The sequence below is a fragment of the Macrotis lagotis genome, chromosome X (assembly GCF_037893015.1).
Source record: "Macrotis lagotis isolate mMagLag1 chromosome X, bilby.v1.9.chrom.fasta, whole genome shotgun sequence".
Taxonomy (NCBI): domain Eukaryota; kingdom Metazoa; phylum Chordata; class Mammalia; order Peramelemorphia; family Peramelidae; genus Macrotis; species Macrotis lagotis.
In genome coordinates this window covers 75724207-75843264 of record NC_133666.1, presented here as the reverse complement: position 1 = coordinate 75843264, position 119058 = coordinate 75724207, and the positions used below count along the sequence as shown (strand labels likewise).

The 119058-nt window shown below is 42.2% G+C and overlaps 3 protein-coding genes and 1 pseudogene across 12 annotated transcripts; 2 read left to right on the top strand and 2 right to left on the bottom strand.

Annotated features, from left to right (window-relative positions):
- Positions 1-2797: 2797 nt before the first annotated feature.
- On the bottom strand, positions 2798-6444 carry PDZD11 (PDZ domain containing 11). Of its 7 annotated transcripts, XM_074199644.1 has the most exons (8): positions 6335-6438; positions 5150-5192; positions 4946-5045; positions 4104-4187; positions 3784-3840; positions 3438-3536; positions 3257-3317; positions 2798-3113 (listed from the first exon to the last, which is right to left on the bottom strand). In XM_074199644.1, exons 3-8 carry the CDS (start codon positions 5030-5032, stop codon positions 3079-3081), a joined length of 423 nt encoding a protein of 140 aa, XP_074055745.1. In that variant the 5' UTR covers positions 5033-5045; positions 5150-5192; positions 6335-6438; the 3' UTR covers positions 2798-3078. The 7 variants fall into 7 exon arrangements, with proteins under 7 accessions (XP_074055745.1, XP_074055744.1, XP_074055741.1 ...); XM_074199643.1 differs by having other exon boundaries at positions 3257-3536; positions 6335-6444; XM_074199640.1 differs by lacking the exon at positions 5150-5192 and having other exon boundaries at positions 3257-3334; positions 3432-3536; positions 6335-6418.
- A 160-nt stretch (positions 6445-6604) lies between these two features.
- Positions 6605-100092, top strand: KIF4A (kinesin family member 4A). Of its 3 annotated transcripts, XM_074208352.1 has the most exons (31): positions 6605-6689; positions 7925-8065; positions 8155-8272; positions 14802-14992; positions 19539-19631; positions 29862-30028; positions 30147-30241; positions 36506-36622; positions 37183-37358; positions 38955-39016; positions 51123-51255; positions 53149-53207; positions 53292-53397; positions 55673-55729; positions 56691-56876; positions 65836-65939; positions 66838-66982; positions 68652-68762; positions 69778-69861; positions 70410-70523; positions 72942-73097; positions 83662-83756; positions 85745-85874; positions 89098-89268; positions 89489-89596; positions 91136-91213; positions 91578-91676; positions 92236-92400; positions 96579-96695; positions 99044-99166; positions 99328-100092. In XM_074208352.1, exons 2-31 carry the CDS (start codon positions 7943-7945, stop codon positions 99535-99537), a joined length of 3693 nt encoding a protein of 1230 aa, XP_074064453.1. In that variant the 5' UTR covers positions 6605-6689; positions 7925-7942; the 3' UTR covers positions 99538-100092. The 3 variants fall into 3 exon arrangements, with proteins under 3 accessions (XP_074064453.1, XP_074064455.1, XP_074064456.1); XM_074208354.1 differs by lacking the exon at positions 19539-19631; XM_074208355.1 differs by lacking the exon at positions 99044-99166.
- LOC141503157 (large ribosomal subunit protein eL6-like) lies at positions 97852-98513 on the bottom strand (annotated as a pseudogene).
- A 7714-nt stretch (positions 100093-107806) lies between the features above and the next one.
- Positions 107807-114738, top strand: GDPD2 (glycerophosphodiester phosphodiesterase domain containing 2). Of its 2 annotated transcripts, XM_074201117.1 has the most exons (15): positions 107807-107903; positions 108119-108222; positions 108380-108473; positions 108699-108758; positions 108848-108946; positions 109125-109218; positions 109317-109462; positions 109545-109627; positions 109715-109865; positions 110002-110223; positions 110412-110560; positions 113543-113690; positions 113843-113925; positions 114059-114087; positions 114188-114738. In XM_074201117.1, exons 1-15 carry the CDS (start codon positions 107889-107891, stop codon positions 114274-114276), a joined length of 1566 nt encoding a protein of 521 aa, XP_074057218.1. In that variant the 5' UTR covers positions 107807-107888; the 3' UTR covers positions 114277-114738. The 2 variants fall into 2 exon arrangements, with proteins under 2 accessions (XP_074057218.1, XP_074057217.1); XM_074201116.1 differs by having other exon boundaries at positions 114059-114738.
- The last annotated feature ends 4320 nt before the right edge of the window (positions 114739-119058 follow it).

Below are 119058 nucleotides of genomic sequence, written 5' to 3'. Positions count from 1 at the left end.
CTTCCTTCTTCTTCCCCCTTCCACACCATGGGCTGGGGGGGGGACCTCACAGGCGCCCCCGGGATGGGGGTGCAAAGGGGGGCAGTGGGGGTCGAGAGAGATCCTACAAAGTCTGGTGGACTCTGGGTGACCCACCCAACCTCTCCGTGGGTTTTTAGAGCAGCCAATCACAAAGGACATTGGAGCTGCCCAATAGGAGTGAGCCGTAGAGGCTCAGTCAATCGGTTCCCCGTGAAGCTCTAGCCTGCTAGGTCAGGACCTCAGCAGCACCAACAGACCGACAGGTCTGACCTGAAGTCCCTAGAACCTGACCGGGAATCGAGGGAATCGTGCTCTGGCCTACTGCTCATCCAGCCTCTCTCTTGGCCTCAAGGTCAAGGTCTAGTCTTAGCCTCTAGCCACACACCTGGCCCTACTGCGCAAACGGCAACGCTGGTGGTCCTAGCCTTCCTTGTTGGCATTCTCGAACCAGTGTGCTGGGAAAGCTCATTCCCAAATCAAGCTCAAGTGGCCCTGCTTTGGCCTCTGCTGAAGCCTTCTTTTCTCTGGTAGAACCCATCTAGCTTCTCCACCAGACCAGCAGTAGGATGGCAGAACAAAAAGAAGGGTGACTCAAAGTTGGAGCTGCAGCCTAGCCAGACTCCTTCCACTGTCCAAAAGGTCAAGTGATGGAAACCTGCAAATGTTGCTGGAGGTGGAGGTGGGGTAGAGAAGAGGTAGGGATAAGGAAAGGGAAAGAAGCAGCAGTGAGGGCTTCACAGCATGAGGGGGTCCCGAAGCTAAGGCCATGGATTCACTCCCCCAGGTGAAGTTTCCATCCCCATGGCCCACTAGACCAGCTTCCTTGAGTCCAAGTAGCTCTAAAATCTCCAGTCCCACCCCATTGACAATCCTGGCCAGACAAGGAGTAGCCTTGAAGACCTCCAGGAGCATTGACCAGCCATGCTCATCAATCATGACTGGGATGAGTCCTTCTCAGGGGAATGGTTCCTAGGTGGAAGTGACCCTACCCTAGGGAAGACAAATGTAACTTCCCCAAAGGTGCACAATCCCTAGAACATAGAGCCAAAATAGGATTTCACTTACCAGTGCCACCTGGAGGAGGACCTTACTTGGTCTCCTCAATCACAAACCTTCAGTGCCAAATTGACATGGAGGTCAGAAAAACAGAAATAATATCTAATGTGCTACATGACCAGGAATACCAGAAATCCTGGGCCATTAGTAGGCTGGAAGCCTTTGATATCAATCAAATCAGCAACATTGCAATGCTGGGTTATTTTGTCTCTGAAGACAGCAGAGCAAGGCCCTCTGGTGGGGAAATTCCCAAGGTCCTGGATCAGGAGGAATGGTGTTGCTCACCCTACAAATGCAACATGCTGGGAACAGGAGCTCCTGCCTAAGCCTAGGACCAGAGTCCCCTTGCTAGTCTTTGGGCATAGGGAAATCTGGGAAAGAGGCTTCCAATATTAGTCTAAGTCCTTTAGAATCTTTTTTTTTTGCAAAGCAATGGGGTTAAGTGACTTGCCCAAGGTCATATACCTAGGTAATTAATGACGTATGAACTCAGGCCTCCTGACTCCAGGGCTGGTACTCTATTCACTGTGCCACCTAGCTACCCAGTCCTTTGGAATCTAATGGCAGAGAGGGGAGAGAGGGAGAGAGAGAGAGAGAGACCAAGAAACAGAGAGAATGCTAATGCTGTCCCCAACAAGGAAAAGGCTCATTGTAAAGAAGAGGGTAGTCAATCTCCCACCCTGGCAGGTATCAGATCAGTAACTTCTCCAGCATATATCCTGCTGAGCATGGCAGTTTGCCATCTATGCCATTCCCTAAGCACAATGAGGCTAGAAACCCCAGATATAGGAGGTTGGGAAATGATGAACAAGTCAGGCTCTTTCTCACTTCTTCCAGGTTGCCTCCTGTTTGGGTGTCAGGGCATTAGATGGGGTCATTACTCCCAGCTCCTCCTGACTTGCACTATTCCCTAGCACTGTATCTCTCACAAGAATGTAGTCAGGGCTAACATCATCCCTTCTGGTTGGAGACCTGCTGATCCTCATGTTTGACCCAGCTTGATACCAAGGGTGAATTTATACGATGGCAAAATAGCTTCCAATTGATGTGAATGTGCTTGTCTTATTCTATCATGGAGAACATCACAAAGAATCTGTCAGTTAGCATGAAGTCCAAGGGCCTCCTCCACTCTACTTGTGCTTTGCCTTAGATCCCAGCCATGGAGGTTCTGTTTTCCTTTCCCTTCCCAACTCAGACTCTCTTTTATTCAGGTTCATACACCAGATGGGTGGCAAAAGCAGATTTTCATGGATCAGGTTCCAAATGTGAGTGATGAGAACAAGGGAAGCAGAAGTCAGGGTGGCAGAGAAAGCTGCGGTGCTTTGGGGAACTCAGAGGTGGGATCTCTGCTAACCCCACTAAAATTATGCAGTCATTCCCCTTTCACAGATGCTGAGGAAGCAACACAAGGTCTGGCAAAAATGGAACCCAGAACGGGAGCAGTAGTGGAGTGGTCCCTAAAGAACAGAACCTATTAGCCATAGTGCCTATAGTCACCCTCACTGGATAACATGGATTTCCACTGAAAGGAAAGCCCAGATGGCTGTGGTGGTTCCAGGGTGACTTTGTTCTCACCTAACCCTGGTGAAATGAGTGCTACTTGGCCACCTCATAGGTCACTCCTGCCTGTTACCAAGACTTTCCCATCCTGCTCCCTCCCTGCCTTGAATCTGACACTTGCCCAGTCCAAATGATAGAGCCATAGCAACAGTAATTCAGATTTTCCTTTTATTTTGCTGGGGGGGGGGGGAACAAGAGCAAAATGAGGCTTCTGTTGGGCTCCTTGTCTCAGATCAATGCTGGCACAGAAAGGGATTTCCACTTGAAAAGTTCCCTTGCTTTTATAAGGCCTGAGGCCCATCCAGAAAATGAAGCCAAATGCAGGGTACTCTGGGGCAGTACAGGCCAAGGTCTGGTTCAGCGCAGGGTTTCACTGGTGCTTCCTAAATCAGTCAGGTATTCCAGGCAGAGTCTACATGCAGGGGAAGGAGAAACGCCTACCTAATGCACAGTCCTCTCCTTCTGGCGATGGTAATCTGGGAAGAAGAAGAACCCAGAGGAAGACCAGGCAAGGAGGCTGCTTGCCCCATCCTCCCGGTTTCTGCTAGAGTCCTCGGCATTTCAGACAGAGCTGGGACTATCAGCTCCAGAGCCAAGGGTCTGTCCTTGAGAAACGTACTGTAGGGGAAGAAGCGGACTCGCATGCTGATCTCTCGGGCTGTCTTCAGGATCTCCACAGCCTGAAAGGCAGAAGGAACTACGAAAAAGGAGAAACACAGGCCTCGACCACCCCCTAATGCCCAAGCAGACCCAACCAAGGCTGGGGCTCTTTCACCATAGCTCAGGCATGTTACCCAAACCTTGCTGTGCTCAATATCTTGGAAATCCACTTCATTCACAGCTAGGACTTGATCTCCTTCCTGGAGTCCTGCCCGATGGGCATCTGAGTCAGGAATCACCTGTCAGGAATTTGAAGGACACATGGGATTGTTTTAGGAAAATGGTTTTGTAGGGAAGCAAATATGAATCAGATGGGGGGAAGCTGATTTGGCAATTAGGATGATTGAACTGAGAAATGGGTCTGCCATCAGTAAAGAGCTGGTTTATGGAACAGAACATTCATCTCCTAACTCCAGGCCAACCAAAGTTCTTTTCAAAGCTCCTGATCAAATACAATGCAGGAGGTCACTTTTCTTGATGACCCACCTTGGAGATGAAGATACCCAGCTGGGAGGCCTTTCCCCCACGGATGTTAAATCCCAACTGTAAGAGAAGAACACGGTGAAGGAAGTCCAACAGAGAAGGCACCATAGAATATCAAGTCCCATCAAAGAACAGTAAAGTTTGCTTGTCTCTTGTAGAGAGAAGGTTGAAAATAAGTGGTGATGGCATTTCCCAGAATCAGGGGAAGAATAGTGCCCGCCTTGGATTATATCAACTTCAAACCCTGGGCCAAGCTCCAAGCAAATCCCCTTGGCAAAGCCCACTCAAACCAGGCATAAGAAAAGGCTGCTCCACAGGCTCACCTGAGCTCCTGGGGGCTTCTTCAGTGTGATGGTCCGAGGCAGGAACTGGGTCAATTCATTGTTGTAGTCTGGGTGGTAGACCCTCTGTAATACACAGCCCCCCCCCCAAGAATCACACTCCCTTTCCAGAGGTCTTCCCTCTGTTCTACTTTCAGATTGTTCTGGAGCCAGGACAAGAGCAAATAGCCAGGGCTGCTGCACTAGGAAGGCCACCAATATCACCCAGCTGAGCAGGCAAATTTTAGTCCTCTCCTACTGATGAAATGAAAACCATTGGGCTCTATATGTTTAGAATGCCCTAGGAGGGGCAGGTTGCGCAGGAATTAGAGTACAGTTTAACTACAGCTGTTTGGGCAGCTAGTGGATAGAGCACTAGGCTTGGAAACAGTAAGACTCTTCTTCCTAATTTCAAATTTGGCCTCAGATACTTCCTAGCTCTGTGACCCTGAGCAACAGACCTGACCCCTCTGTTCACTTCAGTTTCCTCAGCTGTCAAATGAGGTGGAGAAGAAAATGGCAAACCACTTCAGTATCTTGGTCAAGAAAACCCCAAATGGGATCAAAGAGGGTCAGACACAACTAAAATGACTAAACAACAACTAGTTGTTTAGAAGAGCCCACCCCAAGGAAGATACACCCTGGAGATTTGCTATTCCACATCAGAGGCACAAGGGACAGAGTAGGGTGTCCATGGTAGGACAGTGAGGCAGATTTGCTTCATTCTAGGTCTTATGCTACAATTGCTAGCTCCATTCTATCCTCCAAAAACCAAACCCCTGAGTCACAGCTGCCTCCCCATTCTCCCACAGCCCCCACACAAAAAGAACTGAATAACAAAATACCTCATGAGGAGGAATCCAGGCTGGGGGATTCTCATAGGGTGGCAGGAAGACTACCGGGTAATCATCGTAAGGAATCTGGCCTTCCATTTCTGGAGAGGGGCTGAAGGGCATAAACATAAACTGGCATTCAGCTCAGAAGGGAGAGTCAAACAGAGCACAACTGATTTAGAGAGTACTGGTTCTGAACCAGGGTTCAAATTCTACCTTGGGGAAAGCACTGCCTCTCTTTGGGTCTTCGTTGTCTCCTCTGGAAAATAAAAGTGATGACTTCTATAGCCCCTTCCAGCTCTTGCTCTAAAATTCTGTAGTTCAATCTGGCATAAGAATGATGCCAAGGTGATCTGAGCCAACCATCCCTCTCTCCTTCCCTTGCCCCCATGCCTTGAACCCACCTATGGCTATGAGTCTGGATCATATGAGATATCTTGAAAGCTGGGATTAAGAAGGGGGAGCTGGTAAAGAGTACCTGGGTCTGGGTCAGTTATATACAGGGGTACCGGATGCCAACTCCCACACACACATACACACACACACACACACTCTCAAAGTTTGCTTTATTTTGAAGTATAGCAGCAGCAGCGTCAGATAAATTGGTTAGAAAACAAGGTTAGATAGAGCTGACGAACCCTTTAAAATTTGCAAACGAATTTCCTTACATTATGTCATGCCATTGTGTAAGCTATGTTCTGAAAGCCTATCCATGACAACTATATACACAGTCTGTTATTTCATTAGTAGGGAGAACTCCCTCTACCAATGTCGTTTGGCCAAAATGAAAAGTTTTTGTAAAGGGCTTTCCAAATCTAACGTTCTATGACACCTCGGTGGCAAAATGGCTTGGAACCAAGAAGACCTGAGTTCAAAGTTGGCCTCAGGAAGTTACTAGCTGCTGGCCCTTGGGCAAGTCATTGCACTTCCATCAGCTTCAATTTCCTCAGTTACAAAAAGGGAACCCTAATACCTCCCAGGGCCGTGAGGATCACATATTTGTAAAGTGCTTAGCACCTAGAAAGCGCTTAAAAGCTGGTTCTCCCCCAGTCTCTGACAGAGGGATCCCCATCCCTTCTGTGCCCCTTCAAGTCTTTGGGAGGGGCCAGTGAGCACCGACGGACGACCTGGCTGGCTCAGGGTCCCAGGGAGGAGGTGGGACAAGGGCCCAGCACGTCTAGGCCGGCCACGCCCACCTCGCAGCAGCCCTAAGGGCCCGGGAGGCGTAGGCGCAGCCCAGCTCCGAGCAGAGGCGGGGCTGGAGAAGCCCATGGCCAGGGCGAGCCAACCTTTTCCGCTTCCCTCTGCGGGCGCCCCCGCCAGCTAACAGCTGGCACCGCCCTCGCGCCCCCGCGCCCCCGCCCCCGGCCCAACCCCTAGTCCGCGCTACCGCCGCCTCACCTGGACTGGGGCTCCGGCGCCACCGCCAGCTTGGACTTTCGGGCGCCCGTGCCGGTGACTGAGAGCCGGAAGCGGAAGCGAAGAGGACCCCGGCAGGCGGGGAGCTCGGGAGAGCCCAGCCCTGCCGCGGTGTCTCCCTGGGAGGGGCGGGGTGCGTAGGGGGCGGAGCCGGAGCCTGCCGTGACGTGCGCCTGCGCCCCGGGCCTCGCCTCCGCCTCGGAAGTCCCGCCCCTTCGCGGCCTCCAGCCATTGGCAGGCTGATTTGAAACTTGGCGGTTAAAAGCTGCCGCCGAGGGAGCGCGGCCCAGGAGGCCCAGGCAAGGAACGCGGCGGCCCTGACCCGGGAGACCAGCCGGTGAGCCGCGGGCGGGGGACGCGGGGGGCGCGAGGAGCGCGGAGACCCCAAAGACCCCAAGGGGCGCGGGGGGAACGTGACAGAACAAGGCTCCGCGGCGCCGTGAGGGGGGGAGGAGCCCCCAAGGGGCTGGGGACCGTCGTGGGGAGACTGAGGAGCTTGGGTGGGGGTGGGGGAAGGCTGAGGACATAACTAGCTCCTGAAGAGACTGGGGAGAAATGAGGAGTGAGGAGGTTGAGGCCCTGCCAGCGATCATGGGGGAAGGGGGGTGGCCAGGAGGCTTAGGACACCTTGACGCCCAGAGGAGTCCGAGCCGGGGGGGGGGGGGGGCACAGGGAGGAGGTGAGATTGGGGGGGCTGAGGCCGAAGAAGAGACTGGAGCTAGTGGATTCGTGGGGATCCTTGGGGGGGCGGGGATTTTGGTGAGCTTCTGGCTCTCCTGAGGAATGAGGAGACAGGCCTGAGCGGGAGTCGTGGTGGGAGGGAGAGATGGTGGGTGGGAAGGACATCGAGTTGACGTTGAGGTCAAGAAGACTCAGAGATTGGGGGGCACAGTGAGGAAATGAGATTTGGGGAGTGAGGCAGAAGAAATTTGGGTGAATGAAGAGACTGACGTGGGTCATATCATTGGGAGGGAGAGAGACTGAGATGGTGGAGTCACAGAGAGGCCAAAATTTAGAAATGAGGCAGTGGAGATGCTGACATTGTGAAGGGTCAGAGATTTTGAGGGTGAAGAGACACAGGAGATTTGGGGACACCGTGAAGAGGCAGAGGAGGTGCATATTAGAGCCTCAGGAGTATGGGGTGGGGTGAAGATAGAGACAGCAATGTGAGTAGATTTGTAGGGTAAGAAAATGTTAATGTCCTGAAAAGTCTGAAATTCTGTGGGTGATGAACCATGAAATTTTTAAGCAATGAAGGAAGAGTCAGAAGAGATTTTGATGAGTATGGGTAGACCAAATAGATTCTGGGGAATGTAAAGGCTGAGGAGATGTTGAGGTTTTGGCCATGGTGAGATGAATTAAGTAGACTAGGGGGAAGTGAAGGGTCTCGGGAGAAGAGAAGATGGTTATGAGAAAACCAAGGAGATTGGGAGATTAAGGAAATTGTGACAGTTGTATGGAAACTGGAGTTTGGAAAGGTGAGGGGGGAGGATCTAAAGGCTGAACTGAAGAGTTGAGAGGTCCTACCTAGTCAGGCACCTTACTAACAGTTCTCACCTTTCTTGCTGGCAGCATTAAAGCTTCAAGACAATGATGAAGGAAGAGGTAAAGGGAATCCCAGTCAAGGTGGCCCTGCGCTGCCGCCCACTTCTCCGCAAGGAACTGGATGAAGGCTGCAAGACTTGCCTTTCCTTTGTGCCTGGAGAGCCTCAGGTGAGGGAGGGCTAGCTGTCCCCTGAGCCCAGTGACTGGGACTCATTGTATCACCTAGCACACCCCTGCCTGTTCTTTGCTCTTTTTAGGTGGTAGTTGGCAGTGGGGACAAATGCTTTACCTACGACTTTGTGTTTGACCCATCGGTGGAGCAAGAAGAAGTCTTCAACACAGCAGTCGCTCCTCTCATAAAGGGTATCTTTCAAGGTGAGGAAGCATCCTGCCTTAGTGCTAAGGAATATTTCTCCAGCCACCATGGGAATCCTATCCATGCTATAGATGTCTTTGATCCTTCTTATTCCTTAGACATACTTAGCCTTTGTTTTGTTTGGCCTTCGTTTCTTGCTGTACTTCCTCCTCAACAGAACTCCCTGTGACATCAGGAAGGAGATACCATGCATGTAAATTGGATTTAAGTGAAGCATATCTGTGCTAAGTCACCAGCCTTACTTTCTCCTCCAGATCCATTTGGATCCAGTGGCCAGAAATTAATCAGAATGACTACAGATGATCCTGAATGCCGTAGGAAACCTTGACCTAATAGACCTAAGGTCTATTAATAGACCTAAGGTCTATTAACAGGTCTTAGGTTGACTGAGGCAGCAATGCCCATTATATGATTAAGGGAAGGCAACAAATGAGGCAAAGAATAACTTCTCTTACCTAGTCAGAAAAAAAAAGAATTAGTCTGGTAGGGAAAGACCCAAACAGAAACGTTTCATATTTCCATGAACTCTGAGCAGCCTGGGCTCCTAACTATAGCCCTCCCTGGGGTTAAGGCCCATTTGATTGCAGTCAAGTCTGTCACCCTGCTCCAAAGGTCTAGAAGCAGCATTCTGAGTGACTCCTAGCTTATATTGGAGGGTACCAGGATATTCAGTTTACAAGTTAAAATGCAATGTAACAGAAGACATTTAGGGATTAAAAGTTAGTCCGTCCAAACCAAGGTTTCTTGACCTTCCTCATGTTGTGGAGCCCCAGGGCCTCCGTGAGAATTAGGGATTGAAATGGATAAAATAAAATCCCTGAGATTACAAAAGAAGCCAATTATGTGCAAGTAAAGCTGTCAGAGTTCACCAAAGTGGGGCTAGAGAGGGAACAAATGTTTATGAAATGCCTTGTATGGACCAGACCCTGAGTGTTTCCTAAAGATCTGTTCATTTGATCATTACAACTGATTCCCCTGAGAGCTAAGTGCCATTATTAACCCCATTTTATAATTCTGGAAACTAAGGCAGACTGAGGTTGTTAGTTTTCCTAGCTGGTAAATGTTTAAGATGTAATTGGAATTCAGATCTTCCTGGCTCCAGGCCCAGGACTCTATCCACTATGCCACCTAGCTGTTTCAGGTTAAGAATATATCATCTTGGGGCAGCTAGGTGGCATAGTGGATAGAGCACCAGTTCTGGAGTCAGGAGGACCTGACTCAGACACTTAATACTTTTAGTTATGTGACCCCAGATAAGTCACTTAACCCTATTGCCTTGCAAAACCAAAAAAAGAAAAGAACATATCATCTAAAAGAAGCAGTAGTTGTCAAGCACTACTTCCTTATCAAAATAGGAATTCTTAGTAAATGATTTTCCAATTCCAGGGAACTCCCTATTCTCTCAGTACAGTTTCTTCTATTGTCAGACAGCTTGGCCAGCAGAAAGAAGCTTTCCACACACTGATTCTGGCCTTTGATCTTGAGCTGCCTCTAATGTTGTCAAGAAGTCTAACCTTTCACACAGTTGCCTTTCAGACTTTTGATGGCATCTTTCCTCTAAGTCTATTCTTTTCAAAATCAAACATGCCCACTTTAACTTGTTTTTTATGTAGCATCATTTCTGATTGTACTTGTAGCTATGTGACCATGGCTAAATCCCTTAACCTTTCTGCGTCTTCAGAGTTTAGGGGTTTTTGTTTTTTTTTAAGATTTATTTTGAGTTTTACAATTTTCCCCCTAATCTTACTCCCTCCCCCCACCCCCACAGAAGGCAATTTGCCAGTCTTTGCATTGTTTCCATGCTATACATTGATCCAAATTGAATGTGATGAGAGAGAAATCAGATCCTTAAGAAAGAAAGGAAACTTAAAGTATAAGAGATGGCAAGATCAGACAATAAGATATCAGTTTTTTTTCCTAAATTGAAGGTAATAGTCCTTGGTCTTTGTTCAAACTCCACAATTCTTTCTCTGGATACAGATGGCATTCTCCATCGCAAAGAGCCCCAAATTGTCCCTGATTGTTACACTGATGGAATGAGCAAGTCCATCCAGGTTGATCATCACCCCCATGTTGCTGTTAGGGTGTACAGTGTTTTTCTGGTTCTGCTCATCTCACTCAGCGTCAGTTCATGCAAATCCCTCCAGGCTTCCCTGAATTCCCATCCCTCCTGGTTTCTAATAGAACAATAGTGTTCCATGACATACATCTACCACAGTTTGCTAAGCCATTCCCCAATTGAAGGACATTTACTTGATTTCCAATTCTTTGTCACCACAAACAGGGCCACTATGAATATTTTTGTACAAGTGATGTTTTTTGGGGTTTTTTTAGGTTTTTGCAAGGCAAATAGGGTTAAGTGGCTTGCCCAAGGCCACACCCCTAGGTCTGTGTCTGAGACCAGATTTGAACCCAGGTATTCCTGACTCCAGAGCCGGTGCTTTATCCACTGCGCTACCTAGCCACCCCACAAGTGATGTTTTTATCCCTTTTCATCATCTTTTCAGGGTATAATAGACCCAATAGTGGTATTGCTAGATCAAAGGGTATGCACATTTTTGTGGCCCTTTGGGCATAGTTCTACATTTTTCTCCAGAAAAGTTGGATAAGTTCACAGCTCCACCAACAACGTATTAGTGTCCCAGATTTCCCACATCCCTTCCAACAATGATCATTATCCTTTCTGGTCATATTGGCCAGTGTGAGGTGGTACCTCAGAGAAGCCTTAATTTGCATTTCTCTAATAAGTAATGATTTAGAGCAATTTTTCATATGACTATGGATCGCTTTGATCTCCTCATCTGTAAACTGCCTTTGCATATCCTTTGACCATTTGTCAATTGGGGAAGTGGATTTTTGTTTTTTTTAAGACTATAAGTTGTATGCAGATTGTTTGGGAAATGACCTTTGCAAGAAGACTGACAACTTGAGAGAGAAATGCTTTAGAGAGCATCTAGTGTCCACAACCTTCCTGGATGAGGAGATGGAGGCCTAAAGTCCAACAAGAAGTGAATATCAAAGTGGAATTTGAACCCAGGTCTTCCAACTGCTAGTTGTTAGATCCTAGTTCATGATCAGACATTCTAATTAAGTTTACAGTTCCATGTACTTGTAGCACAACTAGCCTATGCTGTTGATTAAAGCACCCCCCCCCCCGAAGAGAAGCATCAAAATAGCAGATTGAAGGAATAGATAGCAGGTTGCCATCCTGATGGCAAGAAGCAACAAGGCCACCCCAGAGGTCCACAAAGGTGGCTGGATCCAAAGCACAGAAATCTGGACACTTTTAGGAATAAGGCTAACAAGCCTCTCATTTTCAAGCGTGGCATTTGTTAATGTACACTATATTGCAGAAGAATAACTGGAATGACCTTTGAAATTCAAAAGCACATTCAATTATGTTCTTTCTACAAACTGAGCAGAGGGCCTGGAATCAGGAAAACTCATCTTTGAGTTCAAATCTGATCTCAGGCACTTAACTAGCTGTATGACCCTGGACCAGTCACTAACCCTGTTTGCCTCAGATTCCTCATCGGTCAAATGAGCTAGAGAAGGAAATGGCAGACCACTCCAGGATTTCTGTCAAAAAAACTCCCAAATGGGATTTAGGAGTTTTCTCCAAAGATATGAATATGACTGAAATCATTGAACAGCCACAAACATCCAAACTGCTGGGAAACTTTCTGAGGAATACCTTATTCTCCACTATCATTCTTTAAAGGAAATGTTGCTATAGTGTCTTTTAGAAGTCAGAAGCCAAAAATTTTCACCCAAATTGAGTGGCCAATAGATCAAATAAATAAAAAAAAAGTCAGTCAGCTAGCAAGTATTAAGCATTTGCTATGTTCAAGGTTCTGTTGCCTTATTTGTTCTTTTCAAAAGGTTTTAGAGTGGTTGACCCACAAGTGACATTTAGGGAGCATGCGCTGGAACTATAACCCTTTCAGATGGGCAACTACGGTTCTTTTTCTGTTTAAGAATGTTACGTTATTTTATTTTTTCAATTCCATGCAAAGATAGTTTTCAGCATTCATCTTTCTGTAAGCTTTCAAGTTCCACATTTTTTTACCTCCCTCTCTTCCCTCCCCTTCCCAATGGCAGGGAGTAATCTGATATTGGTTGTTTATGTACAATCATGTTTAACATATTTCCATATGAGTCATATTGTGAAAGAAGAATCATATTTAAAGGGGGAAAAAAGCCATGGAAAAGAAAGAAAAAACATTAAATGTCTGCTTTGCTCTACATTCAGACTCCATAGTTTTTTCCCTCTGGCTGTGGATGGCATTGTCCATCACAAGTCCTTTAGAATTGTCTTTGCTCATTGAACTGCTGAGAGGAGCCAAGTCCATCACAGTTGATCTTCACACAATGTTGCTGTTAATATGTACCATGTTCTTCTGCTTCTGCTCACTTTACTCAGCATTAGTTCATACAAGTTTCACACAAACTAAATGGCTTGATTATAGTCATTTACTTAGTTGATGAGAGTCCCAGGACTAACTCAGAATCAGAAGGGACCCCAGAGGCCATTTGGTCTAGCCCAAACCTAACAAAAAGGTTAGCTCATCACACCTTCCAGTGTGAGGGGAAATCTGTCTCTTGGGACAGCCTACTCTTTGGGATAACTCATTGTTACAGAGTTCTTCACCCCTCCAGATTGTTACTATTTTAAGTGTGACCTGGAGCAAAACTGGGTGACTCTAATCTGCTCCCCAGTTGCCTCCCACCTACCCTTGGTTGCCCTCAGTAACAAATGTTCTGAAGATTCTTCTGTCCCCTCCTGGTCACTATTCTCTAGATTTTTTTTTTTTAGCTTCTCAGTGTATCTTTCTTCCTTCCTAAAATGTGATGCTTAGAAAATAACAAAAGCCTGGACCTGGGCAGGGCCAAAAGTATGTTACCTTCCTAGTTGTGGATTTTACAGATTAGGAAACTGAGGCTTAAGAGGTCAAGTGACTGACTTGGATCACACACACATAGTTTATAACTGTTGGATGTGAATCCTCGTCTTCCAAAATTCAAGTATCCTCGTCACCATACTACCCTGCTTCATACTTAAGCTGATTTTTTTTTAACCCAAGTGTAAGACTTTTTTTGTCCATATTTAATATCATCATTTTGAGTTTGCCTCAGCATTCTAGCCTTTCCAGATTTAGCAGATTCTGGCTGTCATTCAGTGTTAGCCCTGCCCTTCCAGTGCCTTGGTCTCTTCCATTCCCATGACCTTTTCAGAGCTATTGTAAAGATCAAATGAGTCCATCTGTACAGGAGCCATACTGCAAATGAGCCTGTTCAATATGCCCTGATCTGAGTCACTAGTAAACTTCTGAGCAGCCCAGGACTAAGCCCAGAGTTCCAGGATCCTCCACTTCCAAAAGGTCTCCTTCCAAGGTGGCATTGGAATGGAAGAATGGCAACCAGGGCATTCATCAAAGCTTCCATCTAACAGTACTACTGTCTAGCTCACAACTGTGAGCTAGGAATAGAAGGGAAGAATTTGTCAAAAGTTTAACTAAATCCTGGCAAATTGTTATCTATCTCTAACATTCCCTGATCTACCAGTGGATTGATTGTTAAAACAGAAGTAACATCTTCCAGGAGACCTTGGGCTGTCTGCATGAGACCCTGACATGGGCACAATAACCAATAACCCTTGCATTTATGCTTGGCAGGGCCAAGGACAGGCAGTGTCACCTTCACACAGATGCAACCTAAAATGACTGATTTTTTCTCAATCTATGCCTGGTGGCTTAAACTCAAGAACAGCTACTTTCTCTATCTTTTCAGTTTGGCAGGGGGAGGCGGGGTTCACCTCCCTAATAACTTATCTGTTTTGTTGAAACCTTAAGGTTTACAAAACTTTTTAAATCACAGCAAGTCTATTGGGGTTTAGTTGAAAAGACAGTCATAGAAGAATAACATTGCCTTATTCAGGTTGCAGCAAGGCCTAGAACCCAGGTCTTCTCATTTTCCTTCCTGCCACATACTACAGGCTTGGTAACAGTTGAGCCTGTTCACATCGGTGAAAGGACTGAGATCATTACCAGATCAAGGAGGTCACAGTAACACTGAAACCCAAGTGGCTTCTTGTGAGAGGAAGAAGTTTGTTCATGCTGCTCGAGTTTTAGGCACCTGAGTTATCTTGGAAATTTCTGACTGGTGGAAGGCAGTCAGTGGTTTGTCTTTTGGGGTTAGAGAATAGCATTCTACTATTAGGGGATTATGTTTCACTGACAGAAAGATTTACCTAGAAAGGTGTTTTCGACTGATCGGATGAATAGCAAATTACTACTAGGCTTACTTCCTATTTTCATGACTTCTGAAACTTAAATTACATTCTTATTACTCTAAGCCAGGATTTCTCCAATTAGGGGTAGAGAAGGTCTAGGTGTTTTTGAGACAGCTTGATTTTAAGTTAACTGTCGGAATGATGATGGAGTTAGAAGATTCTAGTTAAAAAAGGCCAGTGTGTTTTTGGATTGAAAGGGTTCTGAGAACCACATGTGTGATTTCTGTTCTGTCTAGGGTATAATGCAACTGTTCTGGCCTATGGACAGACTGGCTCTGGAAAAACATTTTCCATGGGAAGTGCCTATACTGCAGCTCAAGAGAATGAACCAACAGTTGGAGTCATCCCTCGCGTAATACAACTACTTTTCACAGAAATGAACAAGAAGGTGGACTTTGAATTCACCCTGAAAGTATCTTACTTGGAGGTAAGTGATATATCTTCAAATATTCTGAAATCAAAATAACTTCTGTTGAATTAGAGGAACCAAGACATATTTAACTTAAGAGTGGTTGTGAGGATCAAATGATAACATCTACAAAGCTTTTTGAAAATCTTAAATTTATTACTATGGAAATATTTTTTAAAAAGTAGCAATGACTACTGTTGGACTAGAGAATTGGGTAAGTGAACTAAAGCAAAGCAAGGGGATGTGGCAATGTAGCAGTGGAAAGAACACTCACCATCTCTTTGAATTAGAGAACCTGAGTTCAGATCCTACTTCTGAGACTTATTCTCTCTACCACTTTGGGCAACGGATTTGGCCTTCCTGAATCTCAATTTCCTCATCCATTAATTGAAGAAATTAAATGAAATAGCCTTTAAGGGCCCTTCCAACTCTAAATCTATGAGCCACTCGAAGAATGCAAATAGATTGAAAAGTCAATAACTAATCTTGACAACTTGTACATATGTATTTAGGGACCATGTTAATACACTCCAAAAATTAGCTAACCATTTCCATAGGAGAAGAAAGCAGTTGTAGACCATATTGCATCTTCAAAGACTGATTTAGGTTTTCAAATTAAGACTTTTAAAGGATCTAACATTGACCAAATATATGATCCTTGTTGCAGAAAACTTAATTCAACAAATGGAGTGGAGGGAAGTCATATGGAAGAAGGTTTTAAAAGAGGAACTATTTTTTAAAAAAAATTTTCCAAGTGATATTTTATTTTTCCAATTACATGTTATGAAAAATTTTCAACACTCATCCACACGCATATGCCTGTTTATAAGTTACATAATTTCCTTCTACCCTCCCTTCACAAACCCTTCCCCTCAGCGGCAAACAGTCTGGTGAATATTGGACATATACATTTGTGTTTAGTCATTTTCTATATGAGGAATTAGGAATGAGGAAAAAGAAGGAAAAGCATGGGATAGGAAAGAAAAACATAAGAGAACTTGTAAGAAAGTGAACGTAGTATCCATGCAAATTTGGGGTGGGGTGGGGGGAATTGGGTTTTTTTAATCTCTGGATGTGGATGGTGTTATCCATAACAGGTCCTCCAGGGTTGTCCTAGATCTCTGAACCACTGAGAGGAACTCCATCCATCAGAATTGATCAACTCGCAGTGGTTTTGTTGTTGTTGTTGTTTTTTGTTTATAAAAGAAAGATTTTATTCATTTTGAATTTTACAGTTTTCCCCCAATATTGCTTCCCTCCTCCCACCCCCCACAGAAGGCTGTCTATTAATCTTTACATTGTTTCCATGGTATATACTGATCTCCATTGAATGTGATGAGAGAGAAATCAGATCCTTAAGGAAGAAACATAAAGTATAAGAGATAGCAAAATTACATAGTAAGATAACAGGTTTTTTTTTTAAATTAAAGTTAATGGGGGCAGCTAGGTGGCGCAGTGGATAAAGCACCAACCCTGGAATCAGGAGTACCTGGGTTCAAATCCGGTCTCAGACACTTGATAATTGCCTAGCTGTGTGGCCTTGGGCAAGCCACTTAACCCCATTGCCTTGCAAAAACCTAAAAATAAATGAATGAATGAATGAAGGAAGGAATGAATGAATGGTAATGGTCTTTGGCCTTTGTTCAAACTCCACATTTATTTTCTGGATACAGATTCTCCATTGCAGATACCCCCAAAATTGTGCCTGATTGTTTCACTGATGGAATGAGCAAGTCCATTACGGTTGATCATCACTCCCATGTTGCTGTTAAGGTGTATGATATTTTTTGGTTCTGCTCATCTCGCTTAGCATCAATTCATACAAATCCCTCCAGGCTTCCCTGAATTCCCATCCCTCCTGGTTTCTAATAGTACAATAGTGTTCCATCACATACATATACCATAGTTTATTAAACCGTTCCCTAATTGATGGACGTTCACTTAATTTCTAATTCTTAGCCACCACAAACAGCTGCTATGAATATTTTTGTACAAGTAATATTTTTACCCTTTTTCTTCATCTCTTCAGGGTATAGACCCAATAGTGGTATTGCTGGATCAAAAGGTATGCACATTTTTGTGGCCCTTTGGGCATAGTTCTAAATTTCTCTCCAGAAAGGTTGGATGAGTTTACAGCTCCACCAACAATGTAATAGTGTCCCAGATTTCTTACATCTCTTCCAACAATGATCATTATCCTTTCTGGTCATATTGGCCAGTCTGAGAGGTGTGAGGTGGTATCTCAGAGAAGCTTTAATTTGCATTTCTCTAAGTAATGATTTAGAGCAATTTTTTATATGACTATGGATCGCTTTGATCTCCTCATCTATAAATCGCCTTTGTAGATCATTTGACCATTTGTCAGTTGGGAAATGGCTTGTTTTTTTTTTTTAAGATTTGACTCAGTTCTCTATATATTTTAGAAATGAGTTCTTTGTCAGAAATACTAGTTGCAAAAATTGTTTCCCAATTTACTACATTTCTTTTGATCTTGGTTACAGTGGTTTTGTCTGTGCAAAAGCTTTTTAATTTAATGTAATCAAAATTGTCTAGTTTGTTTTTAATGATGTTCTCCATCTCTTCCTTGGTCATAAACTGCTTCTCTTTCCATAAATCTGGCAGGTAAACTGCTCCTTGATCTTCTAGTTTGCTTATAATATTGTTTTTATGTCTAAATTGTGTATCTATTTTTAACTTATCTTGGTGTAGGGTGTGAGGTGTTGGTCTAATCCAAGTTTCTGCCATGCTAACTTTCAATTTTCCTAGAGTTTTTATCCCAAAAGCTGGACTCTTTGGGTTTATCAAACAGTATCACAGTGTTGTTATTAATGTGTACAGTGTTCTCTTGTTTCCACTCCCTTTGCTCAGCATTAGATTGTGTAATTCTTTCCATACTTCTCAGAAGTCCGACCATTCACGGCTTCTTATAGAACAATAATATTCCATAACATTCATATACTATAACTTGTTCAACCTTTCCCCAGTTGATAGGCTTCCTTTCAGTTCCAATTCTTTGCCAATAAAAAAAAAAGAGCTGCTATAAATATTTTTGAACATGTGAGACTTTTCCCATTTTTTATGATTTTTTTTGGATATAGGCCTAGTATTGGTATTGCTGTATCAGAGGGTATGATCAGTTTCATTGCTCTTTGGGCATAGTTCCTATTGCTCTCTAGAGTGCTCAGATTAGTTCACAATTCCACCAACAGTGCATTAATTTCCCAATCTTCCCCACAACCTCCCCTATATTGATCACTTTCCCTTTTTTGTCATCTTAGCCAATCTGATAGGTGTGAAGTGGTACCCCATAGTTATTTTAGTTTGCATTTCTCTAATCAATAATGATTTGAAGCACTTTTTCAGATGATTATATAATAGCTTTAATTTCTTCATTTGAAAACTGCCTGTTTGTATCCTTTGACCATTTATCAATTGGGAAATGACTTGTGACCTTATAAATTTGATGCAATTCTCTATATATTTTAGAAATGAGACCTTTATCAGAACCCCAGCTGTGGAAATTGTTTCCTAGATTTCTGTTTTCCTTCTACTTGGCTGCATTGGTTTTATTAGTACAAAAACTTTTTAATCTAATATAGTTATAATCATTTATTTTGCAATTTATAATGTACTCTATTTCTTGTTCAAAATAGGAAACTTTCATTCATATACATATACATATACATATACATATACATATACATATAATTTTATTTTATTTGTTTTTCCAACTGCATGCAACAGTAGTTTTTACTAAAAGGGGAATTCTTAACCTTTCTTGTGTCACAGACCCTTTGGCAATCTGGTGAACCTCTTTTTAGATTAATGTTTTTAAATGATTACAAAGGAAACTAACTATACTAAAATAGTAATCATAGTATTAAAAAAAGTTTATAAGTCCTCACATCAAGAACATCTGACTTAAACTTCTTTAAAATCTTCCTACCTGACCCTTTCCTGACTAATTTTGATGTGGTTAAGATGCTCTGAGTGTGAGCCCTGCATTCAAGGACCTGGTTCCTGGAAGCAAGCTAGTTGAATTTCAATTGAGAGAATGTTCTTTGCCTCCTCTGTTCTCTTAAGCAGCAATAAAGGTTGTAGCTACTGATAACTAATTGCTGATTTGGGAAACACCTTTTAACTTTGTCATTTTCTGTCTTACCATACAGAAAAACCTCAATTTAACTTATAAAACATCCTTTAGAGATAAAAATGAAATATCTGGAATATAATTTTGTAATTTGAAGCTATTGTTTTCATTTTGGAACCTGCATCTCCCTAACTGAGGCAGGCTGGAGTATAATGGTCTGATGCCACCAGTGATCACCTCAGGATTTTTGGCCTCTTCTGTTTTTAACTCCTCCTTAGGCAGCTTGACTTCCTAGCCCACCCCATCCTCAATACTCAGATGCTGGATCTGTTGCAATCACCTTAGCAAACTACCTCTTCAGCTCCTGAGTTCAGGGGCTTCCTCTGGAGTTGGGAGCATTAGTTCCATCTGCCCATGCCCAGGAGGAAGAGGCAATTTAAGATATTTTTCTTTTGTCACCTTGTTTTTAAACAGATCTACAATGAGGAGATTCTAGACCTGCTATGCCCATCTCGAGAGAAATCCTCACAAATAAATATACGGGAAGATCCTAAGGAAGGCATAAAGGTAAATTGTTTTTTCTTGGTGACACAGAAATATTTGGCAGTGCTAATGGTAAGGTTCAATTCAACAAATACCGATACATGCCTACTGTGTATGTAAGGTATTGTACTAAATGCTGGGGATACAGAGATAAAAATGAAACTGTCCCTGCTCTTAAGAAACTCACATTATTGTCTGTGGACATCATACCTGAAAACTTTTGTATCCCCCATTTCCTCAGAAGCCAGGGTATGCTAAATATATTCCTGGATGGAAACTTGGGGGTAGAGGCAAGGAGGAGGGAAAGCTATATCCAGTTCTCTGAAGAATTTCCATTCCTATATACTATATATATACTGATAGCAAAGTATTCATTGAAGATTTATTCGTCCAGAAACTTAGGGAGCTTAACTTGCTTAAAGAATAACAGGAGTTTAAGTCATATTTCTTACCCCCAGATAGTTTAGAGTTTAATTGGAAAGGTTAGACAGCCATAGTTGAAACATTTCAGATCATTGCCTTTTACTTAGTGTTATATGGACAATAAATACACAAAGAAATCAACAAAGTTTAGAATGGTCAGAAAAGTCTTTGTGGAAGAGGCATAACTTTAATTAGACCTTTAAAAAAATGAGTATAATTTATAGAAGAGATCATTCTAGGCAAAGCAAATGTCAAGTATTTCCTGCATATCTACTCTATACAAGTCCTTCCTCATTGCCTTATCACATGGCATGAAGGCAACCCTGGATTTTCAAAGGCTGTGCTAGTGGAGTAGAACTCTGACATTTTCTACCAAACTAAAAACACTTTGAAGGATGGTCCCTGTGACAGGCTGTACCTCCAATCCTTGGACCAGCCTAGTTAGGTATGGAAAGGCTCATCACCAGCAGGTTGGCCACTAGGTGATGAATTTATTTGGCTGTAGCAACCCATAAAACAGATAAAACTACATTTATAAGGGGCAGCTAGGTGGTGCAGTGGATAGAGTACTGGCTCTGGAGTACCTGAGTTCAAATCCAGCCTGACAGTTAATAATTAACTAGCTGTATGGCCTTGGGCAAGCCACTTAACCCCATTGCCTTGCAAAAAAAAGAAGTGGGTTAGAGGGTACTACGAATCCCCATTTTTAGACTTTCTATAAACCATTAATTACCTGTTGACACTTTAAGCATGAAATCTTTGTCCAACAATCAATGTGTTGAAATGCTCCTGGAAGAAATGAATTGTGTCAACATTAACATTCTTGCTCTAAATGAAACCAGAAGACCTAAAGAAATGCCTTCTATATGGAAAAACCACCACTTAGACAAGTAAATAAAGGAATTGGTGGTATTGGTTTCATTGTGTGCCCAGAGGTAACAAGAAAAAAATCATTTTGTGGAATAATTGCTAATCTTGCTATACTTTGTTCATAACAAGCAAAAGGACCAACATAAAGGTGGCTTATGTGCCAAGATCTGTTGTGGAGAATAAAATAGAGAGACTCTGAAAGTCTTGACAAGATTCTCCAAACTCAATTTACATGGAAACCAGAAGATACTAGGTGGAGGGCAAACATCAAATCACATCTCAAAAAAAGAAAGTCAATCCCATAATATATAATGATAGACTAGTAATTTATGTGGGAAGTGTTTCTAAGTCAGTTATCTCTGTAGTTAGACCTTGGGCTAGTTAAAGCAAAGATCCAAATCACCACCAAGTTAGAAGAAAGGATAAAATTAAGAAAATACTACAAGTCATTATAACAGCCCCAATCTATTTAAATGAACTGACACTGAACAGTGTGAAATGGATAAAAGTCAAAACTGCTCTGATGACCATTATTTCGTAGGGAATTTTAATCAGTGTAAACAGTCTTGAAGTATCAAAGTGCATGTAAAGGGTACTGTGCCAGAGTACCCTGGGGTAAGGATGGGGGTGGGAGCAACAAAACACTAGGTTTGTAATCAGACCATGAGTTTGAATACTACCTCCTGGGATTTCTGAGTGACTTTGAGAAAGTCACTTTCCCTTATTGGGTATCTGCTTCTCTTTTTTTTATTATAGTTATTATTTGAGTTTTACAATTTTCTCCCAATCTTGCTTCCCTCCCCCCACCCCACCCCACAGATAGCACTCGGTCAGTCTTTACTTTGTTTCCATGTTGTACCTTGATCCAAATTGGGTGTGATGAGAGAAATCATATCCTTAAAGAGAACAGAATTCTTAAAGGTAACCAGATCAGACAATAAGATATCTGGTTTTTTTTCCAAATTAAAGGGAATAGTCCTTGTACTTTGTTCAAACTCCACAGCTCCTTATCTGGATACAGATGGTACTCTCCTTTGCAGGCAGGCTAAAATTGTTCCCAATTGTTGTACTGATGGAATGAGCAAGTCCCTCAAGGTTGAACATCACTCCCATGTTGCTGTTAGGGTGTACAATGTTTTTCCTGTTCTGCTCATCTCACTCAGCATCAGTTCATGCAAATCCCTCCAGGGTTCCCTGAAATCCTGTCCCTCCTGGTTTCTAATAGAACAATACTGTTCCATGACATACATATACCACAGTTTGCTAAGCCATTCCCCAATTGAAGGACATTTACTGGATTTCCAATTCTTTGCCACCACAAACAGGGCTGCTATAAATATTTTTGTACAAGTAATGTTTTTACTCTTTTTCCTCATCTCTTCAGGTTATAGACCCAGTAGTGGTATTGCTGGGTCAAAGGGTATGCACATTTTTGTTGCCCTTTGGGCATAGTTCCAAATAGCTCTCCAGAAGGGTTGGATGAGTTCACAGCTCCACCAACAGTGCAGTAGTGTCCCAGATTTCCCACATCCCTTCCAACAAAGATCATTATCCTTCCTGGTCATACTGGCCAATCTGAGAGGTGTGAGGTGGTACCTCAGAGAAGCTTTAATTTGCATTTCTCTAATAATGAATGATTTAGAGCATTTTTTCACATGGCTATGGATTGCTTTGGTTTCCTCATCTGTAAATTGCCTTTGCATATCCTTTGACCATTTGTCAATCGGGGAATGGCTTTTTGTTTTAAAAATATGACTCAGTTCTCTGTATATTTTAGAAATGAGTCCTTTGTCAGAATCATTAATTGTAAAGATTGTTTCCCAATTTAGTACTTTTCTTTAGATCTTGATTACATTGATTTTATCTGTGCAAAAGCTTTTTAATTTAATGTAATCGAAATCATCTAATTGGTTTTTAGTGATGTTCTCCAACTCTTCCTTAGTCATAAACTGTTCCCCTTTCCATAGATCTGACAGGTAGACTAGTCCTTGATCTTCTAATTTGCTTATAGTACTGTTTTTTATGTCTATGTCCTGTAACCATTTGGATCTTATCTTGGTAAAGGGTGTGAGGTGTTGGTCTAATCTAAGTTTCTTCCATACTAACTTCCAATTTTCCCAGCAGTTTTTATCAAAGAGGGAGTTTTTATCCCAGTGGCCGGACTCTTTGGGTTTATCAAACAGCAGATTACTATAATCCTCTCCTGCTTTTACACCTAGTCTATTCCACTGGTCCACCACTCTATTTCTTAGCCAATACTAAACAGTTTTGATGACTGATGCTTTATAATATAATTTTAGATCGGGTAGTGCTAAGCCACCTTCGTTTGCATTTTTTTTCATTAAGCTCCTGGAAATTCTTGACTTTTTATTTCTCCATATGAATTTACTTACAATTTTTTCTAACTCATTAAAGTAATTTTTTGGAATTTTGATTGGCAGGGCACTAAATAGATAGTTTAGTTTTGGTAGAACTGTCATTTTTATTATGTTAGCTCTCCCTATCCATGAGCAGTTGATATTTGCCCAGTTATTTAAATCTGATTTAATTTGTGTGAGAAGTGTTTTATAATTGTTTTCAAAAAGATTCTGAGTCTGTCTTGGCAAATAGACTCCCAAATATTTTACGCTGTCTAAGGTTACTTTGAATGGTATTTCTCTTTCTAGCTCTTCCTGCTGTTTCTTGCTAGACATATATAGAAAAGTTGAGGATTTATGGGGGTTTATTTTATAACCTGCAACTTTGCTAAAATTGCTAATTGTTTCCAGTAGTTTTTTAGATGATTTCTTGGGATTCTCTAGGTAGACCATCATGTCATCTGCGAAGATTGAGAGTTTTGTCTCTTCCTTCCCAATTCTAATTCCTTCAATTTCTTTTTCTTCTCTAATTGCTGATGCTAACATTTCTAATACAATATTGAATAGTAATGGTGATAATGGGCACCCTTGTTTGACCCTTCATCTTATTGGGAATGCCTCTAGCCTCTCCCCATTGAATATAATGATTGTTGATGGTTTCAGATAGATACTGCTAATTATTTTAAGGAACAGTCCATTTATTCCTACATTCTCTAGTGTTTTTAATAGGAATGGATGCTGTATTTTGTCGAAAGCTTTTTCAGCATCTTTTGACATGATCATATGATTTCTGATAGGTTTGTTATTGATATAATTGAGTATACTAACAGTTTTCCTAATATTGAACCATCCCTGCATTCCTGGAATAAATCCTACTTGATCATAATGTATTATCCTAGTGATGACTTGTTGTAGTCGTTTTGCTAAGATTTTATTTAGGATTTTTGCATCTATATTCATCAGGGAAATAGGTCTGTAATTTTCTTTCTCTGTTTTAACTCTTCCTGGTTTAGGTAACAGTACCATATTGGTTTCATAGAAAGAGTTAGCCAGAGTTCCATCTTTCCCTATTTTTCCAAAGAGTTTATATAGGATTGGAACCAATTGTTCCTTAAATGTTTGGTAGAATTCACTTGTGAATCCATCAGGCCCTGGAGATTTTTTTTAGGGAGTTCAGTAATGGCTTGTTGAATTTCTTTTTCTGAGATAGGGTTGTTTAGGTATTTAATCTCTTCTTCATTTTACCTGGGCAACTTATATTTTTGTAAATATTCATCCATTTCACTTAGATTATCAAATTTATTGGCATAGAGTTGGGCAAAATAATTTCGAATTATTACTTTAATTTCCTCCTCATTGGTGGTGAGTTTACCTTTTTCATTTATAATACTAGCAATTTGGTTTTCTTTTTTTTAATCAAATTGACCAGAGGTTTATCAATTTTATTGGTTTTTTCATAATACCAACTATTGGTTTTATTTATTAATTCAGTAGTTTTTTTGCTTTCAATTTTATTAATTTCTCCTTTAATTTTTGAAATTTCAAATTTGGTATTTGATTGGGGATTTTTGATTTGTTCTTTCTCTAATTTTTTTAGTTGCATGTTTAGTTCATTGATTTCCTCTTTCTCCAATTTATTCATATAAGCATTTAGAGCTATAATATATCCCCTGAGAGTTGCTTTGAATGAATCCCATAGGTTTTGGTATGTTGTTTCATTATTATCATTATCTAGGATAAAATGGTTAATTCTTTCTATAATTTGCTTTTTGGCCCACTCATTTTTTAAAATGAGGTTATTCAGTTTCCAATTTGCTCTGGGTCTATATCTCCTTGGCCCAGTATTGCATATGACTTTTATTGCATTGTGATCTGAGAAAGATGTATTCACTATTTTTGCCTTTCTGCAGTTGATCATTAGGTTTTTATGTCCTAGTACATGGTCAATTTTTGTATAAGTTCCATGTACTGCAGAGAAAAAGGTATATTCCTTTCTATCCCCATTCAGTTTCCTCCATAAGTCTACCATATTTAATTTTTCTAACAATCTATTTACCTCCCTAATTTCTTTCTTGTTTGTTTTATGATTTGATTTATCTAGATCTGATAGCGGGAAGTTGAGGTCTCCTACTAGTAGAGTTTTGCTGTCTATGTCTTCCTGTAATTCTTTCAGCTTCTCCTCTAAGAATTTGGGTGCTGTCCCACTGGGTGCATATACATTCAATATTGAAATGACTTTATTGTCTATGGTACCTTTTAGGAGGATAAAGTTTCCTTCCTTATCTCTTTTAATGCTATCTCTTTTTGCTGCTGCTTTGTCTGAGATAAGGATTGCTACCCCTGCTTTTTTTACTTCAGCTGAAGCAAGATATATTTTGCTCCAACCTTTTACCTTTACTCTATATGTATCTCTCTGCTTCAAATGAGTTTCTTGTAAGCAGCATACTGTAGGATTCTGGTTTTAAATCTACTCTTGCTATTTGCTTACATTTTAAGGGAGAGTTCATCCCATTCACATTCAAGGTTATGATTACTAATTCTTTATTGTCCTCTGTGCTATCTTCCCTCTGTTTGTATTTTCCCCCTTCCCCCCCTTTTATCCATATTCCCCAGTATTTTGTTTCTGAAAACCACCCCCTTCAGTGTGTTTGCCCTCCTATATCACACCCTCCCCTTTCTTTCCCCTTTCCCTTTTTCCCGTTTCCCTTCCCTTCCTTTTGTTATTTCCCCCACTCCCCTTCCCTTTCTCTGTCCCCCCTCCCCTTTTCCCCTTTTAATACTTGAAAGGTTAGATGTTTTATAAATTAACTGAGTATGTGTAGGTTGACTTTAAGCCAAGTCTGATGAGAAGAAGATTCAGGTGTTTCTCCTCTGCTCCCTTCTTCCCCTCTATTACCATAGGTTTTTTGTACCTCTTAGTGTAATGAGATTTGTCCCATTCAATCCCCTTCCTCCTCCCGTCTCTTTCCTGTCCCTCTTTTTAGGGAGGTAGTGTATTTTTTTAGATCATTCTATCTAGGTCATAGAAAATTCTGAGTGTCTGTCCCTTCTAGTGCAGTATATTCTATTGAATAGAGTCAAAATTCCTGAGAGTTATTAGAGTCTTTATCCCAAGTGGGGTTAAAGCCAGTTACATCCCATTAGATAGCAGTCTCATGGATATTTCTGGCTAGGTGTATTCTCTCTGTTAGAGTTACATTTCTCAGGATTTATGAGAGGTCCCCCCCCCCCATGCTGGAATATAGCCAGTTTCAACTTACTGGATTGCATTTTTTTTCCCTTTTACCGCCCCCCCCCTTTTTTTACCTTTTCATGTGTCTCTTGAACCTCCTGTTTAATATCCAAATTTTCTGTTTATCTCTGGTCTTTTCATCAGAAATTTTTGGAATTCTTCCATTTTGTTAAATGTCCATCTTTTTCCCTGGAAGAGAAGACTCAGCTTTGCAGGAAAGTAGATTCTTGGCTGCATTCCAAGCTCCCATGCTCTTCGAAATATTTCGTTCCAGGCCCTTTGATCCCTTAAAGTTGATGCAACCAGGTCCTGCGTGATCCTTACTGTGTGGCTCCTTGATATTTAAATTGCTTCTTTCTGGCTGCTTGCAGGATTTTCTCTTTTATCTGATAGTTCTGGAGTTTGGCCACAACATTCCTTGGTGTTTTCATTTTAGGATCTTTTTCTGGTGGGGATCAATGTACTCTTTCAATAATTACTTTGCCCTCCGATTCCATGATGTCAGGGCAGTTTTCCATCACTAGATCTTGTAATATTAAATCCAAGCTTTTTTTCTCTTCAACGTTTTCAGGAAGTCCTATCATTTTCAGGTTGCTCCTCCTCGATCTGTTCTTGAGGTCAGTGGTTTTGTTGATGAGGTATTTTACATTTGCTTCTATTTTTTCTATTTTTTGATTTTGTTTAACTGACTCTTGCTGTCTCATGGAGTCATTAGTTTCTGTAGACTCTGTTCTTTTTTGGGGGGAGGAGTTTTCTTCATTAGCCTTTTGCAACTCCTTTTCCAATTCTACTTTTGAAAGAGCTTTCCATTTGACCAATTGAAGTTTTAAGAGAATTAATTTCTTTTTGCATTTGCTCATTTGAGGATCTGAGAGATATATTCTCCTTTTGTGTTTGTCCAATTGTACTTTCTAAGGTTTTGTTTTCTAGTTGAAAGGTATTAATTGTCTCTCCCAAATTTTTGAGCTCCTTCCTTATTTCTTCAAGGAAGTCTTTCTGTGCTGGAGACCAGATTGTATTCTCCTCAGAGGTTCCAGGTGTCTCTGAGTTGGGGTCTTTCCCTTCCAGGAATTTTTTTATGGATCCACCTTTCCGCTAACCCTTCTTCATTATGCTGAGACCTTGAGTTGGAGGGGGGGGCTGGTTCACCTGGGCTTGGGATCACTAAAGGCTTTACTGAGTGCAGTTTCTCTGGCTGGCCAGTAGGAGGTGCTGGTTGCCCTCTCTGGAGTGTCTGTGACCTTGGTGGGGAGGCCTTCTCCCTTTGCCTGAAGGGAGGTGTTGGAACTATTGAATTCTGTTGCCTTCAATCTATGGTGGGCTTTACCCTGGCCTGAGGTGATTCCTCAGCTGGGCTGGTTCTTCTGCTCACACACCTGGGCCTGAGGCAGAAGTAGTTTGCATTTGTTTGGGAGGAGGCCTCTGTGCAATGGAGGCGTGGACTCAGAATTTCTCAGACTTGAGGAGCCCAGGGATGGCGTCTGCAGCTCTCCTGCACCAGACCTCTCCCTGCAACCCCTTCCCCAAGCTCCAGGGGGACAGCACCAACACCAGTGCCTCTGCTTCCCCACAGACCCAAGCCCCCTTCATACAGCCCTACCGCTGATCCAGCAGGTCCTGCTCTCCGGCCCTCAGACTCCTGATTCCAATTCAGCTGTTAATCTGGCTGATCCCGGGCTGATCTTCCCTCGGAGCCCAGAGTCACCTGCTGGTACTCAGTCAAGGCTGCTGCTGCAGGAGACAAATCTTGAAGTAGATTTTCTTCTCCTGGCTTTTCTTTCTGGGTTTCCTGGTTCGGATTTCTTTTAAGTGGTTTGTTTCATGTGATAGATGGGGAAGAGATCAGGAGACTTTAGAACTGTGCCTGTCTTCTCTCTGCCATCTTGGCCGGAAGTCCGCTAATGTCAGGTATCTGCTTCTTTTCTGAAAAATGAGGGAGTTGGACTCTTTTTGTTCCCAGTCCTCTGATATAAAGATTAAAAGAATGATGTAAACAAGTACTCACCAAGTTTGCTGGAAGGAAAGATCACTTTGGTCTAGAGAGGTTAGGAAAGGGGCATAGAAAAAATTGTAGCAGCACCAAGTAGAATGTGTGCAAATAGGCTTGGAAATTCTGGAAAATGTGAAGAAGCTCCCTTGGTGGGGTAGGGGTGAGGTTGGGGACTTTTCAACTGTTGATCTTCCTGGCCTCTATTCCCAAATCCCTTTTCCTGATTTATTTAGTGTTTTGACACAGAATTTAGACATGACCCCAGAAACATACAGTCCACCTTCTGTGACCTGCCCTCCAAAGCCTTCCCCTGAAGCCCTCCAGGCACATGTGACTAGCTCTGATTGCTAAGGAGTTCTTCTCTAGGTCAGATCTCAATTTGCCTCTTAGTGATTACCAATTCTAATTCTGTCCTCTGGGGTCAGTCTTATAAGTCAGATACCACATGATACCAGCACTTCAAAGACTATCTCAACTCTCACACCTACTCTCCAAGGACTTTTCCAGTTTCTCCAACTGAATTCTCAATGTATTGTTTCCAATTTTAGTCAGGATCCACAGGTGTTCTGACAAGGGTTGAAGAATTCAGTTTGAGTCCAATTGGGCTTTGAGTCAGAATGCTAAGTTCTTAGATATCAATCAGTCAACATTTTTAAAGTGTTGACTCTGTCCCAGGCACAGTGTTAAGCTTGGGACAGGGGAGAATGGGGGGAGAAAGGTTAGCCATTGAAGTAAAAATAACCAGTAGGCAGTTGGAGCTGTACATCTGATGATGAGGGCTGGAGATAAAGAATTAGGAATTAGGATCAAATCAGATTGTAGAGAGTAACTGAGTTAAACCCCTGTATTTTATAGGTTAGAGAGCTGAAGTCCAGAGAAAAGATTTGCCCAAAGTTGTACAACTAACTACTAGGAGATTTTGGACTAGAACCTGAGTGTCTTGACTTCCCAGTCCAGTAAGATTAAGGAGAAGACAGGGAAGGGTGTGAGACCAAGTAGGGAGGTAGAAAAGAAAAACAATTGTATTACATATTTTGTCTCCTGCACTTGGGTCCAGGAATCCTCTCAGTCAAGACTCCCCTAAAAGTAATAATTTTTTTCCTAGTCCTAAACAGCTATCCCCTTTGACCTGGGGCCTCTGGTACAGATAAGAAACCAAAGTGTGTCCTACTGCCAAGCTTTGTGTCTCTTACACTGTCCAGGTCCACAGCTTTCACTCTCCAATCCTGAACAGAGATCATCATTAAAAACTGTCATGACTTATAAGTTGACTTAATAGATTGACTAAACTTAGAAACATAGAGTACTTTCCCTCCACCAGCCCTCCCTTTGAGGAGGCACTTGAGTTATCACAGGATAATTTTCTCTTCCTTTTAAATTAGATCATAGGACTCACTGAAAAGACTGTTTCCCTTGCCATGGACACCGTGTCCTGCTTGGAGCAGGGAAATAACTGTAGGACTGTGGCCTCCACAGCTATGAACTCCCAGTCTTCCCGCTCTCATGCCATCTTCACCATCTCCGTAGAACAGAAAAAGAAAAGTGACAAGTAAGTTTATAGTATTTATAGTCAACAGAAGTTGAAGGTGCTCTGGTTGAAATGCCATTATACCTGACCTGTTGTAGCTTAACTTGGGTTCCCCCCAGTCATTCTATCTTTATCACAGGGATAGCAGCCTTCGATCCAAGCTGCACCTTGTGGATCTAGCTGGTTCAGAAAGACAGAAGAAGACAAAGGCTGAAGGAGACCGTCTAAAAGAAGGTAAGAACATTTCCCATATCATTGTAGACTGTTAAATCCATTTCATTTATACCTCTATTTAAGCTAAAAGGTGGCAGTTGGAGGAAACCAGGAATAAGTTGACAGGAGATACTGGTTGACAGCAAAGGAAGTAGACCAAGACTGCTTGGAGATAGTTGCTGATAGCAGGGACTTGGGAAATGATTCATTTGGGTAGATATTAAGTCAACATTTTTAAAATTTTAAATTTTGATCTTAAACACTAATTTCCATATACAGAGCAGAACACAAAGAGAAGATTGTGTGTGAAACCGTGTCTCCATTTCATAATGTTAATTTTTTTAAAAATATAAATCTCATACATTACTTTCCAAACTTGTATTAGTTTTTCCAAAACACTCTTCTGTGCATATACAAAAGTGTTTCAGTGGTCCCCTTTTGGGGAGTAAGGGGGCATAATCAGTATTACTGACCTCTTTCTCCTTGGGTTTCACCTCATTCCCCAAAACTTGGAGGATCAGAGTGCTGTGTCTTCGAGGTCAATTATGGCATTTTGAAACTGGCTTCTAGGGCCCTTGGTTCTCTGGGCCGCCGCCCCCCCCCCAGCCCCCATCAGTCAGTCACTAAACATTTATTAAGCATCCATTTTGTGCCAGCCATTGTGCTAGTGACTAAGGATACAAAAAGAGCAAAAGCCAGTCCCTGCTATCAAGGAGTTCACCATCCAGTGAAGAAGACAAGTCAGTAAATGTGTACAAACAAGCTGCATACAACAAATAGGAGATTATTAAAAGAAGGAAAGCACTAGATTTAGGAAGGGCTGAGAAGGGCTTCCTGTAAAAGATAAGCTTTTGGGGTGGCTAGGTGGCACAGTGGATAAAGCACTGGCCCTGGAGTCAGGAGTACCTGGGTTCAAATCTGGTCTCAGACACTTAATAATTATCTAGCTGTGTGGTCTTGGGCAAGCCACTTAACCCCATTTGCCTTGCAAAAACCTTATAAAAAAAAGATGAGCTTTTCCTTGGGACTTAAAGAAAGCCAGGGAAAATATCAGGACTCAAGGGAACTGTCAGTATGTGTTAGCAAGGAGGGTGTAAAAAGATGAAAAGGAGGAATGGCCTAGGTTAGAAAGGGTTTGGAATGCCAGAGAATTTTATATTTGAGTTTATTGGAAAATCACTGGTGGCTGACTGGAGGATGGATGGGAGGGGCAAGTAACTGACAACAAGTGAAGTGGTCCTATTGCAAGATCTGCCACAGTTGCCCTGGTGGCTACTTAATTGTTATCCATATGGTATTCTGGGTACAGATTTGTACCATGGTTTTATATAAGGGTAGAATAACATTTTCTATTTTATTTGCAGTATTTTTAATGATAGGCAACAAATGTTGGCTTGTTTTGGCTGCAGCATCTCATTGAATTGTATATTTGCCATTGCTGCTTTCCCATCTCCAATTATCTTCCTTAGCTTCACTTCAACAAAATTATATTAACTGATCATAATATAGAACCAGAATATATTTTTATTACCTATACTTAATTGAATAAAATGGTATGTGACCTCTTTTAGGAAGCATTTAGAGTCAACAATTTTTATTTCTCAAAAAAATAATCCAAAACCCCTGGACCTCAGTGGGAAATAAGTTCTCTATCTTTACTATAGCTGACAAAATTGCATGAAATCTTATGATTGCCTCAGAATGTGGGATCAGAAAAGAGTCTTCTTTTTCCTGACAATGTGCTTGCTATCTCAGCCTGAAATAATCAAATAACAATAATTTCTTGAGTGCCAATATTGGATAAATTTTCCTTGAGTACTAGTTGGTTTAAGGATATTGTAAACAATAAGTTTTTATTTTTTCTAAAGATGAAACTACCAATTTGAGAATTAACTTCTAGTATATGTCTTTTAAAAATTAAACCTATTATCTTAATTCAGTTATAAGATGTAGCTATGGGAGTTCAGAAAAGAGAAATATTAATGTAAATAAAAGTTGAAGTAATTGAAGAAGAATTAATGATGGAAGTGAAAACTGTCAGATACATAATAGAAATGAATTTGGATAGATAATGGGAAAGCCGTGAGCCAAGATAATGAGAAGGAAATTAATAGTGTTCTCGAAGAACAGTGTAGAGACTGACCCACTGGAACATGAGTACAGGTGAAAGTAATGAGAAGTGGCATAATCTGGTGTCACATCATAGGGAACTTTCAAAGATGCTTAGAGGAATTTGGACTTGATGCAGCAGAAAATCAGGAGTCCTTGTAGGTTTAATGTAAGCAGAGGAATGGCCTAAAAGTGATTTAAAGAAACATTAGTTTGACAGCACTGACTAGGAAGGATTCATAAGCTGGGGGGAGGGGGGTGGCAGGGAGAGATGGGAACAGAGAGACTAATTTGAAGGTTGCTATAATTTAGGCATGAGGCACTAAGGGCCTCTCTTAGCATAGTAGAAGTATTGGGAAGGAAGGAATTGATACATTTGGAAAGAAGAATCAATGGAACTCGACTTACTAGATAGAAGGAATGCTAGTCACAGATAAGTCTAACCTTAACTAGCTAGGAAAGTGATGATGCCACTGACAAAGGAAAATTGGAAGGGGATGATTCTCTTGGTGAGAGGGAAGCAGAGTTCAATAAAAGGGAAAGGATGACTTTGGAGCCAAGGGGTTGGGGCAGCCAACTAAAACTGTCTTCTGCAGGGCTGTAGGTCTAGATTTAGGAATGATGAGCATTTAGAAACAAAGCGAGAATTGGAAGAAAGACAAGAAGATAGCCTTTGAGAAACCCCCAAGAGTTAGAGAATGAAGTAGTCATTTGGTGTAAGGGAAGAAAATCATATGAATGTAGTGCCATAGAAGCCAAGAGAGGAAAAACATTCCAGGAAGGATATGGCGATCAGCAGGACCTCGTTTCAGCAAGGTTAGTCAGTCGATATATATTTACTAAATACTCTCTGTTGGACTCTGTGCCAATTATCGAGGATGCAACTCCCCACAGTACCTGCTCTTACAGAGCATGCATTCTAATGATGGACACAATATCGAAATAGCTCAGTTCATACAAGATATTCAGAGTAGGTAGAAGGTAATCAGAAAAGACATTAATAACTGGAGAGGCCAGAAAAGACCTGCAGAAAGGAGTTTGATCTGGGGTTTGAAGGAAGCCAGGGAAGAGCAAAGGCTTGGAGGTGGGAGATAGTGTTGTGTTTGAGGAACAGCAAAAAATACCAGGCTCACTGGATCATGGAAAGATAGAAAAGGACCAAGTTCTGAAACCTTTAAATGCCAAACAGAGGAGTTTCTGTTTGATCCTGGAGGTAATAGCCATTAGAATTTTTTACGGGTGAGAGATGAATCAGACCTGCAATTTAGAAAAGGCACTTTGGCAGTTTGATTGAATTGGAGTGGGGAGAGACTTATGACAGGAAGACCAAAAGGCTATTTCAGTAGTCCATACAGGAGATAAGTGATGACAACCTGAACTGGGCTAGAAAAGTAGATCATGGGAATTGATTGAGAAATGAATTGAGGATCTTAGATTAGTTTATTTGAGGAGATTGTTGATATGTATGATGAAGTCTCTTAGAATTAGGACAGGAAGTCCTGGGAAGCTATAGATAACAATATGGGTTTGGATTTTGTAATAAATTTGGATAGCATATACCTAAAAGGAAGAGAAGTTGATTTGTGTAGGCAATTAGGGGATGGTCTGAAAGTGGTAATTTGGAACTAGGAATATTCTAACTCTTCCATAATAACCCATGATTTTGGAGGACTAGCTATGAAGGTAGCCAGTCTTGGAAAGGGGTTTCTGAGAAGCATTGTTATCACTCAGGACTCATGTCTGATTGTGGGCTAGAATACAGAAAAAAGTTTAAGATAAAAAGGGAAATTTTAAATTATGAAGTAGGCATTCAAGAGGGCATGGTGGAATGAGCATTTGGATTTGAAATTGGACGTTGAAGAAGGAGGGTTGAGGTAGATAAGGCTTGAGAGAATGAATTGAGGATGGGAAATGGGGGTTTGTACATCATTCAGGATTATTGGGATAGGACTATGTTAAGAAGTATGTCTAGGCAGAGTTGGAGAGCTCATTGAGGAAGGGATGAGATTAGACAGTTTTAGGTCCTTCCTCGATTTGCTTCCTGGTAAATGTCAGGTGTTGTGCAATTCAAGGAAGCCTACCTGACAAATCAAGGAGGAAAGGTTTTGGAATTAGTGATATTTTCTTTCTTTTTTTTTTTTTAGGTTTTTGCAAGGCAAATGGGGTTAAGTGGCTTGCCCAAGACCACACAGCTAGGTAATTATCAAGTGTCTGAGACCAGGAATTAGTGATATTTTGAGAGCCATCTTCAGTTGAAAGAAACTGATGAAGCTCAGATTGGTAGAGAGTTAAAGAGGAGATGGATAAGCTACAGCACCTCCCTCATTTAGCAGCAAATGGAACAAGAATAATAGATGGCTAAAGTGAGGGGGCAGTCACAGAGGAGAGAAGGAGGCATACAAGAGATATTACAAAAGTGAAATCAACAGGTTCCCTTAAAGTCAAGAGGACCTAAGTTCAATTCTGACCTCAGACACTTGACACTTCCTAGCTGTGTGACTTGGGCAAGCCACTTAACCTCAATTACCTTGCATCCAAGGCCATTTCGAGTTATCCTGTTTCATATTTGATCACTGTACCCAGATGACTCCAAAGGAGAAAGTGAGACTGATAACTTAGCATCTCCTCACTCAAATCCAATTCATATATTTGTCATGGCAACACCTCCCTGATGTCATGGTCTTCTTTGGGAACAAAGAACAAACATCATCATCATTGAGGGTGAAGTGTAATGAGGAGTCCAGGATGACTCCTAGGTTGGGAGCCTGAGGCATGGGGAAGATGATGTTGGCTTCTGTTTTAGAGGAAAATATAATGAGTTCTGTTTTAGACATAATAAGTTTAAGATGTTTACTGAATCAAGATTAGAGATTGGGGCAGAATAGGTAGATTTGAGAATCATCAGCATAGAAATGATTATTAAATCCATAGGAACTGATGTGATCACCAAGTAAAGTAATATAGAAGGAGAAGAGAAGAGGACAGAGCCTTGGAGGATATGTGCAGTTAGAAGGCATGATATAGAGGAAGATTCAACAGAGGAGACTGAAAAAGAGAGGTCAGAGAAGGAGGAGTGTCCTGAAAATCTAGAAAGAAAAGAGGATCGGGGCAGCTCGGTGGCGTAGTGGATAAAGCACCGGCCCTGGAGTCAGGAGTACCTGGGTTCAAATCCTGCCTCAGACACTTCATAATGACCTAGCTGTGTGGCCTTGGGCAAGCCACTTAACCCCATTTGCCTTGCAAAAACCTAAAAAAAAAAAGAGGATCAGAGGCCCCAGAGAGGTCAAGGAGAATGAGAATGAAGAAAAGACCTTTGGATTTGACAACTAAAAAGTCACTGGTAACTTTGGAGAGAGAGTTTGGATGGAATGATGAGGTTGGAGGCTGGATTGTCAAGGGTTAAAGAAGAAGGGGTAAGGAGAGGAAGTGAAGGTAGCAATTGTAGGGAGTTTAGCAAGATATAGAAGAGATAGAGTATCATACTTAGTGGGAATGGAAGGATCAAATGAAGATTGGGGAGACATAGGCATGTTTATAGTCAGTAAGAGGGAGCCAGGAGATAGGGAGAGATGGAAAATAAGTGAAGTATGATGGGGGCGGAAAGAGTACTTTAAAACATAGAGAATGTTCATTTGTGGTTTTCTGAGTCAATATGAGATTTGCAGGTATTCCTATATATGGTTTAGTGATCTTATTTCTCTTTGAGTTTGACATCACTGTTATAAGATATCCTGGGTACATGGAACATCCAAAGACAAGCTTTGAGGACTGTCAGATTGGAGAGGGTCTTAAAAGACAGGTATATACATTTTTTTCTTTATTTGTTAAGCAATGGAGAGCTAGTAAAGGTTTTTGAATGATGAAGTGATATGATTAAAAGGCTACATTAAGAAGATTCATCTGCATAGGACAGACTAGAGAGGATAGCCAAGAGATGGATTAAACTGTAAGGTTAAATTCTGGTGACAAATTTGACTAGGTGGTGTACTAATGAATAACCTAAACACCTCATTAACCTCTTTGAACTCCACTGGACTAATGCTTTGAGTGTTTTCCTTGAGAACCTTGAATTTCTAGTGTTTCTCGATACTCTATTTTTTTTCCCATTTTAGGAAAGAGAATTCTATTGCTAGATAAATCTATATAACTTAGATTTCTCTCTTTCCTTACTCTTAGGTATTAATATTAACAGAGGTCTCCTGTGCCTGGGAAATGTGATTAGTGCCCTTGGAGATGACAAAAAGGGTGGCTTTATCCCCTACAGAGATTCCAAGTTAACCCGCCTACTTCAAGGTAAACCCACCTAGCCTCTAATAAGAGTAATGGATTCTTAGGATAACGATTTGGGAATGGGAGAAACTGGGAACTGATCAAATTCAAACATTGATTTGTGACGAGATATGGGTCTGTGACCAGGTAAAAGGTGATAAGAATGGCAGTCAGCTGCTTTCAAGGCAATAGAAAGCTAACTTGGTGGCTACAGAATCCCCGATAGTACTTAATAGTCTTATGACGAAAAGGAATTCTCATAGTTATCTGTTAGACTGTTGGTGTTCAGGGAGGATTTATTACTGGGTTAAAATTCACCAAGAGGGAGTGTCCTGAGAATGTCTAATGACAGCAGTGACCCTAATATGATTAAACTAGGCCTTAGTGACTGCTATAGAACAGCAAGAAGCCCTTTCTCTAGGAAAATTAGGAGACAAGTAAAGTAACTGAACTGTGCTCCACATCTCCACTTTAGGCCTAGATGATGTCTTACAGTCTCCGTATTTGAATTCATCGTGTAAGATGTTAACTTTCCCTGCATATTCCTTGCTTGGTTTCAACTCCAGAGAACTGTTCTCTTTCAGATTCACTAGGCGGTAATAGCCATACTCTCATGATTGCCTGTGTGAGTCCTGCAGACTCCAATCTAGAAGAAACAGTGAATACTCTGCGCTACGCTGACAGGGCAAGAAAAATCAAGAATAAACCCATTGTCAACATTGATCCGCAGACAGCTGAACTTAATCATCTGAAGCAACAGGTACTAGAGACAAAATCTGATGGAAGTCAGTGGCATTACTGAATTTGGATTATTTTCTTAATTGATCATTATCATGGGTTTAAAGATACTGAATTAGTGCTGGGACATAATAACATTTTTAATCTTTTTTGTAGAAGATATTACTAGGGTTGGTGGTTCTTTCTAAGATGATCTGACCAGTTCCAAAGCATTAATGGACCCCTACTGGATTTCTTCTTTTTACTGTGCCCTAAAAATTTCTTCAGCCAAAATCTCAGGGAACTATAGAAGTAGTCTAGAGTGAAATAGAGATTATTTTTTGAAACATGCAATAGCTTATGTAGTTGGATATATAATCATTTGGCTCCTACCAAGTATCTATTTATTAAGTAATCATAGACTTAAAATGTTAGAACTTGGGAGGTTATATCATTTAACTCTCTAATTTTAGTGGAGGAAACATTTATAAGCAAACTCATTAGCTCTTCCTCCCAACTTCCTTAGTTGAATCACCATTGTTCGAGACTTTCTCTTTCTTCTTTCTCCAAAGCCAAATTGCAGCCATTTTTTTTCCTTTGAAATGTCTTGTGCCTGTCCTTTTCTCTACCTTCTGACTCTCCTAAGTCATCTACCAATCCCTATGTTTCTGAATAAAAACAGTCTCCTGGCACAGTGGATAGAGCACTGGACCTGGAGTCAGGAAGACCTGAGTTCAAATCCAACCTCAGACACTTGTCTGGCTGTGTGACCTTGGGCAAGTCACTTAACCCCGTTGCCTTAAATAAATAATTTTTTTTAAATGAAGGAAAAACAGTCTCCCTCCAGGCAGAGGCTGGATCGAGTCTTTTCTTCTAACTCTCTTACTCTGTTCCATTCTCTCTTCTGCTGCCAGATCAGTCTTCCTAAAAGACTGATGAGTCTTCTCTTCATTCTTATACTTCAAAACCTCCAGTCATTCATATTTCCAACCACATCAAGTCTAAATTCTCCTTCCAGATTGTTGAACCCCTCCATAATATAACCTTGTTTCTATCCAACCTCATGTTTCACTGTTTCCCCAACGTACACACTGAGCTTTTGTTAGACCAGAGATTTCACTGTCCCACCGATGTATATTGTACATTCCCATCATTGCTTCCTTCTCTTAACTTCTCTAAATCCTACCTATTTGTGGAGACCCTGCTCATCATCAGCCTCTGGGAAGACTTCCTATTTAGTACTTGATTCCCTACTGTCTTAACGTGTTTGCTCTTGAGTCATGTCTCCTGAGCTATCTTAAGCTTGTATTCTATTCTCATTCTCTCTCTCTCTCTCTCTCTCTCTCTCTCTCTCTCTCTCTCTCATACACTGCCTAGCATAATGCTGAGCATTGGATGGTCAATAAGTACATTGGAAGTTCTTGCTTTGGTCAGTGGTGGCAATGCATCCTAAAAGCAGTGATAGTGGGATCCACTTTTCTTCCTCTAGTTATCTCATAAGCATGTATACTGTTGTTTCCTTCCTTTAGCATTAATAGGCATTGGTGAAATTAAAATGCTCATAATAGTAATTAATCTAACTTCCAAGGGATAAATAGCTTTTGATTGATTAGATTATTGCTTTTTTTGATTCTCTCAGGTACAGCAGTTGCAAATCTTGCTGTTACAAGCTCATGGAGGAACCTTGCCTGTGTCTATCAAGTAAGAGTCATAGACTAGTTAAAGTGTGTATTCTCTATTCCTAATTGTATCCAGTCTGGAGGGGCTGGGGGCTCCCAACATCACTCAGTCCCAGTACAACAATCCTCATTTGTTGGTTCTTGAGCATTTGGCAATTTGTCTTTCTAATTTTCTTCCTTTCATTTGGACTGGGTGGCCCCACCTATATTCAAACAGGTTGTTACATGGGAAAAAGTGACACAAATCAGGACTTTGCTTTGGTCAAATCCCTGAACTCCCAGTTTTTTAAAGTTTTGATTTCCTTTTTTTGGCTTTTAGAATTCTTTTATTTCCAAAAATACCCTCTATCCTGAGCAATCCAGTGAACCTTATCATGTACAAAATTTTTTAAGTTAAGTAAAACTGGGTGGCTAAGAGGCACACTGGATAGAGCACTGGCCTTGGAGTCAGGAGTACCTGGGTTCAAATCCGACCTCAGACACTTAAAAATTACCTAGCCGTGTGGCCTTGGGCAAGCCACTTAACCCCATTGCCCTGAAAACTCTTAAAAAAAAAGTTAGGTAAAATCAACTGTATTTGACTGTAAATACAGCATTCCACACCTTTCTAATGGAAGAAGGGCAGCTATGCATTTACTTTAGTTATAATTTAATATGACCTTGGTTTACATAGGTCTATACAGTCTAAACTGGGCATTTCAGATTCCAACACACCTCCAAATTTCTATGTAGCTTTAGCCTATGGGAGGAACAGGATCTGAAAACTTAGTTTTAATCAAACATTTGAAACCCACTATACAGAAGTTTACATATAGATTTTACAGGGCTTATCCTTGTTCTAAAAAACTTTTGACATTTAGTATTTATTTTGTTTTTGCATTTGTTTTGTGAGTATTTAATCACTTGTTGAGATATAGCAAGTTTTTAATGCATTCAAAAACTCAGATGTCTAAAATACACTTATTGTACATAAAAACTCAACCTTGATACCATTTTTAAGGGGAAAAAAGAAAGGAATTGAGGGAGAAGACAGGAGAGAATGAGATCAAGGCCTCGTGTAGGTGGGTTGTCAAAGACTGCAGGAAAGGAGGAAAAGATGAGGGACAATGATGGGGACCTCTGAAATGGGGACAAAGGAAGAAGTTGGATCTCAGTGTATGACCTCCATTTTCTTAGTCAAACAAGGTGTGAAAGGCTTGAGAAGAGAAGAAACAGAGTTCAGAATAACTTTTGTGTGAGATAGGGGGTCACTTCGGCAGGAGTAAAAGGGTTGTTTTGCTATACCAAGGACTCGGTTATAGTCAGATAACATCAATTTGTAGTATGTGATGATGGGGAAAGATGATAGTCTGATCACAGGATTATGGAAGACAGGTGGAGAGCCAGAGTTCTCTGGTCCCCTCATGATGGAGAAATGTTGAGTGGATCCCTATGATAGACTTCAGGGAAGATGTGAAGTTCATAGGATGGGGCAGTCCAGATGGGCTTCAGTCTACATCAGTGGAGGGAACTTGCAAATGGATTAGGTTGAGATGGGCTCTAAATGCCTTTTCACCCTACTGCTCTCCTATTTTCCCAGAAATTTTTATTGAATAACAAATTCTTTCTTCAGGATTTTTAAGATCTTAGATTTAGAAAAGTCAGTTTTAGGCAAGTCTCTTCATTACAGGACTATGAATCTATTCCATTGATCTATTTCCCTTTAACCCCCCTCTTCAGTACAAGATAATTTTCATAGCTATTGCTTTATAGTATGAGAAGCAGTGTCAATTCAACCAACATTAGTTAAGTGCAAACTATCTATAAAGAAAGGCAAAAACAGTCTTATCAACAAGGAGCTCCAATCTAATGGTGATAATTGTTGGATGTCTGGGATTTGGAACTAGAAAGCTCTCAGTTCAAATTCTGCCTCTAACTTTTGTGTAGCCGTGACCAGAGACCAGTGACTTCTGTGAGCCACATTTTCTTTATCTCTAAAATGGATAGTGCCTGAAATATATACTGAATAGGCTTGTGAGATTCAAATGAGGTAATGATTCTGGTGCTTTCTTTCTTCAATTGCCATATAAATGCCTCTTCTTAGAAGCTGAATTCTGGCTATGATCATTTAATTTTTGAGAGAGTTCCTTATATATTTGGGGGGGAGTGGGAGAAAGAAGGGGGGGTGTATTCCTTACTTTACCCACTGAGTTTTCCTCATATAGCTATTGAATGAAATTTCTTTAGAACTCCATTCAAGGAGTGGCTAGGTGGCACAGTAGATAGAGCACTGACCCTGGAGACAGGAGGACCTGAATTCAAATGTGGCCTCAGACACTTAATAATTACCTAACTGTGTGACCTTGGTCAAGTCACTTAACCCAGTTGCCTTACTGTTCTCGATTTTACATGTAACTCCTGTATTATTTGGTATTTATATTTGAAAGTAGTACTTTTCATAGTGATATTCCTTTGTTTTCTTCCTATGATGATTACATTGGGGTAGCAACTAGTTGATCACCCAAATATGAAATCTACTGATTTTTTTTTAATACTTATCTGATTTATTTCCATCTTTTCTTTTTTTATATATCAAAAACTGCCTTAAGGTTGCCTCTGGTTATCATCAAATCTTCATACCTATGAATTTTTAAGTGACAGTCTTTTATTTTAGAAAAGAATATTTGGTTTTCTGGGAAATTGATTTGGGTCTTCTAAACTTTCAGCATATCCTATTCCATCTGCTTCTCTCATTTCTCATTTTTCTAGAAGGATCTTGTGCAATTCAAATGGATGGGTTTTTTAATAAGAGATCTTTTTCTTTTTACCTACTTGTCAAATCATTTGAACTTTGACTCTAGGGATGGCTAGGTGGCACAGTGGATGGAGCATCAGCCCTAGAGTCAGGAGTACCTGAGTTCAAATCTGGTCCCAGACACTTAATAATTACCTAGCTGTGTCACCTTGGGCAAGCCACTTAACCCTATTTGACTTGCAAAAGCTTTAAAAAAAAGAATGAACTTTGACTCTATGTCTGATTTAATTGAATTTAGGGTTCATTCCTTTCAGCAGCATTTAAAAATCTCCCTACTTTTCCATCTTGAAAGTTTTTTTATGTGATTCCTGATTCCCTTAAAGTCAACCTCTTTTCTACTTTCATTAGAATGTGATTTCCCTTAGTGCAGGAAGTGCTTTTGCATTTCTTTGAGTCCCCATTGCCTGGTGCACAGGGCCTGGTATGTGGCACATGTTGCGAGCATGATAAATGTTTGCTTGATTTTCTTCACTGTTTTTATGAGACCCAGTATTTTTTCTCATTTTTTTTCCGGCTTATTCTATTTCATCAGTCCATTATGACTTCTGTTTGTCTTGCATTCAAATTTTTTTCCCATTGTAGAATTTCTTGGGTCTCTTTTCTTTTTTTTATTTATTCTCATTTTGTACAAATAATGTTTTTTATTTAAAATTTTATTTAAAATATTCTTCTTTAAGAGTAAACAAAATATCCCCTCCCAAAAAAAATATAGACTCGCTTGAGTGATAGTAAAGGGGAGAGAAAAAAATTAAAATTAAAAAAATAATAGTTAATTGTAGGTATGGCCAGGTGGCACAATGGATGGAGCACCAGCCCTGGAGCCAGGAGCACCCGAGCCCATATCCGGCCCCGTACCCTCAATAATCACCCAGCTGTGTGACATGCAAGCCACCCCAACCTCACTGCCCTGCAAAAACCAAAAAAAGAAAAAAAAACCCAAAATAAAATAAAATACTAATAATAGTAGGGGTGACTGGGTGCCAGACAGAGCATTGGCCCTTGAGCCAGGGTACCCAGATCCCAATCCGGCCTCAAACACCCAACGATCACCCTGCTATGCAGCCCCAGGCAGGCCACCCAGCCCCATTTGCCGTGCACCCCCCAAAAAAATAATAATAATAAAAAATGTGCTTCAGTCTTTGTTCCAACACCAACAACTCTGTTGTGGGTGGATCATATTCTTTATGATAAGTCCATTGCAAAAGTTACTTCCATATTTTTCCACCGTTGCCATTGCTGATCGCAACTCCCTCCTTTCGTATTTCTCCACTACCATCTCCACTACCATCCACTACTATATTTTCTCTCTCCTTTCACTCTGACTCTGCTGTAGGGTAGCTTAGTGGTGCAGCAAACAGATCCCTGGCCCTGGGGCCAAGAGGTCCGAGTCCCCTTACTATCCCTTAGGCCCAGCATCCACCTGGCCCTATGGTCCCAGACAAGTCATCCAATCCCAGCCCCTTGCAAGAAGTAAAAAAGAAAATGTGTTATATCTGACCACTCTCCCCCCATGGTCCATCCTCTCCTCCATCACTCACATCCCCCCCTTCCCCCTGTCCCCCCCCTTCTTACTCCAGATTCCTATACCCCATTGTGTATATATGCTGTTTCCTCTCCTAGTCACCTCTGATGAGAGCAAAGATTCCCTCATTCCCCCTTGCCTTCCCCCCTTCCATATCATTGTAATAGTTCATTGTAATAAAGAAAAATCTTATTATATGAAATATCTTGGACTATTCCCCCTCTCCTTTTTCTTTCTCCCATTACATTTCCCTTTTTTCTATTGACTCCATTTTTACACCATATTTTATCTTCAAATTTAGCTTTCTCCTGTGCTTCAACTATAAAAGCTCCCTATACCTGCTCTGTTAACTGAGAAGGTTCATATGAGTATTATCAGTGTCATTTTTCTATACAGGAATACATACAGTTCATCATCATTAAGTCCCTCATATTTTCCCCTTCGCCTCCAATCTCTATGCTTCACCTGAGTCCTGTATTTGAAAATCAAACCTTCTGTTCAGCTTTGGCCATTCCAACAGGAACATTTGAAATTCCCCTGGTTCATTGAAAGTCCATCTTTTTCCCTGGAAGAGGACATTCAGCCTTGCTGGGTAGTTGATTCTTGGTTGCATTCTAAGCTCTTTTGCCTTCCGGTGTATTATATTCCAAGCCCTAAGAGCTTTTAATGTAGTTGCTGCTAAGTCCTGTGTGATCCTGAGTGGAGCTCCACGATATTTGAATTGTGTCCTTCTGGCTGCTTGTAATATTTTCTCTTCGACTTGGGAGTTCTGGAACTTGACTATAATATTCCTAGGGGTTGGTTTTTTGGGATCTCTTTCTCGGGGGGATTGGTGGATTCTCTCCATTTCTATTTTGCTCTCTGCTTCTAGGATATCAAGGCAATTTTCCTGTAGTGATTCTTTGAAAATGATGTCAAGGCTCTTTTCCTGATCATGACTTTCAGGTATTCCAATAATTTTTAAATTATCTTTCCTAAATCTGTTTTCCATATCAGTTGTTTTTTTTTCAATGAGATGTTTCACATTTTCTTCTAATTTTTCATTTTTTTGGTTTTGAAGTATTGAGTCCTGGTTTCTCATAAATTCATCTATCTCCCTGAGTTCTATTCTTTGTCAGAAGGATTTGTTTTCCTCAGTTTTCTTATCTCTTTTTCCATCTGGCCAATTTTGCTTTTTAAAGCATTCTTCTCAATAACTTTTTGAACTGTTTTATCCATTTGACCTAAGCTGGTTTTTAGCATGCTATTTTCTTCAGCATTTTTTTGGATTTCTTTGACTAGGCTGCTGACTTCATTTTCATGGTTTTCCTGCATCTCTCTCATTTCTTTTCCCAGTTTTTCTTCTAACTCCCTCATTGATTTTCAAAGTCTTTTTTGAGCTCTGTCATAGCCTGAGCCCAATTTCTGTTTTTCTTGGAGTCTTTAGATGCAGGAGCTTGTGTTTCCTCATCTTCAGACTGAGTGTTTTGATCCTTCTTGGGCTCATATGCAAAATATTTCTCAATGGTGTTCCTCTTTTTCCTCTGCTTGCTCATTTTCCCAGTCTAAGCCTGTTTTGGGGGTGCTTCCTGAGCTTTTGGGACACTCCCACAAGGGTCTCAGTGTGTGAGGCTCTGTCCTCCCTCCTGGTCTGTGAATGACCATATGCGCCCCCTCTGCCACGGGGCTGAGGTGGGGGGGTGGCCTTGCTGTTCTGTGGGGAGGCCTAGACTGCAATCAGGATCTGAATGTGGTCAGAGCCCCAGGGTCCTGTTCCAGGGGCAGAGTTCTGCAGTCTCTCTCTTTACTCCCCTCCCTAGGTTCAATGGGCTCATGCCCTGGGGACTCCTGCTTACCGGCTCCTGCTTCTGTTCCTGGATCTGGGCTGCTGTGGCCAGGCTGCTCTTTGTGTGCCCTGAGGGCTGGACTTCACGTGCTCATTCTGGCAGAGGTCCCCCACTGTTCCCTCAATTTGTGCCTGGTGCTCCCCGGGGAGTAGGTCAGGATATTCCCCCGCTACTGTGAGTGGTGGCTCCCAAAGTTCTTTCACTCTGGCGGGCCACCCCTCTGGCGGGCCACCCCTCCAACCCCGGGGAGCAGAGCCTTTCTGCTTTTTTCCAGGTTACCTTGAGTAAGAGAACTGCCTCACTGGGTCCCTCTGTGGGTTCTGTCTCTCGAAAATTTAGAGTACTTAGTTTCGAAGATTTATGAGAGAGCGCCTAAAGACACGATCCGCTCTTGTTGCCATCTTGGCTCAGCCCGATTGGGTTTATTTTCTACATTTATTTTTTCTACCTTTTTCTACCTATTTTTCTATCTTCCAGTAATTAATCTTTTGGGTTTTTTTTTTTCTCATTAGAAACCAGGGAGATTATTTATTTATTTATTCATTCATTCTTTTTTTTTTTTTTTTTTTTTTTGCAAGGCAATTGGGGTTAAGTGGCTTGCCCAAGGCCACACAGCTAGGTAATTATTAAGTGTCTGAGGCTGGATTTGAACTCAGGTACTTCTGACTCCACAGCCAGTGCTCTATCCTAATTATTAAATGTCTGAGGCCTGATTTGAACTTAGGCACTCCTGACTCCAGGGTTGGTGCTCTATCCACTTCGCCACCTAGCCGTCCCTCCCATTCATTTATTTAAAAAAAAAAATTTTTCCCTCAGCTACATGTAAAAGCAAGTTTCAACAAATATTTCTAAAACCTTGAGTTCCAATCCTTCCTCCCACCCCGTTCCCCCCATTGAGAAAGCAAGTTACTTGTGTAAGTTAAAAATCTGTAGCCATGAAAAACATTGCTATAATAATCATGTAAAAGTAAACATAACCCCACCCCCCACAAAGAAAGAGAAATTTCGAAAAATAAAGTGAGGGAAAAAAGTATGCTTCAGACACCATGAACTCTGTCTTTGGGATGAATAGTATTTTATCATAAGTCCATCCAAGAATTTGCTTCAATATTTTTCCCACAATTACTATTTGCTAACTGTATTTCCTTCCATCGTATTCTGTCCCCATTTATTCTATTCTCTTTCTTTTCATCTTGTCCCTCCTCAAAAGTGTGTTGTAGCTGACTACACTCTCCCATGATCTTCCCTCTCTTCTATCACCTACACCCCTCTTCCCCTTGTCACCTTCTGTCCCTTTCCTCTCCTATTTTCTTCTAAGCTGAGATAGATTTCTATACTCAATTGAGTGTGTATGTTATTCCTTCTCTGAGCCACTTCTGATGAGAGAGAGTAAGGCTCACTAACTCCTCCTCACCTTCCCTCTCTTCCACTCTACTGCAAAAGCTTTTTCTTGCCTCTTTGATGTGAAATAACTTACGCCATTCTACCTTTCCTTTCCCTTTCTTCCAGTACACTCCTTTCTCCCCCATTAACTCCATCTTTTTAATATATTATATCTTCAAACTCAACTCCCTCCTGTTCCTTGTCTATATATGCTCCTTCTAACTGCCATAATAAATGAGAAGGTATCTGCCATCTTAGCTCCACCCCTCCCCTTTTTTCATTTTTCAATTGAGTGAGTTACTTTGTTTTTCTTTTGCATAACTATTTATAAACTCTTTCATCATTATGTCCATAGATTTTAGTCATACTCAATTTCTTATTTTACTTTTGAAAGGTTGTAGTAGTTTTTCTTTTTGTTGTTGATTGATTTGTTTGAAGACAATATTGAGGAGAGAGGGCTTTTCACTTCTCTATCATCCCAGGAATTCCTTGCCCATTCACATTCTAGAAAGCTTTTTTCTGTTTTTATTTCTTCTTTTATCCATCTTTTGCTCTTAGAGAAGGGACTGTAAAACTTTTGTATTAGACTTAGATGATATTTGCAAATGTTCACTTCACTGTAATTCCTAGCATAGGCAATTGAATAGAATATGAGTGAAGGTATCTTTGTTTCACATTGCCCCAGTTTTGCCAAATGACCATTGATAAATCATAGCCCCACACCTCCTTGTTGATTCTAGTCTGCCCTCCCAGCCTTTTATATGGCTGCTCCAGGTCATAGTCATAGATCTGTTTATTTAACATCCCAAATTCTTTATTACCAATTTTTTCCCCTTTCTGTTTTGAGGACTTTTGTATTCTATAGTTTCTATATTCCCATAGTATCTGTTTTCTTATATCATTTAAGTGTTTGAGAAATTTCTCTCAAGCTAAAGAGGCAGTGTGATGTAGGGAAAAGAACACTGGCCTTGGGCAAAAGGCCTGGATTTGAATCTTGACCACTTACTAGCTGGGTTATGCTGGGCTAATCATTTTATAGGCCTGGATTTCCATGTCCATAAAATGAGAAAATTGGATTAGATACTCTCTAAAATCCCACACAACTTTCATATTCTCTATGATTCTAAAATGACCGAATTACCTCCAACTTTGCAAATTTTAGTTGGAAAAGGTCAGCTAGGTGGTGCAGTATATAGAGCACCATCCCTGGAGTCAGGAGAACCTGAGTTCAAATCCAGCCTCAGACATTTAATAATTGCCTAACTGTGTGACCTTGGGCAAGTCACATAACCCCATTGCCTTAAATAAATAAAATTTTTTTAAAAACTTCAGTTGGAAAATGACCCAATGATTTGGATTTCCTAATTCCTCCTTTTTTAGTCAATTTTGAAAGATAAAATACTGATATAATTCTATTTTAGAATTGCTTAACTAGCAACAAAGGGAAAAACATCAACTTCCTTTTCACCTTATTTGTTTCATGACCACCTTTGGCACTCTGGTGAAAAAAGCTTTGGACCTCTTTTCACAATAATGTTTTTAGATGTATATGAATTGTGGGGTGGTTACAAAGAAAGCCAATTATATCAAAATACAGTTATGGAAGGCAAAAACATTCACAAGCCCCCAGGTTAAGAATGAATACTCTAGAATAATGGATCATTTTCAACTATGATCCTTCATAAATGCCTAACCAGCAAATGTTCCTTCATGTAATTTGAGAACCTAGTGTTAATTTTGATGAGATCCACCTTTCAGTTTTTGCCTAAGAGCAAGCTAAGGACTCAGAGACATTCTGAGTTCATGGAGTCTTTTGAACTGGTTAAGAACTCATCCAGTTTTTCTCTGAAACCCTATTCTGTCCTTTTTGGAGATGAAGGGTTGGAGATGAAGGGCAGCAGCTGGTTACCATCCTCTCTATAGTAACCCTTATTTGTCTTAAAGATTATTCCATTTCCTGAAGTCTTTGGATCAAATTGCAGTTCTTTTGGTCTTTCTAAAATCCCTTGGGAATATTTCATAACTAACTGAAATACCTATGTGTTTCACTATTGGTGCACTTCATTTTTAAAAAATTACAGTATTGATAGGCATCAACAAACATGAACATTTTATATATAAAAACTGAAAAGGAGGAGTGGGGGGGGATGTATGTGTGTATGAATCTCCATTACATATAATTTGGGGATTTAAAAAATATGTATTAAATTTGACAATAAGACAGGTGGCACAGTGGATAGAGTACTGGCTCTGGAGTCAGGAGGATGTGAGTTTGAATCCGGCCTCTGGCACTTGACACTTTCTAGTTATGTGGCCTTAGGCAAGTCCCTTAACCCTGATTGCCTCACATCCAGGGCCATCTCCATTTGTCCTGATTCCTATCTGGCCACTGGACCCAGATGACTTGGGAGGACAAAGTGAGACTGGTGACTTAGCACAGCCCCCCCCCCCAATCCAATTCATGTGCTTGTCATGACATCACCTCCCTGATTAGCATAAGTGTGCATCCTGCCCTGTTTGTCTGAATCTTCTCTCTCTTTGGATTTTTAAATGTTTCACTGATGCTAAATTTTTTTCTTTTGTTTTATTTGGTTATTATCACCATGCCCCCAAACTCTCTACTATTTCTTGTAACAAATAAGTATAATCATAACAAATATAATCTTGTAACAAATAAATATAATCAAAGTATAATCAAAATCAAATGTACATATGGGTTATGTTTAAAATATATATTGCATTTGGCACCTTTAGTCCATCATCTCTACAAAGAGGTAGGAAGCATGTTTTATCATCAGTCTCCTAGAGTTGTCATTTGTTATTGTATCAATCAGAATTGTTGAGTTTTTCTTTTTTTAAAATTTTATTTATTTAAGGCAATGGAGTTAAGTGACTTGCCCAAGGTCTCACAGCTAGGGAATTATTAAGTATCTGAAAACAGATTTGAACTCAGGTCCTCCTGACTCTAGCCAGTGCTTTATCCACTGCGCCACCTAGCTGCCCCAATTGTTGAGTTTTTCAAAATTATTTACATTTACAATAGAGTGATCATTTAGTGAGATAATGGACTCAAGATGTAGAATGAAATCCTTTGTTGTTTTTATTGTTATTGTTTGTTTTCTAGTTGGGAAGGCAAAGTGAAAAGCAGAGAAAATAAATATGTGTTCTTTGAAAAAATTGTTTTAAACAATATTATAATCATTGTATGTATTATTTTCTTGGTTTTACTCACTTTGGTCTGTCAATTCAAGTAAGTCTTCCTTGGTTTCTTTGAATATGTCTCTTAAAAATATGTCTCTTTAATGTTTTCTTAAAGCACAATAATATTTCATTATGTCCATATACCATAATATTTGTTTCATTCCTCAATTGATGGGTACCTGCCTTATTTCCAGTATTTTGCTACAACAAAAAGTGCTACAATAAATATTTTTGTACATATGGTTCTATTCCCTCTGTCTTGATCTTTGAGAAGTATGTGCCTAGTAAGTGGTTGAGCTAGGTCAAAAGTTATACACAGTTTAGTGACTTTTGAGGCCTAGATCCAAATTGCATTCCAGAATGGCTATACCAATTCATAGACCCACCATCAGTGCATTAGTGTACCTGCCCTTCTATAGCCCCTCCAACAATCATTTTCCTCTTTTTTGATCTTTGCCATTCTGATGGGCAAACCTCATGCTATTTCAGTTTTCATTTTTCCTATTATTATTTGGAGTATTTTTCATCTGGTTGTTGATAGCTTTCCTTTCTTCTTTTGAGACTTCCTATTCATATCCTTTGAAAGATTCTATTCCATTTGTCTAGAACAGGCAAGAAATGACCTATATGCTCTACAGGTATATCTATAACCTACCACCCTTACCCCTCTACTACTATTAGAAATAAAGAATTATACTGCCTCTTTACCCTGAAGGCAATAGGAAGTGGGTGGTTAAAGTAGATAAGACTAGTAAACAGGAGGCCATGAAATCTGTATTTCAGAAGTAAAAGGGAGAGAACTCTCTCTTCTTCATCCCCTCTCCATCTTTTTTGTAAGGGAATGTTCTGATTAATGATGGGTTGTAACATGTTCTTGGCCACTGGTTATCATTAACTCACTCATCAATTTCTCTTTTTGAAGTCTATTAGTAAAAAAGCCTTGGTATTAGATTCCAGCAAGTCTGAATGGATTGACTTTTGTCCTTTTTTTCCCCTATAGTATTGTGTAAAGTAATAATGATATCACTCCTACATACTGTCTGAGCACAGGGCTATGAATGGAAATTTAACTTCTCCCTTCTGATATACAAGTGACTGAGTTCTATAGCAAAGGTGCTAATGAGAGCAACCATTGATTGTCATTCTTATTACAATCACACCTGACTCCTCAGTAATCTGTTGAGAGGTATGTCAGATAAATAGTTCTTTTCATTCCAAACTCCTGCCTGTGTGTGATTAGACTAAATTGGATGTAATCATATATGCAGAACCATGTGAAAGATAAGGCAGGGTAACTTGGGGTACTTTTACTCCCTAAGAAATAGCCCATGAAATTTCTTTTTGGCCACCTCTAGCGTAAAACTTATCAGGTATTTTTCTCATGACTTGGTTTCTATTCTAGTGTGGAGCCATCAGAGAATCTACAGTCCCTGATGGAAAAGAATCAGTCTCTGAGTGAGGAGAATGAAAAGCTAATCCGTGGACTAAGTGAGGCAGCTGGTCAGACAGCCCAGATGTTGGAGAGAATCATTTTGGTGAGACTAAAAGAACGGTCTGGATATTGCCCAACTTTACTTTTCTTACTGATTCCTGGTTCTGATTTGCAAAGCTTATATGGAAAGGGATGGGTTTGAGTTATAAAATCCTTTAGAAAAACCCCTTTGGTGCAAAACATGTAGGTTTGTAATAGTGTTACAAAGTATAGACTTAACCCATTTAGTGTCTTTCTAGGGTGTTTGGCTATAAAGAAAACATGTTTTTCTATATCCATTTTCATATTCCATCCCATTTCACAAGGAAAGATGCATTACAGAGCATTTTGGAAGGAAGGAACCTTGGTCACTCTTTTGCCACCATAATCCCAGTGTCCAGACTCGGTTCTCTCCATCCAAATATGAGACTGGGTATATAAATTCAGTTTTTCATGGGCAAGCTTTTGCTTGAAACTAACAAATTGGGGCAGCTAGGTGGTGGTAGTGGATAGAGCACCAGCCCTGTATTCAGGAAGACCTGAGTTCAAATTTGGCCTCAGACCTTTGATTACCTAGCTGTGTGATCTTGGGCAAGTTACTTAATCCCATTGCCTTGCAAAAAAAAGAAGAAACTAACAAATTTCCACTCAGTCTACATTTATGACACGCATACACCTATATTACAATGTGTTTTCCAACAAGGAAGGGAAGACTACTTCCAAACCTTTATTTAAAGAGGACCAAGGGACGGCTAGGTGGCGTAGTGGATAAAGCACCGGCCTTGGAGTCAGAAGTACCTGGGTTCAAATCTGGTCTCAGACACTTAATAATTACCTAGCTGTGTGGCCTTGGGCAAGCCACTTAACCCTGTTTGCCTTGCAAAAATCTAAAAAACAAAAAAACAAAACAAATAAAGAGGACCAAACTTATTACTCATTGTTGGCTGAGCACAGGGCTATCCATGAAAATTTAGCTTCTCCCTATACAAGTGACTGAGCCCTAGAGTAAAGATGCTAAATGAGACTGCCCTTTGATTATCATTCTTATCACAATCACATCTGACTCTCAGTAATCTGTTGAGAGGTATGTCAGATAAATAGTTCTTTCCATTCCAAACTCTTGCCTGTGGTAAGAGTAGCAAATGATGTTCTGCACCTTTACCTAGATTTTTTAATGATGGTTCTATAGTTGATGCTTTGAGGTAATATAGCTGTTTGAGATGTGCATAGGTGTATGACTGGTTACCTGTGGAACCTTCATAAAGTCATTAAAGCTGCTGCTAGACTTGGTAAACCTGTTAGTGGGTGATCTGCTTAAACTTGGCAAGTACTCGTTGGCACAGGAACAAAACTGTATACCACCAATCCAGAAGAGAGCTTTAATACACTCTGGACATGCATATTAGATCAGGAATTGAACTAGAACTGAAAAAAGTTCCTTCATCAACCCAGGCCCCTTTGTGCCCTACTTCCTGCCTCATCTTCTCCACCATCCACTATCACTTCTCTTGTTCTTCACCTTTTTCTTTTCACATCTTATCCCTGCCAGAGGGACACTAATATTAATCTTAATGTAAAATTCTGAAGCTAACCCTGTAGCTCTGGCATCTGTTGAGTTAAACAACAGGGAGGGGCATGCCAGGAATCATGGCCTTCACACATGATCTGAAACTTCTTTGTGGAGAGAAAGGATGAGTTTCTGGAGCCAGTCTGATACCCATCTCCTCAAGTGTAGTCTTTGAAATAGTCAGTGGTGACTATGGTGACAATAGGGTGGCCAGTTTCCATTGCTGAATTTAACAGTGAACTTCTCTCTTAATAATTAAAACCTCTGAAGTCATCCGGATTGCACTGGAAGAAGCATCCTCTCCATCCATTTTTTTTCTTCCTAGCCATAGATGAACTTAATTGGATTAGGTTTCTGATGGTCTTGTGTGCCTGTGTGTCTTTGTTACAGACAGAACAAGTGAATGACAAGCTGAATGCCAAGCTAGAAGAGCTCAAGCAACATGCAGCGTAAGTTACTGGTCAGATGTGCAGAATTAGGGATTGATACCACCTTAATAGCCTCTTCTCTAATTCTTACACTTGAAATTTCAGATGCAAGCTTGATCTACAAAAACTGATAGAGTGTCTGGAGGATCAAGAGTTAAAAGAAAATTTGGAGATAATTCATAACTTGCAACATTTGATAATTGAGTTCTCGGTAAGCCAAGTAAAGATGGCATTAATACAGGGACCATTTTTCTCCCCATGAGACTTTCTAAAACTGGGCTCCTCACTGAAACCACATCAGATTTACTGTGACACTTGATTTTGTCATCATATTTTCCTTAACCCCCTGAATTATTGACATGGCTCCTTGCCAGTCTAGTTTGCTTGACTGCCTTCTTAGAGAAGACTACTTTGTCAAAAGTCTTTTCCCACATATAACCTGAAGCGAAATAATGAGGCCTAACTGAAAGACAGCATTGTTACAGAGCAAAATATGAGCATGGATAACCCCATCTCTGCCTCTGTTAAAAATGCCCCCCCCTGTTTTCCTGTTAATGTTGAGTTACAGTTTCAGATCTGTAAAAGAATTCCTAAAGAAGGGGTTAGAGACTAATATTCTGCTAAGCTGAGCTGTTAAGATGGCTGATTTGAGAAGCTATTGTGAGACAGTATGTCATTCTCGTCTGTCACAACTACCAGAAAGAATGTTGTTCGGCCTTCTAGCCAGGGCCTGAGTGCTATGTCATTTGGTAAGATGCAAGAAAGATGAGGACGTATTTGTGAAGCAAGATAAGCTTCCCTCATGGAGGATCTGACAGCCCAACCAAGTGATAACTTAGATGTTTTCCCAGAGGAAGGGGCAAGTGGTGACTGGCGCCTCTGAGGAGCTCTGCCTCCCTCAGGGAGTCACAAAGTAAGAATAATTCACAGAAGGAAGGCATTAGGATTAAGAGGACTTAGGAAAAGCTTCTAGTAAAAGATGGGAAGTACTCAGCTGGTAGATGCCAAAGATTTCAGTAAACTGAAAAAGCTGTGGGTATCCGTGGATTTCAAATCACTTCGATTAGAGGTTTCCAACTCAAAAATACAAGAAACGAATGTCTATGTACTAAAGGAAGCTTTCTTAATGAAAAATTAATGCATCCCTTTATTGTCTGTATGACTCTGGAAAAGTCACTGTACCTCTCAGCCTCCATTTCCTCATCTGTAAAATGGGTTAATATAGTATCTACTTTGCAGGGTTTGTTGTAAAGATCAAATAAGATAATATGTGGAAAGTACTTTGCAAACTTTCAAGCATTATAGAAACACTAATTATTATTTGAAAGTTTGCTCTTGTATCAATTCATCTATAGTGATTCTCAATCAAAACTGAATTCCATTAAGAAACGTTTCAGGGGCAGCTAAGTGGGTCAGTGGATAAAGCACCAGACCTGACTTCAATTCTAGCCTCAGACACTTGATAATTACTAGCTTTGTGACCTTGGGCAAGTCACTTAAGTCCATTGCCTTGCAAAAACCGAAGGAAAAAAGTTTCAAAAGGCCATCTGGGTATAATGTGCATGGCAAATGGTAGAATGTCTTCCTTTTCCTATTAAACTGGGAATCTGTGACTGAAAGGTGTTAGGAACCCTGTCTTATATGAAACACATTTCCTTATCTGAGGCTCTTCACTCTACTCTTGTATTGTGACCCAGCTCAGATTCCTCCATACTAATGTTGGAAGTAGATTTCAAACTGGGGTCTTCCCGACTCCAGGTACAGCCCCCCTTTCCATGGTGCTAGCTGACTTGGGCAATTGTAAATGTTCTCTGGAGGGCAAATGTCCCTGTTCAGTTCAAGTTTCAATGCACAATAGTGGATAGAGCTCTGGGACTGGGTTCAAGGAGACTGAAGTTCAAATCTATTTTCCTCAACTAAAAAATGGCAATTATAAGAACCTACCTCCCAGGGTTGGCATGAGGATCAAAGTAGATCATTGTCAAGTCCCTGACACAGTGTCTGGCACTAGGAGCACTATGGAAATGTTAACTGTTACTGTATTGACATGCCAGTGCAGGTGGGAGCCTTCTCTTGTGGTCTTAGGGAGTTAAGCACCTTGCTCAGTGTTACATAGCAACAAGGGGACCCAGGTTCAACGAGAACCTAAGCCCTTTTGACTTTGAAGCCAACTGCTAAAGGACCTGGTAAAACAGGAAAGGCCCAGTTGCCCAAGACAGTGCCCCACCCCAAGCTAATGGGATCTTTTCTGGCAGAAGAGGACGCAGCCCTGGCCATCTGGTCAGTTTTTACAGAAGTCACAAAAAGATGGTGGCTAATGTGAAGTAGCCTTAGGGATTGGGGTGTAGACAACTTCAGAATGGTGCTTGACAATCCATTAAAAGAGTTTCCAAATAGAGATTTGTTTTAAACATTAAATGGCTGTATAAAAACATCTGGTGACGTAATCACCAAGCCTTTTTCTAAACTGTAGCATTGTTTCACAGGTTGAACCCACTTCGAGTGTGATATCAGTTGCTGATGCTCCTACAGAGCCAGAAGCTGTGAGTAACCTGCCCCTTTTGTGTATAGTTACAAGCTTCCTGTGACTTAGTCGCTCTTCAGTGCTCCTTCTTGCCACCATTAAGAGTTCTCTGGCATTCGGGAAAGCTTTGTCTCTGGAATTGTGGATCTAGTAAAGGCTGGGGAATACCACTGCTGTGTGGGTGCCATAAACTTTCCTGATATCTTGAGTGGTAGCATCCTTTATGTTTCACAAAATGCCCAGAGTGAAAATGAAGGGGAGGGAAATGAACAAATTGTATGTGAGCACAAGAAGGGGGTTGGAGATGAAACAAAAGGACCAAAGAGATTTGTTATGAGACGAGCCTCTTCTGTGGTGAGAGAGCCGAATAAGGTAAAGGTAGGTGACTACGTGGTAGGGGGTCCAAAGAACAAAGCAGGATGGACACCAGAGCCAGTTAAGAAATCAGGCTAGTGGTTTAGGTGCTTTTTGGAAGAACCTCTAGAAGTACTTTTTTAAGACTGGACTGGGGGTTGGAGGGTACAGAAACAGCTGCTTGGTAAGAGCTGATAGTCACTATTGCCATCTGCCTCCATTTTCACAGCTCCCAAGACCCCACCTCTATGGGGCTTTTTGAGGGCTTCTTTTGTGAAGGATAGAAGAGAAAATGAGTAAGACAGTTTTTAGATCAGAGGCAACAGGAGCAACCAAGATGCAAGTTTCCCAGACAACAGTTGATGAGAAAAAAAGATCAGTTCTAGGGTCATCAGTTAGAAAAACTATTGAAATTATAGTGCTTGTGATTGCAGTGAGATGAATGGCTTAGGATAAAGTTTGCCGACGTTGGAGTGCATATTGTAAGAGTAGTCACAGTTACAGGATGGAAGGAACAGCTGCAAATAACCAGGGGATGGCTGAGAGAATTAACCAGGTAACAGGACAGAGAGGGTCCCAAACAAATGCCTGTCTCTCTTGCCAGTCATTCTTCTGTTCTCTTGTAGGAGGTGGACATCAGCCCCAATACCAGTAGGTCCTCTGCTGGTTTTACCACCCAGCATGCTCTGCGCCAGGCTCAGATGTCCAAGGAGCTGATAGAGTTGAATAAAGCCCTTACTCTGAAAGAAGCACTGGCCAAGAAAATGACTCAGAATGAGAGTCATCTGCAGCCCATTCAGTTCCAGTACCAGGTAAATTCTGCCAGCGATGGGGCTAGAATTAAGATACGTCTGTCATTCTTTTTTTTTCTCTTTTACATTTTTGTTTGTTTTGTTTATTTAAGGCAATGGGGTTAAGTGATTTGCCCAAGGTCACACAGCTAGGTAATTACTGTGAATCTGAGGCTGAATTTGAACTCAGGTCCTCCTGACTCCAGGACTGGTGCTCTAACCACTGTACAACCTAGCTGCCTGTCATCTCTCTTTCCTTAAATGGACTAATCTGCTGAAGATTATGGGTACTTGACCCAACAAAGCTAGGGTTAAACTTTTAAAATACTATAGGATAGGATCCATATCATTTGTTTCATTCTTCAGAGAGTCTGCTTCTGTCCAATATACAAAGAAATTCAGTTTGACTACAAACTTTCCTTGCTTTCAGAGAAAATCATGTTCTAATGATGAAACTAAGGTCTTGATCTTAGAGGCCTGCTGTTTTTGTGTTACATCGAACTATAGTATAAAGTAAAAAAAAGAATGTTCTTTTGAGTGATTGGGCTCACAAGACTTTCACTAGTGACTAAATTATTTTTCATAGTATTTGTTTCTGAGTCACTGTGGTACTTCTTTAAAAGCAAGGCTCTGGCTATTAGGTTTCTACAAAGATTGGCCTCTACCCCTTACCCAATTCTTTTCTGTTCAACCACTCTTGTCTGACGTACCTATGAATTTGTCCAGACATCTATAGGGCCTTCTTCCTCTGTTCTTTCCAGCCATGTTCTAATTCAGTCAGTCAGGACCTACCAAATTGAAGTTAAAATATGTTTTGCCCCAAATGATTGTGTCTGTCCCTCCCTGCCCCCTCCATGACAACCACTTTGCTTGCAATAGCAACTGAGATTGAGATGAATGTGCTTTGACCTTCTAAGCATGACAGTGGCCAGAGCACACACTTCTACTCTTCTTGGAAGGACCCCAGTAGTGACTGGGGCTTCAGCTCATAGTTGATCTTTCCCCTGGAATCCAAGGTGCTTCAAGCCTCAAACCTGAAATTTTTCAGAGCTCCCTTTCATATGCAGAGCACATTCTCTTTTTCTTCCTCTCCTGTACAGCTATGGCCTCCATGTGGCCTTTTGTTCTAAACAGTGCTTTCCCTGCAATTTGAAGAACTGCAAAAGGGAAAATCAAAAGACACTTAGGAGAGCCAGATTGTAGTTAACTTTCCACATTTGTTTAGTAAATGTGAATGAGAATTGCAAAGCATCAAGCTTCTTATTCTGAGTACCAGCAGACCAGAATGCAGTTACTAGAATAATTCTTCCCATTTTGTAATGAACACTTTGATAGGAAATTGTACAAGTAAATTTTGGATGTCTTTGTATGTATATATTTAAAAACATGTATATGTTATTGACCAGTTTCTCCGTAGACTCCATAGAGTGTTTGTTATATAGTATAACCTAACAAGATTTAGTAAAACTTTTTTCTAATTTAATGAACGCCAAGAGAGGATATATATATATATATATATATATATATATATATATATATATATATATATATTTTTTTTTTTTTTTTTTTTTTTAGGTTTTTGCAAGGCAAATGGGGTTAAGTGGGTTGCCCAAGGCCACACAGCTAGGTAATTACTAAGTGTCTGAGGCCAAATTTGAACTCAGGTACTCCTCACTCCAGGGCCAGTGCTCTATCCACTGTGCCACCTAGCCACCCCAAGAGAGGATATTTTCACATATAAAGAATAGAAAAAATTGTATGTAAAAATTCAAATCTCTATTGTATGTAACTTTTTTTAAAGCATATGATATATTTAACATGTTATTTTCGGGACTGTCCTGCTTCTTTTTTTCTTCTAATTTTTGTTTCTCTTTTGTCCATTTTTACAAATATTTCTTCGGGAGTGGATGACAGGGGGTGACTATATCATTAGTTGCACTCTCCTTATCAACTACTGCCAAGCATTCAAATGTCACTACAGAGAGCGCAACTATGATGGGTTGGCCATGTTGTTAGAATGCCAAATGTATGTTTGCCAAAAAGACCATTTTATGGAGAACTTGGAGGGCAAGCACTCACAAGGGGCTCAGAAGAAGTGATACTGGAACACCCTGAAGGTCTCATTGAAAAACTTTAGAATGGATTGTGTAACATGAAAGTTGCTGGCACAGGACCACCCAGCATGGTGTACCCTCATCAGAGAGGGTGCTGTGCTCTGTGAGCAAGGAAGAATGGAACCAGCTCAAAGGAAACATGACATATGTAAGCTTAGAATAAATACTTTAGGTGTTCACACGGACTATTTGTACCCGACCTGTGGTAGAGCATTCTAAGCTCGTATTGGTCTGATCAGCCATAGTTGGACACATTGTCATTTGTCTCAATAGTGATGTCATTACAAGAACTGTACCAACTACCCTCTTTTTCCATACACACCATACCAAAAAAAAAAAAAAGTTCTTGAAACAAATAAGTCTAGTCAAGCAAAATAAATCTGTGCATTTGCCACATCCAAAAATGAATTTCATTTTGTACTTTGTGTCCATCACCTCTGTCAATAGGGTGGGTAGCCAGTTCCATCAGTCTTCTGAATTCATGGTTGGTCATTACGTTGATGTTATTGGTACTATATAAATTCTTCCTTTTTTTGCTTCCTTGTTCTATATCGGCTTACTTAAGGATTCCCAGATTCCCTGAAACCATTCCTTTGTCATTTCTAATCTCCAAAACCATTCCTTTAAATACACACACACACACACACACACACACACACACACACACACACACAATTGTTCAGCCATTTCTCAATTGATGGGTGCCCTCGTTGTTTACAGTTCTTGACCACAATGAAGTCCCATTAGAAGCACTTCTGTTCGTGGGTATCCTTCTGCTCTTTATTGGATCTCTCTGGAGCATGTGTCTTGAAGTCATATTGCTGAATCAGTGAATATGCCCAGTGTTGTGACTTGTGGAACCTAGGCCACACCTCCATTGGTATCCTGACCTTTCACAGCCCTTCTAACAGTCGACATTGTCTTCTTGGATGATCTTTGCTAATCTTGTACCTGTGAGGTAGAACTTGAGTTAGTTTCATTTGAACTTCTCAAATTATTTGTCATTTGAAGCATTTTTTGTTGACTTTTGATCACTTAGAGAATTGCCTGCTCGTATCTTCTTACCACTTATCAATTGAGGAATAGCTTTTTTTTTATATAAATTTGAATTAATTCCTTATGTGTCTTACTGGTTTGTATTTGATGTAATTTATTTCTGTCCATCTATTCTTCTTTTCCTCTCACCCAGTCACTGATAACAGGTTCTTAGTCTTTCTATTTTTTCCTTTTGCTCTCATCCTCTTAAGATATTTTTGCTCATGACTGTTCTCTCCCTGAATCTACCCCTCCTTTCTTTTTTTTTATTGTTTTTTGAATTTTACAATTTTCCCCCCCAATCTTGCTTCCCTCCCCCCAGGCCCCACAGAAGGCAGTCTGATAGTCCTTACATTGTTTCCATGCTATCCATTGATCAAAATTGAATGTGCTGAGAGAGAAAACATATCCTTAAGGAAAAAGTAAAATATAAGAGATAGCAAGATTACATGATAAGATACCTTTTTAAAAAAAATTAAAGGTGGGGTAGCTAGGTGGTGCAGTGGATAGAGCACTGGCCCTGGAATCAGGAGGACCTGAGTTCAAATTCGGCCTCAGACACTTAATGATTACCTAACTGTGTGGCCTTGGGCAAGCCACTTAACCTCATTTGCCTTGAAAAACCTAAAAATAAAAAAAAAATTAAAGTTAATAATCCTTGGTCTTTGTTTAAACTCCACAATTCTTTCTTTGGATAGAGATGGTATTCTCCATCACAGATACCCCAAAATTGTACCTGATCGTTGCACTGATGGAATGAGCGAGTCCATCAAGGTTGATCATCACCCCCATGTTGCTGTTAGGGTGTACAATGTTCTTCTGGTTCTGCTCACCTCACTCAGCATCAGTTCATGCAAATCCTTCCAGGCTTCTCTGAATTCCTGTCCCTCCTGGTTTCTAATAGAACAATAGTGTTCCATGACATACATAGACCACAGTTTGCTAAGCCATTACCCAATTGAAGGACATTCACTCAATTTCCAATTCTTTGCCACCACAGACAGGCTGCTATGAATATTTTTTTTATTTTTTAAAGATTTTATTTGAGTTTTGAGTTTTACAATTTTTCTCCCAATCTTACTTCCCTCCCCCCACTCCTCCCACAGAAAGCAATCTGTTCAGTATTTATTTTGTTTCCATTTTGTACATTGATCCAAATTGAGTGTGATGAGAGAGAAATCACATCCTTAAGGAAGAAACAAAAAGTATAAGAGATAGCAAGATCAGACAATAAGATACCTGGTTTTTTTCCTAAATTAAAGGGAATAGTACTTGAAATTTGTTCAAACTCCACGGCTCTTTATCTGGATACAGATGGTATTCTCCATTGCAGACAGCCCAAAATTGTTCCTGGTTGTTGCACTGATGGAAGGAGCTGGTCCATCAAGGTGGATCAGCACCCCCATGTTGCTGTTAGGGTGTGCAGTGTTTTTCTGGTTCTGCTCATGTTGCTCAGCATCCGTTCATGCAAATCCCTCCAGGTTTCCCTGAATTCCCGTCCCTCCTTGTTTCTAATAGAACAATAGTGTTCCATGACATACATAGACCACAGTTTGCTAAGCCATTCCCCAATTGAAAGACATTCACATGCCACCACAAACAGGGCTACTATGAATATTTTTGTACAAGTGATGTTTTTACCCTTTTTCATCATCTCTTCAGGGTATAGACCCAGTAGTGGTATTACTGGATCATAGGATATGGACATTTTTATTGCCCTTAGGGCATAGTTCCAATTTGATACCCCCCTTTCTTAATATGCACCTTTCTTATGCTTCTCCTCTCCTGATTCTGTATTGTGTTTAATGTATTTCTATATCAAATTATCTTTGTGTTTGTGCTTTGAACCTGTCAATTCAAGAGAGATTCATCAATAGCTCACTCCCATTCCCTTTCCATATTTGTTATAGTCTTCTTGTGAATGTTATGTGAGATGTAGGCTTCTTTTTCAGGCCTCTTTTTTCCCTAATATAATTCCTTCTTTCTTTCCTTTTCCTTTTTCTCTTGAAATCATCAAGATATAATAAAGCTTAGGGTTCTGAGGGGACACTTGTTTCTTCTCCCTCATTATAATATAAACCATTCCCTAATATCATTCTTTCCAGTTGTTTAAATGTATTCACATTTCTATGTTTTCCATAACTCTTGTATTTGAATTTCAAATTAACAAATCATTTCTTTATCAGGAATACTTAGAAATCCTTGATTTCCTTAAAGGTCTGGTTTTTTGCCCTATAAGATTATGGTCATTTTTGCATAGAGATTATATATATATATATATATATATATATATATATATATATATATATATATATTGCCTTTGTGAACATCATAGGCCAAGCTTCCCTCTTCTTTAGAGCAGTAATTGCTAGTCTTATGTGATCCTGACTGTGGCTCCATGGTACTTGAACTCTTTCTGGTTGCTTGCAGGTATTTTTTTCTTTGACTCATAAGCCCTGGATTTCTGCTATGAAATTTTGTGGAATTTTGGAGTTTCTTTCAAGAGTAGACCAGCAGATTATTTAAATTTTCACTTTGTTGGGGCAGCTTGGGGTGCAATGAATACAGCACTGACCCTGGAGTCATGAGGACCTTAGTTCAAATCCATCCTCAGACACAATACTTACTTAGCTATGTGACCTTGAGCAAGTCACTTAACCCTATTACCTTGCCAAAAAAAGTATTTATTTTTTTTTCATTTTGCTCTTTGATTCTGGATAGTTTTTATTCATGCTTTCTTGAAATATAGTATCTAGGCTTCTATATAGGGCAAGATTAGTCTTATAATTTTTGCATTATCTCTCCTGACCTGTTTTCTAGGTCAGTTCTTTTTAATAGAATATACTTTGTTTTCTGATTTTTTTCAATCTTTTAATTTTGTTTTAGTATTTCCTATTGTCTCATAGAGCCAGTCCAATCTGTTCTAAACTTTCAAAGATTCTTTTTTTTTTGAGTCAGATTTTCTATCTTTTGTTCTAAGATATTTATTCTCCTTTCCATTCTTTCCTTAAGAGTTCTCCTCCCCTTTCCTATTCTTTAATTTAGAGCTTTCTTTTCATTTGCATCATTATCTTTTAATTCTTCATTTCCTCTAGGAGTTCCAGTAGAATCTATAGTAAATCTGTGATCTTTTTTTATTTCTTTCCCTTTGAGGCTTTCCTTCTAAGATGTGGACATATTTTTCCTTCTGAATTTGGATCTCATCGCATCACATCTTTATTATTACAAGTCTACTTAATCTCCCTGCCTCAGGTCTCCACTCAGCTACAAATGATCTACTTAAAACTCAAGTTTGAGATGGACAGACACACACAGTCAGTCAGTCAGCCAAAGTCAGTCAAATAAGAATTTCTTCCAATATCGAATATAAAATCTTGTTCGGTTTTTAAAGTCCTCCATCATGTGGACCCTTCCCACCTTTCCAGTCTTCTTATACCTTATGCCCCACCATGTATTATTCAGAGATACAGTAAGTCCAACCTTGCTATTGTTTTCAAATGAGATTCTTCATCTCCTGATTCTGAATATTTTTACTTGCTATTCCCCCATTTCTAGGATTTTCTCCTTCCTCATCTCTGCCTTTTAATTTCCCTGGCTTCCTTCAGTTGGTTGCTAAAATCCTGTGTTCTGCAAGAAGCCCATCCCAACCCTTTTTCCTCCTGGTGCCTTCCCTCTGTTGTTCACCTCAATTTTTTTGGCACATCATTGTTGGTGTGTTGTCTCCCCCATTTGACTGATGATGTTTGTCCTTCATTTTCTTTCTTTTTTTTTTTTTTTTTGCAAGGCAAATGGGGTTAAGTGGCTTGCCCAAGGCCACACAGCTAGGTAATTATTAAGTGTCTGAGACCATATTTGAACCCAGGTACTCCTGACTCCAAGGCTGGTGCTTTATCCACTACGCCACCTAGCCAACCCTGTCCTTCATTTTCGAAGAAGACCATGACATCAGGGAGGTGAGGCCACGACAGGCACATGAATTGGATTTGAATGAGAGGGGGCTGTGCTAAGTCACTAACTTCACTTTCTCCTCCAGAGTCATCTGGATCCAGTGGCCAAATAGGAATAAGGACAACTGGAGGTGGCCCTGGATGAGAGGCAATCAGGGTTAAGTGACTTGCCCAAGGTCACACCTCTAGTAAGTGTCTGAAGCTGGATTTGAATTGTGGGGCTCCTGACTCCAGGGCTGGTGCTCTATCCATTGTACCTCCTAGCTGCAATTTGACTAGAAACTTCTTGCGAGCAGGGATTGACTTTTTGCTTTTCCCAGATGTCCATTATTTAGCATTATCTAGCACATATTCGGCACTTAATAAATGCATGGTGACTGGGGGCAGCTAGGTGGTGTAGCAGTGGATAGAGCACCGGCTCTGGAGTCAGGAGCCCCAGAATTCAAATCAAGCTTCAGACACTTACTAGCTATGTGACCTTGGGCAAGTCACTTAACCCCATTGCCCCACAAAAACCAAAAGAAGGAAAAAATAAATAAATGCTTAGTGGCTTATTGTTGAGCATCTTTGGCTCCATTAAACTCGTCTATTTCCAGTGATTTCTTAAGTTTCTTCATTCTTTCTGACTTTACTTCCTGAACTGGAACTTTGTATCAGGGCTATATGCTGTGCATTTCTAGAAGTAGTGCTTTTATTGATCTGTATCTGGGTAAACTGTAGGAGTGCTTTTATTGATCTGTATCTGGGTAAACTGTGTAATGAGCAGCTGGCTGACATGTTGAAGAGCTTCTGAGTCTGAGCACCTGCTACTTGATATCTCCCTAACCTGAGCCTCTGTTCTGGTCAGAGCAGCCCAGGTCTCTGATCCTGTCTCCTTGGCCAAGCACAGTTTTGGACTCCAGGGGTCCCCACATTGTATATGGTAGAAGGCTATCCTGAGCACAGCACTCCTTACCTGGGACCCACTGACTTGGTGTCTTTGTTTTTCAGAAATGGGATAGCAAAATGCATTTCATTTGGGCAGCCAGGTATTCTAGTGGGTGGAGTACTAGATGTGAAGGCAAAAGACTGGAGTTAAGTCCTACCTCAGATACTTAAAGCTATGTGACCTTGGGCAAGTTACTTCACCTCTGTCAGCACCATTGTCCTCTTCTGCAAACTGGGAATAATAATAGCTCCTGCCTCCCAAGATTGTTATGAAGACTAAATGAGATAAGTGCTACATGTATAAATTCTTAAAAATCAGTTAAGCACCTACTGTTATATACTAAGCACTAGCTAAATTCTATTCTTATAAGATGAATATTTACTCTTTTTGTAATTCTCAGTCTCTCTCTCTTTTTTAATACTTTTGTGAGTATCCCAAGGCAGCTGGTCTGTATTGCTCTTATATTCTGCTATCTTGAGGAGAGTCCAAAAAGACTGATTTTTTATTTTTAAAACTTGCAATCAAAGCATCTTAGTTGGGAACAATGCTGTAAGTTCTCTATGCAGGATATCTGGTACTGATTTATCTCTGGTCCTTCCTGTCCATCTACAGCTGACTCTTACCCTGAATCTGATCTTAACTGACAACCAATGGTAGCAAACTTCTTTTCATTGTCTCAGAGTGAAGGAAACAGGAAGGAGTCTGTTCAGTGGGTTTTCCCAATCATGGAAACCACCAAATTGCCCATAATCATTTTGTTAAATGGATGCAGAACTATAGGTGCTATTAGAAAATTACTTTCCATTCTCTGACTTTTATGTCACAAAAAAAGTTTTCTCATAGTGGTTTTATATTGACATAATTCATGGGAGCTTAGTAAAGGAGGACCCTTAAGACTTGAGATTTTTTGGTTCCTGGTAAATGGTTTCTTTCTCTTTGACCCATAACCCTTCTAGGATAACATGAAAAGCCTAGAGTTGGAAGTTGTCAATCTACAAAAGGAAAAGGACGACTTGCTCGTTTTACTTAATTCATCAAAGAAGGATGTCAACCAAGCCAAGTAAGGATCAAATCGTCAGTTATATTGAGCACTGTGGGGAAGGCACTTTGCTAAACACTCTGGGGTTGGTGAGGTAGATCCAGAGAAGATTGTTGATACTCGAGGTAGTCACATTCTAGTTAAGATACAAACACACAAAATATTTCTCACAGAATTTCAGAATTGAAAGGGACTTACAAGGTAGTCACATAGTCTAACCTGAACCTGAACTTCCCATTTCTTGGATAGCAATGCTTTTCCCTCACAAATATTTGAAATAACCATTAAAGGCAATAGAAGAGGCATCTTTTTGGTAGACACAGTGATTGCATTGGAAGTTTTTAAGAGGAAGATCACTCTAAAATAGGGAATGGTCAGGGAAGTCTTTGAGTTAGTTGAGATTTGTGAACTGTAGGAGTCTTTCTTCTATGTAATAATGGCAATTGAAATTTGGAATGAAACTTTTGCTCCAGATTACTAATAAATAGGAGACTTCCTCAGTCAGTCATTCAGCCATGAGTATCCCAAGCTGCCTCAATCCTCTGCTTCACTGATCATACCACCTTCCCTTTCATTGACATGACAACTATTTGTCACATCTGATTTCTTTTGCAGATTTAGAAAATGGATGTTTTGTTTCTGGCAAAGCTATGGTTAAACTGCCTTCTAGGATGTAGTGGTAGAGGATGAAATGGAGTCGATTGTGTTCTTATACATTCAGTCAGATGAATGCAAGGCTTAGCTTTGGCTCTGGCTTTATCAGACATCCATTATGCAAGAAAATTCTTCTGACTGGCCTAGAGAAGGGTATGTGCTCTCTCCTCTGCCCACTGTTGAGCACTAGGATCAGGTCACCCAGTCTAATATTGTAGTATTGGCATCAGGGTTGAACTTTTGATCTTTTTGCACCTTTATACAGGTTGAGTGAGCGTCGTCGGAAACGTCTCCAGGAGCTGGAAGGGCAAATTATTGACCTGAAGAAAAAATTGAATGAGCAGTCAAAGCTTCTGAAGTTAAAAGAATCCACAGAGCACACAGTCTCTACTCTTAACCAGGAGATACGGGTAATGAACACTCCTTGAAAATATCACCATTTCTTTGACCCAGAGATTCCACTGATTAAGCACATATTCCAAAGAAGTCACTGATAAGGAGGAAGTCTCCATAAACATCAGAATATTTATAGGTGTCCCTTTTTTTGTGGTAACCAAGAATTTGGAGACTGAAAAAACAAAATATGATAATGTAATGGAACATTACTGTGTTGTAAAATATGATGAAACAAACATCAAAAGATTTACGTGAACATGGTTAAGTAAGCAAAGTCAGGAAAATAATATATACCAAAACTCTAATAATGTACATGGAAAGAACAACAGAAAAACAATAGAAAGTGAATGTTGCAAAATTATAAAGAACAAGCATAGTCCCAAAGAAAAAATGTGAGAAGCCACCATCCCTCACTCCCTTCCCTAAGTGGAAGGTCAATGGGTGTGGAACATTGTTCTATTTTCAGATTTTTTTAATTTAGTTTAGTTTTCCTCAAGGATTTTCTTTTTTCTTAAAAAAATTATTTGTTGTATTGGATGGGTTTTTGGTAAGTGAGGGTGGTGTGTAAGGGGAAATTTGGGTGATATAAAAAAATAAAAGATGCCAGTAAAAATATTTAATTTTTTAATGCCCCATTTAGACACTGCTTCCACCTGGATTTGTTCCATGTGGGTGTCCTCTAGTTGGAGGGCTGCCAGGAAGGACTCTGCATTTCTCTGTTAGAGGATACTTAGGGTAACTGGTATTGGCAGAATCTGAATGGCAGGGGCAACTAAGTGGCGCAGCGGATAGAGCACTGACCTTGGAGTCAGGAGGACCTGAGTTCAAATCTGATCTTAGACAGTTAATAATTACCTAGCTGTATGACCTTGGGCAAGTCATTTAACCACCTTCCCCACCCCACCCCCATTGCCTTGCAAACCCCACCAAAAAATAAAATAAAATAAGAAGAAGAAATGAGGGAGAAGTTGATGCCAAATTTGGTCATTATAATTGCACAGTGTTCCATTTCATTGTTATGATTCTTTCCATTTACATCATAGTAGTCCTGTCTGCAGTATTCCTGAGTTATCTTACTTTATTCTCTATCAGCCCATATACAACTTTCCATGTCTCCCTGTATTATTCATATTCATCCTTTCTTATGGCACAAGACTATTTCATTGCATTCATGTACCACAACTTGTTTAGTCACTCCCTAGTTGATGAGCATTCCAGATTGTTGTTCCTACAAAATGTGCTTCTATGAATATTTTGATGTATTTGGGACTTTTCTTTTTATCACTGATCTCCTTGACACATAGAGTTTTTTGGTTTGGTTGTTTTTTTTGGGGGGGGGTGGCAAGGCAATGAGGTTAAGTGGCTTGCCCAAGGTCACACAGCTAGGCAATTATTAAGTGTCTGAGGCTGGATTTGAGCTCAGATCCTCCAGACTCCAGGGCCAGTGCTGTATCCACTGTGCTACTTAGCTGCCCTAACACATATGTTTTAACAGTGGGATCTCAGTGTCAAAGGGGATGAAATATTTGTTGATTTCTAAAGTGTCTCATTAATCTCTATTTGGAAATCCCAGTCAGTAACAAATTTAGGATTGTAGCCACAGCAAAATTCAATTGTTGATAGTGAGTTTATGGATTTGCACAGGGCTCAAAGTTGAGTAAATCCTCATTTTTTTCCCTCTAGTTGATGAAAAACCAAAGAGTACAATTAATGCGTCAGATGAAAGAAGATGCTGAAAAATTTAGGCACTGGAAGCAACAAAAAGACAAGGAAGTCATCCAGCTTAAAGAACGAGTGAGTTTCCTTATGATTCCTTAGGAGCCTTTGAGTTTGACTCACTGATAGATTTTATTTATAGTTTCTCTTGAAACAAGTATTGTTCCTGGAAATTAAAGCATTCAACAAAGGTTAGTTGTGTACCTACTACATACAAGATTCTATTCAAGGCAACGCAATCTAGTAGAGCTCTGGTTCAGGGAGGCAATACCTGTGGTCTTGGCCCAGCTTTGCCAGTAACTGCCAGTGTGACTTTGAGGTAGTTTCCTTATCTACAAATGTCCTAACCCACCCATGTAGTAAGATTGTTATGTGATAAATGAGATAATGTTTATGAAAACACCTTGTAAAATTTGCAGTGCTCTAGAAATGTACAGTGGTAATTATTAGGACAAAGTTTCTGTAATCTTCATAAAAAAGTGGGCCATATCAGTTGTAATCATATAAGAATAAATGTAAAAAAAGGAAAATGTGCAAATACTCTGTGAGAGAGACAAGTTAAGGAAGGAATTCAGAAGAGACAGGTTAGTTCTGACTGGGACCAGAGGAATAGTTAAGTCTTCTTCTGGCATCCTATCATGTTTTCAGTTATACTGTTTGATCAGAGAGAGAGGTAGATAAAAGTGCTAGAGATAGCTAGGTAAATAGCGATCTGTCTCTTTATATCTACATGTATATCTCTATGGCTAGAGCTGTCAATATCCTAAATAATTTGCCTCCTTGGTAAAGTGAAGTTCCTTTCCAGCTTGGTATCCCATGGTTTGGCTGCCTTAGTAGCATTTCTCCTTTCCTGTTTGCCAACCATCAGAACTCTCTGGAGAGGAAGAGAATAAATTGTCTCATGAAGGAGCTTTCTACCATCTGGCAGTAGGCAGGCAGTCAAAAATTGACAAGGGACCCCACGTTTTGGGTGCTGCCAGTTCCAAGTGCCAATGAGAGAGAACTAAAGAATGGTTTCTTTTGGTCTTATGTTGTAAATTCATTTGAAGTGGACACCAGGAGGGAATGTGTTCTAAACTAAAACTTTTCTTAGGATCGTAAGAGGCAGTATGAATTCGTAAAGCTTGAAAAGGACTTCCAGAAACAATCCAACATCCTCAGACGGAAAACTGAGGAGGTAAGAAATTTATTTCTTATTCTAAATTGCTTCATCCAGGCTGTCTCATCCTGGTCTCATTGCTGACAAACTAGTAATCACTGCTTAAGTGAGCCTACATCCTCTCCCATATGGAGCAAGTAGGTAGAGAACCAATCTGTACCAACAAATCGAGTTCAAATATTGGCTAATTCTTCTGTTTACCTTTGTCATGACTCTTCCTGCCACCTAAAGTATGACTTTACAACTCAGCTGAAAGGGGAAGAAGGGGAATAGCATACTCAGATATGATACTAATGGTTTCTAGGCACCAAAGAAACTGTCACCTGAGATTTTTTTAAATCTGTGCTTGAAACGTGCTGCCAGAACAAATCTGTTGCTTTGTTTTATTTCCTGTGTATGAGTTCACAGGCTGTTCTTCTTGCTCAGACAAATGAACTGCCTGTGGAGCCACCGAGTTCCATCTAGTTCTCATGGCCCTCGGGGCCACTCGATTTATCTTTGCTTTACTGGCATGGGAATACTTTCTCCTTCTCCCTCCTCAAGTCCACAAAATGTGTCCTGTTTAGGCGGCAGCTGCCAACAAGCGCCTCAAGGATGCTCTCCAGAAACAGCGGGAGGCTACGGACAAACGAAAAGAGAGCCAGAGCCGAGGGATGGAAGGAACTGCAGCTCGGGTGAAGGTATCGACCCAATGAACTTGAAGGCAGAGTGAGGGTGACTGCTTAGACTTTAAGGAGCCTAGATTGGAAGCTCTTTGAAGCCTAGAACTGGTTCTCATTGTTCTAGCCCCAGTGCTTCTTATCACAATGTCTAAGAGAACCTAGGAGGTGCTTAATAAATATTTTATTTATTGATCACTTAAGTAGAGATTTCAAATAACCAATTCCCCCACCCCTGGGAAACTACTCCTTGAAGCTAGTATCTACTACTACACTGAGGAGTTACATCTGTATGAGGCAGCTTGAGCACCAGGCCCAACATCTAGAAAACTGGAGCTCCACTCTGGCCTCAGATACTTACTAGCTGTGGGACCCTGGGCAAGTCCCTTTACCACTATTTACCTCAGTTGCCTTGACTGTAAAATAGACCTGCTAACAGTATTGTATCCAAGGGTGGTTGGGAAGAATGGATGAGGTAATCTTTGTAAAAGACCCTTAGCACAATGCCTGCACATAGCAAGCAGGTGTATTGGGCCTCAGAGAGCTTCCCTTTTCCTGGGGCTTCTACAAAGTATCTCTGTGGACACCCAAGAGGGTCATGCCAGGCTTCCTGCCATTGGAGACCACACTGACTAGCTTAGAAAAGCAGCTGGGACTCAAGTGGACAGAACATTTTATCCTAAAAGCAATAGGGAATCGAGAGCATTTTTATTCACTCTCGAGCATTGAGTAACTGCTAGCACACCCATAGCACACTAAGTGGCACATGAGCTTCTTGCTATTGGGGGAGAAAATAGAGAAATAAGAAGTAAATTCTGGGGGAAGAAGGGCATTATCAACTAAGGAGACCAGCCTAGGCCTGAAGTAAGGGGTAGTATTAGAGCTGAGGAATTCTAGAAAGCTAAATTAAGGAAGGGTTACTTACCAGACATGGAATTAGCCTACACAAAAAAGGACCCAGAAGGCAAACTTGCAGAATAGTGACTAGGCCAGTTTGTCTGACACATTGAGTGCATGAGGGAGGGTGATAGAGGGGCAATAAACCCAAGGATGACAGGCTGGAACCAGATTAGGAAGGATTTTCAAGGCAATTAGAAGGAGCTATATGATGAGAGTGGTACTAACACTCTAGTAGGGGCAAGATATGTGTCCCTTTCAAACCTTAATGTCCTCAAAGTTATTTGGCAGGGTGGCTAGGTGGCACAGTGGATAGAACACCGGCCCTGGAGTCAGGAATACCATAATTACCTGGCTGTGTGACCTTGGGCAAGCCACTTAACCCCATTGCCTTACCAAAAAAAAAAAAAAAGCCTAAAAAAAGTTATTTAGTGAGATAGAAGAACGTGATGAAAATTCATGAATAGAATACTAAAAGAGAAAAAGAAAGTAACCACAATCTAATCCAATTCCATTGGATATGGAATGACTGAACAAACTATGGTATATGAGTGTTACAAAATATTATTGTGCCATAATAAATGATGAAAGAGGATGGCTTGATAGCATGAACTGAAACCCAACAAAATAAAGAGAACAGCTTATACAAGGACAATAGCATAAAGAAATAATAGGTAACTTTTGAGAAAGCAATTCAGTGAAGTGATGAAGTTGGAAAAAGTGGTATATTTGAAAGCAGATCAAAACCATGGCCATCTATACATGTGGCTGATGTGGAGGAAAGGGGTCCTGGGAATTGAAGTTAAAGAATTGAGCAGCTAGGATATTGAGGGAACATCCTAATGTATGTTGAAGTCCCTTAAGTTTAAGGGTAGGTGTCCGGGGTCTTCTTCCCCGGACTCCCGAGTGAGCTCCTCAGTGGGCACTGCTTCAGGCGTCCCTGGTGTTTTCCCTCCCCCGGGGATCAGCGAGGAGAGACTCAGGCAGACACTTCTTCAGGAGGCATATGTTTTATTAGGTGCAGAGGGATCCCCCGAATAGCTCAGGGTGATGGCTAATATAGGGAGTTCGTTCTGGGCTGCCACCCCGATCCGCCCCGAGGGCAGAACCTACCACCCGATTGGAGCAATGGACACAGGCCAACCAGGTGAAGCCACTGCTCCCCTTAAGGAACCGTGTCTTCTTTAGATTGGCCTGACCTCACTCTCAGGGAGGTCCTATCCACTCAAGCGGTCAGGGCCGACCCCCGACAGGTAGGGATTGTAGGGAAGGGGGATATAGTGAAATTAATCTGATGAATGAAGTAAAGAAATCATAGTTTTTTGTTTTTGTGACTTATCACATTACCTCCCGTAGCCCTTTAGTGTATTATAATGACTTTATGTTAATACTACTTTCTTTTTTTTTTAGCTATAGGCAGAAATAAATTTTGCTACTTGATAATTGCCCTACCAAGTAGAAGGAATTGTCACAGGGCTAAATCCAGTCTGAATGTTCTCATATGTCTGACACAGGCAAGTATTTTACTTGTCTCTCTCCTAGAATTGGCTTGGAAATGAAATAGAAGTTATGGTCAGTACTGAAGAAGCCAAACGCCATCTGAATGACCTTCTTGAAGATCGAAAGATACTAGCTCAAGAACTTGTTCAGCTCAAACAGAAAAATGATGCTGGAGAAAACCCACCTCCCAAACTCCGGGTGAGTTTTTATGAAAAGAAATTTTGCCAACGATGATATTCTACAGTCTCTTCATGCTCAAGAGAATCTCTTTCCTTAGATAGGAAGAGAGTTATTTTGCTACTTTGCTTTTCGGCATAACTAATCAAGTTCATGACTTTTTACATTGTACTCTTTAAGTCCAAAGAGAGGGACTAGTTAAAAAAAACTGTAAAACTTCCAATGTCTATACATAAATACCCAGAGTATAGGCAATAAACAAGATAAACTAGAGGTCCGAGTAGAAGGCAGATTTGGCCTCATAGTCAACACTGAGACTTGTTGGAGCAAGACCCAAGACTCAAATGTAACTCTGGGTAGATATCCCATATTCCGAAGAAATAGTAAAGTCAAAAACAGAAGGGGGGTGGTATTATATATTAAGAAAGTGTGCTTTTTCAAGGAAACCAACAAATTATAATGGTAACATAGTGGAAAGCATATGAGTGAAGATCAATGGAAAGAGAAAACAGAATCCATTTTGTCATTAGCATTTTCTATACATAGACCACCTGGATAGAAATGAAATAGAAAAGTTCAGGATGCATGCCAAGCTTGCCATAGAGACAGGCTATAAGCATGTTGGGAAACTTAACTTATCCAAATACCTGCCCTTTCCCCCTCTTCCAAAAGCCAGAACAGCAGAGAATTTCTTGAATATCCCAGTAGACTTGCTGAACAGGGAGAAACTGTTTTCTGTTTCCTTGGAAGGAAGTGTTAACTTCCCATTCAAGTTAGTGTTAGAGAAGAAGAAAGGGGTACATAGGTCAACATGTAGCCCAGAGTTTAGGAGAGCAAATTTCAAAGGGTAGGATTATGTTTCTACAGGCAAAATCAACCTAGAAAGATGAATGACAAAGGATAATACTATGCTTTCCTGAAGAATAGGGTGAGGACTGCTAAATGTTCAGAATGATGAAAAGTCTAAGGACAGCAGAAGATTTCTAAGTAACATTGGAGGAAAGGGAAGGGTCACAAAGAGGGCTTAACAAGAATCCTAGGAAAAGACTACAAAATTATATTTTAAAAAATTATTCACTATGATCAAATTGTATTCCTATTGTGATGATTCAATATTGAAAAAACAATCAACATAATAGGGGGAAGGGAAGAGAGGCCAGTTACAAGCATATGATTATATTAATAAATATAGAAAAAGATTAAAAGATTTTGATAAAATGCAATATTCTTTAATGCTAAAAACCCTAAAAAGCAGACATAAAAGGCCATTTTAATATGATAAATCTATTTTTTAATATTATTACAATGAAGAATTACTATAAGCTTTCCTAATAAATACAGAAGCAAAGCCACCACTATTTGACAGTTCCAGAATTGTTAGCAGTAGCAATAAGATGAGAAATAAATTAACAACATGATCCAAAAAGAGACAAAATTATCCCTTTTTGCTGATGTTATGATTTATTCATTTAGAAAACTCAGAGCAAAGAAGCTGAAATGAGTCAATGAAAATTAAAAAATATTTCTTAAAACAAGATCAATGAAGTATTAGGATACAAAATAAGTCCACATTAAAATAAATTGGTATCTCTCTGTCTCATTTCTAAAATCAAAGTCAACATTTTAATGACAAAATCCAAGAGGAAATTTTTTTTCCATTGAAAATAGCTGGGGTGGCTAGGTGGCACAGTGGATAGAGCACCGACCCTGGAGTCAGGAGTACCTGAGTTCAAATCCGCTCTCCGACACTTAATAATTACCTAGCTGTGTGGCCTTGGGCAAGCCACTTAACCCCATTGCTTTGCAAAAAAAAAAAAAAAAAAGAAACCCTAAAAAGAAAAGAAAATAGCCTCAAAATGCATAAAATATCTGGAAACCAACCTAAGACAAACTCAAGACCTACATTGGTATAATCACAAAACATTTTTTTTGCAGAAATACAGGAAAACAAATAATTGGAGGCATAGTTATTGTTTATAGCCAAGCCATGCCAGTATAATAAAACTGACAGTATTGATCTAAATTAATCAAACAAACAAAATTCATTTCAAAGAATTAAAGATCAAAAATCTCATAGCATGTAATGATGGGAAAAGTGTAGTAATGCAAGGAGAATAGTGTTTCTAGAGCTCAGTTCTAAATTAGTAATCATCAAAACTATTTGGTATAGATTAAAAAAATTGAAAAATGGTTCAGTGAAATATACTAGATTAATAAGAATTAGAAATAGCTTAGTCTTAGTATTAGTACATGTTCAATAAAACCAAGATCACAAATTAATTGGGAGAATACTATTTCACCTTACATTGAACAAAAATGGCAAAAATGACAAAAGCTAAAAATAGTTTATGTTGGAAGAGTTAACATGAAGACAGATGCACTAATACTGTTGGCAAAACTTTGAATACTATATGCATTCTGGAAAAGAATTGGGTGATTATGTGAGAAAAGTGACTAATATGTCCATGTCTTTTGACTTTGAGATACCACTGCTAGGCAGGGAAATTTACCTAGATTTTAACAAAGTATTTGATACTATTTGTGTGAAAAGAGAGATGAGTCCTACATCATAGTGTAGTTAGATGAATTCAGAACTAGTTAAATAGTCAGATCCAGAGTACTAATTAATGGTTCCATCTGTGCTTGACCCAGTATTGCTTAACATTTTTTAAAATGCTTTTATTGATATTTTTTCTCATCATCGTAGTTATCCCAAATATCCATCCCTCTCTCCCAGAGAGCTGTCTCCCATGATAAATTAGAAAGGGAATTGATTAAAACATTGAAAAAGTCTGAAAACATGTACAGTGTGTAACGATAGACCTTCTACTTCCTTGAAAGGGCAGGTTTGGAGTGTCTCCTTTTATTTCTTCATTTTATTCTTGTTTGATTTTTTAATTTTGTTAATCATGTTACTCAGTTTTTTTGATGTGTTGGTGTTCTTTCTGTTTACATTACTGTAATTATTGTGTATATTGTTTTCTTTGCTCTGTTTCCTTAACTCTGTATCAATTCATATACATCTTTCCATGCTTCTCTGTGTTCATCACACAGAATTTCTTATAGCACAGTAATATTTCATTACATTCCTGTATCACAATATGTTTAGCCATTCTCCAGTTGATGGACATCTACTTTGTTTCCAATTCTTAGCTATCATAAAAAACATTGCTATAAATATTTTGGAATATATGGGAACTTTTTTCTTATCATTGGCTTTCTGGGAATATAAGCCTAGTAATGGAAACTCTGGTACAAAGGGTAAGGACTATCAATCCGTAGACCTGAAGTCAGGCAGATCTGAGTTCAAATCTTACCTCAGACATTTACTAGCTGTGTGAACCTGGGCAAATCATTTAATTTCTGTTTGCCTCAATTTCTGAGTCCCTTAAAATGGGAATGATAATAGCAGGATTACACCTAGAGTTGTGAGGAACAACAGAAATAATACTTGTAAAACATCTTGCATACTTTTAAGCACTTTGTAAATGTTGCTTCTGTTGTTGAAATGCTGCTTTAGTCAAATAAAATGAAATTTAGAGTGGTAAACGTGAGTGGTTACAGTTGAGTTTAAGATACCAACTTCAAGGAAGGACAAAAATGGGAAATGATGATCTAGGCTAGTATTAAGAACAATTCTGAGGCACCACCTCACACCTATCATTTTTGAGAGATCTCTTACAAATGAAAGAGAATGAGGAGAAATAGGGATGCCAGGAAATTGCTAGTAGAGTTGTGAATGCATCCAGTCATTCTGGAGAGCCATTTGAAGCTAAGCCCAAAGGGCTATCAAACTGTATGAACGTTTGGATCCAGTAACACCACTACTAAGTCTGTATCCTATAGAGATCAAAGAAAATGTAAAGGACCAATTTGTGCACAAATAATAGTAGCATTTCTTTTTTTGTGGTGGCAAGGAATTAGAAATTGAGGGGATGCCTATCAGTCAGGGAGTGACTGGATTGTGATGGAATACTGGTGTTCTATAAGAAATGACAAGGGGAGTGCTTTCAGAAAAACATGGCAAGAATTATATGAACTGATGCAAAGTGAAGCAAGAACTGGGAGATGGTTATGCATAGTAACAGTAATGTAATAATGATCCCTTGTGAAAGGTTTGTCTACTCCGAATGATACAATGATCCAAGACAGTTGCAAAGGACTGATGATGAAAAAACTAGTCTTCCTCCAGAGAGTACTGATGAGTTCTGAATACAGATTGAAGTGTAATTTTCTCACTTTATTTTTCTTGGGTTTTTTGAAATATAGCTAATATGGAAATGTTTTGCATGATTTCCCATGTATAATTGATATCATATTGCTTGCCTTCTCTCAGTGGGTGGGAAAGGGATGGGAGAGAGAGAATTGGAACCCAAAATTTTATTTGTTTTGTTTTGTTTTAGTTTTTTGCAAGGCAATGAGGTTAAGTGACTTGCCGAAGGTCACACAGCTAGGTAATTATTAAGTGTCTGAGGCTGGATTTGAACTCAGGTCCTCCTGACTCCAGGGCCAATGGTCTATCCACTGTGCCACCTAGCTGCCCCCAGAACCCAAAATTTTAAAAGAAAATAATGGTAAAAAAATACATAACATTGAAAAAATTAAGAATTAAGATTAAAGAAAGCTTCATAAAATGAGGAAGTCATCATTAAACTGGCAGTTCATCTGAAAAAGATCGGGTGATTTTATCAACTTCAAGCGCAATATGAAGCAACAGTGTATTAATAACAACAAAAATTCTTTTTTTAATCTATTTTATTTATTTATTCTCCCAGCTCCGTGAAAAGATAGTTCTAGCAGTCTTTTTTTTTTGCAAGGATTTTGAGTTTCACATTTTTCTCCCTTCCCTTCCTTCCCCTCTTCCCCTGACGAAAGCAATCTAATATAGGGTATTAACTATTTTAAACATATCCGTACTAATCATAACAATGAAAATTCTAATGTGATTTTTGGGTTGCATTGAGAAGCACTGCTCTCAGGAATGAAGAAGTGATGGTCTCCATTGTTCAATGTACTGATAAAGTCTCTACTGGAATATTACATTCAGTTCTATGCATCACATTTTAGAAAGAATATTTATTGATAACTGGAGAAATATCCAAAGGAGGGGCAACCAGGGTGGTGAAAGACCTATGAGGAGCAGTTGAAAAAATTAGGGACAGCTGACCTGAGGAAGCAAAGGCTTAAGCCTTCAAGCATTGGAGGTGATGTTTTGGAGGAGGAGAAAGGCTTGTTTTGATTTAGCCCCAGGGGAGTGATGGTTGGAAGCTGCAAAGAACTAAATTGAATATTGATATAAGAAGAAATTCCTCACTGTTAAAGCCATTCTACATTATAATGGGCTATCTGGGGAGGTCTTTAAGCAAAACCTAGATAATCACTTTGGGAGAGTGTTGCAAAAGTTCTTTTTTAGGTATGGCTTGGAATAATTGGTTGCCAAGGACCCTTCCAACTCAGAAATTCTCTAAAGCCTAGATATAGGAACTATCTGATCTAATGGGGCTCCATAAATGTTTTAACATAGATTTCTTCTTTTAATACAATAATTAGAAACTTAGTACTCAACATCAATACCAACTAAATTGACTTTTTCATTATTTGCATTTAAAGTAATTAATTTCATTTTTTGGTCATTCCTGCTTAGTCTCAGACTTCTTTGTTCATTAGTGTTCATTTCTTTTTCTTATATGGTTTTAGTTAGTCTGTTCTTTGTTCTTCTGGTTTTACATTATTTAACAAATGGTTGTTTCTGTTTTTCTCCTTATATTTTGTACATTTTTCTTACATTATTCTATTCTGTCATATTCCGTATCTATTTTACTGCTGCTCTCTTTTTGGACATTAGATTTCTTTCCTTTTTTTTTAGGGTTTTTTTTTTCAAGGCAAATGAGGTTAAGTGGCTTGCCCAAGGCTGCACAGCTAGGTAATTATTAAGTGTCTGAGACCGGATTTGAACCCAGGTACTTCTGACTCCAAGTCTGGTGCTTTATCCACTGCGCCACCTAGCTGCCCCTTCCCTTTTCTTGTAATTACAAATAATGCTGCTATGAAAACTTGAAGAGTGAGTTCAGTTTATTTTGTTTTAGATAATATTTTCAGGGTATATTCCCAGCTATGGAATCATGAGGTTAAAGGGTATGGTTATTTTTTTGTTAGCTTCTATTGCACAATGCCAAATTGCTGTCCAAAACAAATTCTGCAAATTTCCAATTCCATCAGCAATGAATTACAGACTGTTTCTTCACAGCCATGCCAGTAGTTTTGTTGCACCCACTGAGAGAAGGCAAGCAATATGATATCAATTATACATGGGAAATCATGCAAAACATTTGTGCTTTTTTGACAGGAGGGAGGGGGTAGGAAAAACAAGAAGAAAGAAAGAAAAGCAAAATAAATTCCTGGATTTTCCATGTCCAGAAACTACATCTCAGTCTCCACCCTCTGTCTATCGTCTCTCTGTCAGGAGATAGGTGGCATGCTTCATCATCAATCCTTTGTCATCATGTTTGGTCATTTCATGAATCAGAATTCTTAAATCTTTCAAAGTTGTTTTTTACAGTGCTGATTTTTCTTTTCTTTTTTTAAAATAAATTTATTTTTCTGACTTTCACCATCTCTTACAGCCCAATAGTATTCCATTCAATTCATCTATCCTCATTGATTCAGCCATTGCCCAACTGATAGATCCCCCTTTCTTTCTAGTTCTTTGTAAATACCAAAAGAGCTTCTAGCGATTCTTTGGTCCATGTGAATCCTTACTCTGAGCTCTCTGAGGTATAGACCTAATAGGTGGGGAGGGAAGAGCTAGACCAATTCACAGAGCTACTTCCTCTCCAACATGTCATTTTCCTTTTTTGTCAACTTTGCTAATCAAATAGGATTGAGGTGGGACTTCAGATTTGCTTTAATTTACATTTCCCTAATTTTAATGATTCAGAATATTTTTAAATGGCTATCAATAACTTGGATTGCTTACTTAGAAAACTGCTTGTTTGTTTCTTATAACCAGTTACTAATTAGGGAATTTCTCTTATTATAAATTCAAATCAGTTTCTCTTATATTAAAAATGAGATCCTTATCAGAGAAATTTCCTGCAAATTTTTTTTCTCCAAATATCTGTTTCCCTTCTAATTTTAAGTGTGTTGGTTTTATTTGTGCCAAAGCTCTATAATTTTATGCTCTGCAGTCTTTTCTGTCCCTTGTTTGAGCAAGAACTCTTCACCTTGCCATAGTTCTGAAAGGTCATTTTTCCTCACTCCCCTAATCATCTGTTTACAATGCCATGATTGATCCTGTATCCATTTGGAACTTATTTGGGTACAAGGTGTAAGCTAGAGATCTTGTCCAGTTTTCTGTTTTGATAATAGTGAATTCTTACCCCAATAGATCCTGTGCTTGTTTACTTCTGTGGATTTTGTTCTTAATCTGTTCCCCAAATTAACCTCTCCATTTCTTAACTAATACCAAATCATTTTATGATTTCTGCTTTGGAGTACAGTTTTTTTAACAGGTACTGACTTCTCAACTCTCCTTCCTTCTACCTTGAGCATCCTGACCTTTTATTCTTCCAGATGAATCTTAATATTTTTTCTACCTCTATAAAGTAATCTTTTGATAGTTTGATAGCATTTGATTATGTTGATTTTGTTAGCACATTCATGAGTAATATTTCATCAATAACTTAGTTCTTTATTTCTGGTGAAAGTGTTTTGTAGTTGTATTCAGATGGTTCCTGTATGTCTCTTGGCGGGTAGATTCCCAAGTTAGTTATTTAAATGAAATTTCTCTTTTTCGTTCCTGCTGGGTTTTATTGGTAATATGCAGAAAGGTCAATAATTTATGTGGTTTTTTTCCAGCAACTGAGACTAGTTTGTCTCCATTATATATAATACTGGCAATTCATTTTAGATAGACAATATTTATCGTATTAAGAAAAGGTCTGTTTATCCCTGTGATTTTTTTTAAAGTGGGTGTTGTATCTCATCAAAAGTCTTTTCTGTTACTATTGATATAACCATAATAACCATTTGTTGTTCTAGTTATGAAATATAGTCGACTATGTTGATAGTTTTCCTGATAGCTGCAATCCTGGTATAAATTCAACCTAGTCAGAGTATATAATCTTTCTTGACATTGCTATAATCTCTTTGTTAACATTTAAAAGTTTTATACTAGTGTTGTTTAGGGATATCAGTTTATAATTTTCTTTCTCCATTTTGAACTCTCCCTTGTTTAGCTATCAGGACCATCTTTGTTTCATAGAAGGTAGGGCCCCTCCTTTTGCTATTTCTCAAATTGCTTATGTACTGCTAGAATTAATTTTTGTTTGCGTCTTTGATAGAATTCACTTGTTCATTTGTTATCTAGTTTTAGGATTTCTTTCTTTGAGAATTCATTTAGGATTTGCTTGATTTTTTTCCCCCAAAATTGGGTTATTTTAGGCATTTCTTCATGATTTTCTGTTTTCTCTGCTAATCTAATCAATTTTGCAAATATTTTTAATTTTATTGTCAGTTTTATTGGCATAATTTGGGCAATATAATTTCTACTAATTTATTCTATTTCATTTTTCATACTGACAACTTGATTTTCCTCTCCCTTTTTTATAAATCAAATTACTTGCTCTAGTCTGTAGATTTTTTAAACTAGCTTTATTTATTAAATAAATATTTTGTTTTTTCTTTTAATTTTGTTCATCTCTCTTAGTTTTTTGCAAGGTAAATGGGGTTAAGTGGCTTGCCCAAGGCCACACAGCTAGGTATTATTAAGTGTCTGAGATCGGATTTGAACCCAGGTACTCCTGACTCCAAGACCAGTGCTTTATCCACTATGCCACCTAGCCACCCCTCAAGTAAATTGTTAATGATTTGTGTTTCCTCTTTTGAAAATTGTTTATATCCTGTGCTCATTTATCTAGTGTATCCTTGGACCCGTCTTCCTAAAATTTTAACAGTTCCTTATAATATTTTATATGTTCATAGTTGTTCTCTAAAAATAATATTTCTTCAGTCTAAAACTTTTGGTTTTTCCTGAGAGCAAAGAAGAGAAGAGCAAAAATAAAGGTTCTTCCCTTGAAATAGATTAATGATGATTAACAAATTTAACTCTTATCCAGATATCATACCCTTTCTCTCTCTACTTAATTGCCCAAGATTAGTTCCACAACTTAACCAAGAGCAGTGTCCTCTTGTATTCAGAGTTAAGATTTTGATCACTGGAAGGAACATTTTTCAATCCTTGAAGAAAGTAATTCCAGAAGGCACTATGTAGTTCTGAAATGTTAGTCCCAAAGTGTATTTTGCTCTTTTTTTGTTCAGAATTTTCATAAGTGTTACCTTAAATTGTCTTGGAACAGAGGGTCAGGTTGAAAGACATGATGCCAATTTACACCACCTCTCTCTCAAAGCTAGAAATGGTTTAGATATAGATTAAATAATAAATTAAATAAATTTACTTCTGATAATTGAGCCCAGGTCACAGTCTACACTATTAATACTGGAAAAAAAAAATTTTTCTTCAGAAATATTCATAATAACCAAACAGGGTTTATACTTGATAGACAATACTGGTTCAACATTAGGAAAACTCAGTATGATATCACATAAAAATTGGGGTGGGGAAAAAACTCCCCCAAAATGTGATTATATTAGAGGGTGAAATAGAACTTTTGATAAAATCCAATCTTTATGCTTTAAAACACACACAGTCTCGCACACTTTCCTCAACATAGTAAAAAGGACTCTTTACCCAAAAGCCAGCATAATATGTAGTGGAGAAATATCCCCTCTAAAAATGAGTCTCAAAGATGCCTATTTACACTGCTTTTATTTAACATAGTATTCAAACTGCAATAAGATAAGAAACAATTATTAGGCAAATCAGCTTTAGAAATGAGAAATCAATATTATTTACAGTTGACATGATATATCTAGGAACTCCATTTATCTCCATCAAAAAATTAATAGCGACAGCAAATGAGTTCAGCAAAGTTGCAGGATACAAGATTAACCTATGATAATCTTTTACATTCTTATTTATTAACATAATTTTTTAAAATCATAAACAAGAAAACCCCCTTTACAAATATCACTTATTTAGGTATTAGCTTCCCCATTACACATGGACACAATTGTAAAATTGTAATGACTGAAATAAAGGAAAAATCTAAATTGGAGGAATCCTTAAGGGAAGTCATATTAATAAAGTAAAAAATGACACTCTAAATCCATTGGTATTTTTAATTCAATACCAATCAAAATGCCAAGAGATTTCTTTATAGAACTGGATAAAATTAAATTGATATTAAAAATAAAGAAACAAACATAAGAATATTCAGAAGATACCTGGGGTGGGGGTCTGGTAGGGTGGGGCTCAAGGTAAAGATGTTCCTTACTTAAGATTTCAAAATGTATTAAGAAGCAGTTAGCAAAAGAATCTGAAAATTGAAGACAAAGTCAAGAAATAGATAATAATAATAGATTTCTAGCACTTGAAGATTTGTAGCCCCATTTGATCAATGAAGTACAATAAATGAGCAAGACACTACTTCTTCTTCTCCCTTAACCCCTCTACCCTTCTCTACAGAGGCGGACGTATTTACTTGCTGATCTACAAAGTTGTGAACCAGATGATTCTGTCCAGAAAAAGATAGAGAGCCTGGAGACTGAGATGGAGCTCAGGTAAGAGTATTGTTCCTAAAATGTTCTAAAGATTCACAGTTAGTTTCAAGTTGGAATCTAGATTTCTTCTGGTTGTATGGAATTAATAAATCAGTTCAACAGCTTTTATATGAAAGGTCCCATTTGTAAAGGTGGAAGATCACAGCATCTCTGAAATGTAGAGCTAGTTCAACAACAACCTGAATCCTTGAAAATAGTTAAAGGAGTGAGAGTAGAATATCTCTGGAACCCAATATTGTATGGGACCTTTAAAGATGATGTCATACAATCCTTACTTTTCTAGTTACTTGTCCAAGTTAGTGATAGAGCCGAAACTAGAACCCAAGTCTTCTAGACTAGTGCTGTGTGCTATATGATTTCTGCAGTCACATTAACTTGAAACCTGGAAGAATTTCTATGATTGATAATTTTTTAAATTTACTTAGGATTGTAGACTTAAAGCTAAAAAGGGTAGCATATAACATCTCCTAGCAGTGCCCCCTGCTTCTTTTCTTGGGATGAATTTATAAATCATAAATATTTGAGTGCCTGGTTTTCCTGAAACAATGAGTATGAGGAGAGCAAGAAGAGATGGAATAGGCCTTGCTCTGAAGAGTAATTGAAGGCCTGTAAAAGTAACTCAATGCAGGAAGAGAGCTGGATGGCTTCCTGCCAAAGATGAGTCTTGAACTGGGTTTTGAAGTATGGGAGGAACATTAAGTGCTAAATTATAGGAAGTTCAGAAGAAAGGGAAGAGAGTAGGGAAATCCAACAAAAGTTGAAGTCAATTAACACTGCTTCTTTGATCCTGGGTCCAAGTACTTGAGAAGAATATATTTTTTGTCATGTGTTCTTTATCAACTTAAATATCTTTACTAATTATTTCATGTGCTTTTATATTTCCTACCTGAAATCCTCAATTTTGCTTTCTAAGTGAAGAGACAATGTCTTCTCTTTCTTTGTATCCCCTACAACACCTGACTAACCCACAATTGAATTATCTCTACGAGCTGAGGTGTTCATTGGTATGTTATTGAAGGGCTAGAGAATTAGTGGGCTTCATTCTCTCCTGATGGTACAATTCACATCAGAAGTTACCCACTGAGCTAAGTGGAAAAGGGTTCAATAAAATTAGGAGGTTTTCTGGTCCAACCACATTTATCCAAAAAACTCTTGGGATCATTACCAAGACTGTCTTGGAGACCTAAGGATTTAGTACTGTAAAGATCCTTAGAAATTGTTGAGAGAAAAAAATTGAGGCCTGGAGAGGGGAAATAATTTGCCCAAGGGACCACACAGCTGGTAAGTGCCAGAAACCACATTCAAACCCAATGTCTCTGCTTCCAAATTCAGTTCTTTTGGCACTGTTGGGGTTTGTGTTATGTCAGACTGGTCCCCAGTCAATTTGCACCTACAATAACACTGGGGCCCTTAGGGCAAGCAGAAAACCTTAGTTATTGAATTCCAATCCCACAGGTGGGCAGTTCTGTTATATCTCTCGGCCCAGCCTTGTATGCTTGTGTGGCTTGGTCTTAGTCCAAGTTAATGTGGCAAGTGATAATTGAAAGTTTATAAAGAAATAACATCCTATTCATTGCAAAAAGAATTTGTATCATTTTAAAAGTTCGCCTTAATGAATTCATCCAAAGTGTGGTGTGTGTGTGTGTGTGTGTGTGTGTGTGTGTGTGTGTGTGTGTGCATACACACACACACCCATATATTTCTTTGATTTCATGGATTGTTTCCGAAGCGCTTCTTCAGTGCTCATAAATTCACAGACCTGAAAGGGATCTTAGATTCCCTTAGAGGTCAAGTTCATCATTCCCATTTGACAAGAGCTTCAGTGACTCAATCACCCAGCTAGTCCTTGCTGAAGAAGGATTTGAACCCAGGTCTCCCTGACTTCAAGTTCAATATCCCTTTCATTTTGGTGTGCTGCCTCCCTAAGCTCTCTTCTTCTTAGTCTTCTAACAACCTAGTAGTGAGAGTCATTGTTTCTTTTCCTGAAGGAGCGCCCAAATTGCTGATCTCCAACAGAAATTGTTGGATGCAGATAATGAAGATAGAACAAAGCACCGCTGGGAAAATATCGCCACTATCCTGGAGGCCAAGTGCGCTCTCAAGTATTTGATAGGAGAGGTGAGCTTCTCTGTCCTGGGAGCTGAGGGCATGGACATTTGACTAGAGAGAGCATGTGGACCTGGGAGCTCATTTACTTGTCATGCTAGACTTCAATATGAGACCAACAAATCAGATTAGTAGTCAGGGGAAAGCCAGAGAGAGAGAAGTAAGAGAATTAACCTCGGTCAGAGTGATGTACTAGAGGCAGGGCAATGTCAGCAGTTCTGGGCCTTTCATGGACAATAAGAATCTAGGCTTTGGGGTTTTTTCCAAGGGAAAAAGTTCTAGATTCCTGGCCTGATGAAGAGATGGCATACCTGCAAGCCCAATCTAAGGAGGAAATTCTAATCTCCTGTTCCATTATATCTGAGGTCCAAATAGCAGGTAAGAGCTTAAATTGCCACAGGAGAAGGTACAAATTGATTTGGTTAAATCAGTACCACCTGTACCACCTCATTTAGAAATGAAATGAGTGAAGAGTGAAACAATCATTAGGAGTATCATCGCCATTTGTAAATTTCTGGTTTTCTCCACAAGGTCAAGTCCTTGATATGTAATCTCTTCCCATCCAACCTCTTCCAGCAGATTTCCTCCACTGTCATCTTCATTCAATTTCTCCCTTTGGGTACCTTCCCTGCTGCCTCGAAGCACAACTATATCTCCCCCATGCTTCAAAAATACTAGATGCTGCAATACAAAATTAATACCATGCCTGCTAGCTGTTGACCTGTATTTCTGCTCATATTCTCAACTATCTATACTTCCTCTCCTCTCCTCTATTCTAAATACTCTACAACCTCATCATTTTATGCTAAAACTACTCTCTTCAGTGATTTCTTTTTTAGGTTTTTGCAAGGCAAATGGGTTAAGTGGCTTGCCCAAGGCCACACAGCTAGGTAATTATTAAGTGTCTGAGGTCGGATTTGAACTCAGGTACTCCTGACTCCAGGGCCGGTGCTCTATCCACTGCGCCACCTAGCTGCCCTTCAGTGATTTCTTAATGACCAAATCTAAGACCCTCTTCCCTCTTCTTACCTTTCTTGGCCTCTCTGCAGCTTTGGATACTGTTTACCTCCTTCTCCTTCCTGGAAGCCTTCTCCTTTCCTCTCTTGGTTCTCTGTCTGTCTTTTGCCATATCTTTCTCCATATTTTATCCACTGTTGTGTCCGTACCACCAGTTGGTGTGGTTTTCCCCCTTATTAGACTCTGTCCTAAGCACTCTTCTCTTTTTACTCTGTACTGACTCTATTTGTGATCTCAGAAGTTCCTGTGGATTCCATTATCTCTGTGCAATTGATTCTCAGATCTCTAATCCCCTAGTCTTCTCTCTGAACTCTCATCCCAGATCACAGCTGCCTGATCCTTAAGGGACTCAAAATCATTGGGCCTTTCACTCTTTCCCCACTAAGTGCCCAAAGCCTCCCTTCTTCTGAGCTTCTCTGTTACTGCTGAAGACCACGAGGGTCCTCCAACTGATTTACACTGCACATGGCTAACTGGTTGCCAGATCTCATAATGTTTCTCCCTGTATCCTCTTTTATATGTTCCCCTCACTTGACTTCCCAGCTCAAGCTGAACCTACTGCAATAGCTTTCTATTTGGTGTCCCTGACTCAGGCTACTCTCCAAGCTGGTCTCTACCCAGATGCCCTCAATGATATGTGGCCTCCAGTATCAAAGATCCTTTGTTTGATATTTCAGGCTGTTCACAGAGTAGATCCTTCCTGCATTCCCTATTCTGCAAAATTCTCTCGTCTCCATGCATCCTACAATGGGTCCACACTGGCTCAGTTGCAATTTCTTGCACAGGCCACTCCATATCCTGTCTTTATGCCCACTTTCCCCCATGCCTGACGTTCTCTGTCTTCCAACTTCTGTCTCTTAGAGCCTCTGGCTTCCTTTAAGACTGAATTCAATGGGTGAAGGGAACAGAACCAGGAGAAGATCATACACATTAATAGCAACACTGTGAGATGATCAACTATGATAGACTTAGCTCCTCTCAGCAGTTGCATAATCAAGGACAATTCTAAAAGACTTGTGATGGAAAATACCCATTGACATCCAGATAAACAACTGTGGAATCTGAATGCAAACCAAAGCAGACTGTTCACTTTTTCAAACTTGTTTTGTTTTTCATTCTTTCTCATGGTGTTTTTTCTCTTCAGTTCTTACTCTTCTTTCACAGCATAACTAATATGGCAATATGTTTAACATGTTTGTACCTATATCAGATTACTCACTGTTGTGGAGTGAGGGAGGGAAGAGAGGAAGGGAGAAAAATGTGGAACTCAAAAGCTTACAAAAAGACAAATATTGAAAACTATCTTTGCGTGGAATTGGGGAAAAAAACAAGCTTAAATTAAAAAAAAAAAAGACTGAGCTCAAGTGCCACCTCCCCCAAGAGGGTTTCTTACTTCCTTCTAAGGTTACTTTCCCTCACCTCTATAGTAGCTTGTGCATACCTATCCATGGACAGTACATTCCTTAGCACTAATAGTCCCCCATGCCTGGCTTGCTCTTCCCTCCCAAACTGATTCCATCTCCTTCACTTCCTTTAAGATTCAGCTTCTGCAGGAGCTCTTTCCTTTTTGTCCCATCATACACTGGTTGCAATATATAATCTCTTACATTAGAATGTCAACTCCATAAGATCAGCAGATTTTTTTGCTCTTGTTTTTTATCCCTATCCATTAAGCAGTTAATCAGCTCTTAATCCGTCTGGCAGTTAATCAGCTCTTAATAAATGTTTATTTAATATTGATTGGTTTGGATGAATCAATTTAATCACGTGAAAGAATCCTGATTAAAGTTATAAACTTTTGCAATTCACAGTAGAGGCCCTGAAGTAAAAGTGAAGTAGGATTTATGATAGCCCTGAAGAAACATGTGTGGACCAGACCCATTTATGCAATCTTGGCCAACCCATGCATGTTTTAACATGCGAGCAGAAGGGAGCATAGAGTGAATTGGCACACAATTGAGCAGGAGAATTTGCCTTAACTCGTTGGGTGTCAGACTTGTGAGATGCTGTACCTGGTTTCCCTGAAGCAACATTGCAACCCTCTAGAGAATTTTTGTAGTCTTCAGAGATTTCAGTTGACGATGCCCTAGCCAAGTTGATGGACTTGGACTAAAGGACATCCATACTCGTTGCTCATTTTAGGAAAATGGTGATTGCCCGGCCTAGCACATAAAAGAGGAGTTCTCTGGACTTATAAATCTTCTTGTGTTCCTTCTAGCTGATTTCTTCTAAAGTACAGGTCAGCAAATTTGAAAGTGACTTGAAACAGAGCAAGGACAACCTTTCTGACCTGCAAAAGATGCTCTTTGAAGAACGGAATCACACTGCTGAAGTAGAGAGTGAACTTCAGCAGGAGCTGATGAAGCTAGAACAACAACATCAAGAAAAGGTGAAGTAGCCTTCTGGAAATACCCTCCTCCGGAGCCACTGTGCTCTTTGGACTGATCCCACATCATGCTTTTGCCTCTTTCCTGTAGCTATTTCTCTCCAAAAGACAGTGGTTTTTTTATCCCTTATCCCTGATCAAATTACTTTATTTCTTTGGACACAACCCATTTAACATTTCTGATCTGTGAACCATGTACCATTGAGGGTTTGTCTTTCTCTAGGTTCTCTATCTTCTTAGCCAATTGCAGCATACCCAGTCAGCAGAAACCCAGGAAGAAGACTCCATCAGCAAACAGAACCAGCAGCTGTATGACCGGCTCAAGTTTCAGGTACTGTGAAAAAGTGGCCGGCCATAAGGCTGAGGTCCACAGGCTTAGCTGGAATGAGATCAATGCTTTCTTTCCTCGATAAGATCTAACTGTAAGTAGGTACCCTTTTGTATGTTCTCATAGTAGCTTCTACTACAGTGGTTCTTGTTTTTTTTTATGAATACAAGTTTATTTTGATGAAAGACCAGGAAATACACAAACCAAGTCCTGACAAAGTCATATCCTCAAAGCAATTAAGTAAAACTGAATGATTCCACTTGATAGAAGTCAAACTCAATTGCTTGCTATCCCTACCCCACCCCTATTTTTTCATTTGATTTTCTGCACTCCTTTCTCACCTCCACCTCTTAGAATCCCTCCTCAGCCTGTTAGTGTGTTCTCTCTCCTTAAGTGAAGTTGAACAAACTTATTTGTGCACACCTGGTCTCCTCACTTAGAATATAAGCTCCTCAAGGACTGGAGTTGGATTTCAAGGTGTCTGTGCAGCCTAACCCTAAAGCAATGGGCAAAAGACTAGCGTTCATTGCTCCTGTTGGTTCCATTGCCTGGTTTGCCTTGTAGCAGTGAGGTGTTATCCACATGAGTTGTTCAATGGTCCACATGGAGTCCTTTGATACTAACCACATCAACTGTCTTTGACCAGATTTTACTTGCCTTTCCTCCTCATTATCCTTGAGGATCTGTTTTCCCTTGACTGTCACTACTCTACCTTGGTTTAGCCAGCCAGCTTCTGGACTTAGTGAATACCTTTGGGAATAATCAATAGTACTGAACTGTCCCCGAGGCCAGCCAGGCCCAGCAGCATCACCTAATTAGCATTTTACTATGCTAGCACACAAAATCTACTGAAGTACAGCCACCTCTAGGATGAAGGACAGTGGGACTGTAATTGCTCAGCAAATTAGATCATCCAACAGTCACCTAAGAGTTGCATTGCGACTCCATATTTCTAAACTGGCTCTTACCTAGGACCCAACATGTTTGCAAAATGCCTTTGAATCTCTTCCAGAGCTTAGGAACACCACAACCTGCAGTGACATGTTGAAGTGCCTAACTTCTTCCCAATTTAAACTATCTCCCCTAACCTGAATTTATTGTTTGGGTTTCTTTGAATCTCTCTCCCCACTGAGGTACAATGTGAAATTTGGTTGCTCCCTCAGTTGAGGCTGTGAAACAGTTTCTCTAGGCTTCAAAAAACAAAACTGAGTCTTCACCTTCTTCTTCATCTTCTTTTCCTCCTCTTCCTCCTCCCTCCTCCTCATTCATTCATTCTGATAAGGGGAAAACAAGGCTGGAACACAGTCAAGAACAGCAGATGCATCCTTCTCAGGGCTAGGCAGTAGAAAGTTATATGGCTGCCAGTATTGAAGTCAAGGCTTCTGAGAGCAATGGACTAACTGCCACTGCTGCCGAAGCCAGAATAAGAGCTTTTTGCTGGTTCTGTTGCCTGTTGTAAAATAACTAGCAGCCTTGTAGCAGTGGGTTTTCTCCATACGAGTTGTTTGGCAGTCCAGATAACCCAACCTACCCTGGAAATAGGATGAAGAACTTGGAAAGATGCGAGAAGTGTGTGAGCAAAACCAGCAGCTTCTTCAGGAGAATGAATCCATCAAGCAGGTGAGATGCCCCCCCGACAGGTAAGATCTGGGGAGACCTGGCTGCTGCTGAAGAGGAAATTCATTAAGAATAACCCTCAATATGATCATATGACTCCACTTTGAGCTGTGTTTGGAGTTTCTAGATCATATATATTTCATAATGGAGCAAATGAGAATTGGAATTTGCTACTGTTCAAATCTGATACCTATCTAGGAAAGGGGAAGGCCTTCAACTTATTTTGCTGTGGCCTTGTCATAACTTTTCCATGATTAAAAAAGTAAGGAGGGCAGAACTCACTTTAGACTGAATGATTTTTATTTTGGCTTTGTACTCAAAAGCTGCCCAACTCTTCATCTGGGGTTTTGTCTTTCTTTTCAAACAGAAACTGAACCTAATCCAAGTCGTCAGTGCACAGAAACTTCATATTCCAAAAGCTGCCTCTCTATCTCCAGATTCTTCCTTTGAGTATATCCCACCCAAGGTACAATAGCCAGTCAGGGATACCATCCTGACTTTGTGACACCCCTGGTATGGTAGCTTCTAAACTTGCTAGGAGAGTCCCAGAACTCCTTTTTCATAAAACACCTTCCACAATCTATGATGTAGCCCAGTGTCACGAATCTGGAGAAAGCTGACTGCTGCCATCCCCACAAGTTTTGGGTGGGAGCAGTGCTTGCAGAGGAATTCTCCATCACAGTCTCTGAGGGGAGGAGGAGGAGGAGGAGGAGGAGGAAGAGGAGGAAGAAAAAGAGGAGGAAAAAGAAATATTATTCAGCTGTCTATTTAGAGACTCTTATCTCATAGCTCATTCAGTACTCCCTCAGATTTCTCAGTCTCCCCTTTCCATTCCATCTAGGATTCTGTGAGACCAAAGATTAAAGCAGAATTATCCTAGCTGCTGAAGCCTAATAAAATATACTTGAGGGAATACAAAGACATTCCCCTCAATGTAGCTAGTAACAGCTGCCAGAAAGGATATGGCGCCTATTTATTTAGTTTAATCTTAAATATATAATAACTCTAACCTTCTCTCTTCTTAGCCAAGACCTTCCCGTCTAGCTAAAGAAAAGCAGTTACAAACCATGGAAGTTGAGGATCTAAAATCTAATACAGAGCCCTCTGGGAGTGAAGCTGATAACGATGAGGATGATGATGAGTGGAAGCCAAAAGCATTAGTCAAAGGTTCCAAGAAGAGCATGCAAGGGGTGAGAGCCACTTCCCTAACTCTCTGGCCACAGTCCTTGATCCTGGCTTTCAAAACATGAAGCATCTCAGCTGGGGCTGAGCCAAGCCAAATTTCCCCATTATTGTGTTCTCTTAGAACTCTGTTAAGAGACCCTAGCTCTCCCAGAGGAGTTATTAACCAGCTCTACAGAGCCTGGGACTCATGTGGAAGAATTGACTTGTTAGTTGCCTTCAAGTTGTAGTTGAAGGTCTAAATAGATGTTCCACATGGTTACACTGAGGCTGATTTGAAAATGTCAAATCAGAACTTGGGCAGGAGCCTTCTCTTTTCCACCCAATTCTTCCCCCCCCCCCCCCCCCCCCGTTGATTCTCCATCTTTGGATGAAGGAGAAGACTGACTTCAAAAGAATAGCAAATCATGAATTCATATAGCAGATTGAGACCATTCAGAAAAAAATCAGACTTGTCAGTGTAACATCCTTTGTGCAGTCATAATCCATGTTTGCCAAATTAGTATACTTAATAGCTTTGAGAGTTTGAAGATCATTTGGAGCCTCTCCTTTGTCCACTTAGCAGCTACTTCTCTTCCTCGTTGTCAGTAGGGCTGCTCGGCCTTCCTTTTATCCATGAGGCATAGTTCACTCTCTTCTTGCTGACCCTCATGAAAACAGCTGTCTTTCTGGGAGGCTGCTTCATTTCCACAGCAATCAGCTCCTTGTCCAATTCCCACAATGCCAGACAAAAGCTGGAAGCATTTATACCAGACTCCTGTAGTCTAGGATCTTTCTGTTAGTCACCCTTTATTGAACATCACTTGGAGTGTATAGTGGGAATCCAACTCACTATCCCCATCTTTGAGGAGCTCAATAGTTTTTAAAACACTTAAGTGTAGTTATATGGTGAGAGTAACTAAAGCAGCTCTAGAACTTGGAACCAGATGGGGTTGGAATGGGAAGAATGTGGGGCCAGCAGTGAGTGCTGTGGTGTTCCAAAGGAGGAAAGGTTGATATGGTGAGGACATCCCAGGACAGCCAGGGAAACTGGAAGGCTACGGTCTTTGTCGACTAAGGAGCCAAGTGTGCCAGGCCAAAAGGTCACATGAAGGAGGCCCAGCAAATTGAGTACTAGAGGACACTAGAGGCCTGGTTGTTTAGTAAAGGGGTATCAGAACTTTAGGTTTTCTCTTTTCGGTGACTTCAACATAGGGTGTATTCTGTAGGGTTTTGTATTTTTTTTTTAAAGGAACCTGGATGGAATAATTATTAAATTGGTGACTTATCCAAAGTCACCTCCAGAGCCCAGTTTGTCCTTTAGCCATGTTGTTTTTATTATGGTTGTTGTTATTCAATCATACCCAACTCTTTGTGACTCCATGAACCATACCATCTATGAGATTTTCTTGGTTAACATACTGGAGTGGTTTGCCATTTCCTTCTCTAGAGAACAGAATTTAAGTGACTTGCCCAGCATCACACAACTAGGAAATGTCAAAGGCTGGACTTGAACTCAGGTCTTCCTGACTCCAGACCCAGCACTCTATCCACTGAACCATCTAGCTGCTCCATGTTAGCCATGTTGCCTGTGACCAAAAGCTGTTAATGAACAGACAGTGTAGGGTAGTAGAAAGTGCACCGGGGTGGCTAGGTGGCGCAATGGACAGAGCACCGGCCCTGGAGTCAGGAGTACCTGAGTTCAAATCCGGCCTCAGACATTTAATAATTACCTAGCTGTGTGGCCTTGGGCAAGCCACTTAACCCCATTGCCTTGCAAAAAAAAAAAGAAGAAAGTGCACCAAGAGACTTGAGTTCTTTTGGCTCTACCACCTCTTTCCTCAGTGATCTTGAGTATGGATAATAGATAATGGATATAGTAGAGGGAGTATAGGTATTGTTAGCTTTGATTTGTAGATTTAAAAAATGAAACTCAAAACTCCAGTGACTTGCCTGTAATCCGAGGTAATAAGTAATAGGGCTGAGGCTGCCCACCCACACTGTTGAGCCATTGCTTTCTTGTCAATAAAATGAGGGGCTTGGAGTAGATCCCCTCTGGCTCTTACATTCTGTGAATCTAAGTAAGACTAGGTTAGAGCATGTACTCTCTAATAGGTTTCAAAGCAGGGTCCCTGGGATGGCACTTGGCACACCTTTCTTCCAGGCAACTATTAAGTACTTTGAAGATATTCTTATCCTTGCTTTATAAAGGAGAACTGAGGTACATAAGCCCAACACATACCTGGGGTTCTTTTTCTCTGTCTTCTACCAACTCATGGGACTATGCAAGAAAACCTGGAGGTGGAGGATTCAGAGGAAGAAGTTTGGACTAAGATGAGGGAATTTCCCCATTTGTTTCTAGAAGACTGGAAAGGGAAGGGAGGAAAATGCTCCTTAAACTGAACTTCCAGGCTCCTGAATGGCATAGCTTTTTTCCCCATTCTTGAGGATGCAGCATTGAGGCAAAATGAACTGCGATGTCCAGAATCCTGCTCTTCTGCCTTAAATAGAGTCTCTTGTTTGGCCTCTGGTCTTATAGTAGCTGAAATAGATCATTTTGCCTTTCCTTTTCACTCCTTCATGTCTTTGCTGACTGGCCTTTGACCTTTTCACTCAACTGAAACTGCTCTTCAAAGTTTCGAATGTTTTCTTAATTGCCAGCTCTGACAGATAATTTCTCCATCCTCATCCTCTGCCTATTTGCTGAATTTGGCATTGTTAACCACCTTCACCTCCTGGATACTCTCTCATCTCTCCTATTGCTGGCTTATTATCCCCATCATGCTCTTTAACTGTGCATGTTTGCCAAGGTCCTTTCCCAGGTCCTCTTCTCTTTTCTGAGCTCTCTATTTTCTCTTTTGATCGTCTTATCAGCTCCCTTAGATTTTTCACTACCATCTTTATGCAGTTCTAGATCTCCAGCCTCAGTTCCTCTCTGTCCTGTGTCACCCCTGGCTATAAAGCTCCACTTCAGGGAAGTCTCTGTTCTGATGCCAAAGTCAAATTCCTTAAACTCAAATTCTACTGAAACCAGTTCCAGAGGCTTCCTTTTGCCTCCAAAATAAAGTAGAGATGCCTATTTAGTTTTTAAAACCTTCAACAACCTGGCCTCAATTTCTTTGCCCATCCTTACTGACTGGTCCTCTCTCCCACATTGTCCTCCAGTCCCATCAGCCTTCTCTCTGTTCCTCAGACATGATACTCCATTTTCCCACCCCTGGGTCTTTGTACCAATTCTTCCCCCAGACGTGGAATTCGCTTCTTCCTTATCTTCTCTACACCATCTTCTCCAGGAAGCCATTTCTGTTCCTTCCAACTGCTAGTTCATGCTATCCCTCCCAAACTACCTTATATTGAAGATTTAGCATTGGTTCACTGTATATTTATGATGTGTATATTTTTTTATGTCCTTGTCTCCCCTATTAAAATGAGAGTTCATTGCAAGGAGGACTTATTGTTTAGGAGGACTAGCCTCTCTGTTGGGAAGGCTTCTCATCCACCTTTGCTGGCCACCTGTGACCTAAGAAACTGGAGTTGGGTATAGCAGCCACAGCCCAGTAAAACTGTCTCAGCTGACAGGCTAAATCAGGTTGAGGGTAAACAGACGGGCCTCAAACCTGATGGTGAGTTAGGGAGTTGTCTACTCCAAGCAAGTGAAGACTTGCCCTGGTGGAACAGATGGATGAGAAGAACTTGTCCAATGGCCATGAAGGTGACTGAAGCAGGTACTCCAGGGGCTTAGAGCTGGATCAGACATCAAAGGAGCCAGGGTCATCGCCTGCATCCCTGGCCATCTCCAGTCGTTCTGACTTTTGTCCTGCCCCTGGCCGTCATGATTCTAGAAAAGAGAGTGAGGATGATGACTTTGTGCAGTGCAGCCATACTTCAAATGAATTCACCTATGATGACACTGGTCCTCTTTGAAAACAAAGAACAAGCAGTATCCTCAGCACCTCAGGGTGCCTGGCCCTTCCTTAGTGGGTGTTTGACAGATGTAAATGTGTTTAATGATCGATGGATTGATAGTCTTAGCTTCACAATTGTGAAGATGTGGTACCTTCTAACTGGTACCTAGGTACTCCATTGTTTTAAAGGCAGCATAATCAGGGGGGATTTGAAGCCTAGGAACCAGTTCCAGAAGGAACACTGGAAGCCCCCTCTACTTGCTGATCTCTTCTAATTCAGTTTCTTCTCTTCTGTTTCACAGTGCTCCTGCAAGGGCTGGTGTGGAAACAGACAGTGTGGATGCAGGAAACAAAAGGCAAACTGTGGAGAGGACTGTAGCTGCAATCCTGAAAAGTGCCGGAACCGGGAACAGCCAGTGGTGAGTATGCTCTTTGCCCTTTGACCCCCCCTTGCTCTCACCCAGTCCTCCTATTTACCCTGCCCTCCTAGCTGAACATTCTTTTTCAAAAATATTTATTTTTATTGATCTCTTTGTTTTCACTCATAACACTCATTTCCAAATCTGTCCCTTTCTTCTCCCCTCCCATTGAGCCCTTGTAACCAAGAATTAAAGGAAGAGAAAAGGTCAGTTCAGCTAAACTAACCAACACAGCCATGAGAGTTCTACTCTCCCCGTACCCCCTCCTGAGGTGGGGGGAGAAGGGAACAGTTTATTCCAATCTTCCTCCCTCAACGTTAACCTCCTCTAAGTTTCTTCCTCAGAAACCTTGTAGTCCCTTGGGGTTTTTTCAAATATTCAACCAGTTCTGTTACCCAAGTGGGGCACTTTGTACCACCCTTTTCCCAAATTGGGAGTATCCTTATGATGATGCAGATCATTCAAGTTTTTGCCTGTAGAAGGCCCTGAGCTGGGTGCTAGAAAGAAGCCAAGTCTTGATAAATGAAATCCCTGCCTGGGTGGAATGGAGTTTACTTAGTCCTCTCACTTCCATAGGACTTGAAGGTTTCCTAAGTCCAATCTTCCCCACAGCCTCCTGAAGTAGGTCCATATCTATCCCTGTTTTACCTTGAGGTTAAGTGACTCAAAAGCTAGAAAGGGCAGGCATTTCCTAAGTCCAGAATCCTCGACTTGGAACTGAAAAATTGGAGAGGCCATCTAAGCATGCTGCCTCTGTCAGGAATATAGACACTGGCTGGCCCAGTTCAAGCCTGCTGGCTGGCATTTCTGAGAGCCAAGCAATAATGTCCCAGCTAGAGAGAGTAGAGGTGTTCTTGCTGGTATCTATCTTAAAACTCTGGACCTGATGCAGTGCTACACTAAATACTTATGTTCATCTGGGGAGCCAGCGAGCCCAAAGCTTAAAGAGGAGAACCAAAGTAATGATGGCTGACCTTTCAGTGGCCCCCCACATGCGTCAAGCTGCTGATACCAGGTCAGTTTCAGCCTTGCATTGGAAACATGGAGGTCATCATGCAAGTCTCCTCTCCTGGTCCTTGCACTGGAATCCTTAATGGGGATGAGCAAGTCATTTTTTTCACTATTCCAAATATTTTAATAAGAGTTCTCTGCAAGGCATTTAAAACACCAATTTGTGAGGATAAACTCCATTGGAGAGAGAGAATACAGAACACAGGTAACCGCGGAGCTGAGGAATTTTCTTGAGTTTGGGCAGGAGCCGAGAGTCCACTTCTTTCTGATCAGCCTTGTGCTGCTCTGTAATCTCATATTTCTCTTTCTCTGTGTCAAAAATCTCTCCTTCTTGGTATCTGGGTTTACGGAGCCTCTTCTTCTTAAAGTAAGCATCAGTAAGATGATTTGGAATTTTTACACCAGAAAGGTTAACCCTAGTAGAGGTGGCAATGACAAATTTCTGATGGGTCCTTCATAGAGGAACCTGATTGATGGTCAGAGGTCCAGTCACCAGTAGCAAACCACTAGCCAGCTGCTTCAAGAAAACCACACATTTGCCCCTGTGGCGGCCAGTGAGCATAATCAGAACTGTGCCTGGGGTGATGCTAGAGTGAAGTTTCTTCACATGCTGGCTGAAGGGTTTTTTGCCATGGCTTAGGAGTTTTCTCGGCACATCTTCAGTAGGGTAATACCTGGGCATTTTACGAATCTTTACCACTCAGTTTCCTCCATTTTTATCACCACCAGCTGGCTTTGAGATAGTAGCAGGCACCCTGTCTTTCTTTTTCCTTTCAATCTGGGTTTTTGGTGCAGCATATTTCTGCTTGTACATGGCTCTGCGGGAATGCATTGCAGACCTGGAGTATCTGCCAATCCCTCGGGCCAAGACTGGGTTTCGACTGCAATGCTTTCGAGGTTTTTTCACCACCTTTTCAGCACCATCTTCCTTTTTTGGCCTTCCTTTCCTTTTTTTCCTTTCTGACCTTCTTTTCCTTTGGAGGCTTTGGGGGGGGGGGTTGTCCACCATCTTGAGAGAAGGGGAAAGAGCTGAGCAATTAAGACGGAAATAGAATCTCAGTGCTAAATGAGAGTCCACTTCTTTCTGATCAGCCTTGTGCTGCTCTGTAATCTCATATTTCTCTTTCTCTGTGTCAAAAATCGTCGGATGCACTTGAAGCAGTTGTCTTTCCTCTCTGTCAGGAAAAAAAATGGGTTGGCTAACACTGATACCTCTTCAAGGCTAACACCTATATACCTAGCCCTGCATGATGCTGGGCAAGCACTCTGCTTCTAAATGGTTTTGGAGGAGTAGACCAGATCTTCTCACCATGGCAATCTGCCTGTCCATCTCTCAGGATATGTCCAGCAGTACAGAAAATATACAGGACTCTGAAGGTTCCTTCAAGCTGGAGGATCCCACAGAAGTAACCGCAGGACTGAACTTCTTCAATCCTGTCTGTGCAACTCCCAGTAGCAAGGTAGGAGCTGCCATAACAAATTCAGCCTGGCAGGACTTACGGTGAGGTAGTGTCAGGAAGGGATGGTCATGTCAAAGTGTTGGCATTTGAACTCAAAATGAAGCCCATTGGAGTGACTTGTGCATAGAGCAGCTTATTCATTCCCATCTCTGTCCTCCTAGATCCTTCAAGAGATGTATGATATGGGCCAGGTGCTGTCGGTCACAAAGTTAAAGAAGCAGACTCTTTCCCCTGCCCCTCAAGAGGCTGGTCCCTCAACTGCCTCCCAGGAGAACAAGGCCCCAGGGGAGAAAAAGAAGAAGCGAGTTCTGAGCAGTACCACTAGTTTTTTCTCTGGTTTTAACCACATCGATGAGGAAGAGACAACCTAAAGTGAGAGGCACCTGCTGCCCCAGCCAAGCCTAGGTGGTATCTTCATGCTACTTTAGAAGTTGCTGGCGGAGGGGGGCTTTTAGTGACGATTTTGAATTTCTGGTTATTTGTTGCATAATAAAGAAGTTGTTCCTTCTCCTCCACTCCCCCCCCCCATTATCTTCCTTCCAGATGCTACCTGTTGTGAGCATACTTCCTTGGAACTGTTGAGCCATGAGCCATTCCCATAACTCTAAAACATCTCCCCACATGTTGCTCTGTCAGTTGAGAAGTTTCCCCTTTACAGGATTTATGTTGGAAGTCAGGCTGGTGCCACCCAAATCACTGAGGTGTCTGCCTTTACCCCAAAGAAAGTGATTGGGATGAGGCTTGTTGGTCATCTTGGCCTAGTAGTATGACTGAGGTCAGAGGCATGGGTCTAGCCATCTACCTTGAGGCAAGGGCGTGCCCTGCCCTGGTTTTTAGGAGGAATGGAGATCCTTGGTCTTCTTGCTCTTGAGGCAAATGTTAATGATATTTTGTTAAGTTGAGATTGGCTGAATAAATAAACTTGGGAAACCTTAATGTCTTTTGTCTGTCTGCTTGGAAAGCGTCACTCAGTTTATTTCTTGGTGTCCCTACAGTGTGGATAAGTACCTGGAAAAATCAGAGTTGATCATTTTTTTCCTTTCTTCATGGCCTAAATGTGTGCTTGAGGTTGGGGGGTGGGGAAGAGTAGACTAGAATCCAGTGAAACAAACTGTGTCAGCGTGATATAGCAGCCAAAAATGCTAATGAATTCTTGGCCTGAGTTCAGAAAGGTACAACTTACTGGAACAAGAAGGTGCCAGGCCCCCAACACCCTCCCCTCATCAGACCATATGTACTGAAGGACCAGTTGTGGGTGCCACATTTGAAGAAGGATATTGATAAGGGAAAGAGAATGCAGAAGAATATAACTGGGATAGAGAAGGAGGGAGAAGGCCCAGAGGCAGCCAGATCGTGCCATATGAGAAACAGTTGAAGGAACTGAGCATATTTAGTCTGGAGGAAACTCAAGGTGGGGACAGATGGCTAAGTATCTGGTGGACATATTCCTTTTATGATACAAATAAGATTTTGATACCTAAACCATGGAGAAGAAAAACAAAGAAAGAAAACTATAAACCAATGTCCTTAATGAATAACAATGCACAAATTTTAATTAAAATACTAGCAAGCAGATTACAGCAATCTATCACAGAGATCATATACTCTGACCTGGTAGAACTTCCACCAGGAATACAGGACTAGTTTAAATATTAGGAAAACCATCAGTATAATTGGCCACGTGTATAACAAAAAGCAACAAAAATTTTGTGATTCTATCATACAGTTTGAAAAAACTAACAAACTACAGCAACCCATTCTGACTTAAAACACTTGAAGACATAGAAATAAACTGAGCCTTTTTTAAAATGATAAGTAGTATTTTTCTAAAACCAAGGATGTGTTATCTGTCATAAGGACAAACTTGAAACCTTCCAGTAAGGTCAGGAGTGAAGCAAAGCTGTCCATTTTCACAACTTTTATTCAGTATTATACTAGAAATGCCACCTATAACAATCAGAAAAGAAAAAGAAATTGAATGAATAAAAATAGGCAATGAGGAAACAAAACTATTGCCCTTTGCAGATGTTATGATGCTTTACTTAAAAGAACCATACAGATGAATAACTTGAGCAAAGTTGTAGGATATAAAATAAACCCACACAAATTATCAGCATTTCTATATACTACAAAGTCCTGCAGCAAGAGATAGAAAAATTCCATTTAAAATAACTGCAGACAATATAAAATATCAGGGAGTCTACCTGCCTAAATAAATCTAGGGATTATATAGATACAATCACAAAACGCTTTTCACACACACACACACAGATCTAGACAATTAGAGAAATATTAATTGCTCCTGAGTAGGCCAAGCTCATAAAACATAATAAAAGTGGCAATGCTTATTCAGTGTTATACCAATCAAACTACCAAAGAATTCTTTTATAGACCTAGAATATAATAATAAAATTCATCTGGAAGAAGAAAAAGTCAAGAATATCAAGAGACTCAATGGAAAAAATACATAAGAAAGCAGCTTAGATTTCAAGTTATTTTAAAAAGCACTAAGCATTAAAAGAATCCAGTACTGGCTAAGAAATAGAGTGGTGGGTCACAGAAATAGCTCTATGCATGATTATAGTACTCTGTGATCATAGTAACCTAGTATTTGATAAATTCAAAGAGCTAGGCATCTGGTGTTCAGAATTCAATATTTGACCAAAATTGGTGAGAAAACTGGAAAGCAGTTTGGCAGAAACTAGGCAATAGACCATTATCTTATACTGTATGCCAAAATAAGATCAAAATGGATAAGTGAGTTAGATACAAAGGGGGGGGGTATAAGTAAATTAGGGGAGTATGGAAAAATTTGCATGTTATATCTGTGGACAAGGGAAGAGTTTATGACTAAAGGAGATAGAGATGATCATGAGAAGTAAAATGAAATATTTTAATTACAAGAAATTTCAAAGCTTTTGCACAAGGAAAAAATAAAAGTAGAAGAAAAATGGGAGAGTGGAGGAAAAAAATCTTAGCAAGTTTCTGTGATAAAGGCCTCATTTCTCAGATAGGAAACCGAACTAAATTTATAAAAATAAGAGTCATTCCCTGGTTGATTAACAATCACTATTTCAAAAGGAAAAACCCAAGCTCTCAATAGTCACCTAAAAAAAATACTCTTAATCACTACTGATTAGAGAAATACAAATTAAAACAACTCTGAGATAACCACCTCGACTGAGCGACGGGAAAGTGACAAATGTTCAGAAGAGATATGGGAAAGATTATGCTCGATTTTGCTAGGTAGTTTTATTTTTGATGGCAGTCCAAACTTCTTTACCTTTCTGCATAACATATTCCAGGCCCTCTGATCCTTTAATGTTGAAGCTGCTAAGTCCTGTGTAACCCTGACTGTGGCTCCCCGCTTTTTGAATTATTTCCCTCTATCTGCCTGTAGTATTTTCTCCTTGAGTTGATAATCCTTACGTTTGGCTACAGTGTTCTTTGGAACTTTCTTTTGGGGATTTCTTTCAGGAGGCAATCGATGGATTCTTTCAAGTTTGTTTGTTCATCCCTCCTGAATCTATTTTCCAGTTCTGTTGTTTTTCCAAGGAAATACTTTACATTTTCTTCTATTTTTTTAGCCTTTTGATTTTGTTTGATGTCTTCTTGATGTCTCATAGAGTCATTAGCTTCCACTTATCCAATTCTTATTTTTAAGGATTTATTTTCCTTACTTAGCTTTTCTATCTCCTTTTCCAGTTGACTAATTCTATTTTTTTAAGGAGTTGTTTTCTTTGGTCAGTTTTGGTGCTTCCTCCTACAAGTTGTTAACTTTTTTTATTACTCCTGCATAACTCATTTCTTTTCCTAATTTTTCATCTACTTCTCTTATTTGATTTTTAAAATCCTTTTGAACTCTTTCAAGAGGATTTTTTGTCAATTCATATTCTTACATGTAGGCATTTTGTCATTTTTGTCTTCTGAGTTCATATTTTGATAACTTTCCTGTTGCCAAGAGAGCTTTCTATAGTTAGGGATCTTTGGGGGCTTTTTGTTCATTTTTTCCAAGTTCAGCTCTCTTCCTGGGACACAGGGCACTTGTCCCAAGCTTGTTCTGGTTTTCCACACTGGGGTTTCAGGTGCTCCCTGTGATGAGGTAGCCAGGCCGGTCACGCCTTTTGTACAGGTTCACATTGGGCCTTCTGTGTTGGGACTGGGACCTCACTGCTGACCTACTATACCACTGACCTGTGAAGCCAAGACCAAGGGGCTTTGGTTATTAATCTGCACTGCAGCTCCCTCTGCCTTGCCCCCACCCCGCCTGTGCTGTGCTGTGTTTCTCGTTCACTCAAATAAGCTAGATCTTTCCAGAATTCCCTCTAAGATATCTTAAGCTGGAAATTTGTTTAACTCCATTTTTTGTGTCCTCCAGGATCTTTTTAGAGGCGTAATTCATTGTTTTTGAGGGAAACTGGGAAGAGCCTAGGCGACTTCGTGGTTGCTCTTTACCACCTTGGCTCTGCCCCCTAGAACATCAACAGTAATGCATCCTTGATGGAATGTGAACCAATCCAGCCATTCTAGAGATCAGTTTGCAACTAAACCCCCAGCGCTATAAAACTGCACATACTCTTTGACCCAGTAATACCACTATTAAATCGATATCCCAAAAAGTTTAAAGAAAAGAAAAGGGGTGTGTGACATCCACAACTCTGGAATCCATGACAAAAGTCTGTTGGTGGGGAAGGGATGGTGATATCATGGCAAAAGTTGACTGAAGTCAGCCAAACACATATTAAGCAGTTACAATGTCATGTCCTGGGTGCTTAATCCTGAGGATCCAAAGTAAGAAAAAACCCAGTCCCTGTCCTCAAGGAGCTCCCAGTCTGCTTGAGGGAGACAACGTGCAGACAAGTTCATACACACAAGACATGTGCTATGTAAATGGAGTGGAATCTCAACCAGAAAGAAGAATAAGGAACCAGAAAGACCTCTTGCAGAAAGGAGGGTGGGAGACCACCCAGTTGCCAATTGCAATGATGCAGAAGCAATAAGAATTGACTAAGTTGAGTGAATGGAAGGCCAGCCAGTGAAGAGTCAAGAGTGGGGGCGGCTAGATGGTACATTGGATAGAGCACTGGCCCTGGAGTCAGGAGGACCTAAGTTCAAATCCGGCCTCAGACGCTTAACAATTACCTAGCTGTGTGGCCTTGGGCAAGCCACTTAACCCCATTGCCCGGCAAAAACCTAAAAAAAGTCAAGAGTGATGCTAAGCTTGCAAACGTGGATGACAGAGGGTGATGCTGGCTCCCCTGACAATAATAAGGAAGTTAAGAAGAGGGGCGGGTTTGAGGGAAAAGAAAAGTTTGGGATAGATTGTTTTTGAGATGTCCGAAAGGTGATTTGTGATGGGAGATGAGCTCAGGACAGAGGTTAGGACCTGGAATCAGTCTGCATGGAGATGTTAAATCCGTGGGAGCTTATGAAACCACAGGAGATAATCTAGAGCAAAAAGAGGAGGGCCCAGGGTTTAGCTTTGGAGAGGATCCCTCACAGTTAGTGGCAAAAATCTAAAGGTCCAGGGAAAGAGACTGAGAAGTAGACAAGCAGTTGGAAAGCAGGAGTGAGAGGCATGATGAAAACCTGAAGGAGTTTTCCAGGAGGAGAGGGCAGTCCACGGAATTCAAGGAAAGGCTATTTGATTTTGGCAGTTGGTGACTTTGAAGAAAAATATTTTATGTAAATGTTAAGACTGGAAGCTTCTCAGGGTTAGTTCTGAAGGAAGGAAAGTTGTAAACTAATTGTGAACTGGGTGCTGGGTGGTCATTGGGAGGATTGGAAAAGACATGAGTACCTGTGTGTGGGCAGCCAGGCTATATAGACCAGGAGAGAGAGAGACAGAGAGACAGAAACAGAGAGACTAATGAAATGAATAGTGGGACTAATGAAATATTTTGAATCCCTACTGCTACTTGTATGACTCTGGGCAAATTGTTTCTGTTCTCTGGGCCTCAGTTGTACTGTCTGTTAAACAAGGAGTTGACTTTTTTAAGTTTTTGCAAGGCAATGGGGTTAAGTGGCTTGCCCAGGGCCACACAGCTAGGTCATTATGAGTGTGTGAGGCTGGATTTGTACTCGGGTCCTCCTGACTCCAGGGCCAGTGCTCTACCCACTGCACCACGTAGCCACCCCAGGAATTGACTTTTGATGATTTCTGTGATCCCTTAGGTCTTCACTGCTGTGCCACTTAAGTAAGGCCAGGGAAGGGGATGCACTTGGTTTCTTGTCCTACCGAGTGACACTCCTCTGCCTGTATTCCTTCATCATGTAGGAAAAATAGGCCTGTGAAGTTTGGGGTACCTGCAGCCTGCGTGGACCTGGCTTAGAAACTGACATTGTAGGAGTGAAGGGGCAAGGCTTCAGTCTAGGGTTTTCTTGTCTCGGGGGAATGGCTTCCCAAACAAGCTCCCACCCCCACCCCCTCCAAAGCCATCCCCAAGCAGCTGAAAGGACTGGTGATTCTTGTTTTAAGGGGCAGCTTCCCAAGCCCTTTCCAAGGGCTTTTGCCCACCCCCTTGCCTCACCCAAGCTCCAATTACTTGACTAGACCCGCAGACAGGGTCCTTCCTCTCCTCCAAGCTTAGGGGTCTAATGGCCAGACCACCCCACTGCAGGGAGGCCAAGGGGAAGGCCTGGGTGACAGGGCCAACCCCCCTGCCGGCAAGCAGGCAGCCGATCTGCATTTTAATGTGCAAGGAAAGAGGGGGGCCTCCCGAGCTGCCAGCCTGGGCCTCTCAGGACACAATAGGAGCTGGGGAAGGGGGCTGGGCCCCTGGCACCAGGCAGGTTTTCTTTTCTGGGCTCCTAGGAATGGGAAGCTTCTCATCCATCCCTGGAGAAGCGGTGCCTTCTTCCCAGAGCTGCCCGCAGTTTGTGCTCTAGCTGGAGTGGGTGCTTCCTCCCTCCCAGGCCTTGAGTGCCCAGCGAGCAGGACCCCTTGCTGGCCTGTGCAGCTCTCCAAACCTTTCCCAGCCGACTCATCCTTCAGAGGGAGGAGGAGGAGGGGACGCGGCTCAGAAGCAGGTTGGGCATGGTGGGGGAGCTGAGCCCTGACCCATTTTGGGAAAGGGGACTGGGCACATCTGGGTTGGCATGGCCAAGGGCTGGAGGAGGGCACTGCCAGTTCGACAATGACCAGGCTGCCCTCCTCTTGCCTCCCAGGCCCTCAACTCTCACCCCTGGCTTTTTTCAGTCCCCCATCCCCCCACTTCCGACCCCGGGCCCCTTCTTTCACTGCTAAGTTGAAAAAGTTGTGGCCACCTCCCCCCTTCCCGCCAGCTCCCTTCCTCAGCTAACCCTGGTCTCCTGGAGCCGGGACAAAGTGCGGGCCCCAGGGGGCTGGCGGGGGGGGGGGCACACAAAAGAATTCCCCCCAGCGGCCCGCCCCCTCCTCACTCTCCCTCCATCCATTCATCCTCTGTCCCGCCTGATCCTCCCTCCCCCTGGAGGCGCCCAGAGTGCTGCTACCTGTGACTTAGGGGGAGGGGGAGGAGGGGAGGGGAGGAGGTGGAAGAGGAAGGGAAGAGTAGGGGAGCAGGAGGAGGGGAGGAGGAGGAGGAGGAGGAGGAGGAGGAGGAGGAGGAGGAGGAGGAGGAGAGAAGGAGGAGGAGGAGGAGAGAAGGAGGAGGGGCGGCGGCGCGGCCGGAGGCAGCCCGACCTGGGTCCCCTGCTAGAAGAGCCCGAAGCGGGGAGCCAGCGTGTGAGTGGGAGCCGGGGGGAGCCAGGGCCAGGGAGTGGGGGGAGAGCGCGTGCGTCCCCCCCCAGCAGCCCCCGCCGAGCCGCAGCTCTGGGGACACCAGGTGTGAGGCTGGCGGCCGGGCTGGGGGGAGGGAAGGGGAAGGATGGGGGCGGGGGTAAATTGTGTTCCAGGAGCCCTAGATGGAAGGGGAGAATGGGAGCTGTGGGGTGCGGGGTCTCTCCGGGCTCACCTTCCCGCCCCGGGAACCCCGCTGTCCTGGAGACCCGCCCCCCCCCCCCCCGGGGCCCCGGCCCGACAGGCGGAGGACAGCAGCCCCGCCCCCCCGGGGGTCCCCAAGGCCAGGCAGAAGTTTCAGCCCCAGGTGGGGCCCTTCCACTCTCAGCCCCCCCCCATGTCTCCTGCCCTTCGCCCCATTGCCCTGAAGCAGCTCGCAGGGTGGAGCCCTGGGGGGCCGGGGGTGGCCAAGGAAACTGCCTAGGTACCCCCAGGCTCCAGGGACCTAGGACAGCTCTTCAGCCCTGGCTGGGACCCAGAAGCCTCCTTGGAAGCCTCTTCCCTTCCCCCAAGGCTGGGCTGAAGCCATTCTTGGAGGTCAGAGGGCAGGGCTGGGCTGTTTAGTCATGCCTCTGGGCTAGGTGCAGCAGCCCTTCCTGGCTCCTGGGTGCTCCTCTGGACTGGACTTCAAACTGACTCAGCCGGGCCAAGCTTGCCTCAACTTGCTAAACTGACTTACCCTGCCCAACTCAATTCCACTCCAGTGCCCCCCGCCCCGGGAAAAGGAGCAGGAGATCCCAGCCAAACCTGTGGGCTCCTGCTGGGCCCCTGGGTCCTTCTCTCAGTCCAGCCCAGCTTGCCCCATCTTGCTAACTGTCCCCTCAGAATGTGCTAACACCCCCTCCCCTTGGCCCTCTTCAGTCCTCTGTCATGGGCCCAGCCAGACGCTGCTGCTCCTCGGGCTGGACCAGCTGCTGCCTCAGCCTGTACAGCTGTCACTGGAGGAAACACCCTGAGGAGAAGATGCCAACAAGCAAGGTATCTTGGAGGGGAGTGTCTGCCAAGGGTGGCGGGATGCCCCCAAGAATCACTCTGGGGGCAGGGCCCTAGCCTGAGGGCACCTGCAAGTGGGATCTAGCAAGGCAGGGCTCCCAGCTTGGCACCAACAAAGCTTCCATGCCCGGGGTGTGCTGGTGGGGGACCAACCCTTGGCTGTGGGCCTCATGGTGGCTGCCTCTCTTGCCCCTTTGTAGGGTGACTGTCTCTGGTTTGTACTCCTGGCCGTGACCTTCCTCCTGTCTCTGGGCTGGCTGTATATTGGGCTCATCCTGCTCAACGATCTACACAATTTCAATGAGTGGGTCATAGACCTGACACCCCTCCCCCAAACCACAGGCCTGAATACACAGAGACTCACACACACTGCCCCCCTCACACACTCTCTCACAGTTTGTTTCCTCCCCATCCCCTCCCCCGTGAGACCCAAAGACAGACCCCTTGCCTTGCCCCCATAGGTTCTTGTTTCGCCATTGGGGACACTGGCTGGATTGGTCCCTGGTGCTGCTGCCTGTGGCCTCTATACTTCTTACATATTCTTTCCTGCTGCTGGTAAGTCTGGCCTCAGTTGGTCCAGTCCACCCCCTACCTCGAGAAGTGTCTCCCCCTTTCTTCTTTCATGGATCACTAGACCCATAGGTGGTCAGTGTTAGAGCACCTAGCTCAATCCCCCCCCCATTTTACCCAAGAGAAAACTGAGTCTCAAAGAGAAGGGGCTTGGCCAAGGTCCCCCTGAGTTCCCTGAAAGCCTAGCTCTCCTAACCTCTCTTTCCCCAGCTCCTGGCCCTGTTCCTTCATCTGTGTGGGCAGCCCCTACACCTCCACTGGCTTCACAAGGTAAGGAATGGCCCCAAGCCCCCAGGACCCAGAGGCCAGGGCCCGTTAGAGATTGCAGGTAGGGGAGATAGACTCACCTGTCTTCACAGGGGCTGCTGTCTGTGACGGTACTGCTGGTTGTTGCTGCCATGGTGGGGCTGAAAATGCAGTGGCAGGAGGAATGGAGAAGCCTCGGCCTGTCACTGCAGGTGCCCATTTATCCTGACCCCCAAGCCCCGGGGCCTTGGCCCTGGGTGTCCTCTCAAACTTTAGAAATCCCCAGAAGGCTCTGCCTTAGGCCCCATAAACACTTAAGGGACCAGGTGACCAGATGGGGGAGGAACCTAGGGATCCCAGGGCTGCTCTCTCACCGCATCCTATCTCCAGGCCACAGCTCCATTTCTGCACATCGGAGCAGTGGTCGCCCTGACGCTCCTGGCCTGGCCAGTGGCAGATGCCTTCTACAGGTCTCCAAGAAGAGGTACCAGTCCCACCTTCCCATCATCCGTCCTTCTTTCCGTCTGTCCTTCCTTCCTTCCTTCCCCCTGCCACCCCACTGTGCTTCATCTCACCCCACAGGTCCCAAGGGGCTGTTGCTGCTCCTGTTTCTTGGCGCAAGCCTGGCTATCTATCTGGCACCTCTGGGCATCTCTTCACCATGCCTCATGGAAAAGAGCCATCTGCCCCCTAAGCCTAAACTAGTGGGGCACCGAGGGGCCCCCATGGTGAGTTTGCTGCCCCCCCACCCTGCACACCATCACACACACCCAAGCCAACACCAACACCAACACCAACTTGCCTTCTCAGCTGGCCCCTGAGAACACGATGATGTCCCTCCGGAAGACTGCTGAATGTGGGGCTTCTGTATTTGAGACAGATGTGATGATTAGGTAAGGGGGGGTTGTCTACAGGGACCTCAAGATGATGGAGGGGTGCAGAGAAGGTTGGCCCTTTCCCAACGGGCCCTCTGCTCCCAGCTCAGACGGGGTCCCCTTCCTCATGCATGATGATCGTCTGGAGAGGACTACAAACGTGGCTTCCGTGTTTCCCTCCCGAGCCTCAGGGCATAGCAGTGACTTCTCATGGGCTGAGTTGCAGCAGTTAAATGCTGGGATCTGGTTCCTGGAGGTAAGAGGGTAACCCCTGCTCAGGGAACCTAGGCCAGGTGACTGGAGGCGGGGAGGCTGGCTTACAGTCTCCGATAAGCAGCTGACTGGCTTTGAAAAATCCCATGACTGAGCCATGCCCCCCTTGCCCACTGCAGAGGCAGCCATTTTGGGGAAGCGGGCAGCTCCCAGAACCTGAACAGTGGGAAGCCAAGAACCAGAAGGTGCCCTCTCTGAGTGAACTGCTGAAGGCAGCCGCCAGCCTCAATCTCTCTGTCATGTTTGATTTACGTCGCCCTCCACCAAACCACACATACCACCACACCTTCGTCAATTGTACCCTGGACACTGTGCTGGCAGCCCGGGTGCCCCAGACCATGGTGATCTATTGAGGGGTCCTTAGCCCCTGACCCCCAGCTCCAGTTCCCCTTGTCCATGCAGCCACATACCCCTGCCATAGTATTCCAGGGGAGAGCCCCACCTCCTGCCCCAGTAACTCTTGCCTCATGTCCTGAGGGCACCGGTCACGGGGACACTCCCATCCCCTGAGACCCTCACCAAATTCCAGGTCCTCTGGCTGCCAGATGAAGACCGGGCTGAGGTACAGCGGCGGGCACCTGACCTCCGTCAGGTATATGGGTCTCGAATGGAGAACAAAACCAAGCAGCCCCAGTTCCTCAACCTACCTTACCAGGACCTCCCACTGGCAGATATCAAGTGAGCATGAGAGGAAAGAAGGAGCCTTAATTAGATGAGACAATGTTCCCCTCTGGGGCCAAGAGCCTAGCATGAGGAGGAGGAGGAGGAGGAGGAGGAGGAGGAGGAGGAGAGGAGGGCACGGCATTGAAACTACTTTTCTCTATCTCTGCCAAAGCTGTTTTTAGAGTGGCAGACTTTGGTTAGATACTGTCCAAGAGAAATAGAGCCCCATCCCAGGCCTTCAGCTGCTCCAACAGCCTCAGCAGAGAAAGAGACCTTGTGAGACCCAGACAGTAGAATTGACTCAGCCAAGGTGGTAGAGGCAGAATTTGAACCCTGCTCTTTACATGCTACTGCACTGTGTCATAGGAAAAGCTGAAAAGAAATGTGCACATTGGTGACAATTGAATGAATAAGACTAGTCCCAACTTAGGAGCACCCAGTTTATGGAGGCTCCTGCCTCCCTCTGGAGCTGGGCTTATGCCAGCTGAGAAACAGCCATGCTCCCCTGACCTCTGGCTGCCATAGACAGCCCCAAAGGAGATAGCATAGTTCAATGGCCAGATCACTGCCTGTTTTTTAGTCGTGTCCAACTCTGCATGACCCCACGTGGACTTTTCTTGACAGAGATGCTGGAATGGTTTGTCATTTCCTCCCCCAGCTCATTTAACATATGAGGAAGAAGGGAGGGCTTTCAAGGCCCCTCTGAGTGAGGAATTTACAATTAGCTTAACATCTCGCAATGCGTCCTATGGGTAATGGAGAGTCACCTTAGAAAGACTGGCAGCTTTGACTTGCCCAGGATCACTCAGCTAGGAAGTGTCTGAGCTTAGATTAGAACTCAAGTCGGCGTGACTCTAGGCCTGCTGCTCTGTGCACTGCAGTGCCATCTAGCTGTCCTCACTGACTTTGGACTCATCAAAAACGATGTTGCTTCCTCAACTGCCTAGGCCTCTTTTTCCATTTCTGCCTCTACCAAATGAGAAGCTTGGCTATAAGTGGGGCCTGTAAAGTCCCTTCTGGCTTAGATCGAAGACCCTAAGTCTTCTAACTGAGAAGCATGAATCATGAGTGCCACAGATGCCCACTGTGGTGAGCTCTCCTCTGTGATGGACTCTCCCCTGAGAGCTGCCAGCCCTGCCCCAGGAAGCTGGCCTTCCTCATTTGGTTGGAGCTCCAAGATCAGGATGAATAGCATTATGTGGCTAGGGGAGAAGGGGACAAGCATTTAGAGAACCCCGACTCTCCTTACTCTCTCCAAAAGAGAGAGACCCTTGTCTTAGCCAGTATTCCCTCCTTTATTTCATCCCTCCCTCTTCCTGGCTTCCCCCTGCCCCCCGCCGTCTAATGTTCTACTCAGCTCTCTCCCAGCCCAGACACATCCCTTGCCCTGCCAGTCCCTCAAGCTATCCTCCTCTCTCTCTTTTCCCTTTCACAGCTAAACTGGGACAGAATTGTCTGCACCCTTCTCCTCCACGTTTCAGACATTTGCAGTTCAGTTTCTGGCTTCCCCTTCCCCCCACTGCTCTCCTAAAGAGGTTTGTCACCTGGCTCAAGCCAATGGTCTGTTCTCTGTCTTTTCCTCTTGCCACCGTCCAACACCTCCTCTTCCTAGCTAGGATCTCCTCTGGAGGCTCTCTTCCGGTTCTCCCTCCTGTGGGCTTACTCCTCCCTTCTCTGTTCCCTTTGTGGGTCCATCACTGATCATGGACATCATCTGGGCCCCCAACTTGGCCCCTCTCTCCCCACTCTTTTCGGCAATCTCATCATTTCCCACAGATTTCAGTATTGTCCCTCCCCAGATTTCTAGATCCCGTGCTCTCCCCTGAACTCCAGTCCTGAACCCACCACTTTCTGCTGATCATCTCCAACCTATCCTCAACCAGAACTCCTGATTTTTCCCAAAGCCTCCTCATTTTGAGTCACTCAGAGTCAAAATCGGGAACTCTTTCCTCTCTGTCCCCCCCCATCTCCATTTATTTACCAAAGCCTAGCAATTCTTCCTCCCCCACCTCCCTTCTGTTCAGCAACGCTGCCACCTCCACCCCAGCCACCTCCCTCACCCAACCTCTGGACTAGGGCAAGATTGTTAGACTTCTTCTATCTCCAAACCCTCCTTCCCACAACTGCCAGTCTTCCTAAGGTGACTCCCCATTACCCATAGGACGCATTGTGAGATGCTAAGCTAATTGTCAACTCCTCACTCAGCGGGCCTTGAAAGCCCTCCCCATCCTTTGCAGTCACAATTCCCATTGCTCTTCTTTGTGAACCTTAGCTTTCACACCACTTGCCATTCATCTGCCTCCACACTTTTGCCCAGCTTGTGCCCCTTGCCTGGAATGCTGTCACTCTTCAACATCCTTGGCTTCCTTCAAGGCTCAGCCTCTGTGGCATCTCTTCCAGGAAGCCCATCATGACTCCCTCTATCCTTCAGAACACCCTGGCCTGCTGTATCATGGGATGGCCATGCACATACCTAATAAGCAGAAGTCCCCAAGGGTTCTTGTAAAGGATCTGTGAGACCTGAAAGTTAGGTGTGAGAGCAGATTGTTGCTGGGGAACCATGGAAGGCTTTTGAGGAAAGGAATCATCTGATCAGAGATGAGATATAGGAAGATTAATGTGGCATCTTGGATTAAAGAGGCAGAGACTAGAGGCAGGGAGGCACTGCAATGCTTCAGTGAGAGGTAATGAGGTCCCACATGAAGGGGGTAGTACAAAAGAGAAAATGGAAGAGATACTAGGAGGGAAGGATTGATGGGAGTTGGTGACTGATTGAATGTGGAGAATGACAGTCAAGGATGACTGGGGCGGGGGGGGCGAGGGAAAGTGCTGGGAAAGCCAAAGAGGGAATGTGGAAGTGGGGGGGGGGTTGAGGGGTGACTGACCCCAAGTGGCAGAGAGCTCGGGACTCCCTTATGCAGAGAGAAGGGACAAGCCCAGTCTGGGGCCCATCAGCCAAGCCTTGGGGGGGGGGATCTCTTTCTGCATCCTCCATAGGCTCCTACAGCAAGACAACGTCTCTGTAAACCTGTTTGTGGTGAACCAGCCTTGGCTCTTCTCCCTGCTCTGGTGCGCCGGGGCCACCTCGGTCACCACCAATGCCTGCCAGCTGCTGCAGCAGCTGCCCCATCCTGTCTGGCTCATCGTAAGCACTGTTGGTTTCCCTCCTTCCCTGCCTCCCTACTTGCCCCTCCACTGCCATCCTTGCCTTCCCTCAATCCCTTAACTCTTGCTCTCCCACCCCCACCCCTCACACAGAGCATCTGTCAGAGGGCTGACTCAGAAATGTCTCTACAGCCCCCCCAGACCTACCTAATGATCTGGATTGTCTCAGACTGTGTGTCTGCCCTGCTGCTTCTTTGGATCTTCTTCCTACAGGGGTGAGTTGTACCCCTGGTGGTGCCACCACAGGCTCTTGGCCACATTACTGGGGAGTCCCTAACTGAAGCGTGTTAGAGGGAGGGGGGAGCTCAAGCTACCTGAGCTGACAAGGCACTCCTTCCCTCCCTAAAGGAAATGTGCCAAGGAGAGCGAGAAAGCCGGTAAGAGCTATGATGTTACTCATTTGTCGGACCTTCTGCCCGGGTCACCTCTCCTGTGCCCCCACCCTCCAACATTCTCATACCCAGTGTATTCCTCCAGTCCCAGAGACAACAGTGCTGCTGACCAACATCAACAACATCTCGTCAGAATGTGTGAGGGGCTGCTTTGTCCCTCCACCCCCATTGTAGCCTCCACTGGCCTTGACCATTGACTCCAAGAGACTGCCCTTGGACTGTTGCTTTTGGTGAATGGGATAGACGCGATTGGGCAAGAGAAGCTGGATACACGGGGACCCCTGGACAAGAAGCGATGGCGAGTGGGGTGTGACAGGACCCCCAGCTTGTCTAGGTTGTGTATGTGCCTGCCCTCATAGATGAGGGGGGGATCTCCAGGCCCCGCTCCCAGACTCCACTGCTGGCAACAGGGAAGTAAGAATGGTTTGGGAGGATGGATGGGGGGGGGTGTCTAGGAGGACAGTAGCCATGGGAACCCCTGGAGGAGTGGCTGAGAGATCCCCTCATGCAGGCCTTCCCAAAACTGGAAAATTTTCAAGCCGGCCTCTGACTGTGGCTGCTGGGGCCTGGGGGCCACGGAATGGTGAGGACAAGGCGCTCTCTGCGTCTTCTTTGGGTCATTTAATGAATCGAATCCCCCACATTGTCTCGTTTGTCTTCAGGGCTAGAGGGGGTGGGGACAACGCTGAGCCCTGACAATGTGGGAGCAGGGACTTGGACTGGGGCCATCTCTGGGCTAGCTGCATAACAGCACCATCTAGTGCTCACTGAGGCCACACACGGCTGCCTGCCTCCTTGAACCTGCCATTGCCTGGCACCCACCTTTGAGGCACCCACCCAGGCTCCCCCTCCCCCGCCAACTCCTGCCCTGTCTGGACATCCAGCAAGGGCACAGGATCGTGTCAATGGAACTGAGGCTCAGAGAAGTCATCTCTCATCCAAGGGGGGGGGTACTGGACTTGGAGCCAGTAGGCTTGGCTTCAGATCCACTCTGATACTCTGGGAGACATCCATTTTCCTTCCCTAAGCCAATCCCTCCTGTGTCAGGTTTAGCTGAGAAGGGAGGGGGAGGGGCAATGGACGGGGGGGGGGGCTGGATGCAAGAAGGCACTTGGCCCGTCGTCCTGGTTCCTCTTCTGCCTAGGTTGAGATGCTCTCTGAAGCTCAGGTACCCACAGGGCTGGATGTTCGACCAGGGCATCTGTGTGTGTCCACGGCAACAGGCTGTGGGGATTACAGCGTGATCTGCCTCTTGATTGGTGGGGGCCAGTTTGAATTTGCTCAAGAGGCTCCCAGTTCCTCTGCAGTCCCTCCTCTTTTTCTCCCTCCCTCCCTCTCTCCCTCCCAGGAAGAAATGAAAGCTGTACAGGAGCAAGTGGAGGTTTTTACTCCCTCCAGAGGAGTAACTTGTCCTGTAGCCAGAGAAGCTCTGGATGCAGATGGTGGGAAGCTGAAGCCCGGGCTGATGGGAGGGCCCGGGCAAGCCCCAGTGGGGGGGGGGGGCTTACTCTCAGCTCCCAGCCCTCCACTTAGGTCCCGAGCCCCCAAATGACCTGCCCCTCCCTCCACCCTCCTCAGCCTTGGAGCTTTGACCTTTCAGACCCACAGTCCCCAACCCTGAGTTCCAGGAGGGCTGGCTCACTGGGGTTCGAGTTTTCCTCCTCCATTATTTTTAGCTGCTGACTCACAACTCCCAGCATCCGGGGCTGGGGCTAGCAGGCTGGGCTGGGGGGCTATTAATAGAGCAGTTGCCGAGCTCCAACCCAGTTCAGTTTCAGGGCCATGTGAAACTGGGATATCTCCACTTCATACCCTTTGGGGAAGCCCTCTCTGGACCCCCCTGGAAGCAGCTCTTCACCCAACCTCTCACATGCCATTTGGCACTAGGGAGTACACTCCGAATGAGGCCTCCAGGGCTGGGGCTGTTTGGGGGATGGCCAGGACCCAGGCTTTCTCTTCCAAAGGGTCCTGCTGGAGAGGATGACCCTAGGACCATAAGAGGCCATAGAAAGAATGTGTCATTCAAGGCCCTTGGCTGAAACAGAGGGAAGTGACTTGTCCATTGCTAGAAGGCTCTGACTGACCCACGAGCCTGCATCATGTGTGAGTGCAGGAGAGAGAGAGAAGGTTGGAACAAAAAGTCCCTCCCAGGCAGACGCATTCCCCTATGGGATGCAATGTGGAGATACAAACCAGCAAGAGAGCGAGCCAACACGAAGGGATTTAGGAGAGGCTTTCCACGGCAGGGGGCACCTGAGCTCAATTTTGCAAGAGGTCAGTTTCTCAAAGGCAAAGAGGAGAAAAGGCATCCCATGAAAGGGACCAGCCTGGACAAAAATCCAGAGGCAGGAGATGATAGTGGGTTGAGTGAGGAACAGCTGAGAAGGTCTGTCTAGATGAACTCTAGCGTTAAGGGGTGGTGGTGCCATAAGGTGCTACCATTAGGCCCCTGTGGTAAAGGGCTTGAAATGCCAACATGGGGGAGGGTGCATTTTCTCCTAGAAGCAGTAATAGGTAACTTCTGAAACTTCCCATGGGACTGCACAGAACTGTGACTTTGGCAGTTGTACAGATGATAGAGTGGAATGGGGAGCTGTCAGAAGCAGTGAGACCCACCAGGAGGTACATTGATAATCCAGGCACAAGGTGCCAAGGATGGTGGATGGTAGCCATGTGGGAGGGGGTAGAACGGTTGGAGGTAAGGGCTCATAAGGATAGTGAGGAAGCTGGAGGAGCCTGGGCTACCTCTGAGGTGGTGACCCTGGGCTCCCGGGATCCTTTGCTCCCCCTAGGTGGCTGCTTTTCTTTCGTCATTCAGGTCTCTTGTGTCTTTCCGCTCTCAACACTGCCTGCCTCCCTCTCTTCCCTCCCTACCCCAGATATACCAGGAATAGCCAGACTTTCTTCTTGCTCAAAGCCCCAGATTCCATAATGCCAAAACAGCTGCCTCAGATAAAAGATCAGTTATCCATAGGTAGGTCTCCTGGCTACTTGCAGCTGGATTGTAGGGATGTCCAGCAGGTGGGGCCTCCCCCACTCCCCACAGAGCCACTGTGGGGTTCCAATTAGGATTTTATTCCCATCAACCAGTTTGCCACCAGCCCCTACCCCCAGTGTCAGAATTTAGTTTAAGGAAAATGAAAAGCAGGCCTCATCCAGGTTAGGAGCTTCACATCTAAAGGCCAGCAGCCAGCAGATGGGGGTAGCAATAACACCCACTCACCTCTCTTGCTGGAGACCTTGGCTTCCAGTGACTGAAGAGGGGGGTGGTGGCAACATCCCACTGAACTCCCCCCCACACACACACTTTCAGCTCTGGCTCAGGCCTTGCTAGTTGCCTGGCAACAAACAGACCACCTGCAGGTGTGTGGGACTGTTCTTAACCTTGTCAGGGGGTCTCCCTTTCTGGAGTCAGAGATTGGGATCTTTATTTTGGGTCCCTTCTTGAGACAGATCCATAGATTCTTAGGGATCTGACAGCTTCATCTTACGGGGGGGGGGGAAGGTGAGGTCCAGAGGGCCTCAAGTCACCCAGAAAAAAAAAGCCACCTAGAAAATTGTAGGCATTGGCAGGACTAAAAGTACTGTTCATCCTCTTTCTCATCAGTCTGGGGTTTGGGGTGGGAGAGCATCCTAATTTCCCAAAGCCCTGGGAGGGGAAGGGCATGAAGACCACTAGTCCCACTGGGTCTATCAGGAAGCCAAGGCTCCTGCTTGTAGAGAGGGTTCAAGGTGAAATTCCAACCAAGTCTGTTGACTTGAAGTCTGGTCTCTGTCATTGGTACTGCATCTCACTGGGACCGGGGAAGGATAGTGACCCATCCGTTCCCTTCTCCATAGTGTCCGGGCTGAACCCTGGGATCGTAGCCAGAGGGAGGAGATCTCCAATCTGGCAGGATCCCCTCAGTCTCTCATATGTTTGTTTCTTACGTTTGAAGAGTCTCCGCAGACGTCTCCTTCCAGCACTGGGGGAGAGCATAGGTCTGTCCCTAATCGACTCTAGGGCCCTGGACAGGGGTCTGCTGCTCCAAGCTGGGGGTCTGATTGCTGAGCACCTGGCAATGACTGTGCATTGCCCCCGAACTACTCCCACCGGTTGAGGCATCCATAGGTCAATGTGGAGCATTTTGTAAAAGGTCCCTTGGGACCCCGGGCAACCCTTTTCAAGTCTGGCAGACTTGCCTCCCTGGCCCCCAGGAAAACTCGGCTTCTTCTCCGGAGCTTGGTCTTGTGTCCTAGGGGTATTGGAGGGCCTTTATTCGGGCTTCCCAGCCCCTTTAGAGAGTGCAGAAGATAGAGCTGGGGCCCCGCTGACTCTTCTGGGGGAGCAGGAGGTGGGAGGGGCCAGAACAGAGTCCCCAGAATCTTGGGGTCTGAGTCAGTGGAGGGGGTGGCAGCACCAGTTGTTCCCAAGCAAAGCCCCTCTCCTTTCGTTCCCAGCGAACTCCCCCTCTCAAGCACCACCTTGTGCCTCAGTGACAGCGGTCCTCCAGTCCCACCTAGCTTTGCCCACAAAATGATTTCCCTTCGGCCCCCCCACAGTTCTGTTCTCCCTGGGATCTTGGGGTGCTGGAAGATCTAGGACGGAGCCACAGCATCCAGTGGGGATGTTCCTCTCCTGGGAGTTTCAGGGTGCTGCCCTCCCAAGCCGGAGCCGTGAGCTCAATCTCCCGCTAGCCTGGGGGGACTCCAGCATCTTCCCCGCACCCCTCCTCGGGCCCCTAGGCAGACCTAAGGGGTGACTGGCAGCCAAAGAAAACCCCGGGGTGGCTGGGGGTGACTCAACTGCTCTCGGAGCTTCCTCGGCCAAAGTCGGGGTGCTCGATGTCAGGCTCCCCGGCTTGCCTCGGGCCTGTTCCTGGCCTCCGCGAGGCTAGGAGGCCAAGAGGAGGCACTAGACGGGCCAGGGAGGGTGGGGGCGAAAGCAAGGGGATGCTAGGAGGCCGGGGGGGCGGG

What these genes read in the sequence shown, in the direction of transcription:
- GDPD2 (XM_074201116.1), top strand. An exon ending in GAGACAGATGTGATGATTAG is followed by an intron (nt 109,628 to 109,714) that starts GTAAGGGGGGGT and finishes CTCTGCTCCCAG; the next exon opens with CTCAGACGGGGTCCCCTTCC. An exon ending in TGGATCTTCTTCCTACAGGG is followed by an intron (nt 113,926 to 114,058) that starts GTGAGTTGTACC and finishes CCCTCCCTAAAG; the next exon opens with GAAATGTGCCAAGGAGAGCG.
- PDZD11 (XM_074199643.1), bottom strand. Translation starts at nt 5,032, where the DNA reads ATGGAAGGCCAGATTCCTTACGATGATTACCCGGTAGTCTTCCTGCCA. An exon ending in CCTGGATTCCTCCTCATGAG is followed by an intron (nt 4,188 to 4,945) that starts GTATTTTGTTAT and finishes TGTGTATTACAG; the next exon opens with AGGGTCTACCACCCAGACTA. An exon ending in TGGGTATCTTCATCTCCAAG is followed by an intron (nt 3,537 to 3,783) that starts GTGGGTCATCAA and finishes AATTCCTGACAG; the next exon opens with GTGATTCCTGACTCAGATGC.
- KIF4A (XM_074208352.1), top strand. Translation starts at nt 7,943, where the DNA reads ATGATGAAGGAAGAGGTAAAGGGAATCCCAGTCAAGGTGGCCCTGCGC. An exon ending in GAACTGCAGCTCGGGTGAAG is followed by an intron (nt 70,524 to 72,941) that starts GTATCGACCCAA and finishes TCTCTCTCCTAG; the next exon opens with AATTGGCTTGGAAATGAAAT. An exon ending in TCAAGTATTTGATAGGAGAG is followed by an intron (nt 85,875 to 89,097) that starts GTGAGCTTCTCT and finishes TGTTCCTTCTAG; the next exon opens with CTGATTTCTTCTAAAGTACA.